The following is a 144,179-nucleotide window of genomic DNA, read 5'->3' as shown; positions in this document are numbered from 1 at the left end:
ACAAAAATAACTATCTAAATATTGCCAAAAGGACCCCCAGTGTTCTTCATATTCTTCCACATTCTACCGTTCACTGCCAGTTCTCCTAGTTTTTCAGACCAGTCCTTCACATTTGGGATGCTTTCTTGCCTCCATTTTCTTGCCATTACCATCCTCGCCTCTGTGGTCACATGAAAAAAGAAATCATCCGCATTACACGGGAGAGAAGTCAGAGTTACACTCAACAGCATATATTCAGGACATAATGGGAATTTAACCTTTAACCTTTTTTCTAATACATCATGAACCTTAACCCAGAATTGTCTTGAAAAAATAATTAATAATTAAATGCCATCAAGTTACACCCAGCATAGGGCAGTCCTTCATGGGATTTTCAAGGCAAAGGATGAACAGAGGCGATTTACCATTGCTTTCCTCTGCCTAGCAATCCTGCTCTTTCTTGGAGGTCTCCCATTTAAATACTCACCATGGCTCTCCCTTACAAGCTTCTGAGCTCTGGGCTACTATGGGCTATTCAGGTTGCTGGCACAAATATTAAGTCACAGTGAAGCTAAATTTTGCATGCTGTATTTTATGTTGCATTGCTTTTATTTTGTTATGTTGACATTTCCAATCTACTGAAACCACTGGTGTGTAAGCTGCATAACTTTCTCTTCTCCTGTTTATGTGTTTGACAATAAAAAAAAGATTAAGAAGAGAAAAAGAATCCCGTTCAATATCCCTCAAGCTGCACTAATTCCCTTGGCATCTTATTATAATATTAGCCTGTAACCTCTGAAACGTTATTAATGGGTACATCTGTGCCTGGGTACAGGTGATATGACATGAAGAAAAATAACAACATTGAAATGTTAACATGGCCATTGTAATGCACCATTCCAGATTAGAAATACATGATCAACGCACTTACACAATCATGTTTAATGCAACTAAAAATTGTTACACTTCTGATGCTAACAGGCTTTTAACTAGTATCTTGTCTGGATTGCATAAACAGGTTTGATGCAGAGCATACAATATGCATGAATGAGTCTATCCATTAATTCCAGAAGAGTAGCCTTGTTATTCTACAGATCAAGTCCTTCAGAGAGTGTTTTACAGTTGATTCTAAACAGAGTTCTACCTTTTAAAATCCACTGACCTCAGTGGACGTACAAAAGAGATGGACCTTCATTAGACTTCTATTTTATTTATTTATCCAATTTATATACAGCCCTAGCTCAGCAAAAACCATCTCTGTTATCTATCTCAGTGGCCCCAACCTTTTTCGGGCTGGGAACCGGTCCATGGGAGGAGTTGGCAACCCCTGATCTATCCCTCTATTCTCTACCCAAAGGAGTCTCAAAGCAGCTTACAATTGCCTCCCTTTCTTCTCCTCACAACAGGCACCCTGGTGGCCTTCGAGAGCTCTCACAGGACTGCTCTGTGAGAACAGCTTTAACAGGACTGTGACAAGCCCAAAGTCACCCAGTTGGCTGTATGTACAGGAGTGGGGAATCAAACCTGGCACACCAGATAAGAAGCCACCACTCTTAACCACTACACTGAGATGGCTCCTTGATGTATACTGTACATTTATTGTGAGAGAAACCTATTGTTTTTTACATCACTCTAGGTATTGCTTTGCACATCAGTAAGATGAAAAATTAGCAGAAGGAAGATTGCTATTTGTCCAGTTCTGCAGTCACTTGCACAAAAACTTGCACAAAAATTCCTGCAGTGCTTGCATAGGCACGCTGTAATGACCTTGGATTGGAACCCGCAGCATATCTTCCAAACTGCAGCACATGGATCCATGTTTCTCAGCACAGCTCTGTCTAAGCAAGAGTCTCAGCAAGCCTAGCCATGTGGAATCCTCATCTCCTCCACCACTGCCGCCCTTCTGTTTCTCAGGACATTGACATCTTCACAGGCAGACTTTGCCAGTTTGGGAGCACTCAGGCCAAAGAGGTTGCTTATTCCCGTATGAGCAGTTCTCATGCTTCTGTTGTTCAAGAGATTATTCAAGTTTTGGGGTCATGTACCATGTAAATGAACGCACATTTTTAAATTCAGTTTTACTTTTCACATGCAAAGTCCCCCCTGGATTGTTATGCCATCATTATCATTAACATTAGGAATGATTCCTGATTATAAAATACAAACTTATTTTTTCTCAAGAATTACAATATAAGAGCAGAATCATCATGTTATACATATGTTATTATCTGCATACTACCCTTTAGAATGTTAGATATTTTACCCATTACTTCTTATTTGTATTCTCAATCATGTAACCATGTCAATTACTTGAAGCAAAAATCGTATAAATATTTATTCCAAAGTAATATGTTCAGTAAGATTTACTCACAGGTAAATGGGCACAGGATTGCAATCTCAGGCAACAAATGAAGTCTACATTTTGTCTGTTAATTAAGTTGAGTGACTATGTGAACATAATTTGGCTTTTTACAAAGTTGATTAAGAATATGAAATTCAAATGTGACATCTTATGAGTTTTTTATTGTTGCCTGAGATCCACATCTTTGCATTTAGCTTAAATTGAATCTTAGTCACTTGAATTGCCAATAAAATGGTAAAGAATTTTTTTTCATATGATATACTTTCCATATGACTCTGTTTTGGCATCGTAAACTAGATCATGTATCAAGGAGACATTTCCATGCATTTTTAACCTTATATATCTTCTTTTATCATGATTCACACACAGTTTGTTGGTTCAATGAAAGTAGAAAGTTGCTTCAATGCATTCCTGAGTGGAAGCAAAGGTTGTTCATGGTAACAGTCCACTGGCTCAGTCACAGACCATATGTTTTGCAAGCAGAAGCACATTTGTGCGGTCTCTTAAATCACTACATTAAGGCCCTGAGGGTAAGTTTGGGGAAAGTCTCAATCTTCGTCTTCAGAAAGTTTATGTTGATCAAATTAGATAATATTGGTTTAATTGGAACAATGGTCTTACTCAATAAAAGGCAGTTTGATATATTTACTGTAGTCCTTCCACAGTAGACATTTATTCTCCATTATCCTCTGAAATCATTGAAGAGAGTGGCAAAAAAAAGTGATGTCAATTAATATCATGGCATTGTTTTTGGATTGTCATGACACTCTAGAAAGTCTCTGAAACTCTACCATAGATTTTGGAGGAAATCCCTAGAGAGTTGTGCTGCGTCTTCCAGATAAAACCTGTAAGTGATGTCACTGCATGAATTAGCACTTTCTTTCTTGTTGCTCTACCCTCAAAAGCTCCTGTGAAATTAGGGAAGGAGCCTGACAACTTTCCCCACAGTGGGACTGATGCATACCAAAAAAAAAAAAGAAAATCAGTACTGGAGCAATCCAAATCAGGCCTTCCCAAAAATTAGTCCCATTTATCCCATACCTTACTCATAGGAAAGCATTGTTAAGATTGCAGTCCATGTGTACAAACAATGGCCATGAATGCAATTCAATAATTTCTACTCCTGTCTTAGTACATCCTTTAGTGTTGGAGTATGAAACCATGAACATGGAAAAGCTGTCAGAAGTAGCCATAAACCTGAGGCAACCACATGACACATGAAGTAAACGGGAAAGAAAGGGGCTTCTGACTTAGCAACACAATTAAACTACCAGTATGCAGGTTTGCTTCACTACTGATAAAGGTAGATTTGTAATCAATAGAAGATTTTTTTCAGCAGTCATATTAATGAAATGTAGTTTAGCATTATTCCTACACTGCTGTTTCCGCATTAGGAGAGATACTTCGTTTTAGCTTTGCTTTAGATTTTCTTTGGAAGCTGTGAATCGACTCTAGCCTTTCCACATTTGGGTTTTCATCCCCTTCCAGGCAGAAATTTGTGACATGCTTTCAGCGCTGAGTCCAATAGAGGCAGACTCCCATCATGCTTAGCCCCTTCCCCTTTTCCAAAAATGTGTTTTTTTTCAAAATGGTGCCTGCTTGCACCTTTGTTTTCATTGTATCCCTTAATCCCATTATGCACTGTTGATTGCTTCCCCACTTCCTGAGTTTTGTTATAACACTGCTGTGTAAGCCTGCAAGTCTGCTTTTTTAAAATTTGAAATAATGTTGTAACATGATCAATCCCCCTTTTTTTTTAAGACAGATTTTCAAAACAGAAGGAGGGAAGGGGGAGGGAGGGGGAAGATAGGATGGTGATAATGAAAGGGTTGATCCCAAACAGCAAAATCATGGGTGCAGGGAAAACCCCAATTGCACGAATTTCTGCATTTGGCAGCCCTGTATTAGACCCCATTAGTCCCCGCTTTAAAAAATGAAAAACAGTTTCCTGGGAATTCCTTAGCTGCAGGGCAAGTGAAGGGGCAATTTGGGTCTGCACCCGAAGAGGCAAATTTCAGAGCAGAAAAAGACAAAAACTTTAAAAATTGAAATCCAAATAATATCCCTAGTGCAGAAATAGTCTTTAGATAAATCAGATTGGAGTATTAGGGGTAGATTATGAGCTTTTTCCTACCATAAATAAATTATTGATGCTTGGAAAGTATGCAGATCAATCCAGGTAAATAAACCAAGCTGGGGTGTTTTTTGTTTGTTCAGTTCAGTCCAGTTTTATTTCATAAGCCCAAAGTCCACTACAAATAAGAACAAATGTAAAATAATGAGTAAACAAAACATTCAAACTGGCTTGCTATCATGACTATTACAAGCTGCATTTTCATCACACTTAACCCCCATAAAATCATACATAGAAAAACAAGCCATGAAATGCATCTTCCTATTGTTGAATAATATATTATTACCCTCATCCTTTTGGGGAAGGCACTGGCAAACCACCCCGTATTGAGTCTGCCATGAAAACGCTGGAGGGCGTCACCCCAAGGGTCAGACATGACTCGGTGCTTGCACAGGGGATACCTTTACCTTTACCTTTACCCTCATCCTTGGGGGCTTGGTCTACCTGCAAATGGTATGATGGCCACCACCTATTGCAGAAAGAAATTACGCTATCTGTATGTTCTACAGACATGTTCTGGATAACTAATCAAAAACCAAGCTGAGAGCACCACACCCGTTAACCTTGGAAGGGTAACCCATCCAAATGAAATGTCCTGTCATTCAGGACTGAACTCATTAGACCTGTTCTAGCAGATGCTGCTGCAGTGTCTGTGGCTGCATTCTGGTTTCAGAACATTTCTTGTTGTTGTTGTTATGTGCGAAGTCGTGTCCGACCCATCGCGACCCCATGGACAATGATCCTCCAGGCCTTCCTGTCCTCTACCATTCCCCGGAGTCCATTTAAGTTTGCACCTACTGCTTCAGTGACTCCATCCAGCCACCTCATTCTCTGTCGTCCCCTTCTTCTTTTGCCCTCGATCGCTCCCAGCATTAGGTTCTTCTCCAGGGAGTCCTTCCTTCTCATGAGGTGGCCAAAATATTTGAGTTTCATCTTCAGGATCTGGCCTTCAAAAGAGCAGTCAGGGTTGATCTCCTCTAGGACTGACCGGTTTGTTCGCCTTGCAGTCCAAGGGACTCGCAAGAGTCTTCTCCAGCACCAGAGTTCAAAAGCCTCAATTCTTTGATGCTCAGCCTTCCTTATGGTCCAACTTTCGCAGCCATACATTGCAACTGGGAATACCATAGCCTTGACTAAACGCACTTTTGTTGGCAGGGTGATGTCTCTGCTTTTTAGGATGCTGTCTAGATTTGCCATAGCTTTCCTCCCCAGGAGCAAGCGTCTTTTAATTTCTTTGCTGCAGTCCCCATCTGCAGTGATCTTGGAGCCCAGGAAAATAAAATCTGTCACTATCTCCATTTCTTCCCCATCTATTTGCCAGGAATTGAGAGGGCCGGATGCCATGATCTTTGTTTTCTTGATGTTGAGTTTCAAGCCAACTTTTGCACTCTCCTCCTTCACCTGCATCAACAGGCTCTTTAGTTCCTCTTCACTTTCTGCCATTAGAGTGGTATCATCTGCATATCTGAGGTTGTTGATATTTCTCCCTGCAATCTTGATCCCAATTTGTGACTCCTCTAATCCCGCATTTCTCATGATGTGCTCTGCATACAAGTTAAATAGGCAAGGCGACAGTATACAGCCTTGCCGAACTCCTTTCTCAATTTTGAACCAGTCAGTGATTCCATGTTCAGTTCTCACTGTTGCTTCTTGACCTGCATATAAATTTCTCAAGAGACAAATAAGATGCTCTGGTATTCCCATCTCTTTAAGAACTTGCCACAATTTGTTGTGCTCCACACAATCAAAGGCTTTAGCATAGTCAATGAAGCAGAAGTAGACGTTCTTCTGGTACTCCCTAGCTTTCTCCATGATCCAGCGTATGTTGGCAATTTGATCTCTAGTTCCTCTGCCTCTTCGAAATCCTGCCTGTACTTCTGGAAGTTCTCGGTCCACATATTGCTGGAGCCTAGCTTGTAGGATTTTGAGCATAACTTTGCTAGCATGAGAAATGAGTGCAATGGTGCGGTAGTTTGAGCATTCTTTGGCATTGCCCGTCTTTGGGATTGGAATGTAAACTGACCTTTTCCAATCCTGTGGCCATTGTTGAGTTTTCCAAATTTGCTGGCATATTGAGTGTAGCACTTTTACTGCATCATACTTTAAGATTTTGAATAGTTCAACTGGAATGCTGTCACCACCACTAGCTTTATTGTTGCTCAGACTTCCTAAGGCCCATTTGACTTCACATTCCAGGATGTCTGGCTCCAGGTCAGTAACTACCCCATTGTGGTCATCAGGGATGTTAAGCTCGCTCTTGTATAGTTGTTCTGTATAATTTTGCCACCTTTGTTTAATCTCTTCTGCTTCTGTGAGGTCCCTACCATTTTGGTCCCTTATCATACCCAACTTTGCATGAAACGTTCTCTTCATATCTCCAATTTTCTTGAAAATTGGTCCTCCCCATTCTATTGTTTTCTTCTATTTGTTTGCACTGTTCATTTAAGAAGGCATTCTTATCTCTTCTAGCTTTTCTCTGGAATTCTGCATTCAATTGGGTGTATCTTTCTCTTTCTCCCTTGCCTTTCACTTCCCTTCTCTCCTTAGCTATTTGTAAAGCTTCCTCAGACAGCCATTTTGATTTCTTGCATTTCTTTTTCTTTGGGATGGTTTTAGTTGCTACCTCTTGTACAATGTTGCGAACCTCAGTCCATAGTTCTTCAGGCACTCTATCTATCAGATCTAATTCCTTAAATCTATTTGTCACCTCTACTGTATATTCGTCGGGGATATGATTTAGTTCATACCTGAGTGGCCTAGTGCTTTTCCTTACTTTCTTCAATTTAAGCCTAAATTTTGCAACAAGAAGCTCATGATCTGAACCACAATCAGCTCCTGGTCTTGTTTTTATTGACTGGATAGAACTTTTTCATCTTTGGCTGCAGAGCACATAGTCAATCTGATTTCTGTGTTGACCGTCTGGTGATGTCCATGTGTAGAGTCGTCTCTTGGGTTGTTGGAAAAGAGTGTTTGCTATGACCATTGTATTCTCTTGACAAAATTCTACCAGCCTGTGCCCTGCTTCATTTTGTACTCCAAGGCCAAACTTGCCTGTTATCCCGGTTATCTTTTGGCTTCCTACTTTAGCATTCCAATCCCCCATGTTGATAAGCACATCATTTTTTGGTGTTGCTTCTAGAAGGTGTTGTAGGGCTTCATAGAACTGATCAACTTCATCCTCTTCAGCAGCAGTGGTTGGGGCATAGACCTGGATCACTGTGATGTTGAATGGTTTGCCTTGGATTCGAACTGAAATCATTCTGTCATTTTGGGGATTGTATCCCAAGACTGCTTTTCCTACTCTCTTATTGATTATGAAGGCTACTCCATTTCTTCTGCGAGATTCTTGTCCACAGTAGTATACCTGATGGTCATCTGAATTAAATTCACCCATTCCTGTCCATTTTAGTTCACTGATTCCTAAAATGTCGATGTTCAGTCTTGTCATTTCTTGTTTGACCACGTCCAGCTTACCTTGATTCATGGATCTGACATTCCAGGTTCCTATGGAATAAAAATCTTTACAGCATCGGACTGTCTTTTCGCCACCAGTTACTTCCACAACTGAGCATCCTTTCGGCTTTGGCCCAGTCGCTTCATTCATTCTGGCGCTACTCGTACTAGCCGTCTGCTCATCCCCAGTAGCATATTGGACACCTTCTGACCTGAGGGGCTCATCTTCCGGCATCATATCGTTATGCCTATTGGAACTGTCCATAGAGTTTTCATGGCAAAGATACTGGAGTGGTTTGCCATTTCCTTCTCCAGTGGATCACCTTTTGTCAGAGCTCTCAGCTATGACCTGTCCGTCTTGGGTGGCCCTGCACGGCATAGCTCATAGCTTCACTGAGCTACGCAAGCCCCCTTGCCACAACAAGGCAGCGATCCTTGAAGGGGGAGAACATTTCTACACACTGTCTTTATGTTTGTTTCCCTCTTGCAGAAGCAGAGGGAAGAGGCAGCAAAAGGCTAGAGCAACCTGAAAAAGGAAAGTACATCTTCCCATAGGAAGCCCTTACAGAATTCACTGTTAGAGATGTAGTGATGGTTATTCTCTTAGATGGCTTTAAAAGGAGGTGAGACAAAGTTCATGGTGACTAAATTCAGTTGGCTTGGGATAGCCTCTCATTCTACAGAGCCATCAGTGCTGCTGGCTAGACCTTCTCTACCTATTGGCATGATACTTATGTCAGTTGTAGGACTGCCGAATGCAGCCAGTGGTGGTATAGCATAAATTGATCAGCAGATTATAGAGGGGGAGTTGGCCTAAGTATAATTCCTCAACTAAGAAACCCATCACAAGAAACAGGTAAAAGCTTGTATTCCAATGATAAATTGGAATTTTTATTTGCATTGATAAAGATTTCCATTGTTTTACTTTGCTTTAGATTTTCTGTTAAGAGATTGTTCTGAAGTTTCCAGTTGGAAACCATTTGAGTATGTATTTATGTCATTTGTTAAGTATACATCTGTTATTATTGTTTTTAAACAATTATTAATTATACTTCTATATATTTTTAAGAGTTTGATGTCCCTTGATAAAGCCACACAACAAAATGCATTGGGATTGATTAAGAATTCTGCTTATTAAAGAATTAATTGAAGATGGAAGACTCCTTGGATGTCTATTTACTACACTGGATTATTTTGTTGTACCATATTGGAATCCCGGTGCCCATTGTTTGTTCCTTGTTCAGTTTCTCACTGGATCTCACCCCTCCTATTTTATTTTTGACAACTAGGTCAGGCCAACTATCAATAGCTATTATTTGACCAAAATCACAGCTGGACAAAACCATCCATGTGAGTGAAGTTCAGAGGTAGTTTTTTTTTAAGTGCCTCCCTCCACCTGGCCATAGATTTCCCAGTGCCTGAATTTAAAGCGATCAGGTAATAGATTATGGGAAAGATATTTTCCTGTGACTTTGAAAAGCCACTTCCAATTGAATAGATAGACCAGTAAAGTAAAGGTAAAGGTATCCCCTGTGTAAGCACCGAGTCATGTCTTAGCCTTGGGGTGACGCCCTCTAGCATTTTCATGACAGACTCAATACAGGGTGGTTTGCCAGTGCCTTCCCCAGTCATTACTGTTTACCCCCCAGCAAGCTGGGTACTCATTTTACCGACCTTGGAAGGATGGAAGGCTGAGTCAACCTTGAGCCGGCTGCTGGGATCGAACTCCCAGCCTCATGGGCAGAGCTTTCAGACTGCATGTCTGCTGCCTTACCACTCTGCGCCACAAGAGGCTCTAGATAGACCAGTAGTATATATTAAATATAAGGCAGTTTCATCTGTTCATGTACCTTTGGTTTCCAGTTTAGTTTTGAAAATCCACCAGCCACTGCCTGATCTACCTGCTAAGCAATATTGGTTCTTCTTTCAACAGTAAAACAAATGGTTGAGTGGGGCCCATTGTGAATTGGTTGCTGCACACTGTAAACATGGCAGTGCAGTGCGCTATTGACACTTGTGTCTCTGTTCTGAATTTTGTCAGAGATCTCTTATCAGAGAATTGTCATGGAACATTCTGGTTATATGTACCATAAAAATTCCATGCAGACAGTCATTCACATTAGCTATAAAGCAGGTTATGGTGAAGAAAACATAATATTTAAATGACCTCTGTGCATTCTGTTGGTTGCATTAATCTTGGTTTCCCTTTCTGGAAAAAAGTAGGTCATCCTTGTTGGTAAAGAATAATTGCTACTTTTTACTGGATTATTTAGAAAATAGTCCAAGAAATAGTTTTCAGCACAATTTCAATATAAATGCCATACTATAAATACAGGTTCATTGTCATGATCACAAAGGATATAGTCAAAGAAGTTGCAAATTTTAAATATCTACAAAGCAGAGGCATAATACTGTACATGATGTAGCTGTAGAGGCTATTTTTAATGGTCTGTATCAGTTCATCTGAGTAAATCATGGCTTAAAAAACTTCATGACCAAAAGAACTTTACTCAAGAAGAGAATGTTAATAAGTAATGAAACAAAGAGCTTTGTCATAGAGATTAAGTGCCTCTGTGTCTAAGTACAAAGTTCATGTAGCAAAGTGCAGCTGTTACTCCGTTCATAACCCTACAGCAGCCTTGCAACCTCTGTTCAAAATCTGTCTGCCGGCCTTCCTGTTACTGTGCTGACTAGAGCAAGGTCCAGTCAAGGTTCAGAGTTCAATGTCTGAAGGCTTGCTGGCTACATCCTTTGCGCCGATCTGACAATTTTCAAAGCCTGCTTATTTAAGATTATTAGCACAAGTTGCTGAATGGCTTCTACAGCTCCCATCCTTTGTTTGCACATTTAAGCATAGTTGAATGGGGCTGCTACTTAGGTATGTGCTTGGGTATATTTTATTAATGCATTTTAAATGGTGATGGGAGGCTGATATAAATAACTTAAGAAAAAACACAGCATACCCTGGCATTATGCTTAGCAGAACAAAGCTCAACAAATTCATTTTCCATCTACAGAGAGATACCATATGAACTGATTTCTGTCTTATTCCATGATAACTGACATACACTAAACTCTCTTGCATCTTACAACAGAGATATTATTGCAGAGTTTAGGACACATGAAAAAAATATATCTCTTGTCAATATTTTGACATGGAGAACATTGTAAATTTGGATAAACAGGAATTTTGGCCGATTGGGTTTTTCTTCTGGTACCATCACTAGATAAGGGAAAGTCCCAATGAACAAATGGTTTCTGAGCACCACTGATTTCATCAGTCACTAAAATTCCATTTGCTGGGGGAAAGGGAGAAGTATTCTGAGGTGGTCCATTTTATTACCAAGTGTGCATTTAGGTTTTCCCAGATCAAGCAAAAGAACATTAGGGCCTTCTTTGAAACAGTTGCAAAGATAAGGCAGTATTTGTGGTGATGACAATGGAAACACTGAAAGGTAGACTAGACATCCGCACTCTGGGGCCAGGTTCAGAAATAGATATATGGGATGAAGATTATAGAGATCTCAGATCCTGAATAAATGGTTCTCTTGCACATACAGGGATTTGATCTTATCTCTAATCTCTCATATTTCTGTTCGGAGGTATACATGCCTCATTTCTTGATCCCTTATCTGCCAGCTAGTATAATCAAAGCATTTCCCTCTGTCTTGCCCTGCCTTTAACATGGGGCCAAGCCTCTGCTTTATCTCCCTCATAGTGTCTGGACCTCCCTTTCTATTTATGAGTAGTCTGCAAATCAGCTAAATTGTCTGTTTGAAGGGAGGTACATGTCCTCATGATGAATAAATACTGCTAGTCTTCAAGTTGCTACTGGAGTTTTATTTTTCTGCCTCTATCTTGATATTCAGCCCTGCCCAGAAATACTAGCAGAAATACAGTAACCCTTTGCACCAACCTGACAGGTTTCATATAATAAAACAGCTGGTGAATGCTGCTTAGAAATGGACTTTAGAATTGTTATATATATTTGAGCAATCATAGTTTCTTAGCATAGAATTGTGATTGGTATTCCTTGCTTGTTTTGACATCAAAATCCTAAAACATTGCAATAATTGGCAGAAAGTTGTAACACTGTGTATCAAAACATCAATCAATATGATCCTGTTCAGCTGGAACTTCTGGTAACTCTTCTGGTTGGAGTATTGAATCATTCTGTTCTGTTACTGTTTTCCCCACTGCTCAGGATAATAGGCCGATGTGAATTGACAGATAATATTACCAACTATGGGAAATTGTTGCAGTCCACTATCTTTTTTAAAAAATTGAGATTTGGGATATATTAATATTCTTATCCATTTTCACATTTTTCTGAACATTAGTCATGACATGTTTTAGGAGATGTATCCTGTAACACAATGTCCAGAATCTGTAGTTTACTACACCGAAACCTCTTCTTTTTCTAACTTTTCATTCCATGTGTTTCTTAGAAGTCTGATTCAAATAACTTGTCTAAGGTATTTCCTATAACTATCTTATACATGATGCTGGGTAACTTAGTATGCTGTCTTAAGCAGAGCTCTAGCTTTCTGAGCCTATTGATTCCTCCACTTTAAGTTCCTTTGATTTTATTCTTGTTCTCCTGGTTCCACTATCAAAGCAGATGCCCTTCTCCATCATGCACATTCTCAAGACTCTGACACCCTATCTTCCATGCAAGAAAGTCCTGATAAAACCTTACCCCATAAATAAAAGCACAAGCATGACAAGCATGGCTTCTTCCTGTGTTTGTGGTCTGAGGAACCTGCCAGCACCTCATGCAACAAAATCGCAGTCAACAAATCATAATTTTTCCTGACCGCTTCTTTCAGATGGGATGTTTCTGGTGTTAATGTGCTCTGGATCAAATTAAAGTAAGCAGTGGCAAAATACTTCCCAAGATGATAATCCTCAGTGTAAGTGGAAAACAAGACACACATACTAAAACCTGGGGTGAAAATTGCATGCTTCACAATGGTCCCCCAGCCTTCATGGTCTGCTGTGAGGACCAGCCTTTGTCAGGGGCAGAAGGTGCTTTGAAAACTGCAGTGTGTTTTTATTCCAATTGGGGAGTCAGATCAAAGATGGAAGCTTTTCTTTCCAATGGAATCCTTAAAATAGCTCAGCAGGACTATTCCCCTGCCTATCACTTTCTCTGGGACAGATTCAGCAGGGGACAGAATTTTTGCTCTAAGAGTTATACATCAAAGTAAAATAGCACAATCTTTGCAGTTCCCCTGAGGCCCTCTGTTCTTATGAAGTTATCTTCCCTTACCTGCAGTCACACACTCTTGCCTCTGAAGAGGAAGGTCAGAGGAGGCTGCCTTTCCAGAAGGCTTCGGTCTTTGAAATATACAAAAAGATTCCTTTTTGGCAAGTGTATTCAAAAACTACACAGAGGATTACTGCAAAACAGGAAGAGTGAATTCCAGTCAAATTGCTTATTCTTCTTTGCATGTATGACACTACAAGTTTGAGTGCAACAGATATGGCAATGCTATTTTTTTTACTGTGCGGAATGGCCCATCGTGTTCTAATACTGGTGACATATTCAATGTAAGTATTCTTTCATTTTTATCCCTGATTCTTTATCATTTTTATCCACTGGTTAATGACTGGCCAAATACCATTGTCTAGAATTTTATTTTATTTATATCATTTATTGTCCCCTGTGGGGAACCCCACAAGATAACTACCACACTGAAGATTGCTGGTCTGCAATGGAAACCCTTTGAATCCGATATTCAAGGAGCTATTGAATACAGCGGACTCAGGTATTCTTATCCTCACTGGCATCATAAGGTTGTTGGGACAGAATGGAAGAGATGTGTGGGTTATTCATGCTGCAATATACTCCTTGGAAGAAGAGCAGGATGAAATGGAATAGAATGCTGCATGAAGTAGCACTACAGCAGGGAAGTTTAGAACATTATTCTGTGTTTGTAGATAAGCCCAAAATATTTGTATTTCATTTCAACACCATATAAATTTCACTTTCCAAAGTAATATTTGAATAAGAGGCATTACTAAAATGCTGGTCCTATTCAGTGCTGATGTCTTTACTGATTCCTGGTGCTCGAGGTGGAACTGTGGTACTTTCTTTCTTGTCCAGACTGCCAAAGTTTGATAATAAAATGGATGTTAAAAATATACCTCTTTTGGCATACAAATGGCACAAAATACTGTATAATATGCAAACAGCATCAGTGCAGGATAAAATGGTACAACAAAGCCTTGAAAGAAACAAACAGAATGCAAACATTATGAGAGACGACAGGGGAAATGAAAATAATCACCATTCGTATATATGAAAATGGAAATAATTTTTTAACATGGGATATTTGTTCACCTCTGTTCCTGCTGAGGAGCAGGTATAGAGGGCAGAGTGCTATGCATACAGGTATTTTGTACAAATAGGCCATGTGAATGGGGTTCACCTCTTAATAGGCTTAGTTAACCTGTTCGAGTACTTGTAAGCTTGCCAATTTTTTTTTAGTAAATTTACAAGACTGGGAGAACTGCATGCTGTTCTGTTTATGCTCACTACTAGCGAGGCAGTCCCCCATCCTTAAGTTGTTCTTTTTATTTTCTGTCGATTCAGATCTCAGCCTCTGACAAGGGATTCAGTGCAGAACTAAAATATGATGACTGACTTGGCAGCAGTGAAAAAAAGGTCATTTACTCCAATGCAATAAAGATAAGCAATAAGTTCCAGTGATGCATATAGTATGTTCTGTGCTTTCTGGCTTGTTCTTTCTTCCCTCAGCAAAAGCATGGCAACCAGAAACTGTGCAAACAGAAATTTAACAAAATAGCCAACCTTCTCACTTATAACAAAAACATCCTCTCATCTGCCAAGGTACAATTCCCTCCCCCCCTCCCCAGCTTAATGCAGTCCTTTTATTTTATTATTCAAAATCTGTCTGCTTTTTAATCATCTCATGAGCAAAGGGGGAAAGTGCTGATCCTGCACAACTCTTGCATAAAAATATTTTTTCCTAACCCTGTTGAATTCAATAGGCATTTGGAATGTGTAAAAATATAGGACCAAATCCAAGGAGTATAATTTGTGCAGTACATTTCAACAAATGTGTTTAGCAGATTTTACTTGGTCAGCATTAAATGGATGTGAAAGTGTAAAGCATTTATATTCATAGAAATATCCTGACATTTTTTAAAATAAAAATAGTAAAGAAAACTTTCAAGGGAACTGAAGGAGCCTTTATTCCAGTTTCATTGCTTATGGTGATTTTAACAGCATATATGGCCTTCCTAGTAGGCTGATTACTGCCATTTAGGATTATGCTTCATGGTAAAAGAACAATTCAAATGTTCTTAATCAACATTAATGAACACCCTCTTATGGAGTTACAGAATTTTATTTATCAAGACACTTAGATTCATGTTTACAAAAATAATTTCAGAACTGTAATGTGTCAGAAACTGTTATGGGAATAGCACTGCCTTTATGCTAATATTTTGTGGCATCACAAGGTAAAAACACTTTTTAGTGTACATATGGATGGTGAGCACAAGATAAAAAATATAAACCTTTGCTCTAAAGATTATTAGGAGATGCCATCTGGGGCCAATTCTGGCAATATGGGAGGGAGTTCCCTTGACTTTCTGTGTCCTTTTATTTTGCTCCAGCAGACTTTATAGTCTGTGTCATTGGGCCCGCCTGGCCCCATGTGAGGATCCTCCATCTTCATGGGAAGTCAGGTTCACATATGGCTTCCTGTGGCATAACCAGGTCCTTTTTCTTCAATACTGCTACTCCTTTACGGAGAACTGTTTGTTGCTGTTCCTGCCATGATATACCTTTAAAGGTCCCTGCTGCATCTGTGACTAAGGATGCCAACCTCCACGTGGGACCTGAGGATACCCTGGAATTATAGCTCTTCTCTAGAGCATGGGTAGTCAACCTGTGGTCCTCCAGATGTCAATGGATTACAATTCCCATGAGCCTCTGCCAGCATTTGCTGGCAGGGGCTCATGGGAATTGTAGTCCATGGACATGTGGAGGGCCATAGGTTGACTACCCCTGCTCTAGAGTACAGAGATCAGTTCTCCCAGAGAACATGGATACTTTGGAGCAGGGGTCCTCAACCCCCGGACTGCGGCCCGGTATCGGGCCGCAAAGGCCATGGTACCGGGCCGCCAGCAGCCGCGCCTTCCTCCCCCACCCGCAGCGAGAAGGGGGGAAGAAGCAGGCACGGCCGCCGGCACGCCAGCAATGCAAACGCGCACGCGTGGAGCTGCCTCACATGCGTGTTTGCGCCCCCTGCTTGCGAAAACGCTCACGCGCGGCAGCTCTGCGCATGCGCGTTAGCACCACCTAGTGGCGAAAACACGCATGTGTGACAACTGCGCGTGCACGTTTGCGAGTGGCGGCGGCGGCCGGGCCGCCAGCTCTCTCCAACCCTCGAAGGCGGTCCCCGACTACTAGAAGGTTGGGGACCGCTGCTTTGGAGAGTGGAATCTATGGTATTATAGCCTACTGAGGTCCCTGTCCTCCCTAGGTTCCACCCCCAAATATCCAGGCATTTCCCAACATGGATCTGGCAACCCTACATTTCCCCATCCCCTGCTGGTGGCCAGGGGAGACCTGATAACCCTATTTATGACAGTCTGCACTTTATAAAAGTTTAGAAGTGCTGTGTATACAGATAAAAGACGATGAAAAGTTAATCCTTCAGAAAGCCTTGAGTGACAGGCTGTTCAAAGAGATCTGATTGTTTGTCATCAGCTAAGCAGAGAAAGTCTTTTGAACTGAAAATCGAGGGGAATTCAATCTGATTTCAGCCCTAGCTGAGAAGAATCGAATACTGGCAGTTTTGGAATTCAGCCCTGAGTGACAGTAGATTAACACAGAAAGGAGAACTGGAAGGAAATTGGCAAGGATGTTTAGGAAGTAGACAAGGAATCTCAATCAGACCAAAGAAAGGGGATAGATCTACTAGTGAGAATACAGTTTCCCTACTGAGTCAAACAGAGAGTTAGCTCTGAAGAATACAGAGATCCCTGGTATGGTGGGGTTAGAAACTGCCTGTAGAAACCTTAAAAGTCAGTTAAAAACTCAAGGCAAATACTGGTGTTTCAAGAGAAGGAGTTTAGGTACTAGAAAAAGTGTACCAGCCTTCTGGAAATTAAAACTGTCAGAGAATAATCCAAAAAGTATACTAAAGTGTTTGGGGAAATTACTGGAACAAAAGTGTCTCAACAGAAAGATTTAAGTCATTTTAAAAAGCTTAAGAAACTCTCATTAGCCTGAAACAGAGGAACTATAGGCTGTTCATGTAACTAGTTTTTCCTCAGAAATTTCAACCCCTGGTGTCACCTGACCTTCCCCTTTAAAGTATTTTGTTATTTTTTTGGATTTCAGAATGACTCAAGTGCCATTTAATTTGTTTAAGTTAAAGTGAGCTCCTGATTCTTCCCTTAGGTTCTTACGCTGAGCCAACTGCCATATATACTGGTATAAGGTGGTGCCCATCAATCTGAAAATGAACCAGTCTATATAAGAAATGCATTTTCTAGACACCACTATACAAATACATGATGAACACATAGATACCACTTATACTGGAAACCTACTAGTTGATAGCAAATGAATTTTCTTCAGCATTCTTGGATAATACAAGTCTCTGTGGGTTTTATTCATGGGGAAGGAACCCTTATGATACATTTCTATTCATATTTTTTTGCAAAATAAAATGTCAGCATTTCCTAGCCTGTGGGTCTTAACTTAAATGTGGATTACAAAGTCTATGAAACTGGATCCAGGGCTTTTGCAATTTTGATTTTATGTACTCTGTTTTTTTTTGTTTGTTTGTTTTTTACAAAAGTAGGTTATTGTATCAGAATGCTATGAACCACTGTTGTAGACTATATATGCTATTGCCTTGCAGGTGAATACCTGTCACCACAAAGGCATGACTGCTCTTTGGCATTTAAATAGGCCACAACTTTATTAAACATAACCAAGCATTGGAGAACATGGGGGTGAAGGAACCAGCCCTCTTGTGGCCCTCCGGCCACAAGGTAGCCAAGCATTACTCCAACAGGCATGCCCGGGGCCCCCAATGACCTGTTGGATGTTCAGGGAGGTGACCCCAATTTTGAGAACTCGTTGAGGCGTGAACCTCTGCCAAGTTCCCTAGCCACCTGGAAATGCAGGTTTTGCCGGCAAGGCTCCTCCTCCATGTGGGATGTCCGCCCGGCACTGCCTACTCACAGCCTCTTCTGGAGGCCCCCTTTCTGTAGCAGGCCTGCACGCAGGCTGGGCCTGCTCACATATGGTTCCTCCCCCATGCCCAAATCCCGCAAGTTGTGACAAATAATTCAACTGAACAAACATTGTTAATTCTTTCTTATTCTTGTTCTTGCTTTTTAAAACAGTGCAATTCAACAAATTTTTTCTTGTATAACTTTTAATATTAACAAACCATAATAAAATGGAGGGAGGGTGGGTAACCTTGTTGGCAGGGAAGAGGGAAAGAGACTCGCGCCTCTTTTTCCTCTCCCTAAATGGGAAACCAAGCGGAGCCTGGGAGGAGAGGCTTGAACTCCCTCCCTCCCAGGCCTTCCCCAACCACCCGGCCCCCAAAGGATCATGGGACTCGTAGTCCCGAAACGTTTCTTTTGGGCGAGGGCTTCCCCGCGACGGCAAGTCCCAATCGCCCTTATCAATGACAGACATAATTGCCGCTCTATCTACTATCTGCTATAACTTCATATTTAGCATCAGAAAATTAAGCTCTTGGCAATAAATTATTGATCTATTGAACAAAAATTGTGATGGCCAGAGATTTGTTTTGTGACTCATTTGAATTCTAGGAAATAAAGTCATGATTTTATTGCTGATTTTAGGAAATATGCTCATGAGAAGCAATAACATTCAAGTGCAAATTGGATCTTTCTTTTCCTACTCATCTCCCTCCCTCACCACTTTTGTGTGAGAAAGGAATACAAAAAGAATAGAAAATTCAGTGCATTATTTGGTAAAATAATTATAAATAATAATATGAATCTAAGAAAAATGAATACAAGAATAGAAGAAAGAATACATTTGAATTAAGAGTGAAATGAACATGCGTGGGGAAGAGATTAGGTTGCCTTGGCAGAGATAATTAACAGGCTAAAAGGTGTGAGGCCAAGTTTCAAAATGAATAAGTGATAATTATTCACATAGTGAAAGACTAGTACAGCAATAGCTATAGGAGTTACGAAAGTTTTGTTTCTAATCAAAACAGTAAAACACTGAGAACAAAAGAGCAAAAAGAAATACAATGACAATGGCAAGAAAACATATTTTATGTATTCAATTGATCTGAAAGGAAGGAAGACAACTTTTTTTACAGGTGTGCCACCAAGAAAAAAAAGGTGGGGGTAATTCATGTACAAGTTAAAAACCAGATGCAATTTTTAAAAAGTGGATTCAACCTTTCAATGGTGTTCCTTTTGAAAAAATATGATATATAGTAACAAACCTCAGGAAATACACAAACCTGTCTCATTGTTTTGTAAAAGTAAGTTATTCATATATGCCAGTGGTCCCCAACCTGCGGGCTACGGCCCGGTGCCGGGCCACAAAGGCCATGGCGCCGGGCTGCGGCTCCCTCTCCCCGCCCCCCCCCCCCCACAGTAAAAAACTTCCCTGCCGGTCCCCAGCCTCAGAAAGGTTGGTGACCACTGATATATGCAACATATAGAGGCTATCATATTTGCTCTGATGGCTTCAGTATATCCACAATGACATCCTAAGCAAAGTGGACTTAGAAGGATGTAAATTAAATTATTTACAGCTAATGAATGCCCTGTCTTGAACTCAGTGTTTCTAGGGAAGGTGGTTGAGCAGGCAGCAGAAGACCAATTAAAAGGATACCTAGATGAAGCTTCAATTCTGGACCCATTCCAGTCCTGTTTCTGACCTGGTTACATGGTGGAGACAGCTTTGGTTACTCTGACAAATGATATTCAAAGGCAGTTAGACCAAGACGGGTCAGTGCTGCTTGTATTATTAGACCTTATGGTAGCATTTGACTTGGTAGATCTTGAGTTTTTGGTTTACCATCTTGCCAATGCAGAGATACAGGGACCAGCTCTCCAGTAGCTGGTCTCTTCTCCCCAAGGATGGGGACAGAGGGTCACTCTCTGGGAAGAGCAGTCATGATGCTGCCATATCTAATATGTAGTACCTCAGGGTATGATTCTCTCCCGATATTATTTAGCAACTTCATGCACCCTCTAGCTCAGCTTGTTTGGAGACACGAGCTAGGGTGTCATCAGTATGCAGATGACACCCAGCTTTACCTATTAATGAGTGGCCAGATGAACACTCTACCTGATTCTTTGGCTAGATGCTTGGGAGCCATGAGTGAGTGGCTCCAACAAAGCCATATGAAGCTTAACCCCTCAAAGACAGAGGTCCTCTGACTGGGAAGGAAAGGACCAGAAGAGGAAGCACACCTTCCCTGTCTGGATGGTATGCAGCTGGAAGCAGCACACACCATCTAGAATTTGGGGTGATCTTTGATGCCTTCCTTTCTATGGAGGGGCAGATTACTAGGCTAGCTCACCAGACATTTCTTCATTTATGCCAGATACTAGTGCTCTAACTGTCCCCAGAACATCTCGCCACAGTGGTCCATGCAACAGTCACCTCCAGGCTAGATTGCTGTAACTCACTCTAAATGGTCCTATCATTGACCTTGATTTGGAAACTACAGCTGGTCCTGAATGTGGCAGCTCAGGTCCTTATGAGGGCTCCATGGAATGTGTTTATTTGGCAGGCCTTCCAGCACGTGCATTGATTACCAGTTGAATTCTGGGTCAGGTTTAAGGTATTAGCTTTAATCTATATTACCTTATGTAGACTGGGACCTGCAAACCTGAGCAACCACCTCTCCACATATGTCACCCAAAGAGTGCTGTGCTCTGCTAATTCTAACCTACTGGTTGTCTCCAGCCCCAAAGAGGGACAATTGGCCTCAACCACAGCCAGGGCCTTTTCAGCCCTGGCTCCAGCCAGGTGAAACAAGTGGCCAGTTTAAATCTGGGCCCTATCAGAGCTGTTACAGTTCTGAAGGGCTTACAAGACAGTAAGGCATATGGTTGAGGCCAATTTATGCACAACATGATATCAGAAAGGGTCCCCTTCCTGTCCACCTCCCCTACTATCTGATATAACAGCATAACCAGAATTTCTCTGATCCATGTGGAGCACTCTATTGAGGGTTTTTAGCTGAGATTTTATCCTGTTGTTTGTTTAATATGTAAATTTGAATATGTAAATTTGTATATGTTTTATTGTTGTTCGCTGTCCTGAGCCTGTTGTCAGAAAGGCAGCCAATAAATCTAAATAATAATATTAAAAACTTCTCTACAGTCAGTGCATCCATAATTTGCTTTATAACATGTAATAAGTTTATGCTAAAACATGATTAAAATTGCAATACATTGTGACTTCATTTATGGAAATGAATTGTTGAATGTGAAACCTAGCTCATACCAGTTGTACATGAACAGTAGGAAACTTGGGCTCAACACATGTACGAGCACACCATTAGCCTGGAAAAGTAATTCTGTGCATGCTTCCTGTGATACCATCATATAAGGTTAGCTACTCACCTGTGCTTCAGGAACTGAAGGTGTGTCTATGTTATCCAGAATAGTATCCACTTTTTCTTTATCCCATAAGCTGCTTCTTATTGTTTATTTGCAAGACTTGTATCCTGCCCTACATCTGCTCAGAGTAGCACTGCTTGCATACAGATGTCCTATCAAGTAGGCATAGCTCCTCAGTGAGAATCATAGCTGTAATTTATATCTGGGTTTTCCACAGCCAAACTCAGCCCTCTTCCCATCTTTTCCCTCTTATCTTTTCCCTCTTAATAAAACATTAAGGGGTGTTGGGATGGGCTCAGTCCGTGATGAGGAAGGGCAACAATTGGTCCCATGGCCCTGGACTGACAAGTGGAGGGGCCAAAATTCCAGCCAGCCAGGGGCAATCTGGAGAAATGGCTGCCAGTCTGCTCCTGACCACCAAAGGGAAAGGAGGTCAGTAGGGCTGCCAAGGGGGATGAGAACAGAGGCTTGGACAGGCTGTGCCAGCCTTTTTGCCCCAAGGCTGTCCTGACTGTCATGTCCAACTGTAAATTGCCTCAGAGCCCTGACAGAGCTGGCAGGAGGCTGCAGAGTGCTCCCCCTCCCCCCCTTCAGGCCTGCTGCGAAGGAGCCTCTGACAGGCCCTGACTGAGGGGAGGGAGGCCTTTCCAAGAGCAACGCAGGGGAGCCTGAGGGCCTTCCTTTTGGGGGGGGAACTTTCCGCTTCTGCCAAACAGTTGGCTGACAGGGAGGCCACAGAAAAGCCCCTTTTCACTTAAAATACCGCTCTGGCTGGGGGTTCGACTCAACCAAGCCATGTGTCTTTCTTCTTTGTAACTCTCTGCAGGTTTGAGGCCACTGCACAGCATTATTCTGCAGATGAAACTGTTTTTTTTGTCTCCTGTTTCATCTGCACAACAACCCTGTGCAGTAGGCCTCAACATTCAACCCCATGCCCTTACAGACTGGACAACTCCTCCCCTTCCTCTTCCCACTGCCAAGCTCTAGCGCCCGTTGTATTCTTGGATACAATGGGCTTTGCCCCTAGTTTCATAATAATACTGGAGATAGTTTGGATGCATGGGTTTGAACTCAAGGGGTGTTGGGGTTGAGAGATTAAGATAGATGGAACAATACTGACTACTTACTCTGTTGTCAATAAAAATTAAGCTATAGATGTTTAGCTCCCCACCCCTCTAGTTTGCTTCATAGATTCCTATGCTCGCAATCACATCCTAACAAGCTTGATTGTTTTTTAACCTTAATTTGTCATTACAAGTATATTATGTGGTTTTAATTAATTAGCAAAGTACAAAATTTACATGATTGCCTTTGAAATTAACTCAGCTCTGATGTTCTGGAAGAGAAGGTGTAGTATGACAGCATCTATCTAAGAACTGTCACTCTGCAATGGCACCAACAAAGAAAAGAGAAAATAAACAGTCTACAGAGAAAATGCCTTTTATTAGTTTTGAATGTTTACCTTAATATTATGCTCCTATACACTTGTGAAATAGATAATTTTACTGCCCTTAAATAGTTTTTAATATCAAATTAACATTTGCCATGTTTTAAATGTAGATTCTGAAATTTACAACTATTCCTTCCCCATTTATTTTTCTGTTCTTAAGATGAAACTTTTCTCACTGTTTTCTTTAGGACTTGTTTGATAATGACAACAACAGCCAAATATTCAGTAAAGGAGACAATGTTAATAACAAAGGGGAAATTTTACCCTTGAGATGAGCACTAGAAATTTCGAGTGTGCTTTGGAAGGAATTTAAATCTCTCTAAGGCAGTAAAACATTCCTGCTAAGGAATGAAGATTGTGGAGAAATGTTCACCTGATTATGCCTCTAATTAAAGATGCTTATTTGGTGAGTACATGAGAGAGGCCTTTTTCTGTGGCAGCCTCACAACCATGGAATAATCTGCCCAGGGAGGTGTGCCTCATCACCTCATTGTAGGTCTTCAGTACGCCATTGACGATAATTTATTTTGGACTACATTTTCATTGATTTAGCTTGTATTCTTGGCAGTCCTAACCAGAATTTTTTAAACTGATTTTTATGGGCTTGGGTTAAGGTTGGTAGTCATGTTGATCTGAAGTAACAGGATAAATGTTGAGTCCACTGGTGCCTTAATGATCAACAAACTTTAATTCTGGGTGTAAGCTTTTATGTATATGTCTCAAGAACTGTATCTGAAGAAGTATTCATGGACACATCAAATAATTAAACTTTGTTGCTCTTAAAAGTGCCACTGGACTCAAACTTTTAAATGGGTTTTATAATTATTATATTTGTTTATAATGTTTTATTTATCTTGTAAGCAATCTTGAGTTCCACAACAGAGTAAGGTGGCAATAAATATTTTAAATAGTGCATATAAATTAGATTTAAAACAATGTATTAGACATTGAAATATAAGGCAAAGACACAATAAATTATTTGCCCATAGTTACTCAAAATATCTACAGCTGTGAATATGAGTGATTGACAGGGAGCTTTAAATATTTAATCCATTTAAAAGTAATAACTATGTAAGAAAACGCTGACTTTAATAATATTATTACATCTTCCAAGGTAAGTATAGATTGTCAGGGCAAATATTTGGATGGGAAACCTAGGAATACCAGGATTATGATGTGGAAGCAGGCAATGGCAAATTTCCTCTGGATGTCTCTTGCCATATAAACCTTAGGGGTTGCCATAAGTCAGCTGTAACGTGATGTCAAAGAAGAAAAAACAACCAAAAGCAAATGGAATGATCCACATGGGACTGTTATATTCTCAAGCAGTTGTACACAAAATATACAACACTACAAGCCTTCAAAAATACAGCTGCTCTAAATTTATTAAATACATTTTTAAAAAGATAATACAGAGACATTAATTATAAAGCCTAATTTCTAGTCACTGATTGACTATATAGATTGGATCCATTAAAAGGGATGACTGTTCAGTTCCATCATTATAATGGCAATTGCATCCAGTATTGCCAAGAATGGTAATATTCAAGGGTTAAATGAACCGCTGGGTATATTCTTAGATTATTGATGTTTCTTTCTAGGCATAATTATGCTTTATAAAAATCTATCTGAGGATTTTTCAGAAGTGACAACTAAACATATGTTGAAAAGTCCCACAACAATGAAGTTAATATTTTTATTGTTAAACTTTATTTCCCTGAATAGTAGCTAATTATGCATGAAATGTGTTGGGACTTCCTTGTTTGTTCAGAAAATAAATACATGTGCATAATGAGGAGGCTCCCTCTCCATCTGAATTTTATTTATTTATTTATATTTATATTTTTATACCGCCCTTCCCTACGGCTCTGGGCGGTTTACATAAAACATTTTTGAACATTCACACAGAACACTATCAAAATCAATATAAAAATCAATATAAAAATCAATATTATTATTATTATATTTATATTTATACCCATTTCCCCCTGAAGGCTTGAGGCGGCTTACATAACCCCGTCCCCTAAAACCATAAAATGACAATAAAATCCGATAATTTACAGTAATGGCAACAGCGATGGCATAATCTACTCATTTGCTCTCCGCATCCTCAACTACAGGAGGAGGGTAACGCTCTCTACCGCCAGTTTGTGAGGGGGGGGGGCTGATCTTCTTTCCGCCCGGCCTCAGTTATAAGCCTGGCGGAAGAGCTCCGTCTTACAGGCCCTGCGGAATGCTGGTAATTGCGGAATGCAGCTAATAAAATGCTGGTAATATAACAATATAACAATAACAACAAAATATCAACTGGAACAATTAGAACGGCACTTCAACAAAAACTTGACAATCCCTCAGTCGGTTCATTCCCTCAGTCTGGGGGGCACCTGTAGGTGTTATGGCTCAGTCGGCCCCGCCAAATGCCTGGTGGAAGAGCTCCTTTTTGCAGGCCCTGCGGAATTGTGGAAGTTCCATTTTGATTTTTTTTAATTTCTTCTGTCTTTTAGGCACTGTTGCATAGTTAAAGTATATCAGTCTTTTCCATGCTATATTTGATTCTTAATACCCTGCATTATAAATCACCTTCCTGGATGTCTGACCTCGATGGCCCAACCTATTCAGTTTTGGAAGCTCAGGGATCTCAGACGATAAGCTGAGAGCCCAAGTTAATATTTGGATGAATGTTCACCAAGGGAATCCTGGATTGCTATATAGAGAAAGGCAATAACTATGTACCCCATGGGCCAGCTGGTCTGGAGTTATGGGCTGGGTTGTCACAATTATGTGGATAACATCCAGCACTATCTCTTCATGGATGGCCACCCAGACTCTCCCATGGATACAATTGTCAGATGTTTGGAAGCAGAGGCTGGATGGTTAGAGTAGAGTCGCCTGAAATTCAACCCCTCTAAGACGGAGGTCCTATTGCTGCCCGGCAGTAAATAGTAGGGTGTGAGCCATGGATCACTGGCTTTGACAATTTAATTCTGACATGTCCTTGTGAACTACAAATGGGTTCAAGGGGGTTGATTGGCGGGTTTGGCAGAGAGTTCTCATGTGGCTGTATTTGGTTGCTGTGACACAGTTTACTAATGTAACAAGACTAACTTTTGTTTATATATTCCTGCTGTTATGATGGCCAGTCATATCATAGAACCATAGAGTTGGAACCAATCATAGAACCATAGAGTTGGAAGGGGCCATACAGGCCATCTAGTCCAACCCCCTGCTCAACGCAGGATCAGCCCTAAGCATCCTAAAGCAAAGTCTGACGAAGAGTGCTTACACTCGAAAGCTCAAACCTTGAATAAATCATTGTTGGTCTTAAAGGTGCTACTGGACAGGGATTATGTTAGTAATATGTAATGTAATTTTGAATTCTACTTTCTGGTCCCAGGACTAGATAGCTGCCAACTTAGCTTCTACTTGTAAGAAAGTTTCACACTGGTATGGAGACAGATGGGGCCGGCAGTAAATAGTAGGGTGTGAGTCGTGGATCACTGGCTTTGACAGTTTTATTTCTGACATGTCTTTATGAACTACAAATGGGTTCCAGGGGTTCGATTAGCTGGTTTGGCAAGGAGGTATCATGTGGCTTTGTTTGGATGCTGTGACACAGTTTAATAATGTAACAGGATTAACTTTTGCTTATATATTCCTACTGTTATGATGGTCAGTTTTTCGTCTGATGAAGAGTGCTTGCACTCGAAAGTTCACGCCTTGAATAAATCTTTGTTGGTCTTAAAGGTGCTACTGGACTCTGATTTTATTGTGCTACTTCAGACCAACATGGCTACTCATTTGAATCAATCAATTTTACTCTATTAGAACTGTTTATCACTCATTCTGCATCATCAGGTATGATTCATCTTCTTTGTAAATTAAAGAGTCCCTACACTTTAGTATAATATTTGTGACATTATTTTCTGTTCATTGTCTGGAGATATTTTTTTAGGAGTCTTCACAATCCATTGTGGTTTTCACCATCTTGAATTATTTTGTCACCATTTCATTTCCTAGTCTTGATTCTAGGTAATTTATTAATATTGTAAATAGCATCAGTCCCACAATTGTTCCTTGGGAAACAACATAGATTCATTGACTACAAATGCTATGTTTACAACTTCTGCTTCCTGTTTTTTAACCACGTACCAATTTATAACTGACTTCTTGTTGTTGTTGTTAGTTGCGAAGTCATGTCCAACCCATCGTGACCCCATGGACAATCATCCTCCAGGCCTTCCTGTCCTCTACCATCCCCCAGAGTCCAGTTAAGCTTGCACTGTCTGCTTCAGTGACTCTATCCAGCCGCCTTGTTCTGCCGTCCCCTTCTTCTTTTCTTCTCTGTCGTCCCCTTCTCAATCGCTCCCAGCATTAGGCTGTTCTCCAGGGAGTCCTTCCTTCTCATGAGGTGGCCAAAGTATTTGAGTTTCATCTTCAGGATCTGGCCTTCTAAAGAGCAGTTAGAGCTGACCTGCTCTCGGACTGACCGCTTTCTTCGTCTTGCAGTCCAAAGGACTTGCAAGAGTCTTCTCCAGCACCAGAGAAGACTCTTGCGAGTCTTATTATTTTCTGCCTTCTTAGTATAAGGCTATTTTTTCATTTTTTTTCTTACTTCCATTTTCTTCTTACTAGACTCCCCCCCCCCCACACACACACACACTTAATTCCTGACAGAATACTCTTGGGAATTATTCGGTATACAAGTATAATGGACTTGTCCACTTCCCTTCCGCAGAGACAAGATTTTCCCTGTGTTTTACTTTCCCTTTTGTGACCAAATCAATCTCACACTGACTTAAATCTTTATGTTGAGAGACTTTTGTTCCAGTGTTTTCCCCCAAACACTTCAGTTTACTTTATTTGAGTATTCTCTGTTTTGTTCTAGTCTATACTTTCCAGTATCCAACCCCATTATTTTGGAATACCAGTACTTATGTTGAGTTTTTAACTAACTTGTAAGGTTTATCCAGAGCTAACTCCCTTTTTGACAGGGTACAGAAACTCTTCTATCACCATCTTCTTTCTTTGGCCTGAATTGGAGTCTCTACCCACTCATCCTTGCCAACTTTCCCCAGTTCTCCTGTCTGTATTATAACATAGCTAGAAGGGAAACCATAGGAAATCCCTCTCCTTTCCATATGTGTTATTATGAAAAAGGAAAAAACGGTCATTTAAGAGGTGAGCTACAATTCTCCCTCCCCCCTAGTTGTAGTTTCCCTTTATGAATGCTAGTAAGAATTTGGAATCAAAAACTATTAATTATAATTTCCAAGGTAAAACTACCCAATTTCATACACAACCTTTGATCCTTCTGAAATCCTATGCAAACATGACTGAACTTACAATCATTGCTGAAAACATTATTTACATCAGTGTTTCTCACCATGCTCAATCATGTCAAATAATACAAAATGTTTGTTGTGATGTCACCATGTCACAAGCTTATCTAGCAGCCAGCAGCAACTTGCTGAGTTGCATATTACTACAATTGATGGGGAGACAGTAGAAGAACTGTGATCTTCTGTCTTTGACAAAAACCCTGTGCTTACTGTAATGCAGACATGCCTTGAGTCTGAGAAAGGCACACATATAAATATTTAAATTCCCCTGAGAATGAAGGCCTGAATTCCCATGAGAAAGTTAAACATGTACTTAATTCTTTTTTAAATCAATGGAACTTGAAAGTGCTTTAATTTTATTTGATGATTCTCAAAGTATATAAGACAGGATGATCTTTAATGAAAAAATAATGTTTGTAAAAAGTTAAGACAATAGAAGGGAAAGGGAAAAAGAAGAAAGTTTCCATATACCATTCACATTCTCATCTCTATAACAAAGGAACCTACCTTTAAAAACAATCAAAATGCATTCATTTTTCCCTGTAACTGATTAAAAATTGCAGTTCTTTTAACATTTCTAAGAGGTTGATCCTTCATCACTCCAGCGACATAATTCATACAAGAAAGTTGTCAACTTTATTATTTTAATTCATGATCTTATCATTCATACATTTCCTTTCTCAAACAAATGTTAACAGTAATTTTAACCCAACACTTCAAACGTAAAGCAGCTTGCCATTCTGTCTGCTTTCAGATCTCAGCCAAAGTCTTTGATCATCAGAAACACTCAAAGCTTGGGGCAACTTCTTAAAGCAAGGTTACCACACATATATTTGTTGAATTCTCATGTCCATTACCATCCTGTATCAGAAAAGTTCTTAATTTCAATTATAATGATTATAGTGCCGTTTCTCACTTGAGACTTTCTGTCACCAGATTATCATATTTAAGTCTGTGTTGTGAATTCACTCTTTTGAAAAAGTGGCAGAATGAAATTATTTTTAACTATGCTTCGAGCTGCACAACATGCATATATTAACAGTAAGGACTATAGATATAGTCATTTCCCTTCCCGTGGAACTGTGTGGTTTGGACGCTTATTTCTAAAAGCAGATGTGCAATTTTCACAATAAATATCTGGTTCACTATTGTATATATTGGGATTTAATATAGAAATATGTGTTTGAATTATGCACAACCTTTATTTACAAGCATTCATGCTGTCTGAGTTGAATTTAAAATCATTAAGCATGCATACTTAACTGAATTTTGCACCCTACTACTTACTTTATAGATCTCATGAACAATTGTATTTTCCTGTAAATAATGTGAAAGACCACTAGTATGAAAAACATACAACTGTCGGTCGTCCCTTAATGGTTGTTTATTAGCACTATATCACATTCAGAGTAAAAGTCCAAGACTTCATCTGTTCTAATAATCTTGTAAAATCTGGTATAATCTGTAGGGCATGTGGGAAAAAATAAAGGATGCTCCAGCAATTGGCCTGGATATCACATTCCAGTTTCAACCATGATGGGTTAGACACAAAGCAACATGCACGAGGGGGGGGGATCAGTTGTTACCATTGTTTTACAAATGTTTGCTCAAAAGCCCCCTTGAAATGTGAGATGATCCTGTGCATCTCCCCCCCCCCCCCCCGGACACATTCCTGCCTTTGGACTTTACTGATTTATGAATGATTCATCATTGGATTTGTATGACTGTCTCTTCCAGAAAACTGGCTTGGGTGGTTAACACCACCACTCTGGAGCTAGGGATGAAAGCCTGCTGCCTGGTACCTCCTAGAAGATTTGAGGGGGCCAGGCATACTAGCATTATGCCAGTGTGTGAAAAACCTTTGAGGTGCCAGTGAGCCATGGAGGAGACGCCTGGCATCCCTATCAATCAGTACCAGAGGTCCCAACTCAAGTGCGACAAAGCCAAGAACTCCCAACCATGTGATAGGATTTGCTGTGGTATTCAGCTACAGTGACTCTAAGAACAAGTATTTAGCCCCAAGAATATTACTCCTGCCTTGACTCCTTGGCCTGAGTCTCCAGAAAGACATATATAAAGTACCATAGTTGGAAATTTCATAGTTTATGAAATTTCTATTTTAGAAAACATGTATAATTCTAGGAAAAGAAAGCATGATGTGCTAGTGTTTCGTGTCCATCTTAATGTTTGAAGTCTGTCTATTTCACAGTAGTTCATCTTAGATTACAAAAAGAAAGACATTACAAACAACACCCCAGACTAACTGGCAGCTCAACTGGCTATATTTTGCTCATGAATGGATTGGGGTGCAAAAATTGTCCTGGAAAGGGGCCTGCCACTGGTACTGTTTCCCCCACTGGAGGGGTGTGTGTGTGAAGAATGAAGAGCAGGCTGACAGGGGTAGCTTCTCTTGCATGGCTTGGGATGCTGGCTCCGTCATCACAGTGGCTGCCACTGCTTACCTGAATGGGGAAAGACACTGGCCAGTTTACCTGTGTGGCAAGGGTGACTGGTTCATTGTGGCAGCGACTGCTTGCCTGTCCTACAGTGCTGGCTTTGCTTATTCTCTCTGGCTCACTTCTTCCCTTGAGTTGGGGTGACTCCATGGCAGTGTTTTATTATATGAACTTGCGCTGACTTTTAAAGATGAGTTGGCGTAAGAGAAAGTGAAATGATGGAAGGAGCCCATGATAAACACCTTTATTTCATTAATTTTTAATGGAAGAAAATTGATGAGCATGCAAGTGTTTATATAACAGCATAGTCAGACATACTTTACTGCATGACAGGTAATGAGAACCAGTATCATACCAATGACTAATCTTGCATAAAGATTGTTAGAAGTGCTGCATGGAGGCCCAGCCAAAATAGAACCCCATAGAGATACAAAGAGAAGAACACCAGTATAAATATATATTACCCTTGGAAATGTAATGCAGGTAGTTGTTGAATAAATACTTGTTAAATTTGGGAAAGGGCCAGACAAGAAAATAAAGCTCCATATATATTCAAGACCACTGAGATCTAGTGAAATGACAATAGAAGATAAGATAGTTAAAACTATTTCTCATTTATATTTCACTAGGAGCAAAGCCCATTGCATTCAGAAATACAATGGGTGCTAGATTGGGGTGGTGGGGTGGAAGAACTCTGCGGATGGCCCCTCCATCCCTTCCCAGGACCTGGAAAGGCTGCGGGCTGCAGGGAACTCACTAGCAGGGGCAGCTCTCATGCAGCAGGGATATGTAGCCTCCAAGCACTGGAGGGAAGGAGGAGGAGGTGGTCAGGGGGGAGGGAATAGAAGGCAGTCGGCTGGCTGCTGGTCAGACAGGCAAGCCAGTTGGAGGAGGAAGCACTCAGTGGCGGGACAGCTGCCCTGAGTGGGTGTTAAGTGCTGAGTGGCACTTAAACCATGAGCTGTCATATGCAGACTATGCTTAGGGGTATGAGGCATTCCATGAAATAACTGCCAAAGTTTTTGCTACTTTGGATTGTGCAGATCAAGCCCAGGGGTACAACACTGTAGTGGAAGATTAGGAATGTTACAAGATCATATAAATTGCAACTTCAAGTTCCTCATGGGAACTAAATCCTGACCCACTGGAGGGGTCCAGTTTGAACTGAAACTATGGCATATGGAATAGAGCAGATGGAGTTTTCCCTGCTGTGCTTATTTTCAAAGATGTATTATTTGCCTGTATGGAGCTGCATTTTGAACTAGTCCATGCAGCTCTTCATTGAAACTAATAATATACCCAAGGCTCTTTCAGCTGGGAAAGTGGGTCCAGGGGGAGGCTGAACCACCTCCCCTGAAGGGCAGTCACAATCCTAATTTGGTCTTTGTGGCAAATTAGGGTAGAGTTCCCAAGGGAATTTGCAGTGCTGAGTGTCTATAAGTCCCCATAGCAGCCATGTTAGGACATGAATGAAACCATGTAGCAAAATTTGTGATGAATTTGCCCTACTTGCAGGAATTAAAATCTGTGATGGGTCACAACCACAGATTTCCACAAGCTTTTAAGGCAGTTTATGAGGTGCATACCATTTCCTAACTAGAAAGAAAGCAGGGATTTAAGGGAACTGCAAGTCCCTTTAAAATCCTGCTTTCTGCTCCAACAGAAAGCTGCAAAAACAGCTGGGAGTAATCTCTGCTCCTTTAAAGGGACTGCACAAGATAGCTAGAAAACAGGGAGCAGCCTGCCTGGAGTCAACAGGGGAAACCTTGTCTGGGAAAGCCCAGGCGCTCACCCACCTTCCCCTGAGAAATACCCCTTGAATGTCTCCCCACAAACTACTTCAGCTGGCTGTCCCCTTTTCCACCACTGGCCTATTCTTCCACCAGCCTCCTGGGTGATTTATATCTAGGACTAGTAATCAAGCCCGCTGTATGATTAATACAGCGGGCGCTAGGCACTTACTGTCCGTGGGGGCTCCGTCGGGCAGCGGGTCCTCCCCTGGGCGGCGAGCTTTCGGCGGCGGCGGGCTGAGGCGGGGGGGGCTGCCCCAGGTGGCGGTGTTTCTTCTGCGGCATCCTGATGCGGCGTGGGCTGCCCTGGGCGGCGGTCTTTTGGCCGTGTCAGGCCGCCGGGCAGGGAGCCCCCGGCAGCCGCGCTCCGCGCGACTGCCGGGGGCTCCCTCGGGTGTCAGGCCAGGAGTAACTGCGAGCCGCACTGTGCACGGCTCGCAGTTGCTGGGGCTGGGAATCAGAGGGACCAATCGGCAGGCGCAAAGCGCCTGCCGATTGGTCCCTCCGATTGTCCTGAGGAAGGGTCCAATCCGGACCCTTCCTCATCATGGACACATCCCCCCTTAGAACCGCTTAACCATTTATTTAGTCCGTGGCGCCCGCGGCGCCACGGGCGGTTTAAAGATTTGTAATGCATGGTCCATCTGCAAACAGTCATATTATGAAGCCTCTGAACAGATTTTGGGGCAGAATATCAAAATGCAGACCTTGTGACTATGCCCAAGACCATCATGTTATATGGTCACAGGAAACCCTGGATGACATTTCATATGAAAACACTCTTATTTAGAGATTTCATGAGACCTATTAACTGGCAAGTAAGCCTAAGGCTCAAATCCTTACTCAGTAATGATAGAGAAGCAAATAAAGCATTGACAATAAATGTACATATTCCACAAAACAGATGCCACCAATCACAGCTCTCTGAAAACAGTACCTGTATAAAAATAATAGTTCTAGTAAAAGTAAAACATTAAAAGTTCATAAAAGTACACAACCATGGGATGGTAATTCTGACTTTAATCTCCAACTATGCCACTGGAACAATTCATTTTAATCTTCCCTTCCTCCAAGGAGCTCAGTGAACACTGTTCTCTGCTCTTCCATTTCATCCTCACAACTATCTGAGTATTAAATTACAGCTTAACTATACATTGCAAAGCTCTTATATCCCATGTGTGTTTGCTTTGCTTTACTCAATGCTCTCATGTCCCATGTATGTTTGCTTTTTTCATATCAACCAGACTTGCTTAGGGAAATTCATGCTTACAATTTAATTCCTAGGCATGCAGTAGCCAAAACTGAATTGGGTTCATGGGGAGAGGGGGCACACAGGAACATCAGGAGCTCATCTGGTCAACAGAACTGGGATGGATATGCATCTATGGGCATGTATAGGCATGCATGCAATTTCTTCAGTGGAACAAATATAGACCCCCTTTTTGCCCAGTTAGAACACTCTCAGGGTACATTTGGTTACAATACAATACAAAACCTTTAATGGCATTCACAATATAAAACAATATAAAAATCGGTTCTGTAATACAAGTCTAAAAAACTGTGAGGAAAGTTACAACAGGCAAGGGAGCAGCAAATACAAAAAGATGAAGCCAGTGACGTTTACTTCTTTACCCTATGGGTTATTACTATAGATTAAAACTTAGCTACCCATTCAGTGGTCTCCGAACAATTATCGATAAGCAGGAATTCAAGAGCCCTGCCATCTGAGACATTAGGGAAGGGTAGAAGTGGGGAGATCAAGTCAGAACATTGGTTGCTATACAACTCACATTGCAGAATGATATGGCAAACTGAGTCTGGTTCTGTATGGCAATACCTGCAAATTCTTTCATTGCGGGGAATTCTCCTATACCTGCCTTCAACCATTGCAGAAGGAAATACGTTTAGTCTGATCATCTGGTCAACAGATCTGGGATGGATATGCATCTATGGACATGTATAGGCATGCATGCAACTTTCTTCAGTGGAACAAATATTGACCCCCTTTTTGCCCAGTTAGAACACTCTCAGGGTACTTTTGGTTAAGAAGATGGGCATGCAGGAGATATTAAGTCACATCAGGAAATACTGACTAAATCAAGATTACCCAGTACAATTCAAGTTTGAGGGAGGTCCTGGAGAGTGAGGGAGGTCCTGGCCTTTGCAGTTGTATTCCAACATTCTAACAATGTTTCCAATCTAGGTCTCCAGGTTCCAAGAGCCTGTAACACTTGTTACAGGGTATCCAGTGGTATCACTTAATGTAATAAAATCAGAGTCCAGTAGCACCTTTAAGACCAACACGCCTTGAATAAATCTTTGTTGGTCTTAAAGGTGCTACTGGACTCTGATTTTATTGTGCTACTTCAGACTAACATGGCTACACATTTGAATCTATCACTTAATGTAGTCAGTCATCATAGCAATGATGGTTCTGTCAAAAAGTATCAGATTTTCTGAGGTATAAAATAATGTCACTTTTATACTGGAAAAATATAATATTTGCTCAACTTAACGACAACCTTAGTGGGAGCTGGTTAATGAGAAAACAAGTGCACATGTACTATGTCAATGCCAGATGATAATCCTAGCCAGAAGAAAAAATTAATATAATTGTGTTGATTCCTGGCTGGTTGCTGCAAACAACATTCAGGAAAGCAGTCCTTTGTGAGTGAAGTTTGTCACTATAATCATACATAAAGCCTTAAAACAATGTTTCTGATTATTGCTGAATTTTTTTCACCCTGCAGTCCAGTGTGTAAATGTGTAGACCCTGCTGCAAAAGTTGCTGTTTGTATGGCAGTCTCATCAAAGATTTTTCAGAGGCATCTCTTGGACTAAGACAGCTGCTTAATACCATGCAAAGCAGCAAGGGAAATTTCCACACCTAGGAGGAAGAAACAGCCTGTGATGACAGTTGTGAGCTAGTGTCAGATGAGTCAAGTTGCTATCCTGGCCCTCCAGCCTTTAATCAGATTTATGATCAACGTGACAAAGCTTTATCTGCCACAGAATAATGCCTTGCTTTAACACAAACCTGTTTGGTCAAACTGAGCCTTGCCATGCAAAGAAATGGAAACAGTTTCATTATCATATTTCCATCAGCTCGGAAATCCACATGACCTAAACTTTTTCCAGATTATGCAATCATAGAACAACTTAGAAATGCCACTCCTACTTCACGTGATGTACATATATCTGTAGAATTTATTAAGAAATTTGATACAATCCCCAGAGAGCTTAACAAGGATTTGAAACTCTTCAGTCATGACTGATGTTAAATAGCTTAGCAAAACTGGGGAAACTGTTGTCACCAATTGATGATGATGATAGCCATTCAGTTGTGCCTGACTCTTGGCAATCCTATAGGTCAACTATCCCAACATTTTTTGATCCTACACCAGTTCTTTTGGTTGCATAATGCTCTGGCTAGCGTCCATTTTGATCATATGTAACCAGTGTTCTTTGTTCTTTGGTTTCCTTTTACCACTGACCAGTCCTATTATAACTGTTCATTCCATGGGGTTGTATCGCATGATATGGCCAAAATAAGTGAGCTGGAGTTTCATAATTTTGCCTTTAAGTGATATATCAGGTTTTATGCGCTCTAATATTTCCTTGTTTGTGACTTTTGGTGTCCATGGAATCCACAGAAACCTTCTCCAGTAGCAGAGTTCAAACAAATCAACTCTCCTCCTGTCTGATTCCTTCATCGTCCAACTTTCACAGCCATAAGTGGCTATTGGAAATATGATAGATTGAACTAATCTACATTTGATAATCAGATTTATGTCCTTGCTTTTCCATACTCAGTTCAAGCTTATCATTGCTGAGTGATTCAATGTTTAATTTCTGTGCTGCAGCCACCACTCTGATCCATTTGTGATACAAAAAAAATGAATTATTGGGCGCGTTCAATCTCTTCACCATCAATTGCTATTGTGACATTTTTTGCATTATCATTATTTTTGTCTTTTTAATGTTTAAGAAAAGGCCAAACCTCTTGCTTTCTTCACTAATTTTGGTAATCAGCTGTTCTAGGCCTTCCTCAGTTTCTGACAGGTGGGTAGTGTCATCAGCATACCAAAGATTATTTATATTCTTTCCTCCAAACTTAATTCCAAAGTTTGATTCTTTGAGTTCAGTCTCTCTCAGAATGATCTCAGCATACAAGCTAAACAGGAAAGGGGAAAGAATACAACCTTGGCAAACTCCTTTCTCTATTTTGAACTGGGTTCCAACTCCAGGTTGATTTAATCCCTACCATCTCCTCTGAATGCGATTTCCATTTTGATTTTGTCCGATTTAAATTTTTCCTCTTCAACAAGCATGATTGATCCAAAGTGACCCTACCTTTATTCTGCAAGATCCTAGAGTGGATATAACGATCCGGAGTAACCCTACCTTTATCCTGCAATATCCTAGAGTGGATATAACCCTCAATATTTAAAGAATCAGATTGAGAAAGCATGCGGAGCTCTGCCTGTTTCGAATGTGTTCCTGAACTCCGGGGTAGAGAAGTCCTGATTGGCTGGGGCGTCAGTTCCTGGTTTCCAGGCTTTAAAGGGGAAACCCTAACTTTTCTCAGCAGAAGCACCAGAAGCATAAACTTCTCTCAGTAGAGATTTGCATCTTGGTTTTTTTCTCCCTCCTCTGCAGTCTCCAACCCCCCCCCCCTTGTTCAAGAAAAGAAAGAGGCTCCTGCTGCGCTTGGCTCCCCCTTCCCCTTGAGCTTCCCTAACCATGTGCAGAATACTTTTCTGTTTCAATGGGGGGGGGGGGGAGAGGAAGACTGAAGTTCAAATCAATCTGGATTCAGCAAGATCCACAATGGAATAAATAAAGTAAGTGCAGACTCTGCCCCAGTCAGTGTCACCAAATGTTGTATGTATAATGGCTTGTTGGTTTGCAGTGAGCAACTATATCAGTCTGATCAAATGTATTGGCACCCCCAAATTTTGCAGGGTTTCCCACAATTTGTTGTGATCCACACAATCAAAAGCTTTGATTGATATAAAGCAGATATAGGCATCCTTCTGATATTCCTGTGACTTTTCCAAAATTCAGCACAGGTTTCTTATGTGGTCACGAATGCCACATCCCTTTTGAAAGGTATTGGCTGAGCATAGTGCTCTTTGGGATGTGTAAGCAGAGAGATTCTCTCAGGTACTCTGGGCCCAGACCACGTATGGCCTTAAAGGTAATTACCAAGACCTTAAACTTGATCCAGGATTCAACTGGTAACCATTGCAGCTGTTGGAGTATGGACTAGAAATGGGCCCTCCAAGGTGTTTGCATTCTGGACCAGTTGTAGTTTCCAGATCAGGGATAAGAGTAGGCCCGAATAGAGTGAGTTGCAGAAATCCCGAAATCATGTCTAATTTAGTACTCGCTGCATTTATCGCACTTTGACCCTGCTGTTTACAAATAATATATTTAACATGATTTTTATCCTGCCTTTTCTGCAAACAGATCAGAACAGCATACAAAATCCCCCCTCATCCTTTAATCCCTCCAATAACACTGTGAAATAGCCTAAACAGAAATAGAATGTATTTATTTACTTCATTTATAACTCACTTTTCCTACTGAGACTCAATGTGGATTATGCAGTATAATGCAAATAAGTAACATAAGGCATCTGATATACAATGCAATATGACTAGGATCACAAAAATGACAAAAAATGCAAAAGAAGAGAGATAATTAGACATAACATATCACAAAGAGTGCAAAACATGGAATTGCAAAAATAGTAAACAATCCTGTTAAAGCAAGATGATATGTAAAATAAACAGTGAAGCTCAAATCCTGTTCACTTAATAAAGCACCTTCCATTCAATTATATTACAGCCTTGTTCCCTTTATAGAAATGCCTTCTTTTTTAATACAGAAAGACTGCCCCAAGGGTACCCAGTACATCTTGTGGTAATAGAAAATTTGGACCCTGTTCTCCTTAGCCCTCCTTCAGTACTCTAACAAATGTACCACACTGGCTCAGTATAAACAACTAGCTCTAGTTTATCACTTCTTTTCTGTATAAAACCTTGTTAACCACTAAGCGGCTGCAAGACTTCTATTTATATATCTGTATATATTCTTCTGCATAAAAGCCCTGGTAGAAGTTAGATGGATAAGAAGAACAGTGACTAGGGTTGCCATTGCAGCCTGAAAAATGATGGTATCAGAGTGCCAATAACATGGGAAACAAGGTAGCTATGGCTGGTCCTACTATTTCCTGTCCTGGTTTTTTTTTGCCTACCTGTCCCTCACCTGCACTGATGAGAAGAATTCTACAATAGTTCTATTAGAAACAAGAAGCCTTGCGTCCCTTTCTTGCATGTCCATGGAAATGCTGATCACCACTTTGGAGACAGAATGTGAATTTCCTCCAGACCAGACTGACCAGGGATTCTGGGTTTTTTTTTGGGGGGGGGGCATCATCAGGACATGGAATTGAGGTCACTGTGGGTGGGCAGGTAGTTGCGAATTTCCAGCATTCTGCAGAGGGTTGGACTAGGGGACCCTGGAGGTCCCTTCCAACTCTGATTCTATGATTCTAAGGAAGAAGCCTGGCAAAAGGACCAGACAAGGAAAGGAAGAACTGTTGCCATTTGTTTGGTAGAAGGAAAACACTGGTTCTCTAAGTTACAATCTAGTAACTCTAATGAAAGGCTCACAAAAATTCTCTCTGCAGTTTAGACAATGGTGAGAAGTGGTTCGCAAGTTATTCAGGTTCACTTTATATATGTCAGTAAAACCTTTAATCTTGGTAGGGAGAGGGTCATCATTCTATAGTAGCAATTCTTAGACATTGTTATATTTGAATTCTTTTACACTTTGCTTTTCTTTTGTCGATGAACATATTTTTGAAAAGTCTTTATAGGAAGCTGCAATTAAATTGTAGCTCCTTCTGTACTCTGATGCAGCGGTTTCAGATAAATGGAAGGGAAAAGGTATTATGGAAGAAAAAGCCAAAGTTTGTTTATATATATGAAAGACATGGACCAAGTCATTAAGAAGCTGAAAGTATATTAAGTTTTCTTTATAGTGATGGTACAGAATATTTAAATGATCATATGTTGAAAACACTACAACACTCAAGTCTTTTGCCTATTCCTCTTAGGCATGGCTGTCTGATCTATGTGTTGATAATATAGAACTCTCTGATTCTGAATAGTGAGAAGTATATTTTTAGCACAGCTATCTAGCTAAAAGAGGACAGTGACTTTCAGTGGCATACCAGGGCATATGAGGAATAAGGAGAATATAAGAATAAACTATGTATAATAACTCTGGAATGACTCTCTCAATAGCAACAGCCTATTAGCCCACACATGGGCTTGAAACTAGAAGTTACAGAATACCTGAGTTGGTAAAATATATAGATTCCATTGACTATTAGACATAAAGCTGCAAACAGGACTAAAGTGCTTTGTGCATGCGCAGTTTATTTCTGATTTTTATTGAATTCAGGTTGGTATGGCTTAAGTCGAATGCTGTGCATGCACTGTAAGTGGATTCCCAGAGTATAACTTCTGCATTACAATAAGAAGAATTGCAGTTAGTTTGGTCAGGGTCAGACCATCGAGTTTGCATAAATCTACTCTGGTCAATTTGCAAGGGGCATGTTCATTGGAAGATGGAAGTTTTTGATCTGTTGTGTTGCTGGCTTGTTTGCTTGTGTGTTCACCCCAGGAATATTATAGTGCTGTGACTGCGGATATGTAACTACTCACCCCTATTTCTTCTGTGACCCAAATTATACACAAAGCTTGCCCCCCATTTCAAAAGGTCCCGTTTGCTGTTGTTCAAATATTAGTTGAATGTTAGTTCAATTGTAATTACAAGGAATTCCATGTGTTACCTAGAAGTGGCATCCCTAGAGTGGCAGCAGTTTAAAGCTTTATATCCTGCACGGAGCACTCACTTGAGAGGCATGCATGTGTGTGCGTCTATGCACCTTCTTACTTGCATGCCCACCCAAGGAACATTATAGCCTTATGACTCTGTGACCATCCACGCCCCTTTCTCCATGACCCAAAGTATAGACAAAGCTGGAACACAAGAACAGATGGGGATTGTACACCTAAAAATGAGGTGAGGGAGGAGAATGGAGGTACAGAATGGTAGGTAGAGTACAATGTGGGCAGTGCTGGAGTGGAATCTTTGCGCTTTTGACTTTTGATATTTCTGATTTTGAATGAAGGTGGGAAGGGAGGGAAACCACCCCAAAAGAACTTTCAAACAAACTAGAAATAAAGTGGCAAGAAAGTGAACTAAGAGTCCCAGCGAGGAAAAGCAGCCAGAATTAATCCTGAATTTGATGGGATTAGTGAACTCGATGGGAATGCAGAACGGCTTAAAAACAACAACAATGGAAATTGACTATGAAAGTAAGGGAAAATGGTGATGCAAAAAAACCCTAAGATTCAGTATTACAGCTACAGCATGGACTCTTTTATTATTAATTTTGGAATTGCTTCTCAAATTCATGTTTGCTGTAACAGCGTGAACTTGCAAAACTACTACAGTGGGAATAGATATGAAAGAATCTACAAATTACAGCAGTATTTAGACTGCAGATCTAAACCAAGAGAGCCAGATTGGTGTAGTGGTTAAGAGCAGCAGCTTCTAATCTGGCAAATTGGCTTTGATTCCGGGGCTCCTCCACATGTAGCCAGTTAGGTGATCTTTGGGCTCACCACAGCACTGATAAGGCTGTTCTGGCTGAGCAATAATATCTGGGTTTTCTCAGCCTCACCTATCTCACAGGATGTCTGTTGTGGGGAGAGGAAAGGAAAGGTGATTGTAAGCCACTTTTGAGACTTCGGGTAGAGAAAAGCAGCTTATAAAAACCAACTCTTCTTCTAAACGCTTTGCCAGTTTTTATATGCAATGAAATTAATTTATGTTTTGTCTTGTCCTAATTTTCACATTCCATAACTTTCATGCCAACAATTTCAAATTTCATACATTTTAAAAAATCTTGAATGTTATGAAAATTATCTCTTTATGTTTTAACACATTATATCAGACTACTTATACCAGTCCTTTGTTTCTGTTGGACAAATAAAATAACAATTCCTGAACGACTTGCTCTTCCCAAACTTTCAAATATAGCAATAGTAGTGAAGTTAATTGTGCCATGAATGTTGTTCAGGTTTGTCTTATATTCTTGTTCTCTTTCCTCTAATTTCTTAAAGTACACATGTGGATTTATATGGTTTCAATCCAGGTATTGCATTTTTAGAAATTCATTTATGGTTTTATGACCTGAGCGTAGACTTTTAATTTGAACAAAGCCATCACAAACTCACTTGGGGCTGATTAAGATGCTCGTAAACTATTCTTCTGCCTCCCAACTTTGCACAGTGCAAACAGGCAATAGTGTTTAAATGCATTATCATAGGTTCTCCTCTCCTCTCAACATACTTGATTTCAGCACTTCATATGATTGACAAAGAAGGGGGGATTTCATGAGTATCTGAAACCGCTATTAACCCTAAACTATTTTGAATCTTCATAATCATAATTAGTGACAACTAGTCAGATTATTCAAAAGCCCCATTCAGTGGTTCAGTGAATATGATGTTTGAAAATATGCACTCTGTAGTAGTCCAATGTCTCAACTGAAAAGGAGATTGATATTGTAAATCTAGTGATACATTTGCCATAGCCTATTATTATTTATTATTATTATTATTAGGTAAAGGTAAAGGTATCCCCTGTGCAAGCACCGGGTCATGTCTGACCCTTGGGGTGACGCCCTCTAGCGTTTTCATGGCAGACTCAATACGGGGTGGTTTGCCAGTGCCTTCCCCAGTCATTACCGTTTACCCCCCAGCAAGCTGGGTACTCATTTTACCGACCTCAGAAGGATGGAAGGCTGAGTCAACCTTGAGCCGGCTGCTGGGATCGAACTCCCAGCCTCATGGGCAAAGCTTTCAGACGGCTGCCTTACCACTCTGCGCCACAAGAGGCTATTATTATTATTATTATTATTATTATTATTATTATTATTATTATTATTATATTATTATTATTATTATATTATTATTATCCCACCTCCCCCCAAAAGCTCGAGGCGGGTCACATAAAATCCCCACAATCCCCTAAAACCAATAAACCAGTAAAACTAATACAATAAAACCTATTGATCAAGAATGGCACAAAACTAATCCTAGTCTCACCCAACCATATCCCCATCTAAAAGGGTGGTGGAGGGGAGCTGATGACACACACTACCACCATTTTGTGAAGAGGGACCAGATCTTCCTTGCTGCCTGGCTTCAACCGTAAACCTGGCGGAAGAGCTCCGTCTTACAGGCCCTGCGGAATGCTGGAAGTAACTGCAGGGTCTGCAGCTCTGCCGGGAGCTCATTCCACCAGGTCGAGACCAGACGAGCTTCCTTGGGGCCGGGGATGACCAATAGAGCATAAATACCTGCAGGGGTCATAGACTTCATAATTGGCATTTCTACGTAAATATAGGCACTGAAATCTCAAATACTGATGCAGTCTGCCTTGTTTTCATAAAATCAAAGGACTGGAAGGGAGCAGATGGTCAAGGTTAACCCCAAATCAAGATTCTTCATACATCATGCCTCATCTTCAGTTAATCAAGACAACAGTTATATAAACAGAAAACTAGAACTAATTGGTGCACCATTCTAGACCTGGATCTCAGTGACCACAGTAACTGAGGTCACACAAGAAGCTGTTTTGCCAATTTCCTTTTTGGTTGAATCTTGAGGAAGTTTGACTGAACTTTAGTGGGAGCAGGAAGTACTGGAAGCAAAATTAATTGAAAAGCTGTGGCATACATTGCTACATGTACCTCTGGATCACAGCCTCATAATATCATGGAATAAATTTAGCCAGAAATATGTTTCTCAGTTCTTCACCTTTGAAAGTTCTCAAAAGAAATATAGTTTTGGCCAGACCTTGTCTCTCCTACTTCTCAAAGGAACGGGAACTGGTTATGGAATTGAAGATCACTGCTTCCTAGTCTGTCTAGGTGTCAAATGGGGGAATTTCCAAACTCACCTCTCTTTCGCAGTCCTCACCAAATATGTCTGCCTGACTTGAAATAGTGTGAAGATTTTTTTCTTTGATCTTTTGAGTTATTCACTTCTGCTTTCCTTGTTTGTTCACCTCACGAATGTCTCTTCCTGGCTCTACATATCAACAGCTTTTACAGCCAAGAAGGCAGAAGAGGGTATATGGTGACTTTCTTTCCCACCACTATTAATCAGCACATACTTCAAGTCTGTTTGTTAAGCCACACACAGGCCATGTACCATTTAGAACTTTGTTTTAAAATCAGGATGGTGAAAACACACTCCATCCTGTGGATTTGTGTGTGATCTCCTTTCACGCCCTTTGCCTGTGCATGTAGCCCAGATTCCATTCTGTGCTACTGATTATCATGACTGCCTAGAGTAACAACACAGGTCAGAAGAGGGGGAGTAGGTATTCCAGACCAATTAATGCAATGCAAAGCTTTTATTTTTGGGTTTGCAGTTTCCTGAACAGGAATGGAAAATCTTTAATCCGCCCCCTCCATAAATATGCAACTGCTCGCAATATTAAGCCATAAATATTTTATATTATGTATTTGGGGAGAAGGGAAAGCCCGGTAAGCAGCCTACTGCTGGACCCTATCTACTGCCTTTCAGTTAATATATCAACTTTATTTAAGCCTCTCTCTCCCCACAGGTTAATAGATCATTCCAGGAACACTCCCGGCACTGCATGGAAGACCTTCCCCCAGCCTCCTTCCCACGTCTCCCTGCTCTGCCAGCCACCGAGTGAAGGGAAGTGAGAGAAAGAGGTTAACCCAGAAGAACTTGGCGAAACCGATGAATGGCAAGGAGAAGGAGGGAGGGCCTGACAGGGTGGAAAGGAGGGAGGGAGGGAGGATCACGGGCTGCGGGCGAGGCTTTGAAAGTCAGCCTCACAGGCATTGCTGCAGAGCCCCGAACCACGGAGAAAGAAAGCGGTGGCACAGACGCAGAGGCGCTCCGGAGGCGACGAGGACAGCGGGCGGCGTGTGTATGCGCGTGAATGTGCGCCTGTGGATGGTCGAGGCGGTGGCTGGCTTCACGAGTTGCTTCGCAGCCAGACAGACCGGAGCTTCGCCCCCCCCTCCTCCTCCTCCCGCCGCCCCTTCCCTTCCCTTCCCTTCCCTTCCCTTCCCTTCCCTTCCCATCCAGCCGTCCTGCTCGCGGGAAGCTCTCCGCTCGAGAACTAATGGCCGGAGTTCGCGCCCGCCTGTCAGGGGTGGCCTGAGGAGGCGCGTGGGTGCCGGCGGCGGCGCGCGCGCTTGGAGCCTCCCTCCAGGGAGCGACGGACGGACGGACGGAACTGCCGCTCCTGGGGGACAAGCGGTGGCTGGCTAGCTAGCAAGGAGAGCGCCGCCGGGGACCTCCGGGGCTGCTGCTGGGAGGTGAGTGCGAGGGGCCACGGCCGGGCTTTCCGCCTGGGTTGGATCGGGAGAGACCGGAGGAGGAGGAGAGGAGGAGGAGGAGCGGAATGGGAAATGGCCGCGGCGGCTGTTGCTGCTTGGGCACTGTGCAGAAAGAAGCGCTGCTCTGGCAGCCTGACAGAACCGGGGAGCGACTGGGGAGAGAGAGAGGGAGGGATGGAGCCACAAGGGAACAATACGGCGGGTTACGTGGAACTCAGCGGCGAAGGATTATTTCCGGTGGCAGCCGGCCTCTCCTGCCCGAGCTTTGAAATAAATAAAGTTTGACTGGTCATTGGGGTGGAGGGAGGCAAAGTTTGTAGGTTCCCGTTTGCCCTCCCTCTCCAGCCTTAGCCTTGGTATTCTTTGCAAGCGCCGCTGCTGAAGGAAATGCCAAGCCCCCGCCCCCGCCCGAATTATTTAGTGAAGCCTCAAAGTCTGGATGCAGCAACTGCAGTTCTGCTCGCGGCTCCTATGCAGGCTACGGAAGGGTCTGAAATATCCTGACGTGCGTCTCAAGAATCAGATCTTTGCCTCCCCCCGCCCCGCCGCTCCAAAGTCTCCTTTTTAAGCCATCCGCTCCTCTTAATTGCCTGCACAACCGCACTAGACAAGGCCTTGCCTCGTTGCTGTCTGCTCACCTCCTCTTATTTTATTCACTTCCTCTCCATCGTCGAACACACACATTCACGCAGCAGAGACGTTCAGATTTTTTCCCTCCACCCCCATCTTGTGTGTCAGATACAAACTCCCCATCGTCCATAAAAGGTGCTTTCGCATCATTTTTGTTCCATAATGTTATACTGCCCCTGAGGCATTTTGCCTTTCTCTTTTAGCTAAGGCACTGCATTTCAAGCTTCCACCATATTCTGTTGCACTCCAGATTGTGGAATAACTTTCTTATACTGGATGGTGTACAATATATGTGCTCGCCCAATGTAAACACTGAAAGAGTAAAATAATAAAATGTTACAGAAAGAATTGTTGGACTTTGGCTGTATCACCAGACATAGAAACACCTCTTGATTTTATAATGTATTTGACTGTGACATTGCTGGGGTTTAATTTTTTAAATTAAACATTTTGAGGTTTTCAATTGTAAACCCTTTTCACACAGGTTTCATGTTACAAAACCAGGCAGTATTTTCAGCCTTAATGAGGAGGCACATTGCATTTGACAAGATAAACTTTTTAAAAATGCTCTTTGTGCATCCAACTAAGTAATGCTGGGATGTTTTATTCAACACTGACAAAGCAGGTTAGTTATAATTTGTCTGAGTCATGGTAGAATATATTGTTATACATACAAATTATGGAGTTCATTATCAAAAGAATACCAATTCTTAAGTAAATGGGATAAACATCTTATAGTAATAAACAAAAATGAATCTCTGAAGTTTATCGAACTATGAGTTTCTGTCTGACACTTCATAAAGCTTAAGGCAAAACAAGTTTCAAGTGTAAGAATACTGAACATTGTTTTTTAAAAGGTGGCAAAACAATGTGTGTTTACTGGGTGTGTGTCTGCACAGTACAAATGCTTAAATTGCTGTGTAATTTAAAAAATGGCTTAGCTTTGCCAAGATTCCTGAGCTTATAGGTTTGAGAAGGAAGCACATATGCAAAGGTAATACACAAAGGTTAACTGTAAGAAACTAAAGAAAAACAACAGTCTTCAAATAGGCTGGTTCTGAATTTAACCATTGATTCTAAACTCTGTTTCATGTATGGCCTTTAGTAGACACTTGTTTACTCCTGTGAGTTTTCTCTGTGTTTGAAGGCTGGAGATGCCTTGTACATGCAAGTTGATTTCTTATCTGCTTCTGCCATGATACAAGGCTGGAAAACATTAGAACATTTGAATGAAAAATGTAACAAGTGCATTAGCCCTAAGTTTTACTATAACTATTTTAGTTGTTCCAAAAATAAAAATTCAGAGCATGGATTCAGAGCATTAGAAATATTCAGTTTTTCAGCAGGAGTATGTTATTTAGAATATCTAAGATGTACAAAGTGGTGGTTTTATTTATTTATATTTTTTCTGTAACTTTTCTACTTCCAAAACCAGCTTCCAGATCAGTGAACACAGTGGTAGATGTGTTCTTTTCAGTATACATACCAAATATTATTCTTTTTTTTTCTTTTCTGGGCTGGTAAACTTAATGGAGAGACATAAATATCCAAGGCTAGGTACAGACATCTATAAGAAATGAAAGATGTTTTGACTTAATAAAGACGATTCATCCTATATGCTGATCTGTCTTAGGAATTTCTAACTGTATGGCTCTCCATATAACACTGTTTCTATATTAATATAGTTTCGGAGTGGTATTCTAAGGAACCCTGATGTGCTAATCAAGGGGATCAAGGGGTTTTCAATGAAATAATCAGGAATATCCCTAGAAAATAGGATCTCCTCCTTTATTGATCTTCCATTGCGGTATGAAGCCACAGGAGGTTGTTTCTGAACCAAGGCCTGATTTCAGTTTACATGAAGTAATGGTGAGACATAGTAGGCCAAGCCACTACTCTAGAACACTTTCCAGAATTCTTTGTAACATGTATGGGTAATTCTTTGCCAATCGTGATTCTTTGCCAATTGTCATTGTTTGAAAACCCGTTCTCTTTTGACAATATGGTTTCTTACAAATCAAATCCCATTAGCTTTTCTGGACCACCACGTTCACATGAAAATTGATTCTGAAGTGTGGGGATATTAAAACTGCTATAATAGAAGGAAGTTGCAAGTTTAGCTCTGATATTAACTCACTATTAAGCAAACTGCTGTCTCTTAGCCAAGTGAGCTCTGTAAAATGAAAGTAATGCTAACCTACCTAACAGGGTTGCTGTAAAGTTTACTACAATAAATATGTGCAACTCTTTGAACACTTGCAACTACTATTTAAATGGAAGTAAAGTAAGCTATGAAAGCAAGAATATTAGCTTTATTTATAATCTTATCCTGGGCTGCAAACCATTTCTACAGGAACAATCTTATCCTGGGCTGCAAACCATTTCTACAGGACAACTATTATTGAACATTGAAAACTATTATTCTTTGTGTGAATCCAGTCAATATAGGATGATACATTTTGATGGAATTTGTTTTGTATAAAGGCAAAGCAACTTTATCAGTATGATTTTGAGAAGGACAGTGTAACCCCTCATTGTTTATATTTTGTTTCTCCCACTGTGGAATCCTAAACATAGTTATATCTTTCTAAGCCCACTGACTTCAACTGACTTATAAAAGTGTACTTTTATTCATTCTTTAAAAATATTTCCTTTATTATATACTGCCAGCCGCGTATCAGGATTGCACTGCTAGTCTCTTAGAATATCTTGAACTGATCCAGAAAAGAGAAATTTATTTTAGAAATAATTTGAACACAGCTAAAATTGTTTCCTCTTCGGAAAGAGCTATTTTTAAAAATGCTTGGAGTTGGAATATATGTAACAGCAGTAGAATAAACATTTGGAGCATAATTCATACTATACAGTGTAAGATAGAGAGTATATGAGCAAGGGACCAGCAAGGACTAGTGAGTAAGATCTCTTCCACCTCCAGCTTCTCTTCTTTCTCATACTCTGCTGTCCCTCATTTCCTCTCTCCACCAGTTATACAGCTTTTCCTCTTTCCCTGTTTCTTCCTTTCCTTCCACTTAAGAAGAAGAGTTGGCTCTTATATGCCACTTTCCTCTACCTGAAGGAGTCTCAAAGTGGCTAACAATCACCTTCCCTTTCATCTTCCCACAACAGACATCCTGTGAGGAAGGTGAGGCTGAGAGAGCCCTGATATTACTGCTTGTTCAGAACAGCCCGATCAGTGCTGTGGTGAGTCCAAGGTCACCCAGTTGGTTACATAAGGAGAAGGAGCAGGGAATCAAACCCGGCTCACCAGATTAGAAGTTTGCGCTCCTAACCACTACACCAAGCTGATACCACCCTCATCAACTACTTGCCCTCCTGGCCTTCTTTCATTCCTTCCTTTGCTTCTTCCTCCCATGGCTGACCCTTGCCACTTCTCCCCTTTTCGTGCTTCCTTCCTTTCCTGCACCCCCATCTTCCACCTTACATAACATTTTCCTCTCATTCCCATTTTTGTCCTTCTTGCATGCCCACAGCAGCCAGTTTAGTACAGTTTTGCCTGAGGTCAGGAATTGGGAGCTGAGCAAGATTGGCTACAGTCAGTGTTAGTGGGAGGCCACCAAGGAAGACTGGGGTTGATGCACTGAAAAAGGCCCTGGCACATTACCTTTGGTCATCTCATGCCTGGAATGCCTTGTAGTCTGTTGCAGCCTCACAGAACATCCTTCTTCTTCATTGCTTGTTCCATCTTTCCTCCAACTCACCTTGAATTGCAAAATGATATCATGGCAACCATTTTGGATTACTTAATCACCCACAGACAATGTTGTAGCAGCCTAGGCAATCCAGAATGGCTTCTCGGATTGTGTGAGGTAATTCACATAAGATAGTGACATCTAATTTTTTAAAAATTTTATCAGCTTCTTAAAAAAAATTAAGTCCTCCCTTCTGCAAACTTGAATTTTGCCCAGGGTTTCTAGATACATCTTCTCCTATCTGGTATAGATAGACTGTGCTTACTTTTTCATCTACACTGTGGCCAATTTTCAAAATGAGACTTATGTTAGTATTATTTTAAGCTTTGCTTAATTATGTAAGAAAAATAAGATATTGCATAATTCTGAACCAGATGAATTTTTTTGAGGATACTCTTTTGAATCTCTTGCAGTCTGGATTTATACTTTTATACGGTTGGCCAGTATGTCAGAAATTTATCACATAACAAAGTGGGCCAGTTATGCAAATTTAAAATGAATAGATTCCCATGCTGTGATCCTTACCTTGGACTGTGTAGAAGTGTGTTCCAGAAACACTTTCATGGCTTTGAATTTACTAGCAGATGGCGAGAAGGAGCAAGTAATACCTGGGCAGGCCATTCTTCTCCCAACCCCACTATCTATGCACACACCACACATAGATGGGAAACACACACTGTTTATTAAGGATTCAGTATCTTATTTTCATCATATGCTATGGAGTCATGTGTTGAGCTTGCTCTAACCCAACCTCAAATCGTATGATCATGCTTGGTGTTGCCACTCAACTGTGTGCACAATGTCTGTTATGGATACCAGTCTTTCTAACACATCGAATTCCAGTGCTGGCCTTTCTTGGGACCTGAGTATTTCTGGAAGTGCCGTACCTTGTATAAGCCCCTGCTATCAGTTGTGGAACCTAGGCTTCCCTTGACGAGGAATGTTTTTATCTTAGGTTTTTCTGTCATGGTTCATCTCCTTCCATTAAAGGTTCAGTACAAATAATCTTAGTTGTCTGAAGGAATATAAACTTACATTTTCAGCAGACTGTGTTGATTGGTTTGTTGGTGCTGCTGTGTAATTGTACTGGATTACAGTGATATGCTGTATGTTGGTCTGTCTTGAAGACTGTTTAGAGATTTCAGCTGGTTCAGAATGTACCATCCAATTATTTTAAAAGAACTGAATTGGCTGCCTGTTTGTTTCTGAATTCGATTCCAAACCTTTAAAGACCTTTGTAACTTTGGATCTACATGCTGTTTGTACTGTCTCATATGTATCTATTCACGAGCTGTGCTCTTCAGGTTCCCACCTGCTGATCATTCCCCCCACTTACGCTAGCCATAAGTCTCCATCTTATGGATTGGACTCTTTGAGGAACTGTGGAAGATACAATTTCTAGATGTGTTTAAGTGCTGCAAGGCTATTTTCATTACTAGGGTTTTTAATAAAATAGACGCTGCAGGTTTGGGGAGGAGGGTTTTTTGTAATATTTTTGATTTGATCTTTTTAACTACTGTAAGTTATGGAAAACGTTAACACATTTATTTAAAAATTAGACTTTCTGTTGGTTGATTTTAGATTTAATTTTAGACTTGAATCAATTTAATTGTGAATTGTAACATTGAAATATTGTAGAATACTTTGGGAATGATGGTTTATACATACTGTAAGTGAGAATGGATGAATAACTAGTAAAGTGTAGCAGATTCAATATTCATAGGTTTTCAAGTAAAACATTTAGTTCAACTTTATAATTTAAAAGCATTTATATGGGGCTTTTATATGTTATTTTCAATGTGTTTGAAAGACAGATAATAACTTGAATATACTTCTGAAAGCTGATAATACTAAATTAGTGAATTGTAGAAGTTGAAATTTAGAAGTGATGGGATGTGTATCTGAATCCCAGTCAATTCTGAAGATGTCTGGGTCACCCTGTCTCACAGGGGTTATTGTAAAACAAAATAGGATATGTGACCATGCATACTGCATAAAGTGTGGAATCAAAATAAAACATTATTTTGGGACCGAGATGCTAAACTTCTTAACTATGCATAATTTTAAAAACCATATAGGTAAGATTCACATTTTTTACTAGCCCAATAAGATACTAAATAAAATTATGCACTTTTATGTACCCATGGAGTAGGGGACAAGAATAGTTTAACTGAAGTCAGTAAACTAGGTCATGCCACACTTAGCAATTACTTGTAACCCTAGTAAGAATTTATTCTTTTTTGCTGTAATAGTTAAAATAAATAGTTAAATATGCTTTGAAGAGCTGCAAGTTTAAATACCTTAAATTGAGACAAAATAGTATAATTTTCACTGTAGTATGCTGTACATATAAAAACTGAATGTTATATAGACATTTATAATGTTGCTGTTTTATTTACAGATAAAATATGGAATTGTTTTGGATCACTTACGATGCATTTTGGACTCATGAAAGGGAGAAGTGCCAAGGTAAAAATTTAACCTGTGAGTTTATTTCCCCAGCACTGTGGATACTGTATGTTTAATCACATTAGAAGAATTTTTTAAATTCAGAATTAACTGTTTGCGTTAAAATCCCATTAAAAGTTACATAAGAGGTAACGAGAAGACCTAGAACTTACCTTACAGTGCCAGAGGGGGAAATATCATTGAGGGTTTTATGAGCTCTTTAGCTTACTAAAGGACCTTCACAGTAAAAAAAATTGGGTGGATTGTGAACATTATATTTAGATGCTACAGTAGTTTGTTGCATTTCATATTGGTTAATATGCATTGCTGTAACTTATATTGTATCCTTTATGGCTTAGTAAATTAATGAAAACTACATTGGCAGAAACCTATTTATATACTACCCACTTTGCAAAGTACAATAAGACATCATCTCCCAGTCATCACTTAGAATCATCTATGGACAACTTATATCCTCTCATAAAGTGCTCCTCTATTCCTATCAATTTCCGTGTATTGAGCATAGTTCATGTCACCACCTATATTTGTAAATAATACAATTAATATGAATCCTGCTGACACTACTGATGATTGTCTGCTATAGGAAAATTAAAAGTTTCAAAGCAAATGGAATCTCTAGTGATTTCTGATTGTTTTTTGAATCTGGTGAGTCAAGCATTGAGACGGATGGGTAGAGTATTGTTCATGGAAGAAATGTATTGAAATTCTTTACCAGTTATAATGCAGAACGTATTCAAGAGAGTTGCATCTTTAGTTTGTGTCAATAACCTTTACATCTGTGCCATTATTCAATATCCTGGGCAGCTTGTTTGGTGAGAGCAAGTTTGGTGTAGTGGTTAGGAGTGTGGACTTCTAATCTGGCATGCCAGGTTCGATTCTGCGCTCCCCCACATGCAACCAGCTGGGTGACCTTGGGCTCACCACGGCACTGATAAAACTGTTCTGACCGGGCAGTGATATCAGTGCTCTCTCAGCCTCACCCACCCCACAGGGTGTCTGTTGTGGGGAGAGGAATGGGAAGGCGACTGTAAGCCGCTTTGAGCCTCCTTCGGATAGGGAAAAGTGGCATATAAGAACCAACTCTTCTTCTTCTTCTTCTTTGATAGTTTTGGGAGAAAACAGAAAAGTAGCACTTGCTCTTCCAGCAGCTTGGTTGGCATTTAATATTTTACAGCAAGTTTTTAGTTTTAGTTTAATATATTTGAACTTGTACTAGATAGGGTTAATAGGTTAGCACAAAAGGTCAAATCATAAGGCATTAGGATTAATTAAGGGAGAGCAGGAGTGGCCAGAGTGTGTGACAGCTAAATGAGTTTCCCACGGACTAATGTTGGTTACAGTACAACCATGCTTCAGCTTAAGTGAGTTATTTTGTGCAAAGGGCAATAGTGATTAACAGTTTGACATGCTAGACATTTCTAGCCAATCCCATCTGTTTTAGAGGTTAAGAAAGCACACCTTTATGAGCTGATGGATTGATCTGTGTGTCCTGTCTAGTGAAGATTAGAAGTCCAAGGCCAGTGCAGTAAATGTCAGTTAAAGAATGTTGCACTTTCCTAGTAGCCTTTGTTTTAACTGTCATCTGTTCTGTTCTGGGAATAAGAATAACAGTTCTTGGTTGACAGTGCAGGTGGCTTGAATTCAAACAACTCTTGTATGAATACATTTGCTTAAATATTTTGAACTGTCATTTATTTAGTAAGTAATAATTTAAACTTAATGTGGATATGATACACCATTATATATATATACTATTGGCTCCTAGAAAAAGATAGATAAAGGGCAACAGGAAGGTGAGGGAGAGATGAATAAGCGGAAGGACAGGATGATCTGACAATGTCAGTAGGCAGAGGAATTGGAAGCAAGTAAGAGAGATTGAGAAATAGGGCTGAATGAACTGAGATGGTAACAAGAACAACTGAGTTTATTCTCAGGACACTCAAACATGCCCTGATTTTGTGTGTGCTTGATACTGAAAAGTACCATGGGAGTTGTGGTTTGCCCTGTCATGTATTTTTGTATGTCTTAAAACAAAAACTTTAAAAAAATTAAATTGTGCAGCTCAGTGAAAAACAGCCCCCAAATGAAAAGAATATTTTGCGAGCAAGTGCTCCCTGATTGTGCTGAGCAACAAATCTGCTGTGTGATCCCTGTAGTGCATGTTATAGTGGGAAACACTTTCCTTGCAATTTGTACAACGTTACTAATTGAGTTATGGTATGATTGGCTGCCTTCATGTGTTCAAGGAATAGCAAGCACAGATGACTGTTGCAAATCTGTTTTCAAGTCCGTTGAGGAGTTAAAGTGTTTCCCACCAAACAGATCTAGGTATTGGCTCTGAGCACTGCTGTTAAATCATGGAAATTCAGCTATTGGCCTGAATATAGGCTGAATCTGCTGTGAAATTCACTGTATCCCCAGTTTATACACTGACAGACAATCTGTATGCACAGATTGTCTGTTTGGGAATGTGTGCATGCATGCGGCTTTATGAGAAATATAAGTATGTGATATGCAGTTAGAAGACCAATTCTCCTTTTGTTTCTCCAGTAATAATGAATCCTGTGATGATTTTTTTCAAGTGACTACTTAGGGACATGTTTCAGCCCCTTTATAAACTTGATGGGAGGAGATTATCAGTCTTGACCACTAACCCCTTCCCTCTCTAAACATACAATACATGAGTAATTTAAGTTTGGTAAGTGACTCATCTTGTTTTCCACTAGGGTGTGTAGATTTTTGTAAATAACCTGAGCTAAAGTATAATTAAATACTATTTTGATTATACTACCATTGAGAAGCTTCAGTCACATTATTAAATTTTAAACTTCAAGTACAACGATATAGGCTAGATATCAGGAAAAATTTTTCACAGTCAGAGTAGTTCAGCAGTGGAATAGGCTTCCTAAGGAGGTGGTGAGCTCCCCCTCACTGGCAGTCTTCAAGCAAAGGTTGGATACACACTTTTCTTGGATGCTTTAGGATGCTAGGGCTAATCCTGTGTTGAGCAGGGGGTTGATGGCCTGTATGGCCCCTTTCAACTCTATGATTCTATGATTATGCATATTTGAAGGTCTATTTGCCTCAATAAGTATGAGGATTGAGAAGGTAGATAATGATGGAGGAGAAGGGTACAAGGAAGCCTGCTGAAGATTCTGTGATCCTACTGTATCAGCTCCTTAACTACCATATCAGAAAATAAGTGGTGCAACAAGTCTCACTTGTATGCCTTATCACATTTATGACTTTGTAAACTCTGGGAAATAGCATCTCTTCTGTTTAAAGATTATTAATACAATGCTGAGGTTATAAAAGTCATTTTGGTGAAGTGCAGAGTTGCTGCTAGTTAAAGGTGGTTAACCCAGTTAAAGTCAAACAGAGGTCAACTTGTGTTATTGTATATACTTTGGTCTCACTTGTGTGTTGTATCAACTTTGCTTTATAAATAAGTCTGCATTATTTGTAAAGATGTTAGTTTTGATTATTCCCAGGGACTATAATATTCCTTTAATAAGTTTTTGTTTTTATACACTAGTTCTTTAAATTAGAAAGAAGTATATGTGGGATCCATACTTCTTTTTCTATCCTATTGTGCTCCATGATGAAACTAATCCCAAAACCTTGGGAATAGGACAGGATATACACGTGTTAGGCTGCTAGGAAAACAAGAAACCAGCAAAAGGCCACCTACCTCCTGTGCATGAGCTCTTCTACAGTGAGTAATTTCTGCCAATTTTGTTACCAAAAATAGACATCTCCTGAATATTGCATGGGGAGATTAGCAAATTTTAGGAGACTAGTGAGAGGGGTAGCAAGTGAGATCTCCACCAGGGTGTTCTTGCCAGAAAAACTCATACAGAGGACAAATTTGAAATAAATCAAAAGTACAATTATTGAAAAAGAAATTTATTTTTTTAAATAAATAAATTCAAAGCCTGAACACATTCACACATAATTTAAAATTAATACAAACATACAAGAGGCAAGTAAAGAGTTGAAATGGCTTGATAGGGGTATAAGATTTAGGTCAAAGAAAGATTAATAGTTACTTTCCATGGCATGAAGAAGTCTAGAGAGAGACAGACAGTAACATGTCCTGCATGCATCCTGGGTTTGGATCCAGAACAACATGCACACATGGCTATGGCCTAGTATTTCTGTTTAAATACCCAATTTCATGTCTAGTTTCTAGTCCAGCCTTTTTCAACCTTTTGACCATGGAGGAGGCCCTGAAATAATTTTTCAGACTTCAAGATGCCCCGGAAGTGATGTCACCTGGCCATGCCCCCATTCCAGCCCCAGAAATGACATCACTATCTGCACCCTTCACCTTCCTTTTTTTCCATCTTCTGACTTTTACTACTGCTATGGTGAGTCTGCCTCATGTAGGCCAGAAAGAAAAGTACTAGCTGAGAAGACAGCCAATACCCTCCCATACCACACCAGAGCTCTTGTGGACCCCCTTCAGAGCTTCCATGGAACCCTTCCATGGAGTTAACTTCCATGGGAGTTAAAATATTTACTGGGGTGAGGCAAAGAAATGGAGACCAGGTAATGGGTGTATCATTGTTGAGACAAAAACCTTACTGGTTGGTCTCTGATCAAGGAGGACAGCAATGATTGCTTCAGGATGAACCCTAATGCATTTCCCAAGTGAAGACAAAAGAGTGACTGGAAAGGAGGTCCAGGTGTTTGACTTTTTGGTAATTAAGTAAGGGAGATGGAAGAGATGGGGTGAATCAATTAAGGGGAATGAGCACAGATGTAGGAAAAGTACTCCAGGCTAATCAAGGAAACAAGTTCCTGGGTGTCATTATCACATCAATAAGCCTTATTAACATAGTGTGAGGGAAAGGTCAGTCGAAGAGGCCCCTCATGGAAACAACAATGTTGTTTCATACTGTAGAATTCTCCCGGATATGTGGCATCCAGCTATGGAAAGCCTTTGACAATTCAATGTACATTCTTTTTGCTGCATGAGCAAAAATATGACTGGATCAGCTTCCTGGGTGAATGGGACATAGTACATTTCCAGCCAAGCAATGCTTTGCTAATGAGATGCGGGCAATGTTGCACTTAAGTTGGTCTGCAAGCAAACTCCCGCTTGGAGTTTGCTCATGGAGGGGTCTGGGTCTTTTTCTCACAGTCTTCTTCTGAACTATTCTATGAGTATTCTGACTTTCAAGAGTGCTTTTTAAAACAGATATATGAAATTTTATGAGGGTGGAGTAAGAAGGTAAAGGCAGCCAAGATCCCTTCAAATCCAAATCATGGGTAGAGTCCAAAAGTTGTTTTCCACCATTGGAGATAGCATGATTTAAGTGAATTTTCTTTTCCCATCACACTGCTCATGAAGCTGCTCTCTTCTCTGCAGTAGGAAGCAGACATTATCAACCACTTCAGCAGGCAGAAGGGACTTCTTTGAATGGAGAATTACCTTTGGATTCAACTCATTTGCATTTACACTGCCCCTGCCATTCTTAATTGATTAATCAGTGCAGTTGATGTAAACATTTCTCAGTGGCTAAAGTTAGTTGGCAGTTAATTCAAAGAAGTCTTAATCACCATGTTATGGCAGTCCTTGAATCTCTTAAGTGCTGCATAGAATAAGTGTCTAGGCACTCTCACATTCTCAGTTTCAGGCCTGTTGTTAGGGACAGTAATTAAGCAGCAGTGACCAGAAAGGTAGAATGATGAATCACCTAGCCCAAGTCATAAAAAGCCAATGGCACAGGGAGTGACCTGGAGCAGCAAAAAAGCATAAGGACCCATTAAGATTAGTTCAGGAGCATAGCTGTGTTGGTCTGAAGTAACAGAACAAAATTTGAGTCCAATGGCACTTTTAAGACCAACAAAGTTTAATTCTAGATGTGAGCTTTCATGTACATGCAGAACCAGTTTGGTGTAGTGGTTAGGAGTGTATACTTCCAATCTGGCATTCCAGGTTCGATTCTGCACTCCCCCACATGCAGCCAGCTGGGTGACCTTGGGCTCACCACGGCACTGAGAAAACTGCGTTGACAAAGCAGGAATATCAGGGCTCTCTCAGCCTCACTTACCCCACAGGTTGTCTGTTGTGGGGAGAGGAAAGGGAAGGCGACTGTAAGTCGCTTTGATCCTCCTTTAGGTAGAGAAAAGTGGCATATAAGAACCAACTCTTCTTCTTCTTCTTCCTCAGACAATAAAATAGGAACGATCAGAGTGCAGATATAAGGTCAGAGTAAATTAGCAGGTATTGAGCCTCTTGTGGCGCAGAGTGGTAAGCAGCAGAAATGCTGTCTGAAGCGATATTCATGAGGTTGGGAGCTCGATCCCAGCAGCCGGCTCAATGTTGACTGAGCCTTCCATCCTTCCGAGGTCTGTAAATGAGTATCCAGCTTGCTGGGGGTAAAACAACTGGGGAAGGCACTGGCAATGACATCCCCTAATGACTGGGGAAGGCACTGGCAAGGCCACCTTGTATTGAGTCTGCCATGAAAACACTGGAGGATGTCACCCCAAGAGTCAGACATTACTTGGTGCTTGCACAGGTGATACCTTTACCTTTACCTTTAAATTAGCAGGTAGTAATTTAATTAGTAAATTAGTAATTTTCTGCTGATTTACTCTGTCCTTATATACAATCTGATGATTCTGATTTCATTGTCTGATGAAGCTCACACCTAGAATAAACAAAGATTTATTTGGACTTAAAGGTGCTATTGGACTCAATTTTGGTTCCATTAAGATTAGTGTTCAAGACTTTGCCTGTCTCCTGGATCCAAATTACACCCCAAGGGAAAGTGAATTGGAGAGAATATGCAGCAATGGCAAGGTTCTTGCCAGAAATTAAAGTTTAGAGGAGATGTAAAGGCAGTCCTTCACCCTGCATGAGCTCAAGCTACCAACCTGGATGAAAACCCTTCATTAATGTACCTTGGACTCTGTTAGGAGCCAATAATAGGCATCTATTTTTTTTTCTTTCTAACCTGAAAGAAAAATCTTTTCAGTATACAGATATCCTAGATCAGCCCTGTATAATCATTTCATCATTATTATTATGATATGTATATTTCAACAATTGGGACTCGCCTCATCATAGTAAGATAATTTTTGCTTGGCAGAGAAGGATAATGAACATTAAAAACCTGGATTAGGAAAAGATCAATAAAGCAGCAGGTTTATGGTAGTTGCCAACAGCAAGTGAAAATTCCATCAGGAAATTTCTTCCATCCGTTGTAGCACTGGTTCAGTACAGATGGAATGGGGAAGTGGCCATTGCTGAAGAATGTTCCTAATGGCTCTTAAAGGATCTGGTAATATTCAAATGTACGTAAGCTTAATTGATTACAAGCAAAATGATTAATTTTTCATCAGCTCAAAGTTTAACTGAGAAACCTTATCTTTTAATCTTCCTGTAGTTTATAAACAGTTCAGCATCTAGTTGCAGTAATTACAATTTCCATCTTATCCCTTAACAACCCAACATTGCTGTTTTTTGTTTTAATCACAAAGGCTGCATCTTACTCTTTAGTGAAAACACATCACTATTAGTTTACTGTACTTCTTGTATAAATACAAGAAATAAATTTTGGTAATAACCACTGAATATTCACAGAAAGTAAAGCAGAAATTACCTTATTACCAGAATACACACTGGACCAGAGAGATAACTATCAGGTGAAGAAAGCAGATCCACATTTAGGTCCCTTTGTGCATGTGACAGTTCGCTAACTTATATACTATAAGCCTACATTTTCAGCACATTTATTTATGCTGAAAAAGCCCCCCTAGGTTTACATTTGAGTGAGGGTCCCACTTAACTCTTATTGTTGACATTGTGGTAAAATTACGTGCCTCAGCTAAAATTTGGGTCGGCTTATGCTCGAGTATATACGGGTAAGTAGGAAAACCTTTGTGCATACCTTAAAAGTTTCTGTGCTTTGACTGAGCCACTCAGATTCGTGTTCATTAGGTAACGTAATCCTGTATGATTGCGTGTGGGAAAAATGATCTGTAGAAATAATTTGAAACAAATTTATATTTTTATGAATAATTTCCCTTACTCTGCCTCTACAGCAGTAAATATTAAGTTACTATTAATCATGTAAAGGAATAGGGAATTGGGAAAAGGGATGAGAAAACATGTCACTCATGACATATTGCCAGTACTAGCAATATTTGGTTGTGGGATCTCCCTGGTTCAGTGTGTATTCTGGTAATAAGGTAAGTTCTGCTTTGTGTTCTGTGAATATTTGGTGTTGACTACCAAATATAGATTATAAAAATATGTTATGATGTTCATGATATCACAGGTAAGCATATTGTAGCACTTACTAAATTGTATTTTGAAGTCCCTATGGAGAATTAAGTAACAAATGAAAGAAAGAACTACTAGTGACTTTTGTTCTGATATCATGGTTGAACTAAGAATAGTAAAGCATGGAGCATATATTTTTCTTTCTTACTAAATACATTGGTATGCTGTAAAATGCTTCATCTAGGTATGTGCTAGATAGCTCTAAGCCTTGCTTTTAAGTATGAAGCATTATATCTACTGTATTGGCAATTAGACATTTTCAAAAAGTTCTATAAAGAAAGGAAAATCTCATCATTTATACAGGGGTAAGTAAAAAAATATTGCTAAAAATCATAGAAACATTTATTAACCAAAAATATCAAAATGTGAAGCTATTTGTTTCTTGACATACACATTTCTGAATGTAATGTTTCCCCAAAGAATTCTGTGCTCTACAAAATTTACATCATGTCAAAATGGCAGTTTTGACATCCTCGAGGGACTCAAAACATGTTCCTTTTAAATGTTCTTTTATATTTTGGGAATAAAAAGTCTAAGGAGGCAAGATGTATGGTCAGGACTGTATGGTGAGTGGAGTAAGGTTTCCAAGTGAAATTCACAAAATATAGCCCTTGCTACTCTTAAAGAATGAGCAGGTGGGTTGTGATGGGGGAAAAAATCAGTATAAACGTGCAAATCTGGAAGTCTACTAGCAATACTTTTTGACTTACCCTTGTATGTTAAAATGTTTATTTATTATACTAAAATGAAGGAAAATGTAGGCCCTTATTCTTAATTTGTTTATAGTAATTCTAGAGAGCAACCTTCTGTATCTAGTTTGAATAAACTGCCCCTAATTATCTGTCTGTCTCTTAATTCTCTACACTTGGTGACCTTGTAGCCATTGACTTCAGTCTGGAACAATTTCAAAGTCATGTAAATGAATGTAATTAAGGTATTGCTTATCATCTTGCAAAGTTCAGGGGGAAGTACATTGGCTTGAAAGGTTTGTTTACTTAATCTGGAAGGTCAGCTACTGTTAAATTTTATTGCCTAAAATGGTTTGGTAATGCCTGCATTTAGTTCTTAAAACAGGAGTGTTTGGAAATGCAAATAATACATTTATTTCACCTCAGGGTACTATAGCTTTCTTTATTAAAGAAATGTATCTCTATGCTTCCACATTATTATAGTAAGACAATTTTCTATGCTTAGCAACAAGAACATCTTTAACTTTTCATCAACAAAGATCATTTTGTGTGGTTCAGTAATCAAGCCCATGGGCTTTTAAAATTCTTAGCTTTGCCATGATTCCTATGGGCTTTTAAACTTTGCAGCGCTGCCATCATTACCAGGCAATCAAGCAAAGAAACTGATTTTCCTTAAATAAATTTGTGACACCTACATGTGTAAAAAGTAATCATAATGACCTCATCTCATGTGTATGTGCAATTAGGTATTTTTTTGGAACGTGTTAAGATGTCACACCATTCTGAAATCAGCCTGCACTGATGGCTTATGCATACTAAAGGAAATTATGAATTGATGTGTAGGTATGTTTATGAGGTGGACATTGGGGATATGATAAATTGCAAACTTTACACATCTATTCATTTGTACATTTTATTCTACTTTTGCAAAACTATCCTGAGGTGGCTTACAAGATTAAGTATGTTTTGGCATGCTATCAATCCAAATTCAGTTTTGAGTGATGAGCTGGGAAGTCCCCCTCTAACTTAATTGGGAGTTTTACAATAATTTACATAGCAATAGTAAGCAAGTCACAATCTTTTTCTTTCTGCAATATGCAGGTGCTAAATTTGGCTTTTCCAATCATAATAATCATATATGCAAATATGCCATTAGTAAATTTAAGAAAAGCTTTATATGAGTTCTGTAATTCTACCCAACACCAAATCAGTCCCATTTGTCTATATAGCTCAGCATAACTTCAGTAATGGGTAGCAGCTCTCCAGGATGTCAGGCAGAGAAAGGTAGGATCAAATTCTTCTTCCCATTCCTGTTTCCCCAGTAGGAACCAAATTCCTCCAGTTCTCTTCCAGTTTTTTCCTGCCTCCAAGAAGAACAGTTGACTAGATAGTTTTGCTAATCTATTAAGCTTCTAAAACAGATTTCTCTTCACCATTTTTGTCACCTTTGATCCCAGTCCCACTTCTTCTCTGCCCAATTCAACTTGCCTTTCTTTCTGTCTGGGGTTGATAGTTGGCTGTAGATTAGACATATGTTGCATTCATGATGGCCATTCTAGAGCTATGATGAAGCAAGCACGACAGAGAATAATTGTGATGACAGATTCCTCTCCAAGATGAACCTGAGTGCCCCAATACCCGCTCCAGATGGAGAGGCAACAGGCCTGGCTAACAGTGTCTATACTGGCTGCAGCATTTTCAAAAGAGATGCCAAAAAGGGACATGAGTTGTAGAGCACCACAGAGAATGAACAGGATCCTGCTGACAGACCAAACACACTTGTTCTAGAAGATCCCAACACAGATGTCCTCCTGTGCAGTTCGAGAATGACCATTGGGTGCTTCCTATGAAGGGTCCTTCTCAGGATACAAGAGGACATTTGATCTCTCCTCAGGTCATTGTCATGATCAAATACATTTTAAGTATTTAAGTTTTTATTTAAGTTTTTTCTTAAATTAAAAAATTCACCTTATTTAGTGTGGACATAAGATAATAAGTAGACAGAATAGTTTCTTTTAGTTACATAAATTAATTCTTCCCTGCCTCATTAGTGTATTCTCTGGTATTGATTAAATGGCATAGTTTCCCCCCTAGAAATTATAGCTTTTGTAGTACCAAAACTAGAGGAAGGAGTGGTTCCTACTGGGGAAACAGGAACTGAAGGAAGAAAATTGATTCTGCCTTTCCAGCTACCAGTGAGAACCACCTGACACAGATGTCCTCCTTTATCCAGAGGACCCTTCACTGTAAGTACCCAGTTGTCATTTTGGATGTTTCACTAGGAAAAATGACAGTAGCAAAACAAAACCTGCCATTCAGGTGTCTTTCAGATGTCATGTACTGTGGCTGGAGTGAGCCACCGATACAGGAGTGAGCCAGTAGATATAGGATGCTAGAAGATATAAAATGAAAACGCACAAGCCGAAAGAAAAGTCAAAGATTCCAACCTTGTTTTTGAAATGTTTGTTATGAAATATCAGTCATTTACCTTCTATCACCCTTCATGTTTATTACAAGTGTCCAGTATATTCAGTAGGAAAAAGAAAGCCTCTGAGTATTTGGCATCAGTTTTTAATATATAGTTGTAAAGAAATATGTTTGCGATAAAATGTTAGATCCTTACTGAAATATTTGTGGGGCAAATGGGGAGGGAGTGATTTTTGCAAAGATCCTGCTCCTACAGCAACTCCCAGGGCATTCTGCCCAAATCTACTCAGGGAGATGGGGGACCCCTAGGAATAGCTTAGAGAATCAGAGGCTTCTTTCAGGAGGGGAATATCAGTAAAAAGTGCCTCCCCTTCTACCCGTTGAAATTCTAGGTGGGATCCATGCCACCTAGCTGCAGAATTTTTAGTGAGTATGTTAAAGAAGCACCTGGCACACCCCTGGGACCACTCTTCCTGCTAGCCCTGTGGTTTATGCTGGTGTTGTTGTGCAGTGTTGCCGTGCTGCCACCCAGGTACAATGCAGTGCCATTGAGTTACTTTGTTTGGATATCTTGGACATATCCTGACCTAATGACTCATTAGTTCCCTGTGCATTCCTCACTCTTCACACATTGACATTAGATTGCTCTGTTAGTCATAATTGACAGAATGGGTATTTTGTACAGCTGTCTGTACAAGAAAAGACAATCCAATTAGGATTAGGGTTATCACATGCTCTCTTGTATCTGTCAAAACACAGTAGGGTTAGTTTTTGGATTTGGGAGGGATCGCTGTCAAATGGTAGCAGACTATTGATAACCACTTAGGGTTTTAAGAGAAGAGATATTCAGAGGTATTTTGCTATTGCTTGCTTCTCCATAGTGACATTCATATTCCTTGGTGGTCTCTCATCCAAATATCTGACACTGCTTTGATTCCAAGATCTGACGAGATCAGACTAGCTTGGGCTATCCAGGTTAGGCCAGTAATATAGAATTGTTTTATTTCTCAAGCTTTATAAATATATTGTGCATTTACAATTTCAAAATATTATAAAGTTTGAGTTGTCATTTTAATAACTTAAAATTTGTAGTATATTCCCTCCAAAGGGATAATTGGGTTTGATTAGATATTGATATCTAAATCAGGAATGGCACATAGTAATCAGCAATTTTTAAATGCTTTTGATATTGATTAAAGTTATTTTTACTAATATTTATATTCAGGCTTGAAACAGCAGTTGCAAGCTTTTTGACAGGTTGTCTGATTTTCAATGTATATCTTTTAAAAACTTGCATATTTTTCAACTGAAATGCTTGTTTGCAACTATAGCAATACACAATACACAATACTGCATGCCTAGTTGACTGTTTCTTTCTCTTGATTACATCCTTCAGTTGCATCAACCATATTAGTATTCAGTGTTTTGAGTATGCAATTAGAAATGCAAATTTAAAATACATTAGATACTTTATGTGACTGACCTTTTGTACAACTAGTATTTCCATTCTTTGATCACAAGTTACTTAAGTATCAAACCCATAACCATTCATACTCACATTTTTTTGTTAGTACATATATTATACCACATAAACAGCGAAAGGTGCTTCTGACAATATGCTGGCCTTCAGGGGGAGGGCCTTCCCTCCATTAGAGCTACTCAGAGGACCTGGTGTGTCATCAGGAAACACTGGGCCTCTGATTGACCAACACTGAGAGCGTTATTCAGAGGGTCTCACCCCCTCTCATCCTCCCATATCACCCAAGCATGGAGAGTCAGTAGTCAGTAGGTAAGCTGCATGGCTGAGTGTGACTAGTCAGATCACCTCCTCGCCATCAGTGGGGGTTGGGAAGGCTGTCAGACTTCTCTGTAGAGGGCATGCATAACAACCCCACCTTTTCATCTCCAGCAGGGCTGCAAGGCCAGGCAGCCTCCTCTGCATAGTCCTGACCAGCCTTCCCAACCCCTGGCAGCAGTGAGGATGCGAGTGAGGATTGCATGCCTTTTATGGAGCAGGCGGCCAGACTTCCCATCCCTGCTGGATGTGAGCATGCCCCCTGCCTCCTTCCCGCCGGCCCCCCGCTGCAGTTTGCTGCCTCCTCACCACTGATGGTAGCAGGAGGAGTCTGCCATGTTCCACCACTACACTCTCGCTGCTCTCTACAGCCTCCTGCAGTGAGAGCTGGTGGGGAAGTGGCCAGGGCGTTGTTCCCCAGTCTGCTTTTAAAGTGAGGTTTGCCACTAATATATACAGGTTTCCCATCTTTCCTTTTGTATCTGTTTACAAGTTCCATTTTGATACTGCACTTCAATATTCATGCAAAATAGTTTCATTAGGTAGCCATGTCGGTCTGCAGCAGAACAGTAGTTTTAGAGACCAACACGATTTTTGAATGTTTAATGTGCTATTGGATTTGAATCTAGATGGTTATGTATAAAAAAGAATTATAAGTATATTTTCACTTCTCATACATCAACTCACTCTACATGGGTCCCCCTTGGCATTGGTACCTGAATATCTGTTACTGAACATCTTACTTCCCCCATTACCTGTCCCTCCAGCCTTTCTTGTGTATCATATTTTAAGGGGCCGAGAAGTTGTAAACCAGTTGTTGAGGGTGATAGCTGACAGAATGATTTTAGCACACTTCTTTAAGAATTGAGTATGTAGCTTGCATGCAGTCCTCCTGGATCCATTGTTGCATTTAGACACTAAAAATTATCAGTGTTGAGAACACATGGGATAATGACCTAGTTACCTATCCATGTTCCATCTTGATTGTTGTAATGCACTCTATATGGGGCTGTTGTTGAAGACTGCTTAGAAACTGCAGTTGGTTTAAAATGCAGCACCTAGTACAGCTTGTCAGAAAGAACATGTGACTGATATTATTTCAACTGCATGGACTACCTATTCATTTCTTGGCCAAATTCAAAGCAAACTTTTAAAACCTTAAACAAATGGACAGCTGGGATGTTACAGTGTATGTCTTCAGCATCAGTTGGGGTGTTTAGTAAGAGCTTTTTTTGGGGGGGGTGATGTTACGTATGTGGAATGTCCTTGCTGGAGAATCTACTCATCTTTGTTATTAATCTCCTTTAGATGAGGACTTAAAGATTTGGTTGTTAAGGAAGGCCTTTGAACCTTATTGAACATTAAAAAAAATGGGGGGGGGTGGCCTTTATAAAAGAAATTATGCTGACTGGGTTATAGTTTGGGTTTTTTAAAACTTTTGGAACTCCACCACTGTGAACAGTTATCTGTGTTTATGATGCCTGATTCACTCTATAAAGAGAGGAACTTCACATCTGGAGGATGTGGTGACTAGCAAGAGATGTGGCGACTAGCAAGAGACTGCAGCATCAGATGAATTACAGTATTTGGCTTCAGTTGACTCAGTGCTTCATGCACTCAGTGCTTACATGTAAATGAGCAATAGGGTTGTGGGTGTCCTGCATGGTGCAGGGGGTTGAACTAGATGACCCAGGAGGTCCCTTCCAACTCTATTATTCTATGAATCTTTGTACATACATACATACATACATACATACATACATACATACATACATACATACATACATACATACATACATACATACATACATACATACATACATACATACATACGCAGTAAAGTCCATTGTGTCCAGGAATGCAACAGGCGCTAGATGTGGCTTTCGATTGTATGTTATGTCATGTTGTAATGCAGTTGTTAGGTATTGTTTGCGGAAATGATAGCAGGATGGTAATCCTCCCAGGGCAAGAGATGTGGACTCCCTTCCAAGCTGTGAGCATGGTGTTTATTGATAGGTTTGGAAAGATGTCCAGCACAGGGGTGTTTTATGGTGTATGTCATGGTTGTGAATGCTGTATTTGTGAGTTTGTGGTGTTGGATTGTTCTTGTATAGTAGAATGTTATGTTGTGGTTTGGGGCGTTACTTTTAAAAATAGAAATGCAGACATGAGTGGAAGTGTCTGTGTGTGCCTGTGAGTTGTTTTTCTGGGGTTGTGTTTTTCTGTGTTCCAGTGCTTGGGATTTTTGTCATCTTGGAAGGCTGCCTTGCATACAAGTTTGTTATGTTTTTTCCCAGCCCCCCCCCCCTGTAGTGTCAGTGGATATTGTCCTGTGGCATTCATTGTTATGGAGCATGGAACATCATATCTTGAAGCTCAGGTCCTTGAGTAATGTATTGTGTTCATGTTTAGTGAGTGATGTTATGTATATCATAGTAATGGGCTGGTATTTGTTTGGTTTGGTCTGTGTATTGTGTTACCTGCAAGGAAAAGTAGTTTGAGGTCAAGATTTGTGAGTTCTGTTTTGTTATTGTACGTATAAGGTAGGATGGGAGAAGCATAAGAGCAGATAGGATGTCATCACAATGAATGTTGTGATTACTAAAAGTAAGTGCTGTTGGCTGCACTGTATTGTTGAGTGGTTAATACATTGTCTATCATGTGGTGTGTGTAGTTGAATCTGACCATTGTTTTTGTGATTGTTGTTATGTGACTGCACTATCATGTCTGTGATGTTATATGAGCCATTGTTTGTGCATTTGTCTTTCATTGCTGGCTGGTGGATACCAATACCAGTGTCCAAATAGGACTTGGGGATTGCCTATAGTGGGAGTTCATCTGATGAGGACAGAGAACAGTTCCTCATGAGTAAATGGATAACAGTAAACTGTTTTAACCGTGGACTTTGTGGCATAGGAGTGCAGTGAGGTTGTATTTTCCATGCATTAGGGTAGAATCTTTTTTGGTTTGTGAAGATGGATGTAGCATCCTTCCTTCTCCCATTCCATTTCTGTTGCCAAATGGGACTTTTTGAAATCATGTATGGGTGTTTGTAAATGGGTGTTTGTGAGTGTATGTGCTCTTTTTTTGGGAGGGGCTGTGGTCATTGCTTAGAAAGGGTGTTTTGATGTAGTGGTCTTTTGAAATGGCTTCATGTTTCCACTCATCCCTCCCATCTCTTTCTGAGGGGGGATGAGCTTGAATTTCACCCACCATATGTGTGTGTGAGTGTCTGTGTGTGTGTGTGTGTGTGTGTGTGAGAGAGAGAGTGAGAGAGAGAGAGAGAGAGATATGCTGTCGTCTTGATATCCCCTTGTGGGGAAGTCATCCCTTGGCACATGTTGTAATTTATGAAGTTTTTGGTTAGTATTCTGTCTCTTCGTTGAGTTGGTAGGCTCTTGTCTGTCAGTCAATGGTCCTGTATCCTGTATAGAGTGAGGTGGCATTAGCTGAATTTGGTGGGTACTTGCACATTAAGCTTCCATGCAGATAAAACTGCTGAGACAGAGGTTGCAGTCAGCCTTTAATCTCTGGGTTCTCAAAGAAAACAAAGTATCAAAAGATAGTATTCATACCAGTCATCCAAGCTGATCATCCAATTTTGCAACCTTAGCATCCTACTGCTTGCTGAGTGCCACTGAGGCATCCACAGTCCCAGAGTAACCAACCTTACAGGGTTGTTGTTGTTGGGAGCTGATGTAGGGGAAAACAATGTTGCAAGCTGCTTTGTGTCCCCATTGGCGAGAGAAATGAGGTATAAATAGCTAAAGAGCAGTCAATTTGTTATTGATTTTGTGATGGAAAAAGCACTTCTGGATGAATTTTGTTGGTTTATCTAGCCCGTAACCATAAGCCTAGTTAAACTGTTCTGTCTCGAAGGTCCTGTAGAACTGTTTAAGGTCCCTGATCTCATTTGTCAGGTTGTTTCACCATGTTGCGGCCCAGAGCCAAAAAGGTCCTGGCCCTGGTTGAGACTAATTTTACTTCCTTGGGAATGGGGTCTTAAGCAGATTTTGTTCACTTGAATGTTATATTCTTTGGGGTACGTAATTGAAGAGGTGGTCCCATAAATACAAAGGTTCCAGCACCTTTGAAGGTGAGAATCAAAACCTTGAATCTGATCCAGTCTTCAGTGTGGAGCTAGTGCAGCTGGAAGAACACAGATCTTGTTTGCTCTTCATTGGGTTTTTGTAAGGACCTGCATTTTTGACCAGTTGAAGCTTCTGAAACAACTTGGATGGCAGTGATCCATGCGATGGTCACCTCTAGACTGGACTTCTGTAACTCGCTCTACGCAGGCCTACCCTTATCCTTGACCCGTAAACTACTACTGGTGCAGAATGCTGCGGCCAGGATTATCACTAAGACATCATGGAGATCTCACATCCTGCCGGTACTCCAAGAACTCCGCTGGCTCCCAGTTGAATTCCGGATTAAGCTTAAGGTTTTGGTAATCACCTTTAAGGCCATATGCAGTCTGGGCCCAGTGTATCTGAGAGACTGCCTCCCTGCCTATACCCCAAGAAGAGCTCTAAGCTCCATCACTTCCTACTGGCTACGGATCCCTGGCCCTAAAGAGGCATGTTGGACCTCAATAAGGGCCAGGGCCTTTTCAGTCATGGCCCCCACCTGGTGGAATGAGCTCCCCGAAGAGATCAGGGCCCTGCTGGAACTTCCACAATTCTGCAGGGCCTGAAAAAAGGAGCTCTTCCACCATTTGCTTGAGGCTGACTGACCCATAACATCTATAGGTCCCCCCCCGACTGAAAGGTCGAACCTACCAAAGGACTGTCAAAGTTATTGTTGTTGAAATACTGTTCTAGTTCTAGTTGGTATGTCATTGTTGTTATATTGATATTGATACCATTCCATGTAAATGTTCCAAACTGTTTTCTGTAAACCTCCCAAAGCCGTAGGGAAGGGCGGTATAAAAATCTAAATAATAAATGAATAAATAAATAAATAATAAAGGGTGGCCCTTCAGAGAGCTCTGAAAGAATTATGATGAGGCCAAGATCATCCAACTAACTGTATGCAAAGAAATAGGCAATTAAACCTGGTTTTCCAGATTAGAGTCCTCCAGACTTGGCCACTACACCATGCTGGCTTTCAGTTCCCAAAATTAACCAAGAAAGGTATTAGAAAAAATGGTTTAGAAATTCAGTTTGTGTGTGTGTGAAAGAGGAAGTTACCAACATAGTTGTTGTCATCAAAATATTCACAATAGTTTAATATGCTTTTTTAATTTCTACATTTTTAGAATTGGTATAAATCAATTTAAATAATGGTTTTGTTTTAAAAGTTGCTATTAGTACATGGAGAAGGAAGCTTGTTCTTATATGCCACTTTTCTCTACTCAAAGGAGTCTCAAAGCGGCTTACAATCACCTTCCTTTTCCTCTTCTCACAACAGACACCCTGTGAGGTAGGTGAGATTGAGAGAGCCTTGATATTACTGCTCAGTCAAAACAGCTTTTTCAGTGCTGTGGCAAGCCCAAGGTCACTCAACTGGTTGCATTTGGAGGAGCAGGGAATCAAACATGGCTCGCCAGATTAGAAGTTGGCGCTTGTAATTAGAAGAACTGTGGGCCCTGTCGGAGTTGTCAGCTTTCCCCAAGGCCTTGAAGATGGAGCTCTTCTGCCAGGAGTATGGTTGAGGTCAGGGTGAGGTCTCGGTGTTACCAATGGGGGATCCCTTAGTGCAGTGGTCCCCAACCCCCGGTCCGGGGACCGGTGCCGGTCCGTAGATCAGTCGGTACCGGGCTGCGGCTCCTCCTTGTCCTCCCTGGCTGCTGCCTCAGGGGCTGCTCTGCCACTCTGCTGCTGGCTCACCTTTGGTGCTCTCCAGTGGCTGCCATGGCTGGGGCTCCCCCTTGGCGCGGCACTGCACAGCTACTTCTGGCAGCGCCCCCCAGCGGGCAAGCAAGTGGAGCAGGGGCTCAGGCACCGGCAGCGATGTCCCTCAGCAAAAGACCACCCCCCCATCGGGCCTCAGTAAAATTGTCAAGCGTTGACCGGTCCCCGGTGATAAAAAGGTTGGGGACCACTGCCTTAGTACATGTTAGATAATTGTCCTCGCTCCTAATGACAGAGCTCATTGGACCGTAAGCTGAACAGGGGGTGGAAGTTCAGAACTCTGACTGTATCTCTGTCTTTTAATGTTTAATGTATTACCGTTTAGGGCTTTAAAGGTTAAAACCAGCATCTTTAACCTAATTCAGTCTCCAATCTGGAGCCAGTATAGTTACGCGAGCACCAGTGTTATGTAAGCTCCATCCTGAGTCCCTGCACTCGTGCAGCTGCATTTTGGACGAGTTGGAGTTTCTGAAACAGTCTCAAGGATAGTCCTGCATAGAGCAAGTTGCAGAAGTCTAATCTATAGGTGACTTTCACATGGTTCTCTCTAGCTAGGTTCGATTCTGAAAGGTACGGTGCCAGCTGCCTCATCTGGCCCAGGTCGAAAAATGCCAGGTGGGCTGTCTTCATGATTTGGGCTTCATTTGTTAATGAGGGATCCAAGTTCAGCTAAAAACTTATATTCCATTTACATGTTTGTTGGTACACTGTTGCATGAAACTAATATAAATCTACAGCCTTTTCATAAAAGTGAAACTGATTTCTGGTATTTGAACAAGGAAAAAAAAAGATGGAGCAATGCAAGCGAAAGTATTGATTGCATTTTGGTAAGTTGCTTTGTTTCCCTGAATACCATTATACTTATTTATTTTTGTGCTGTTTAATAATTAATCCAGTTTCTGTATTTTTCCAAAGTGACTTACAATGCAGTCCTAGGAAAATTATACCATTCTTGACATCTTTGATGTCAAAAATCTTATTGAAGCCTACAGTGACACTTACTTACAGGAAGTGTTGATAGTATTGTGCTGCTAGTCTCTCTGCACTAATGTTGTCTTGAAAGATTCAGTTTTTCCAATAGTTTCCATCTGTTTGTTGGGAAGCGCATCAATAATATATGTTCAGCTTGAATTTTCTAGCCAACAGCACAATGTGTATTTTGCTTGTCTGTTGCTTTTAGTAAATGTTATAGGACCATTATCCCATTGTAGTTGGCAAGTTAAGTGTCTAAATTAGTCCACTAAGGGTTGGTACTTATGAATTCTTTTTGTGTGTTTACTAAGAGGGCAGTATTTTTCTTCCATATATTTTTTTGAAATTACCAAAAGTATATAAATTAAAATCAGGTAAAGAAATTGAAAGATTTAAAAGGTGGTGTAAATATGATTACATGGCATCTATACATAGATATATACATATATCCATCAGAAGACACAGCACAAAGATGCACATAAGAAGGAAAGATATTTGAAAAGTTTGACATTTGTAAAATACTTTTTTCTCTTTACGTTTGTACTTGATTAAAAAATACATCACTAACTTGAAAGAGGAAAGTTTTTATAGGATTCCAGTTTATGGTAGATAGAAAGAGTGGCATTTATTTGTGCAGGGGAATTGTTCACATTGGAAGTAAGGACTCTGACACATACATTTGCAAAACGTATAGAGATCTCGTTGCATACTGATCAACCCAATACACCACACTCTGTCCGATTACCAAGATTACTGGCTTTGGCGATGTTTGTCCTGAAAGAATCAAGTTATATAAGAAGGTCCAGCCAAACATCACTCCTGCATGCCAAAGAGCACCACCTGCCCACAGATTTGATCCCCTTCGCTTTTACAACAAGCATGACAGCCTGAGTCGCCACGCCTATTTTAAAAGAGGATGCCCCATACTGGTCAGTGGGTGGGCCCATTCAAGCAAGGCACACCCTCATGACAGCCACAAATTGGTAACACAATAGGCACATTCTGACTGCATGTATAAAGAGTGGCTCCTGGACCTCAGCCTGTATACTGAGGAATGCCTGTAGGCTTTGCACTGGACTGGGGAGTTCTCCCTCCATTATTCAGACACCTGCAAATTTGGAAGGGGGGGAACTGTCCTCCACACATTCTGTCCTCCACACATTCCTTTGGTATCTTTGTACCCAGGACCTCAGCCAGTTGGGATGCTGACTTTAGATTGCCACTAGAAGTGGCAACCCAGGGGCTTATGAATGGAATATAAAAACAAGTATACCAAGAACAAGAAAAAAAACATTAATCATTTCAGTATTTTTTGTTTCATCTGGTATTCCCTCAATAATCCCCTGCCCCTCCCTTTCCCACCACCCTCCAAGTCCATCATTGGCCATTTTGGAAGGGGGGGGCAGGTTGACAATACCATATATGGTCATATCATCCAATTAATGTTTAACACATTTTAAATTGTATAAAGATTAATTAATTCTCACCCATTCAGGAAACCCTTCCAAGTTTTTTTTCTTTAAAAAATCTGGTAAACTAGGCAGAAGCCCTGATGGGCAAAAGTCCTACCTGGCCCCACACACTTTGTAAAACACTTGGTGGGCACTGGGAGAGATGTTGGTAGGTGCCCACAAATTTTGAGCTGCAAAACCAATATTAACAAATGTTACAAATATTTATTAAACAAAGTGCACTGATATACATTAAAACATGATAAAAACAACACATATGTAACTGCACATGACAGAATAAACCAAATGTGTTTCGACCACGTGGGATCATCTTCAATGGTCAAATTAATGTATGGAGTGTTCTTTTGTACAATATCAAAATCTAAAGACTTGCTGGGTAGCACAGAAAAATCTGTTAGGTATAGTTCAAACTAATATTTTTTTTTAATTTGGAGCCCTCCTCTAAAATAAGTATTATCTGAGGCCACCACTCTCAGGTTATGCCTAGCTCTACATCAGAAGTGCATTCCCATGTGTGCCAGAAAAAGCTTTGTCACAGACACAACATTGAGGACTTCTGTTATAGTGGGCTAATGTAAATATTTATTGCAATACAAAAGATTTTATTTTATTTTAAGACAAAACCTGATAAACTACACTTTCAGTTTACATTGTTTATCTGGAATTGAAAATGCCAAAACTGCATTGCCACATCTCCACTTTGTATGATATATTTCTTAGGATTTCATTTTGAAACCATAGCTGTTTCTTGCATTACTCAGATATTGTGGCTCTGATCCAGAGATTACACATAGTAGTAGGTTTCATGTGTATTACCCTACATAAATCTTCCTGTGTTGTCAGTTCTGACAATGTTGATCACCAGTATAGAGGAAATGGAAGATCTACCTAACACCTAATCATGTGATTGACACAGTCACATCTGACAGAACTGGCCACTACTGTAGAATTACACATGTGGCTTTAGTCTTACAGGGCTTTTTCTTATGCTTCTATGTGGTTTGTGTAATAAATGGCAGCAGCCGTTACCAGGATTCTAAGATAGATTGGAATCTCACAACTCATTATATGACCCTTAACTAAAAACTGTGTTCAGAAAGTACAGAATATTTAGGGTTTTTTTTTAACCTGTAATCAACATATTTATTTCATGTATTTATTTCTATTACCTTTACCTACTTAACAACTGGTTTTAATGGTTTTGTTTAAAAAGTTGCTATTAGTACATGGAGAAGAAAGCTTGTTCTTATATGCCACTTTTCTCTACTCAAAGGAGTCTCAAAGCGGCTTACCATCGCCTTCCTTTACCTCTTCCCACAACAGACACCCTGTGAGGCAGGTGAGGCTGAGAGAGCCCTGATATTTCTGCTCAGTCAGAACAGCTTTATCAGTGCTGTGGCGAGCCCAAGGTCACCCAGGGGAGTGCAGAATCAAACCCGGCTCACAGTCCGTGCGCCTAACCACTACACCAAGCTGGCTCTCTCCTTTAGGGAAGTATAAAAATGCTACTGCTACCACCTGTAGTCTGTACAACTGGTTCAGACACTTCTCTTTTCAGAACCATATCCTTGAACAAACAGCTGTGGACAACTTTTTCTGAGGCTAATGCTATATCACTGTTAAATTGTTCCCTTTTGTGTATTTGGCATCTGTTTTTGGCATCATCAAATCTGTCAATTCCCCTCATCTGACCAAATTTCTCCTGTACTTTCTTTAATTCAACCTGTTCTTCCTGGATGAGCACAATGCTGACTATTAGGAACATCAGCTTGATTGCAAGGAAGTAGTGGCATATAAATTAGATATAGTTTCAGATTGTGTATTTGAAGAAACGGGAAAAATCTATGTATAAAATATTTACTGTGCAGTGTCATCATGAATCTCAGAAGAAATGAAATCATTCTTGAGCTACTTGAACTATAATGAAACAGATTGCTGACACTTAAAAGTGTCAGGAACTTGGATGTGACCTTGGATGCATTGTTAACACTGGAGGCCCAGGTCAAGAGAGTAGCTGGCCAGGCTTTTTTCCACCTTTGCCAGGCTCGGCTACTAGCTCCCTACCTGTCCCCTGAACATTTAGCCACTGTGATCCATGCAACAGTCACCTCCATAATAGATTTCTGTAACTCACTCTACGAGGGCCTGCTCTTGGGCCTGGTTACAGCTGGTGCAAAATGCAGCTGCTAGGGTCCTCGCAGAAACATCATGGAGGGCCCATATCCAGCCTGTGCTGAGGCAGCTGTATTGGCTACCGGTTTCTGCCCGGATCCAGTTCAAGGTTCTGGTGCTTACCAGTACATTTACCTGGTCTTCATCCAATACTCATTCTATTTATTAGCCCAACAACAATTATACCTTTCAATGACAAGTTTTCTGCATCTAATTGGTTAAGAACATAAGAGAAGCTGTGCTGGATCAGGCCCATCCAGCCCAACACTCTTGTTGTCACACAGTGACAAAACTCCAAGTGTCATCGGGAGGCCAGAAGTCCAGAAGCCCTCCCAATGTGGCTCCCCAAGCACCAAGAATACAAGAGCATCACTGCTCCAGATATAAAGTCACCCTGGACCTCTGCTCCATAACATTTATCCAATCCCCTCTTGACGATGTCTATGCTCATAGCTGCCAGCACTTCCTGTAGCAGTGAATTCCACATGTTATTTATTATTTGGATAAAGAAGTACTTCCTTTTATCTGTTCTAAACCTACTATTTAACAATTTCATTGAGTGCCCACAATTTCATGCATTGTGAAAAAGGGAGAAAAGTAGCTCTACTTCTACCTTCCTTATCCCATATATGATTTTGTAAACCTCTGCCATGTCACCCACCCAATCGCTTTTCAAAGCTAAAGAACCCTAACCTATTTAACTTTTCTTCATAGAGAAAGTGTTCCATCCCCTTAATTATTTTAGTTGCCCTCTTTTGCGCATTTTTCAATGTTATCTTACCAAGGTGTGGTGACCATAACTATATACAATATTCCAAATGACGCCACACCATAGAGTTCACTGCTTACTCCCAACTCCAAATCTGTAATGAACAAATTTAAAAGCACTGAACATAGAACTGAGTCCTGTGATACCCCACTGCTTATCTCCTTCCATTTTGAAAACTGCCCATTTATATGCACTCTCTACTTCTTGTTAATTAACCAGTGGCATGAGTGATTGTGCTCAGATCTGTTCCCCCCAGAAAATGATAAAATTTGAGAAACAGCTTGAAAAGCTTGAAGCTTGAAAAATAGCTTTCTAGCAACCCAAATTACAGAGCATCTAGGGTTAATGAGAAGCCTGAATGACACCCAAATTTTCTTCCCTTAAGTAGGATCACTACTTTTTGCAGTGCAGATTGAATACTTGTTCCAGATTCAGTACTTCCCCCAATATTTCCATTTTATCTATATTATGCCTCCAAACACTGGTTAATCAGATCTATAGCCTTCTTGGATCTTGAGAATTCATTTCAAATATCTGAATGAATTCTTCCAGGCTATTCAAACCATTTATTGTGTTATCTATTATAACATGCATACTTTAAACAGCATGACAGAAATGAAAGAACTCTATGGGATCCACAATGGTCAAGAGATAGAACGATAAGTCCTCCAGAACTACCAGCCTTCCACAAAGGACTAAACCAGTCAAAGCCATCTTCAGCAGGCAGTTCAGAAGGATATCATGGTCGATGCTGTGACAGAACAGCCCTGTTCTGACCTGCAGGCTTTAATCTGCCATCCCGCCAGAGGTATCTGGGCACCAGTGACTGCCCAAGGTTTCCAACTGGCATATGCCATCCATCTAACTTTCCTAACACATGGAGGGGCTTTTCTCTTCCTTTCTCATTGCAACCACTCCAAAAGAACCTCACCTACTTGCTCCCAGAAGTTTTATAATCTTGTTCCTCCCACTGACCAAGTCAGGCCAAATCAAATACGTTTTTCCTAAAGTCTCCAAGGAAAGATGTCACTGAATTGTCAACCTTCAAAATTGCCCTTTGCATGTTTTCTAATTTCACTGTTTAATCTTTTGCATATCTGTGCAGATTCATATCTCCAGTATTTTTTCCACAGTTTTAAATAATTTACTGTATTGTTATTTATTTATTTATTTATTAGATTTTTATACCACCCTCCCATACTGTTCAGGGTGGTTTACATATAACGTCACGGGGTGATACATGGAACAACCTAAACATAGGAAGAATTCTGATGGTTGTTGAAGTCCAGAGACTGGGCTGGACCCTGAGAGGGAATGGACTGTGTTGAAGAGCACTGAGCATGGTAGGGAGCTGCAGGAAGCCAGCCCAGAGGGAGAAGGCCAGCATCAGGGGAAGGATCAGGCAGTCACTCTCCTGGATGACAATATCATGGTCTTGGGTCTGGAATGGGTGGGAGAGGATTGTGAAACCTTTTTAAAAACTACTCACATGTGACCAGGGAGGATGAACTGGCTGAGATTAGTTCGATGGGTGTAAGAGAGCATGTCAGACTATCCAAGAAAAGGAGTAGGCACTTGGTGGTTTAACCCTCACCCTTTCCCAATTTCTAGACCATTGGGAGCTGGCCTTCTTGACTGGGATGGTGGTGGAAGGAGGGCACCCCACTGTCAGGCAAAGAAAATCCTACTAGGGTGTTTAGGACAATTCAGATCAATGGATTTAAGCACAGTTATCTATATATATTAGATCAGTTGTCCCCAACCTTTTTATCACCGGGGACCACTCAACGCCGGGGACCACTCAACACATTTTACTGAGGCCCGGTGGGGGGGTAGTTTACTCCTCTCAACCACTGCCCTAGCGCTCTCTGATTGCTATGGTAATGTTTAAACATCCCTTCAAAATAAGATACAGACACGCCACAACAATGAAGTGTGTTGTAAAGGGCTGGGGGGGATGCAGTAAAGGGCCGGGGGGGGGGGAGGCGTCCTTCAGGGCCCACCTCCAATTAGTCGAAGGAACACACGTGGTCCGAAGCGCACAGGTTGGGGATTGCTATATTAGATTGTGGTTTATTTACTTGGATTTATGATTAACTTTTTGCAAAGTCTGTTATCAAATGCCTGTTAGAAAACATCATGGAACAGGAGGACAGATGAGTCCTCTTGTGGATCAGCAGATTCTTGTGAAAGATGAAGCAGAAGACTGGAACAGGTATATAGTGAAGCGAATTTGCCCCTAAGTTCTCTCCAATTACCTGTATTACAGCTAGTTTAAGTTGTTCATAAAGGATCCTGTGTCAAATTGAGAGTTAGATGGTAGAAAACAATAGCAACATTACGTTGTAGCACTGATAAGATACATTCAGTGTTGCAAATAGTTATAAATAGTTTAAAAAGTGATTGAGTATAAATTATGATATGATTGGAATGTAAAATATTGTGTATTTTAAATCATTGAACTGGAGAAAGTTAGGGAGTCAATGAAAGTTAGGGAGTCAATGCTTTCAAGTTTAAAACAAAAAGTAAGGGAGGAATCTGTGGGCATGAATGTGCTTTCCTTTGGGGGGAGGAAGTTTCCCCCTTCTGCCTAACCGCTGGCTGACAGAGAGGCCACAGAAAAGCCCCTTCTCACTTAAAATACTGCTCTGGCTGGCCTCACTGCTGGAGGGAAGAGGCAGCGAAGCAACTCTCTGTAGATTTGCGGCCTACCTCACAGGGTTGTTGTGCAGATGAAACTGAATGCTGTTCTGCAGGTTCTTTTGCCTCCTGTTTCATCTGCACAACAACCCTGTGCTGTAGGCCTCAAATCTGCAGAGTGATGCAGAAGAAATACACATGGTTTGGCTGGTTTTGGCTGTTTTTCCCTCCACAAGTGAGGCCGGCCAGAGCAGTATTTTAAGTGAGAAGGGGCTTTTCTATCAGCCAATGGTTTGGCAGAAGGGGAAAGCTTCCCCCACCCCCAAAAAAGAAAGCACAAGTACCCCCACAGACTCTTCTGTGTGGCTCTCGGAAACGCCTCCCTTGCCTCAATCAGGACCTTTCAGAGACTCCTTCACAGCAGGCCTGAAAGGACGGGGGAGGGAGAACACTCACCAGCCACCTGCCATCTCCGTCAGCAGTCTGAGACAAAGTGAGGGAAGTTGTTGAACGTGACAGTTAGGCCTGTGCAGCCCTTTCTGCCTGGGGAGCTGATCTTTATACTCTGCAAATGAGCTGTAATTCCAGGAGCTCTCCAGGCCCCACCTGGATGTTGGCTACCCCTGGGTTGGAAATATTCCTGGAGGTTTGGAGGTGGGACTTTAAAATTGTACAATGCCTCAGAGTCTGGCCTTCAGAGTAGCCATTTTGGCCTGCAGAAATCATCATTACAATCTAGAGTTTTGCAACTATCTACAGACTATGGTAGAAGCTTGCAGACTAAGGTTGGGGTGGAGTGATGCAGGTATGGGCTATGGGCTTTGGCCAGCCCTCACCAGCAAATGTTGAGGTGGCTGGATGGAGTAACTGAAGCAGTAGGTGCAAACTTAAATGGACTCGGGGGAATGGTAGAGGACAGGAAGGCCTGGAAGATCATTGTCCATGGGGTCGCGATGGGTCGGACACAACTTCGCACCTAACAACAACAATCCTGAAACCAGCTGGATGGAAGACTGGCTGAGCAGAGAACCTGGTGATCTTTGTCTGAGGAGGCTTGAAAATAGGGTGGGGTGAAACAGAAGCCCAGGGATGTAGAGGGGTCATCTCCATTACTCATCAGACACCACCCCACCTCTGCTGCTGCCAGGCCTACTCTATCGCTCCCCCCTATACTTTTATCAAGTCTCTTCAGCTGGAAGAAGACTGCCTGGATCTCATCCCTGTCTGGGTTCTGTCAGGTTGGTTTTCAGCTTCAGGCTGCTGTAACATTTTTGAAGGAATAATCCCATTGTTAAAATTATGGTGCATGCCCATGGCAGGTACAAGGATGCTGTCATATCTAACTGAACCCTTTGTATTAAAGACTTGATGGCCTGTAGAAGTACCTGTGTTTAGAACTTTATGGTTAACATTGAACAAATTGCTACTGAACACAGGGAAATGCAAACGCCTTGTTGGGTTTTGAAATTCCCGAAGATAGAGGCTTGAGCCTTGGGAGGGCAGGATTTGCGGTGGGGAGAAACTTTGCCATAGAGTCCATCCTCTAAATCAGCTCCAAGTGCTCTGCTCTTCAAAACCCTCCTGGTGCCAGAAAGGTGGGATGTGAGTGTGCAAACATATCTGAACAACTAGTTTCAATGTACTTGAACCTCCATTTAAGAAATGTTTTTTTATTAACAAGCATAAATCCAGTAGCAAAGACCAATACACATGAAATGAGGTTGCATTAGCATACCATGAGAGATACTGCTGAGTATACTAAGAAATAAATCTAAAGGAGGGCAGTATATATACTGAGCAGTATGTTACCTTGGCATTCCACCCCCTAAGATTGGGTGTGAAACTTCAGGAAACTTAACAACTCTAGCCTTGGCAGAGCATAAACCTTTGCTGTTCCCCAGTTCTTCATGAGTCTTTCCCAACCAATCTCTTTTTAACTCTGCACTACTTAATTGGGAGGGGTTCTGTGGGATGAATCCTTACTTTGTGATGCTGGCTGTTCTTTTTCTGTGAGCCTCACAGTATTTTATCCCAGTGATTTTAAGGGGAAGAATTTGAACTATCCACCCTCTCATCCCTTCACCTTATAACAAACAAGCTATAAGCTACAAGCTTCCTCCAGTTCTTAACAAATGATCAGTGTTTCTCATTCTGGATGTAATTCAAGGGTATTTATGTAATGGTTCTTACAGGTGTATATATTTTCCTAGAATGGTATAAAAAGGAAGAGCTAGCAGCTATGTGACACTTTCTCATGGAAATACACTTTATGCAAGAGCTGTACTATAAGGCTTTGCCAGATTCAGTTAAAGGGCAGCTTGCTCATGGTTATTCCTCATTTTTATAGAGTCAGCATTTGTTTTTGACACTGTTAAATTCATGGAGCTCCTGGTGAGGAAGATGTCACGACAAACCACCTAACAGTTCTTTTTCTCTGCTGTTCATCAAGTGTTCCAAAGAAATGTATGCATTTTCTTTTTGTACATATTTTCCTCTTCTGTCATGTTGAAATGCCGATTGCTCTATTTACTCCAGTACGAGTTTATCCTTTTTCAGGCAAGAAGGAACATATGCTTCCATAACATCTTCAGGATCAGGCTTTTATAACCAAAGTAGAGCCCTGACCTGGATAGCCAAGGCAAGCTCGATCTCATCAGATCTCAGAAGCTAAACAGGGTCAACCTTGGCAAGAATTTCAATGGGAGACCTCCAAGAAACACTATGGTGATGACATGGAGGCAGGAATTTGCAAGCCACCTTCAAACATCTCTTGTCTGGCTGCCAGACAATGCTAGCATCTCCGAGCTACACTATGTACATGCCATGTCTGTACATATAAATAAAATAGTAAGGTTTTGGGAGGAGTTGGCACTCATAGCTGACCAGTCATGTACGCTGTCCCAGCTGTCCCATCCCTGATTGGCTGTCCGTCCAACAAACAGCCAATCAGAGCGGGTGTTTTGCCCCTAACTGCATCCCCCTCCAGCTTCTCCCATCTGGAATAAATTCCAGTTGATGAGTGGGAACTGGAGAGATGGGGCGTGGCCTGGGACTGAGCCCTGTGCGGGTTGGGGTGGCAAATAAGGGAGGGAGCCCCCCACCAGTGCTTACCCCTACCCTGAGCAGCCCTGGCTGCAGCCTTGCCAAGCCTCAGTGGTGCTGCAGGGATGGGGGAGAGGGTGAGCCAGCCTCCGCCAGCACTTCCTCCCACCCACCCCAAGAATGCCCATTGAGGTCTCTCCAAGCCACCGCTGGCCTCCCCAGGGCGGGGGGCAGGCCTCTAGTGCCTGTTGTATTTTGAAATACAACAGGCTTTTTTTGCTAGTAAATCATATAACTAAAGTACAGTAAATAAATGCCTGTCATTTCTAAGCCACTTGAAAAGGAATATAAAGAGAAAATAAGATATGCATTGTTCTAACAATATCCTAGTATTCTAAGAAGATAACACATTGGACTGTATTTTATGTATGGTTGAAATGGAGTTTCTTCTTCAAACATAGAAAATTGTATTAAAAAGTTCACACCAACTTTTCTTTTGTTGTTGATTTTCATCTTCAAGGGAGACAACACCTATGGTATGTAAACATGAAGGTCATGTCACCACTTGCAACAATAAGGTTTATTCTTGGGATCATGAGGGAAAGTTTTTAACATATATACATCATTTTCAGAAGGGTAGAAGTAGTGTAAATAGGCCATGTGTCTGTAAAAATGGTTAGAAGCGAGGACATACTGTGCCTGCTCAGCCTTTTAAAAGTTCCTCAAGTAACAGTATGAAAAGGATGCATATGCTTTGTCTATATAAAACATAAATCAAGAAGCACAAACTTCACCAAACTTCAGTTGACCTACTGAGCTTACTTAAAATTTGTGATTCCTTGAACATACACTGTTTTGTATTTTACAGTCTTCATTCCTCCTTTAGAATAGTATGGGATTATGCTGGGTATGTGAAATACAGAATTGTGTTCTGAAGTTGTGTACCAAATTTCATTCTGATATGTTATTGTTCAATTGAGATAATCATGTCTCAGACGAATTAAAAGACAAATAAGCTTATGTATTAAACTAGGGGCAAAGCCCATTGTATCCAAGCCTGTGTTCTCATCCCCCTTGGTGGCCCTACTGACCTCCTCTCCCTGCGGTGGTCAGGAGCAGACTGGCAGCCAGACTGGGCTAGGTGAATGGAATTTTGGTCTGTCCTGGTGAGGGGCCAATAGGAAGGCGCTTTGCGCGCCTCCCCATTGGCTACTTGGCCCTGGATGGACTCTCGGAGGGCCCAATCAAGAGCCGCTTTGTGGCTCCTGATTGGGCCCTCTGAGTTTTTATCCTGGACAGGGCCCGCCCTAACTCCTCCCCAGGTGGCCTTACCCTTTTATTTAATAGGAGCGGTTAAAGATGCTCAACTGTCCGCCTAAATCTGCATTACTTCACTGGTAACTTTAAAATTGTCTTTGTAACACTATACATGGAAAGAATTCTAGTAGAATGAGACAATTCCTGGTTTTGTTTTTAGTTTTACAAAGGAAAGTAAATTCCACTCTGTAGTATGAGATACTGAACATTCAGTATCCATAAGCAGTTCCATCCACCAGTAAAGGATTGTTTGTATATCATTGTTTATATTATTTCTCTGTCTGATATGTGTGTTTCTCTGGTGCTTGATAAACTGGATGACCAGGATATACCGTCTTGTGCATAAGAAGGGTTAATAGGAGACAACATCCTCTCAAAGGCCTTGTTTTTAATTTTGCCTCTCACACTGGCACAGATCTGGCTAAGAGCAGCCCAGATTAGTTCAGAAAACCTTTGAAGAGATTTAAGATGTCCTTCAGCCAGTTTGAAGGTTTTTTTCTTGCAAATCCAGTACAAGGGCGCCTGCAGGCATCTCGACCCTTGCTGTGCTGCTGATGCAGCTCAAGGTCACACTAACCCGCCCTGTGACATTCTACAACAACAGGGAAAAAAATGATGCAGTGAAACAGCTTCAGCATTCAGCCAACCACCAACTTCTTCAGTTCCTCTCTTTTTAAAAAATGCAGGGTGGGCTTTCCCCCTCCCTTCTTTTTTCTTTCTCTTTTTTCCCCTTCTAAATTTTCGCTGTAAGAAATAATCCAGGATTTCTGGTGTGTGTGATGTCAAGGTCATTTCCTAATTAGAACACATGTAAAGAACAAAGCTAAATGGCTTCAAAACAGCTTTGTAGTTGATAGAGAGGATTTAAATTATTTAAAGAGATAGCTACCCCAGTATGGTGTGGAAAGAATTCTAAAGGCATTAACTCTTTCGTTTTACTTCACATAAGCTTGCCACAAAAGAAATGCCAAACTTTATGAATAACATACCAAAACTACTTTATTCATATTTATGTCAGAGATTCCACTTATTTTGTCATCTTTTATTTTAAGTGTAAATGTCTAAATACTAGGAAACATACTATAAAACTGTGGATCTTTAAATACTAAGTTCTGTTTGCACTCAATATGAGATAGTTAATGAAACTTTTGTTGCTATGCAGAAAACTAATTTGCAGAATAAATATGTGTGTACATATCACTGCTAGCACTACCACTATGCATACATACCTTTTAGTACTCAGCAATGCCCAGAATGTACACCTGCTCATAGAGGATTTGGAATGGGTTGTGTTTTCCTACTGCTTTAGGAGACATGTTCTGCTTTCCGTTTTGATTTTTCTTTTATGTAACTTAATTTTTTTTAAGTTAGTAATGGAAAATACATTATGGTTTTTCTTAAAGTTATATTAAATGGGATTAAATGTGCAGCTGCTGGATAAATTAATACCACAATGGATTTTAAATTAATAAAGCAATATACACAAATGGATGCATGGAATGTTTATGCTAGGGAATATGTAACTTTTGTTATTGTGTCTTGGGTAATTCTGGAAGTAATGTCTGTCACTGAAGGAAAGGAATCTTACTCAAGAAGAATGGAATAGAAAGAGTAGAGAACTGCAAGTTATCACAAGACATCACAAGATGTCATAGTTCCATTGTATACGGCACTGGTCAGACCACACCTGGAGTACTGTGTGCAGTTCTGGAGGCCTCACTTCAAGAAGGACATAGATAAAATTGAAAGGGTACAGAGGAGAGCGACGAGGATGATCTGGGGCCAAGGGACCAAGCCCTATGAAGATAGATTGAGGGACTTGGGAATGTTCAGCCTGGATCAAAGGAGGTTGAGAGGGGACATGATAGCCCTCTTTAAGTATTTGAAAGGTTGTCACTTGGAGGAGGGCAGGATGCTGTTTCCGTTGGCTGCAGAGGAAAGGATGCGCAGTCATCCTTAGGGAGGTCTATATCATGCCTCCTATCCGATTATAGGAATTTTATGGGCAATACTAGATCTTAATTCACTTTGAAATTTTTGATCTAAAGTAGATTTTATACCATATTCTATGATTTTATGTGATCCACCAAGAGGCCAGAATAAAAGTTTAAAAAATAAATAAATACAATCAAGAAGGGTTTTTAATACATGAATACTCTGAATCAGACCTTTTGGACATTGAACCTGGGACTTTCTGCGTGCCAAACAGACATCTTAGCACTGAGCCATAGTTTCTCTCCATAGACGGTTTTAGCCCAGCATACAATAGGATTTTTACACTTTCCTCAAGGCAAAACTGTTCCGACTCCTTCAGGTTAGATGGGTAAATTTCGTATACAGCAATCTTCAAGTCATGCTACAGATTCTCAATTGGATTGAGGTTTGGACTTTGACTAGGCTATTTTATCATTCTTCCCTTTAAACCAGCGGTCCCCAACCTTTGTAAGGCTGGGGACCGCCTGCGGGGGTGGGGGGAAGACGGCGGCCCGGGTGCCGCACATGCATGGCAGCGCAGAGCAAACAAGCATGTGCAGAGCAAACACGCATGCACAGAGCCGCTGCACACGTGCGTGTGCAGCCAGTGGCCACGTCTCCCTCTCCACACACACACCCCCCCCCCGTGCAGCAAGAAGCTCGCCAGGCCGTGAGCGAATTGGCCGCTCAAGGCCCGGTGAGCTTCTCGCTGCGGGGGGGGGGGAGAGGGTGGTATGGCCGGCAACCTGGTGCCGAGGCTTTCGTAGCCCAGCCCGAGGGTTGACGATCCCTGCTTTAAACCATACCAGTGTACCTTTAGCTGTATGTTTAGGGTCACTGTCTTAGTGGAATGTGAACCTTTGTCCCAGTCTCAAATCTCTGGTGAACTGAAACAGGTTTTCCTCAAGAACTGTGCTGCATTTAGTGCCATCAATCTTTCCTTCAATTCTGACCAATTGTCCTGTCCCTATCAATGAAAATCACACCTCATGCTTCACTGTGAGAATGATGTTCTTGGGGTGATGGAAAGTGTTGAATTTGTATCACACATGGTGTTTCCCCTCCTGGCCAAAAAGTTAAGCTTTTGTTTCATCTGACCAGAGAACCTTCTTTCATGTTTTTGAGGACTCTGCCACATGCAGTTGGGCAAATTCCAAATGCGTCTTCTTATTCTTTTCTTTAAGTCAGCCTTTCTCAACATTTTTCGATTGAGAAATCCCTGAAACATTTTGCTGGCTTCAAGAAACCCTGGTAGTGGTACTATCATGCACAATATGGTTGGGAAATATAGCTGTATACATGCCCACCTCTGGCACCTCTCCTTCCCACCCCCTTCAGGGCATTTTGGGAGGAGGGAAGGTGGTTTGACATGATGATATATGGTCATATCTATTCCACTTAATATTTCTGGTAAGGCCTTGGAGGAGGAGGGTTTCCTTAACAACCACTCAGGGCGACTATCCTACCCCTGAGTGCCTCCTCCTCCTACCGACTTGCCTGTCTGTCCAGTGGCCAGCCAATCACCTTCTGTTTCCCACCCCTGACGACTCCCTCCTCCCACTTCCCTCTGAGGCTTGGAGGCTGCATATCCCTGCCGCGTGAGAACTGCCCCTGCCACTGAGTTCCTTAACAGCTGCCTGCAGCCTTTCCAGGTCCTGGGGAAGGGGGAGCCTGTCCACAGAGTTCTTCCATTTCGCCCCCCTAATCTAGCACTCATGGGATTCCTGAATGCAATGGGTTTGGCCTCTAGTCATCTGATAAATGTTGAACAGTTTTTAAATAAAATTAACTCCTACCCATTTGGGAAACCTTACAGGATGGTCAAGAAGGGCCAGGGTTTTACAAAACCCTGGTTTAGAAAGCCTGCTTTAAGCAATGACTTTTTTTCTGGTCACCTTCCCATAAAGCCCAATTCCTTGGAGTATATGGTTTAAAGTTGTCCTATGGACATATACCACTGTGGTGGTATATGTGCAGCTAATTCAGTATTAACCTTGGTGTCTTTGTTGCATCTCTGATTAATGCCCACCTTGCCCGGTCTGAGTTTCGGAGGGCAGCTCTTTCTTGACAGATTGCTTGACAGTTGTGCCATATTCTTTCTCTCTTTATCCATCCATTGTTCCTCTTAATTTTTGTGAAACAGCCCTGGAGGTGGAGAGTGTCCTGGCTGTCTGAGATGGAATAGGGCCAGTCAGGGTGTGGCCTGCTGATTGGCCTTTCCTCTCCAGCTCTCGCCCTCCTTCCCTGAACACTAGCCACTTTGCTCTCAGATACCTGAGAGAGAGACACACAGAGACACAGAGAGCCCTGCCAAACGGCAAACGACCCCTGGCTCCTGCTGTGAGGGAGAGACACAGACAGAGACAAACAGCAAACGAGCCCCAAACAGCAAACGACCCTTGCTTCCCTGCTACGAAGGAGCCCTGATTACCTCCTATGGTTCCTGTTGCAAGACAGAGAGAGCTGCGCCTGCTGGTGTACCCTGGGTCCTAGCGCCCATTGCATTCCTGGTTGCAGTGGGTTTTCTTGCTAGTTTTGTTATAATGTATTTAATGGTGTTCCATCAGATATTCAAAGTTTAGGATATTTGTTTATAAAGCATCCCTGATCTATACTTCTCCACAACTATGTCTCTGAACTGTTTGGAGTGCTCCTTGATCTTCATGTTGATCTTCACGTTTGCTTAGTGGTGCTACACAGCCAGGGGCCTTTCAGATTAAGTCTATTTATACAGACAACCTATGGTGGATCATGTGCCACTTGGATTGCATACTGGTAGACCCTGTGTGACTTTGGAAGATAAATGGTTGGACCAAATCTTATTTGGGGATATCATAGCAAGGGGAATGAATAGCAACAGTCATGATTTCTGTGTTTCATGATGTTTGTGTCACAATAAAAAATCTTTGAACCTTCAAAGTGATAGGCATGTTGTGAGAATCAAATGGTACCAAACCACCCACCCCAACTTACTTCCAGGTTATAATGCAACAAAACTGGACAAACACCAAGCAGACGAATACTTTTGCAATCTGTGTACTACAACAACCAGACTTGAGGTCTTTTTGTGGTTGCCCCATACCTGCTGAAACAACTTACCAGAAAAAGTTTTTTTTAAAACAACTGACTTGCTGGGTTTATCTCTGCACAAAACTTCTTGGTGTTTTGGTTAGATATGGCGAGGCTCAAAATATCCTTTTAGTGAATGGGGCCTGCCGATGTGTAATCAGCTAAATGCTTAATAGTATATAAGAGGAAAAAATAAATTTGACTTTATGTTTTCTCTGGTCTCCCATTGCTTTGTAGCAGTAGATGTATATGAAGAAAATATGGAGATTCAAAACAAGAAAATGTATAGATGAAAAGCAATAGGCAGTGTAAAATCCATACATATTTGCCTGAGGTGTAGTATGCTCTTAATAGGGAGACCTAAGCTCACCTGCTAATAATTTATAATTTACTGTCCTAATTCATCGATTTGTTACCACTAATTGTGCTTCATTTACTTCTGCGTAGTTTCCAGTGCCTAAAGGGTTGAAAGGTTGCTGTAATTGGCACCCGCAGCTGCTCTTTCTTTTGACAGGGGATAATTTTGCAGCCTATGCTTTGTGTGACAGCTGCCTAATTGGGCATTCTCCCCTTGTAGCAAGCCTGCCTCCTCCAGCCTCCCTGCTGACAAATGGTGGTAGATTATAGATGAGGACATGCTGACCCATTCGACCTTGCTGAGACAGCGGGGAGGGGCCTCCTGCTACTTCAGGGAAGCTTTGGGTCATTTAAAGGAAAAGGTCACAAGCCAGGTGGGGAAATGACATGATATCACATGACAATAGCCTGATGACATGGTCACTATGTCAAGGGCAAACTGATCAGTATTGATTATGTTTCACTCTTTATGTTTTCTCACTGAAAGCACAGATATTTCAGAAGTATTTTGCCAGTTTTCAGGAGATGAAATGCCAAATGTGACGAGGGTTCCCTCCCCCTTCTTCCAAATGCAGGTCACACACGCAATAAGGCACTGTCAGTAATGATTCAGATTCTCAGTCTCGTTTCATAGAAAATACTACAGCTTCTAATAATTTAAGGGCATCTGACAAATTAGGAATAGCTAATTCCTGTTGCATCAACATATTAGATTCTAGTTTATCAGAGTACAATCAAAGCTTTACAAATCTGGTAATATATTATAATTTTGTTGATAAAGGAAAATAAATGATATAATTGATTCAGTGAATCACTAATACTTCAGTATTCAATTTAAATCTAAATAATTAAATGTACATTATTCAGCTCAACGGGCTACCCCCCCAACAAAAAAAAACCTCTCATAGTGTTTAAATATTAAATACTCTTTATACAAAAGACATAATTCTAGAAGTGTTCTGAATATTCCTATGATAAAACTTTATGATGAATGACAGCTTGACTTTTTAGAAAATGTTAAAAGGTTTGTAATAGTTTATAAGTAATAGTGTTTCAATACATTGATTTATTTTGCCTCATGTAATATATATATATATATATAAAAAAACTCTCTTCTGAAAAATTCAGTTCTCTTTACAGATAATTAAGGCTGCTATTTCAGTTAGTTGCTGCAAAATTACTGTTTATATAATATACATTTTCCAGTGAGTACAGAATACACTCTCTGTGTCTTTTTGGTGAAAAGGGAATTAATGTTGGATGTTCTTATATCTAAATTCTAGCATCTCACCAGGAAGTAATTTTAGTTCCCTGAGGTAAAAAGCCATCAATAGTAAAGTATGATGAATTAGTTCACTCAAGTAGACGTGTGTGTGTTCTGACCTTGCTGTGCATGTGTTTAGCTGCTCTCAGTGCCTGCCCTGAGTCAAGCTTGGTGAAGCTTAATCCTGTGCCCTTGTACACGTACACTTGATTAGTAGTTGTGGTTATCTCAGCAGAAGACATTCCGCCCTCTTCTTGGTATTGGTTGGGACCCAGGCATTGGGGAGTAAAGTCGAAGGAGAAAGAAAAGAGATTTTGCATTAGTATTCTATGAAAGCCTTACTGTCTGCAGAACAAATTGATTGCTACAGTGTACCTGTGCTTAGCACCACTGCTGTGAAAGAAAGGTATGGTTGTAATCTGTTTTATTGTATTACCTATTGTCACACTCCAGGAATATTTAGCATTAAGGTCTTTTCTTTGGCACATGCCACACGTCTCAGTAATGAAATGAAATAAAGGAATGAAAAGTAGGAGAGAGACTATTGGAGATGTATCTTTTTGTTCACTACAGCAAACTATGTAACCAGTTCTAATGAGGTACATTTTTCCTGTATACTTCACTGGTAACATAACGGAATGCTAACAAAAATCTGAAATCTTAAGGGACTCAAATGTGATCAGTATTCTGTGACATGCTTAGATAGATTACATTATAGGTAATTCATGAGTTTTTAAGAACTGAATGGATAGGGGAATTCCTTGCATAGGAAAATTGTTTAATGATCAATTTAATATTTCTACTTTTCATTGCTACTGTTTTCTATTTTGCAAAAAGGACAGTATTAAAAGAAGATGTTATGTGTGTTTGCTGAAAGATACTAGATCCTAAGGGGTGCTTAAGAAAAGCAGCTTCTCCTTCCTCTAAAATATAGATGGTCAGAATTTAAAATGTAAGACTTTTTATGCATTCATGTATGCTGTGGTAGACTTTCTCCTCACAAGTTAGGCTTCACTAGTTACTCATACAGGATGCATTTGTATGGGGGGGTCTGTGCTGATGTCAGTTGTCTGTGTGACAGGAAGTGTACAGCTCTTTATTAAAGAGAGAGGAGAGCTTTTTAAATATATCCTGCTTTTCACTACTCAGAGGAGTCCCAAAGTGGCTTATAAACAGCTTTCCCTTCTTCTCACCACAACAGACACCCTGTGAGGTAGGTGAGAGAGATCTACAAGAACTGTTCTGCGAGGACAGCTCTAAGAGAATTGTGATTAGCCTAAGATTATCCAGCTGGTTGCATGTGGAGGATTCAGGAATCAAATTGGTTCTCCAGATTAGAGTCCACCACTCTTAACTGCTACATCCTTTTGGCTGCTTCATAAAATGGGTAGGTCCATTCTTGACATTGCTGAAGCTGTGTTTGTAATTATTTGGATGTTTTCTTATACCTATGTTAAAACTTAGCTAGCTAATACAGAAGGTTCTGGCCAATGAGACAGGTAGCAACTATGTGGAATTTTGAAAAGTGCCCAAATAAACATATTGTGCCATTGTGATATGTTTATGTTTGTCCAAATAACAAATCATTTGAATTAGACAAAGAAATTTGAATTAGACAAAGAAAGTTACCTCCCATTTCTGGATCCTTTGGCTCACAACTGAAATAAATACAGATAATAAGTGAGTTCACATCAAGCTTTGTTACCTTGAATCAGATACTTGGTACACCAAGGTCAGTACTGTTTACTGGACTGTCCAAGGTCTCACATAGAGGTGTTTTACATCACCTGCTATCAGATCCTTTAACCAGAGATGCCAGGAATTGAACTCTCTACATGCAAACCAGATGACCTTCCACTGAACCGCCGCCCTTTCTTGCTCAGCCTACAGAAGGCCCCAGGAACAAGCCCCAGGATTTCTGGTGGAAATGAAAGGTGCTCAGACATCCAGAAAGACTGTGCTCCACATGAGATCCTGAAGAGCCCGTGTAATTCAGAAGAGATCAGAAGCTGGTACATGATAATTTCAGCTCCTGATTAATTATGGTATAGTTTTGAATCTGTTATTGTTTATGATTTCTGACTAAATGTGTTTTAAAATACATTGAAACACACACATACGTATCCACTCAAAAATTAGAGGTAATGATGGCTATGCAGAATCTTTCCTTGAAAATCTGATAGGGTTGCTTAACTCAACTGAGATGTCCCACCAGATGTGTCCCGTTCTTGGAAGTTGGGTAGCATGTTGGACATTCTCTATTATTTTACCTAAGGTTTCATCATTTTCTTGTTGGAAATTGTATGTTAGATTTATTGAGTGTATCTTTTTATTAATTTAAAACATTTTAATGCCACCTTTCCAACCAATGAGGGTACACATGGTAGTCAACATTAAAACATTTGAACAATTAAAAAGACAATTAAATTATAATCATAAATTTCAGTTAAAAATACAGAAACAACAGAAGAAGGAAGGCCAATAACTGTTGTAGGGGGTATTTCAGGTAAAACAAAAAAGTCTTCACCTAGTGAGGAGATGGATGAATCTGCCTGGGGAGAAGTTCTCAGGTTGCCTCAGGGGGGGGGGGCAACTGAAGAATGCTTCAAAGATGACTGAAGTGAACAGGTAGGTTCCTAAGGGAGGTCCTTAAGGTATCCTGATCCCAGGCCATGGAGGATTTTAAAGGTGAATAAGAGCACCTTGAATTGAGCCCAAAAGCAATTTGGAAACTAGCATAAGTAGAACAAGACAGAAGTGGTATGGTCTCTACAAATCACTCTGCACCAAATTCTGCACCAAAAGCTACATCTGGACAGTCTTCAAGGGCAGCCACCTTGTAATAATCTAATCTCCATCACAGTCTTGTTGGGATTAAGTTTCAGTTTGTTAGCCCTCATCCATTCCCAAACTGCTTCCAGACACCTGTTCATGGTTCCCACAACTGGTTTGGAATCCATTGGCAACACAAGATAGACCTGAGTATCATGTGCATATTATACTGTTTCTACACCAGGAATTAACCCCCTCCTCCTTACCAGTCATCTAATGGCAGGGAAAATTCCAAGTTCCACTTGATATCAGTGGTTAGTCAGGGCTGTCCTAGTTTTGGCTTCACTCAGGCATATGACACCAACTGTAGTTATTCCACTCTACTAGATCCGGAGTAGGTTTCTTTAGGGGTGGATGCACTGCTACCTGCTTCAATGTCGGAGTAACTATCCCTTGTCTCAGGGAAGCATTTACTGTTTTTAGGACCTAGTTTTCTCAGTGTGGGGGAGGGCAAGCATTATGTAAACAAGTCTGAAATTTCAAAGAATCCTGTCCACATCCTCAGTCAGCACAAACTGTGAAATACTCTGCACAACTGAACAAATTGGGACCCTGGGATCATCTGATCCTCTTGCTTCTAATGTAGAGTATCCAACTAGCTCTTTAAAATCCTTTTTTTTTAAATTATCATACCTAATCAGCTGTATTAATTCCACTAATAACCTTGTCCCTGTTTTTTCTTGAAGACTAAAATACAATAGACAAAGAACACTTAGAAATTGTTCTATCTTTTTAGGGCCATGGTCTTTCCCCACAGATAATGCAACATAAAATCATTTTGTTTGTTCCATAAGAAGGCTCCATTATCAACCTGAAAATCCCTTAACTATGGATGTTGATAGCCTTCTGTCTGTTTTCTGGCAAGCAATGTAATGCAAATGCCCATCTACAGATCATTTTAATATTTTATGTTCTATATAATGTTAATTATAATATTTGATAATTATTAATTAGATTTTATGAGCCTCTTGTGGTGCAGGGAGGTAAGGCAGCCAACATGCTGTCTGAAGCTCTGACCATAAGGCTGGGAGTTCGATCCCAGCAGCCGGCTCAAGGTTTACTCAGCCTTCCATCCTTCCAAGGTCGGTAATATGAGTACCCAGCTTGCTGGGGGGTAAATGGTAATGACTGGGGAAGGCACTGGCAAACTACCCCGTATTGAGTCTGCCAAGAAAATGCTGGAGGGTGTCACCCCAAGGGTCAGACATGACTCGGTGCTTCCATAGGGGATACCTTTACCTAATTAGATTTTTAATATTTAATAGTGACATATGATTAAATAAGAATTATTTAATTTTTTTCCTCATTTACTAAACTGAGAAAAAAATCTTATGATCAGAATGAGCTATGATGAGTGGCTAAACATTAGTCACAGGAACAATTTGACAAATGAAAAATTGCATTTAGGAAATGCACTGTGTAGCACCTAGCATAGCTTTAACTACAAAAAAGATTCTTCCCAGCCACAGACCCCTGGGGGTATGAAAAATGTCATACAGCTTGAGCACTCTGAACTGCATCAAGTTCCAGGGCCTAAGTATTATTTCTCTGGACCTAGATCAAACTTGGAATAGCACCCCACCTTTACATAGAATCTCATGAACAAGGGAAGAAAAAAAATGTTTCTGCAATTTCTAGACCCAATCATGACAATACGCTTGCACCTTAAACTAAACACACATGCACTCCTGGTACCACCATCATCTTTGCTTATATGCTGCTAAACTCATGGAAGTGATAGGACAGAGTTAAGCACCTGTGGAATGTTTAAGTCGCCTGAACCTAATTATTCAGCTGAGTGAAAACAAAGGGCAGCTGCATCTAGGTACATTATCTCAGAAGAGGTTTGAGAATAGTACTTATTCAAAATATTGGAAGAAGATTGAGAGAGAACTGCTTCTGGGTTGTACGCTCATCTCCTATTCACCTTTGACCAATCAGGTTGGGCAGGTTTCTAAATTCATACAAAATATAGCAAAAGGCAATTCAGAAGGCGTTATCCTTTTGTGAGAATAGACTCAAGCCTAAGAACTCTAATTGGTTAAATGGTACCAAGGAGATACAGTACTAATACAGTCATGAAGGTATACAATTCAACTGTTTTTTTTATTCTGTTTTCTAATACAAAGAATTTTAGCCTACAGGGTTTTTGAAGTCACTGTGAGCAGCTCTGGTAGTTTTTCCATGCCCTTCCCAGCTGTCTGCAGTAAGCTTTTATGTGAAAGTTATTAACCCATAAGGAAGTTTCTTACTATGTGTTTTCTATCAATCAATGAGTAAGATTAATTAAACTTAGATCATGTCATTTTGAATTGTGGCCCTGTAGTAGGTTGCCAGTGTCAATCTCTTGATGTCACACCAGTGCTTGATATCAGTTTTGGCATCATTTCTGGTGCAAATACTAAAGGTCATGCTGAAAGAATGGCATCAGTTCTCATTCTGTACTGGAAGTTTTGTTGCACAGTGGGGTGGCAGTGCAGAGATTCTTTCATTTTGCCCCATTAGCCTTTTTAGCAACGGTAGAGAGTGGAGGCTGAGGATACCTGGAATTGGCCTAGAATTGGCCACCCTGTGACACATTTCACTCCAGACAGTAAAAGGATATGTTAGACTTCCTTTTGAAGTGTAGCTGATATAGTTCTTACTGTATTCTCTTCTTGAGGAAGGAAGCTTCCATGGGATATGTGCATCGTGTTGGACACATTGGAAAGGGACTATCTGGTGTGTGGTGAAACCTGATAAAAGAATGGGAAGTTTGGGGCTCCATTAAAAATGCCAGAAAGCTTTTTTATGATTTCAAATGAATATTACCTGAAGTTTGATAGCTATAAAACATGTTATCTGTACTTATATATTGGTGCAATAAAAAGCACTTGTTTAGATTTACAGGTTTGGGGGAAATTGTTACTTAAATTATAGCTAAATTCCTGAACTTGGAAGTGGTTGTGTTAGTCACATCTTTTAAATACAATAAAAAAGAACTGCCTATAGTTATTGTTTCTTTATAATGGTAGGGAAAATCAATTTCATCTAGATCCCTGAGTCCTGAAATGCAAATAAGGTCAGCTAAATTACAAAATATTATGTAGGAAAAGTTTACATATTTATATTAGCCATTGAAATACTCTTATTCATTCATTCATTCATTCATTCATTCATTCATTCATTCATTCATTCATTCATTTACCGCCCTCTCCGGAAACAAGAGTTACAAGTTGTTGACTTTAGGGCTTGCTTTAAAGCAAGCATGCAATGCAGGATCATGTGGGAAGACTTAGATTAATAGTTCATAGGAGGCCAGAAGAATGAGGATCTTATTGATAGTATTGTACAATCCATTAAGTTTCTTCATTCTGCATTCTTATTTTACTAAAACTCTATAGGACCAAAAGGGGTGGCAAATATGCAACATAAAGTTTACTTTATGTGTATATGGATTATATTTTTATTGTCACATTATTCTCAGAATAAAAAAACTACAACCATGTTAGCACTGTCCGTATTCAATGACATATAAACAGGCTGATGGGTTTTTTCTTCTTCCTTAAAAAGTTTTGTTTATTTATTTATTTAATAATAATATTGTTCACAGATGACAATTGAGAAATAAAAATTTTAGTAATAAAAAAGTCTTGTTTAGGAAACGGAAAGAGGACATTATAACCAAGGAGGAATACAAGCAAATAAGCAATGCATGTAAGGAAAGGGTTAGAAAAGCTATGAGCTCAGGATAGCAAGAAATGCTAAACACAACAAAAAAGGATTATTTAGTTATATTAAAAGTAAAAAAAAGAATAGGGCCGTGGTAGAACCATTGCGGAGACCAGAAATTGACATTGGAACAGGGGATATAGAGAGAGCTGAACTGCTCAATTCCTTCTTCTCAGTCTTTTCTTGTGAGAGGAATCGTCTTCAGCATAGCAAAATCATTTCATGTGATGATGGATGGGAGTCGTGGCCTAGGATCACTGTAGGGGTAGTCCATAAAACACCTAGTTTCTTTAAAATGAAACCAGATCCTCTGGACCAGATGAATTTCATCCAAGGGTATTAAAAGAACTTGTAATTTCTGAGCCTCTGTCCATTATATTTCTTGAAGAACAGGTGATGTGCCAGAAGATTGGAGGCGGGCAAATATTGCCCCCATCTTCAAGAAAGGGAAAAGGAAGGATCCGGGTAACTACTAACCCATCAGCTTGATGTCTATTCCTGGCAACATTTTATAACAAATAATCAAACAGTTGGTCCTTGAGCAGCTAGATGAGATGGCTATATCTACTAAGTGTCAGCATGGCTTTTTTAAGAACAGGTCATGTCAGTCTAAACTTATCTCTTTTTTTGAGAAAGTTACTACCTTGCTAGGTCAGGGGAATGCTGTGAATATTGTTTATCTTGATTTCAGTAAGGCTTTTGATAAGGTTCCACATGATATTCTCATTGGCTGCAAACCTGGTGCAGGGTTGGAGACTAAGTCGTATGAGGAAAGGTTGAGGGAGTTTGGACTGTTTAGCCCAGAGAGAAGACTACTAAGAGGTTATTTAAGTACTTGAAGGGCTGTCACATAGAAGATGGAGCAGAGTTGTTTTCTGTTGTCCTAGAGGGTCAGACCAGAACTAGTGTGTTGAAATTAATTCAAAAGAATTTTCAGCTGAACATTTGGAATAAGTTCCTGATGGTTAGAGCTGTTCTTCAGTGGAACAGGTTTCCTTGGGAGGTGGTGAGTTCTCCTTTGGAAGTTTTTAAGCAGATGATAGATAGTCATCTCACGCTTTGAGAAACCCCAGAAATGTCATGATCATGCTGAATATGAATGGAAAGCATACACTCATCCTGGGCCCGTCCCCACCCCGTCCAGACCCATTATTAGCCATTTTTTTGAGAGGGAGGCATGTCAACATGACCATATATAACACCCGATAAATGTTTAACAAATTTTGTTGTTGTTAGTTGCAAAGTTGTGTCTGACCCATCGTGACCCCATGACCAATAATCCTCCAGGCCTTCGTCATCTACCATTCCCCAGAGTTTAACAAATGTGTATATATATATATATGGGCCATCAAGAAACCCCAGGGTTTCATGAAACCCTGGTTGAGAAAGCTTGCCTTAGTGAATGTCAAAATAATCAGTCAGGTGTTAACCTGGAGATTTATTTATTTTTATTTTTATACCGGCCTGGGAGGTTTACATAAAACGTCATAGAGTAATTACATAGAACATCATAACAAATATAACATTTATAACATATCAGCTAGAACATTATTTCAATAGTTATACAGTTATCTGTTAAGACAGATGCTTTTTATGAAGGAAAATTAAAGGGGTATAGCAAACACTCAAAAAATCAAGTGCAAGGCTGACTAAGAAAATAGAGGAGGAGAGAGTAGTTTGGGGGAAGGCAATATTACCAGCAACAAAATGACCAGTTTTTCATGAGAAAAGAGGACCTACGCACAAATATGGATGTATGTATATATCCAAGAACACACAGAGAGAGATTGGGGCAGGAAACCTTTTAATATAGGTGGAAAGGTTTCCTGGGGTAGTGCTGTTTGGATGGGATCTCCAGTGTTGGATAATAATTAGGAGGAAGCATTGATAGATTCCCAGAAGATAGGCAGTGGTTAGATGATTGTGACCCTTTGCTAACTGGACAGGAAAGCTATTAGGGTTGGGAAAGGTGTTAAATGTTGAATTAAGGTGAGTGGATGCCAGGGGTAGTGAGATTGTGAAATTGACAGGATTAGTTGTTACTTACTGGTAAACCTGTTAAGAATTTTGCATCTCACTAGAGCAGAGGGAAGTCACCAGTGGGCCAAATGTTCTTCTCACATGTTCTAAGCTATATGTCCAAACTTGTCCTGGAGCCTGACATTCATATCTGTGTCCCGTTGGCCAGACAGAGACCTTGGGGTACTTGTGGATTGTAAACTAAACATGAGCAGGCAGTGTGATGCAGCGGTAAAAAAGGCAAATGCCATTTTGGGCTGTATCAACAGGGGCATCACATCAAAATCACAAGATGTCATAGTCCCATTGTACACGGCAGGGGTAGTCAACCTGTGGTCCTCCAGATGTTCATGGACTACAATGCCCATGAGCCCCTGCCTGCAAATGCGGTATGGATCCTAATTCTGTCAGGTGAATCGATAACTGGTTGACAGATCGTAACCAAAGGGTACTTGTTAATGGTTCAACATCCTCTTGAAGAAGAGTTACAAATGCAGTTCCCCAAGGATCTGTCCTGGGGCCTGTGTTGTTCAACATATTTATAAATGATTTGGATGAGGCATTAGAGGGGATACTTATTAAATTTGCAGACGATATTAAACTGGGAGGGGTAGCAAACACAACTGAAGACAGAATCAGAATACAGGATGATCTTGATAGGCTCGAGAAGTGGGCTAAACTGAACAAAATGAAGTTCAATGGGGACAAATGTAAAGTTCTGCATTTAGGTAGGGAAAACCAAATACACCAGTATAGGATGAGGGAGACTTATCTTGGCAGTAGCATGTGTGAAAAGGCTCTAAGAGTCTTAGTAGACCATACATTGAATATGGCTCAACAGTGTGACTCGGTGGTTAAAAAGGCAAATGGAATTTTGGGCTGTATCAAATGGAGTATCGTGTCCAGATCACGGGAGGTGATGGTACCGCTTTATTCTGCTCTGGTTCAGCCTCACTTGGAGTACTGTGTTCAGTTTTGGGCACCCCAGTTGGAGGGATGTAGACAAACTGGAGCGTGTCCAGAGGAGGGCAGCAAAGATGGTGAGGGGTTTGGAGACCAAGACATATGAAGTAAGGTTGGGGGGGCTTGGTCTGTTCAGCCTGGATATGAGACATCTGAGAGGGGATCTGATAACCATCTTCAAGTATTTAAGAGGCTGCCATATAGAGGATGGAGCAGAGTTGTTTTCTCTTGCCCCGGAGATGAAACCAATGGGATGAAATTAATTCAAAAGAAATTCTGTCTAAACATCCGGAAGAAGTTCTTGACAGTTAGAGTGGTTTCTCAGTGGAACAGGCTTCCTTGGGAGGTGGTGGGTTCTCCATCTTAGGACATTTTTAAACAGACGATGGATAGATGGATCTGACAGAGAGGCTGATTCTGTTAATGCTTAAGGGGGTGGCAGGTTACAGTGGATGAGCGATAGGTTTGTGAGTGTCCTGCATATTTCAGGGTGTTGGACTAGATAATCCATGTGGTCCCTTCCAGCTCTATTATTCTATGTTTATATGATCTTTAACCGCTCCTATTAAATAAAAGAGTAAGGCCACCTGGGGAGGAGTTAGGGCGGGCCCTGTCCAGGATAAAAACTCCCTTCGAGTGGCCAAGCAGCCAATGGGGAGGCGTGCAAAGTGCCTTCCTTTTGGCCCCTCACCAGGACAGACCAAAATTCCATTCACCCAGCCCAGTCTGGCTGCCAGTCTGCTCCTGACCACCGCAGGGAGAGGAGGTCAGTAGGGCTGCCAAGGGGAATGAGAACAGAGGCGGACAGGTTGTGGCAGCCCTTTTCGCCCCAAGGCTGTCCTAACTTCCATGTCCAACTGTAAATTGCCTCAGAACCCTGATAGAGCTGGCAGGAGGCTGCAGAGTGCTCCCCCCCCCCTTTCAGGCCTGCTGCGAAGGAACCTCTGACAGGCCCTGACTGAGGGGAGAGAGGCATTTCCAAGAGCAACGCAGGGGAGCCTGAGGGCCTTCCTTTTGAGGGGGGGGGGACTTTCCCCTTCTGCCAAACAGTTGCCTGACAGGGAGGCCACAGAAAAGCCCCTTCTCACTTAAAATACTGCTCTGCCCGGAGGTTAGACGCAGCCAAGCCATGTATCTTTCTTCTTTGCAACTCTCTGCAGATTTGAGGCTACTGCACAGTGTTGTTCTGCAGAGGAAACTGGCTCTTTTGTCTTCTGTTTCATCTGCACAACAACCCTGTGCAGTAGGCCTCAAGTCTTTCAATTCAACAACAACCTGTGTGGGAAGCCTCAAATGTTTCTTCTCTACCACAACCCTCTCCAAAGTAGCCCTTTCTGCTTGGGGATCTGATCTTTATACTCTGCAAGGGAGCTGTACTTCCAGGAGCTCTCCAGACCACACCTGTAGGTTGGCTACCCCTGGGTTGGAAATATTCCTGGAGGTTTGGAGGTGGGACTTCAAAATCATACAATGCCTCAGAGTCCAGCCTTCAAATAAGCCATTTTTGCCTGCAGTTGGTAGGGAGTGGTGCAGGAGTGTCCCTCCTGGCCTATAGGTTATGGCCAGCCCTTACCAGCAACTGTTTGTATTCTGGTACGCAGACAGGCAGACCAGCATCAGTCTTGTGAGTCTGGAAAGTGTAGGAAGATCTAAATAAATATTTACAGCCTGAAACTGTAAATAGAGAACAAGTAAATGTCTGGAGACACATAGTAACTTAAATAGTAACTGGCAAATAACCTTGGCCTGGCAAATAAAAAAAACAGTATAAAAAACCTTACTAAGGTCAAGACTGCTGTCACAGACAGTCTTCCTCTTAGGGTTGCCAGCTTCCCTGTGAGGCTCGCTACCCCGCCTCCGTCATGGGGAGTCTACTATGGGGAGAGAAGGGGAAGACGATTGGAAAATGCTTTGAGACACCTGAGGCCTGCTGGGTCACTGCGGTCCATTTCCAGTTCTCTCAGATCTCTCACAACCCCACATACCTCACAGGTTGACTATTGTGGAGAGACGAATGGAAAAGGTATTTGTAAACTGCTTTGAGACTCCTTTGGGTAGTAAGCGATAGGGTACAAAAATCTGTTCTTCTAAGAATCAACCATGAAAGAAGCATGTGGGCACATAACATTTTACCAACAGTGAAAATATGGGAGACAGAAGGAACAGGGTGGACACCTGTGTACTGTGACTACCCCATGTGTATTAGGGTAGAGGGGCATTTCGGTGAATGTGGCCTAATTCACACAAGAAGGGAAATGACGCAGAACTGCGGGGAATTGGTTGCCATGTAATCTTCCCCTAAGAAGAGTCTCCAGTCTGATTTTCCCTTCACATATCTGAGGACATGGCTCTGGAAAGCTCATCTGTAACCACTATGCCAAAATTCCCAAAGGTCAGTCCTCTCCCACACTCAACGAACATTCCATACCACAGGTTCTTGACACCCATATCTTCACACCCATACCCTCATTTGCCACCATGCCACCACAACCTCCCACACAACACACACATTCAACCCCATGCCCTTACAGACTGGACAACTCCTCCCCTTCCTCTTCCCACTGCCAAGCTCTAGCACCCGTTGTATTCTTGGAGACAACGGGCTTTGCCCCTAGTTCACAGCAAGCACTGTTAAAGAAGAGTTCCCAGTGTGGGAGAAAGATCTCTCATTCTTAGTGCGTTCTTTGCCTCATATGCATGGCGCTACTATTTTAAAGCTGTTGTCTTTCATGTAATGTATTTATTTGCATTTATTTATTTGTTTAAATTTATACACTCCCACTCCTGGGGTTGTGATTGGCCCATTCGATTGTCAATCTGGGGCCAAGGGGCTAATTGGAAAGCGCGCACAGCGCGCCTTCCAATTGGCTCCTTGCTCCTGCCCTTAACCCAGTTGGGAGCCGCACAGCGGCTCTCAACCTCCCACACCTCGCGGAACAAGCCAAGTATCCGCCCAGCTGGGGGAGGCTTCTGTGCAGGCCTTGGAGCTCTGAGGTGCGCACGGAAGCCGGGGGAGGGTGGCCGCCGTCAGAGGCTTCCATGCATGCCTCGAAGCTCCAAGGCCCATGTGGAACCCGCCAAACCGCCGGGGAGGGGGCTGACCAGCAGACACTTTCCGCCGGTCTCAGGGCGGGCCCGCCACACCACAGACGCGCCGGCCTTGCTCTGAGGCCTTTGGGAGAAAGTTCTTTCATGCCCTGAGAACTCAGCTACAAATTGTTCCAATTTGGTGGAGCAACAAAATGCTTTCATTAGAAAGTCTCTAGCCTTTACTGTCTTGTCTACTTGGTCTCAGTCAGACATGGGTCAGCATCACCCAGGCAATTTCACTCTGCTTCCAACCCATCCCATAAGAAGGCCAGAACAATGTCAAAACATAAGAGGAACACAGTGACACATGTTACTTAAATCCTAGGTGCCCTCCAGCTTTGATCTTTCCCCTAGTTCCATCAGATCCACTGCCTTTAGTTCCAGCATTGATTCCAGTGTATGATTTGGACGTCCCACTTTCAAGAACCCTACTGCACCTGTAATCACCAACCCTATCATCCTCAGAGGGCAAGATAGACCCTAATTCCAAGTAAATTCCACGAACCCAAATAGCTTCGCTTCCACTAAACTGAACTTCCCCTCCAGGATTGTTGCCTATATTTACCCACCTCTACCCGGGCATTTGCTGCACCACCCACTGAGGGTGGGCTTCCCATGTTCTCAGAATCAAACAGAGAGGGTGCTTTTTGTCTGTCAGAACAGAGCTGTGGTTCACCCTCCAACTGTTCACCCAGTGACACAGTAGGTATTAATGATCCAATTTTACCCAGTGTGGACTTACGGCTGTATGCTGAGCAGATTATTAGAATAGCCAAGACATAAGATATTCAAGTCACCGCATTGGTTTCTAGACCTAAAGATAAAAGCTGATCTCTATAGTTCAGTTCCAGGATATTTTCAGGCTGCAGCTCGAGGTTGGTGACCCTTGGGTCAGGAATGTTTCTTGGGGTTTGGAGGAAAGCCTCAAGATTCCAAGAGTGGGCAGGCGCTTTTGTCATGTAGCCAGCCCAAGGGTGGCCACAGTGCAGTTTGCATCCTAGCTCATGCTGTCTTCCTGGGTACAATGGGCTTTGCCTCTACTATCAGAAAAATCACCTGCTCTCCTCAGCTCAAATCCAGCAGATGAAAGCCAGCTGCCTGTTTCCAGCCCTCCAGGATCACTTGCATAATTAGAGAGGCAAAGGCATAACCTTAGAACACAGCTGCAGGCTAAAAGGAAAAGCGCTTGCATTAAGATTAGTCGTCAGTTACCTGCTGAGAGTGATGATGAGTTGTTGCAGGATTGAGTTTCAGCAACTGGTGTTTTAACTATAAAACCTCTCAAGGGATGTTGTAGGGTTTGGAGGTAATGTAAGTTATATATTGAAATGCTTACACCTTCCTGCCTTGACTTCTTGGAATGGACTACTGTGCTTTCCTGACTTCTTGAAACCCTGAAGCTTGGATGGGAATGATTTTGCTTCTTGTAATCTCCCTTGGTTTTCGTTTACTCAGAAGTACAGTGAAGGATACTGCAACCTGATTCCAGCACCTGGCCAGCTATTACAATTTGTTTCAGAGTCAGATTACCTTTATTGGCATAAAATGGCAAAGCATAAAACTAAAATTTTAAACAAATCCATTTACAGATTCCACCATGGAAAGATTTTCATTTAAAATTGCCAGCAAAAATTTAGTTACCTTTACAGTAATTGCTGAGTTCCTCACAGTAAGTATCATTTTAATCCAATGTTTCTCATCAAGACAACAGGATCTCAGTTTCTTCAAATAATTAGCTAAAGGATGATGATATAGAGCAAACCTAGGACACACCATATTATGTGGTATGATATGTCAGGGACACTATAGTATCTCTCCTGAGGAGGGATCTTCAAACATTGATCTCGAGAAAGATGTTTAAGCTAGCTGAAAGAAGAAGAAGAGGAGGAGGAGTTGGTTCTTATATGGCACTTTTCTCTATACAAAGGAGGCTCAAGGAGGCTTACAGTCATCTTCCCTTTCCTCTCCCAACAACAGACACCCTGTGGGGTGGGTGAGGCTGAGAGAGCCCTGATATCACTGCTCAGTCAGAACAGTTTTATCAGTGCCGTGGCAAGCCCTAGGCCACCCAGCTGGCCGCATGTGAGGGACTGCAGAATCGAACCCAGCATGCCAGATTAGAAGTCCGCACTCCTAACCACTACACCAACATGTTCTTCTTAATGGGTGTGCCTCCAAAATTTGGAGATACAAGGGCATGGTTTTATATGTTAAAGGAATATACCTGAAACTGTGAGAACATACACTGTTATTAGAGGAACCTAAATCCTGAGCATCCTGATCTTCTAATCTCCATGATACTGATTTGTTTCTTAAAACAGGTGCATTGGGGAAGGGGGGAAGTTTACTCCATTTTTTTTCATTTTTTGCAGAGTTTTGTGCAAATCTGGGATGTGTATCAGTCTTAAAGAAAGACTGTTTATGGTTCCAGGCTCTGGCTTTAAGTATTAGCAGATTTGATCACATTGAGAATTAAATATATTGACAAGCAGGGGACCCTCAAGGATTTGATGAGGGGCACCTGATTTCTTCTACCCCACTATTTATTCTTTTCTTGAAAGCCCTGTAGTTTCTACCCTTGTCCTACTTTCTTCCCTTTCACCAATCTACCTACCTTCCCTCCTGTTTTCAACATTCCCTCCTTCCTTACCTTTAGCAACTTCTTCCTGGATAAACTTGCCAAGTTGCACCCTGCTAGATGAACCTGACCCGGCTCCAGGCTAGGGAATACTCATAACTGATGGGGGGAAAGACGTCACTTTCCACTGTATCCTCTCATCACTCTGTTTCCTTTCCCTGTCTCCTTCTCTACTTCCCATCCACTGACCAAATCACCTTTTATTTGCCCCCCCCCCCATCTTCAGCTGTACTTAGTTATACCTCACGTTTGCCCATAGTGAAGACCTAATGCAACATACATCATTTTCCTTTGTTTTATCCTCATAACAACTCTGTGAGGTAGAGTAGGCTGACTGTTAAACATCAAGTTAAACACCCAGGAAGCTTCCATGTCTGAGTAGAAGTTTGAACTTGTGTCCTCCAGACTGTAATCTGAAACTCTAACCCAGGGGTCCTCAGACTTTTTAAACAGGGGGCCAGTTCACTGTCCCTCAGACTGTTGGAGGGCTGGACTATAGTTTTTTTTTTTTTTTTAAATGAACAAATTCCAACTCTATGCTCCAGAGAAGCTGTGTCTACTATCCCAGTGCTGCCTAGTGACAAGACCCGCTCAACATGACCACTCTGACAAAATGTGAGCTCCCCCCCCCCTCCCCATGCACTGGCTGCTACACTGTCAGGCAGTGAGCTGAATCTGGGATGTGCCTCCAATGATTAGTCCTGTCATGGACTTGCCGACTACTCTGAATACTAAAAGCTGTTGCAGAGGAGTTGGTTCTTATATGCTGCTTTTCTCTACCAGGAGGGGTCTCAAAGCAGCTTCCAATTGCCTTCCCTTTCCTCTCCCACAACAAGCACCCTGTGAGGTAGGTGAGGCTGAGAGAGCCCCGATGGTACTGCAGAAGAACAGCTTACAGTACTATGGAAAGCAAAGATGATCCAGCTGGCTGCATGTGTAGAAGAGCAGGGAGGGACCTCCAGCTTGCCATGTAGTTATCAGGCCACCTAATCATGCCAACATCCTGGCTCAAGAGAAGCCCTTGAAAAGCTTGCCTGCAAGAGCTTGTGCAGCTGCCCTATCAAAATGTTTATTCCTGCTCCCCATATTGAATGTCCTGGCTCTTGAGAACCTGGGGGGGGGGGGGTCCAGCTCCCCTGCATCCAACATTTGCCCAAAAGAATCCAGCAAAAAAAGTGGAGGGGGTTCCCAGTGGCTGCTGGATCCCACTCTTAGCAGCTGTGCCAAACTTCCATTCCCCCTCCCCTGCAGCTACAAAGGGGGGGGATCCAGCTCACCCCCACAGTCACCCCCCATGGAGCAGCCCCTCAGTGTCCCCAGAAGCGGCGGGGGGGGGGAGATTTCCATGAGCCTAATTTTCATGGATCCAAGCTGGCTGCCCTCCCAACTGCTGCCCAAGAAGGGACACCTCCCTACTCACCCTCTCCTGGCTGCCAAGCCTGCCTGTCCTGAGGTGTTCTGCCAGCTTGAAAGCCTGTTTTACGAATGAGGGTAGGGTGGCAAAACCCCCCCCCCCATAAGCTGATTGGCTCAAAGGGCAACACTCTGCTCTTCCCCCGAGAGGACCACCTCAGCCTCAAATCCCTTTCCCCATCTCTTCGCAGCTGGAAGAAAACGGGAGGGCAGCAGGCCCCCTTCTGCACTTACCCCTTTATGTCAGTTGGGCCTCTCAGGTGGGGATGGGGGAGAATCCATGAGTCTCAGCTCTGCGGAGCCAAGCCAGCTCTCCTGGCAGCCGGCCCTGGCTGGCTGCACCAACACTCGCCTGCTACCCACTGCCATGAGCCTGGCTCTCCTAAAAAGCTCTGTGCTTTGGGCTAGCAACCCTGTCACACTCACATTCCGCTGGCAGTGACATGGCCGGGCACAATGCGCGGGTATTGCCTTAAAGAGGGAGGAGTGGAGCACAAGCCCTGTAAGCCCCACCATCTCTGAGGCCACCGCTCTGCTCTGAGGGAGATTCTGGCTCCAGCCCCCACCTCACCCCCTGTGGACCATCAATCACCTCCCGCAGCCAGGCTCAGGTGGGGTGGGGGGGAATGGCCTCTTACCAGACCTCCATCACCGCACAGAGCAAGCCACTCTCCGTGGCGTCCTGGGCAAGAGGCCTGGGACCTGCATACATGGTGCCTTATATAGGCTCCGTGGATCCCGGCTGGCCCTGACACCATGAGTACTGCGAAAGTCGTCGGCTGCTAAGCAGGACAGTCAGCAGCAGCAAAAACACCCAGCAGGCCGGATAAATGTCCTCAGTGGGCCGCATGTGGACCATGGGCCATAGTTTGAGGGCCCGTGCTCTAACCACTACATTATTGTTTTGGGGGGTTCCTGCTGTTGAGCCTTAACAAGCAGCCAGTCCTACATAAGTCGTGCAAGTTGCATAGTAGCTCAAGTATGGTGGCCTCTGCTGTCCCTAAACCAGGTGATTTTTACATAAAAGGTCCAAACAGTGTTGGAAAGGTCCTCATTCCCCTGTTGTTTCCTGTGGTGGTAACCTAGCAATGGCCACTGAAGGCATCTGTTTCTTAAAGTTGTGAGTGCTACTTTTATCATTTTGGTGGGTGTTCCCCACCCCTAGATTTCAATTTTTTCTGCATACTTGAAATTCTTCTGAGGTTTGTAGAAAGATCTGTGTTGTCTGTCTGTGGCCCCAGTTTCCAGATCCAGGTATCCCTAGATGGGGCCATGTTGAGCATTTTGTTGTTGTTATGTGCGAAGTCGTGTCTGACCCATCACGACCCCATGGACAATGATCCTCCAGGCCTTCCTGTCCTCTACCATTCCCCGGAGCCCATTTAAGTTTGCACCTACTGCTACAGTGACTCCATCCAGCCACCTCATTCTCTGTCGTCCCCTTCTTCTTTTGCCCTCGATCGCTCACAGCATTAGGCTCTTCTCCAGGGAGTCCTTCCTTCTCATGAGGTGGCCAATGTATTTGAGTTTCATCTTCAGGATCTGGCCTTCTAAAGAGCAGTCAGTGCTGATCTCCTCTAGGACTGACCGGTTTGTTCACCTTGCAATCCAAGGGACTCGCAAGAGTCTTCTCCAGCACCAGAGTTCAAAAGCCTCAATTCTTTGACGCTCGGCCTTCCTTATGGTCCAACTTTCGCAGCCATACATTGCAACTGGGAAGACCATAGCCTTGACTAAACGCACTTTTGTTGGCAAGGTGATGTCTCTGCTTTTTAGGATGCTGTCTAGATTTGCCATAGCTTTCCTCCCCAGGAGCAAGCGTCTTTTAATTTCTTTGCTGCAGTCCCCATCTGCAGTGATCTTGGAGCCCAGGAAAATAAAATCTGTCACTATCTCCATTTCTTCCCCATCTATTTGCCAGGAATTGAGAGGGCCGGATGCCATGATCTTTGTTTTCTTGATGTTGAGTTTCAAGCCAACTTTTGCACTCTCCTCCTTCACCTGCATCAACAGGCTCTTTAGTTCCTCTTCACTTTCTGCCATTAGAGTGGTATCATCTGCATATCTGAGGTTGTTGATATTTCTCCCTGCAATCTTGATCCCAATTTGTGACTCCTCTAATCACGCCTTTCTCATGATGTGCTCCGCATACAAATTAAATAGGCAAGGCGACAGTATACAGCCTTGCCGAACTCCTTTCTCAATTTTGAACCAGTCAGTGATTCCATGTTCAGTTCTCACTGTTGCTTCTTGACCTGCATATAAATTTCTCAAGAGACAAATAAGATGCTCTGGTATTCCCATCTCTTTAAGAACTTGCCACAATTTGTTGTGCTCCATACAATCAACGGCTTTAGCATAGTCAATGAAGCAGAAGTAGACGTTCTTCTGGTACTCCCTAGCTTTCTCCATGATCCAGCGTATGTTGGCAATTTGATCTCTAGTTCATCTGCCTCTTCGAAATCCTGCCTGTACTTTTGGAAGTTTTCGGTCCACATATTGCTGGAGCCTAGCTTGTAGGATCTTGAGCATAACTTTGCTAGCATGAGAAATTAGTGCAATGGTGCGGTAGTTTGAACATTCTTTGGCATTGCCCTTCTTTGGGATTGGAATGTAAACTGACCTTTTCCAATCATGTGGCCATTGTTGAGTTTTCCAAATTTGCTGGAATATTTAGTGTAGCACTTTTACTGCATTGTCCTTTAAGATTTTAAATAGTTCAACTGGAATGCTGTCACCACCACTAGCTTTATTGTTGCTCAGACTTCCTGGGGCCCATTTGACTTCACATTCCAGGATGTCTGGCTCCAGGTCAGTAACTACCCCATTGTGGTCATCAGGGATGTTAAGCTCGCTCTTGTATAGTTGTTCTGTATAATTTTGCCACCTTTGTTTAATCTCTTCTGCTTCTGTGAGGTCCCTACCATTTTGGTCCCTTATCATACCCAACTTTGCATGAACCGTTCTCTTCATATCTCCAATTTTCTTGAAAAGATCTCTGGTCCTCCCCATTCTATTGTTTTCTTCTATTTGTTTGCACTGTTCATTTAAGAAGGCATTCTTATCTCTTCTAGCTTTTCTCTGGAATTCTGCATTCAATTGGACGTATCTTTCTCTTTCTCCCTTGCCTTTCACTTCCCTTCTCTCCTTAGCTATTTGTAAAGCTTCCTCAGACAGCCATTTTGATTTCTTGCATTTCTTTTTCTTTGGGATGGTTTTAGTTGCTACCTCTTGTACAATATTGCGAACCTCCGTCCATAGTTCTTCAGGCACTCTGTCTATCAGATCTAATTCCTTAAATCTATTTGTCACCTCTACTGTGTATTCGTCGGGGATATGATTTAGTTCATACCTGAGTGGCCTAGTGCTTTTCCCTACTTTCTTCAATTTAAGCCTAAATTTTGCAACAAGAAGCTCATGATCTGAACCACAATCAGCTCCTGGTCTTGTTTTTATTGACTGGATAGAACTTTTCCATCTTTGGCTGCAGAGCACATAGTCAGTCTGATTTCTGTGTTGACCGTCTGGTGATGTCCATGTGTAGAGTCGTCTCTTGGGTTGTTGGAAAAGAGTGTTTGCTATGACCATTGTATTCTCTTGACAAAATTCTACCAGCCTGTGCCCTGCTTCATTTTGTACTCCAAGGCCAAACTTGCCTGTTATCCCGGTTATCTTTTGGCTTCCTACTTTAGCATTCCAATCCCCCATGATGATAAGCACATCATTTTTTGGCGTTGCTTCTAGAAGGTGTTATAGGGCTTCATAGAACTGATCAACTTTATCCTCTTCAGCAGCTGTGGTTGGGGCATAGACCTGGATCACTGTGATGTTGAATGGTTTGCCTTGGATTCGAACTGAGATCATTCTGTCATTTTGGGGATTGTATCCCAAGACTGCTTTTCCTACTCTCTTATTGATTATGAAGGCTACTCCATTTCTTCTGCGAGATTCTTGTCCACAGTAGTATACCTGATGGTCATCTGAATTAAATTCACCCATTCCTGTCCATTTTAGTTCACTGATTCCTAAAATGTCGATGTTCAGTCTTGTCATTTCTTGTTTGACCACGTCCAGCTTGCCTTGATTCATGGATCTGACGTTCCAGGTTCCTATGGAATAAAAATCTTTACAGCATCGGACTGTCTTTTCGCCACCAGTTACTTCCACAACTGAGCATCCTTTTGGCTTTGGCCCAGTCGCTTCATTCATTCTGGCGCTACTCGTACTAGCCGTCTGCTCATCCCCAGTAGCATATTGGACACCTTCCGACCTGAGGGGCTCATCTTCCGGCGTCATATCGTTATGCCTATTGGAACTGTCCATAGAGTTTTCATGGCAAAGATACTGGAGTGGTTTGCCATTTCCTTGTCCAGTGGGTCACCTTTTGTCAGAGCTCTCAGCTATGACCTGTCCGTCTTGGGTGGCCCTGCACGGTATAACTCATAGCTTCACTGAACTACACAAGCCCCCTTGCCACAACAAGGCAGCGATCCTTGAAGGGGGTGTTGAGCATTAGATAATTTATTATGTCTTATTTAACACAGTAACTTAGAGAATATGTAATTGTGCTATATTTGTCATACTTTCTACAACTAATATTGCTCTTTCCAAATACTTTTAAGTATTAAAAATTGGTTTTAATTTATTGTATATGATGGTGGACTGCCTGGGGAAAATAACTTGCAAGCTACAAGAAATAAATGTAGTACTCAAAAGCACCATATCAGTCTTTATTCAGTGTTCTGTAGTAATATCCAGACCTAGTCATTGATGTAGTCCCTTTTTTTTGTTGATGCTGTTAATCCAGTTGACAAATTAGAACAGCTTTGAAATGCTTACAAAATTCGTCCAATTGAAAGGGAGTTGAAAAATAAAAAAATACATTTTATCATCTATTTAACAACATATGTACCTTTTTTGTGATGATAGTGATTGAGTACACATTCACTTGTCATTGTAAGCAAGTGATGATGATTTACAAATAACTTTTCAGTGTCTATTCTGTGGGTGAAAGGAAGTGAAAATCAGGGACATCTATGAAAGGTTGATTTGGAGGGGAGCCATGTGAATATTGAGAATACCAGAAAGACAAGTGCCTGCAATAATGAAATTTTAATGAGAATAAGAGGTGTGGAAATATATTTTGGACAGCAACATTTAAAGCTGTGGAAACAGATTGATGTTTGAGGACAAGGAAGAAGGAAAGTGAGAATGCAAAGATAATTCTCTGCTAATGAACTTGAGTTGCATACTGTATAGTCATTATGACATTGAAGAAAGCAAAATAAAATAGAAACCATTTATCTTTGTTGGACTGTTCAGATGAGTACTGAGTATTCTGACCTTGATACTTTTAGGAGAAGGAACATTTCAAGCCTAAATATAGGGGAAAGTGGTCTCTTAAATAAAGTGGCAGACATTTGATTTAGTACTGGCTACAGTTCCTTTTCTTGCTAAATCTTAAGGCTTCTCTTTCTTTCATAGCAGTTACATCTTCCTAGAATTTATGTAGACAAAGGTGTGGGTTTGCCCTTTATAACAAGATGTAATGTTTTGTTTGAAAATCCATGGGAAAACAAAATGTTTTTCATCATTTGCTTTTTTTTTAATATCCCCCCTACAGATAATGGTCTGGCAACTTTAACCTTTTCACATTTTTTTTGTTTCAGTGATTTGTCTTTGTTACTTTTGTAAAACTTGGCTCACATGATAGTTTCTTTCCCTGCCTCTTTAATCTTTGACCTATCTTTCCTGAGGAAGCAAACCAAATTGTCAATTAGTGCTAATTAGTATCTGGCATTTTGGGAATAGGGACACCTGCCAACCATGCTCAGTGCTTTTAAAAAATCCATAAACATAAAACACTATGGAACAAGATATAGTTGCTTAGAATTTGCTTTAAAAATAGGAGTCTTTTTGGTAGTGTGGCAATATCTTTTTGATATTTTCCTCTGTCTGACTGCTATATGTACAGTTGTCATTTATTTTGTACCAGTTTTTGTTTACTTAAGTAATACAGTGTAAAAGTCACCTTATTTTATGTTGTAGTTCATGAAATATTATCATACCAAGTTATTTGAAACCAAAGAATACAAAGCAAATCTTGCATAACACATAAATACCTCCAGCATTCCAATATGACATAGAAATACTGAAAAAATATTGCTATTTATAGTTTTTATAATTATTTTAAAACAAGGGGATATTAGTGTGTTTGTGTGTGTGTGTGTAGTTAATACAAACCTGCTATTTATTTGAAGTAAAGTATTGAATTACATTCTATGTCAATTTAAAAGAAATGTTTACTTGTTTTGTTTTTATCTTGACTATGATTTAAAAGTACACGAAGGTTCAGCAAGAATAAAAAGTTGGAGCAAAAAATTAGACCAATATAATCACATATCATTAATATTGTATAGAATTATCCGTGAAACATTGCTTTGTCTAGGCAGTGCAGACATTTCAGTCTCAACAGAGTAGTCCTGGTGCTGAGGATGCAGGAGAAAGGGATTTTGTCATGTGAACATCCTGAACAGTAATCTCTCTACCAAACAGTTGTATAAATGGATGGGGGAGGGGTAGACCATAAGGATCTGTGATTACCTACACCCTTTTCTCCTAAGAAGGTTTCCCTGCCGATACTTTAAGGAATGTTTTACACATTTCCATATATCTCTTCCTCTGTGGAAATTAGGCTTTTACTATAGTAATTCCCAAAGAATCAGGAATTGTATGTCTTCTACTTTGGGAATGACTATAGTATTCCTACTCAGAGCTTCTCCAGAGAGATCGATTTGAGACTCAGTCCTTCAGAATTATTTGATACTGATGTACCAAGGCTGTACTTGGATGTCATAACAAATTATAATTAAATAGAGGTTTGTCAGCATTATGCATAAGTATCGTATGTTCACTGTGTTCACTTACTTATATGTCTTCTCCTTGCATATGGAGCTTGTCTGAACATTTCCCAGTTTGATTAAAAGCCCTCATTTGATCTCCAAAGGAAGTTTGTTTGGAGTTGTTTTGGAGTTTGTTTTCTCCTACCATCTGTGATCCTAAAGCAGGGGTTTAATGGAGCTGTAGAATCCTAACTTGTAGACAAGAACAAACTCTAGCTTGTTGAGACAACTCTTTTTGGAAGTCAGAACATTGGAGCCTGAGGAAACTGAGAAGTGTTCAATGAAGTTCCAGGTGCTTAAGAAGTACAGAGGTGAAGAGTGAGGCGAGTGTGTGTGGATTCAATTTTAATTTATTGTCTCACAAATAGATCACATCCAGATCTCTAATAGTCAAAATAGGCTATGGAAGAATAAATATTCCATTTATGCCACATAAACTAAAACGTTTTCCATAATCCCCGTATTAGTCATTATAATTCTCTGTCTAATTTGGCTTATAAAAGTCTATCTGTAGAGAATTTATGTAGACTAAACAGAAATATAGATAATTCATAACAGAATTAGTTGTTACTATTTGCAAAAATATGTTATTAGCTAAAGTGCAGTAATGTAGCTAGTAGAATGGAAATCAGGTACAATCCTGTGTGCCAGATATCTAGCAGAAGTGATTATTGAAAATTGTAAATGATACCCAGAAAAACAGCATGGATTTGGCTTCTTGCTGTATCTGCATAGGCTGCAGCCACAGTTGACATTACTCTTCATTCATATGTAAACATACATGATACCTCATTGTGTTCTGTTTATCAGGATAAATTAGTGTACTTATGAAGTCATGGGAAATAATTAAATCACTTAAGATTGTTTTATTGTTTGACCACTGAGCATATAGGATTATTGACCAGGATTGCTGTGTGTAATTTACCACGCACTTTGGGGCAGGGGGGAGCTATCTTCCTCTACAACTTCCTTAAAGGTTATAGGCACTCTGTAGAGAAAGATTTTACAAGGTTAGAGTTGTCAATGAAAAAAAAATCAGCACATTTTTACACATAAGGAAGTACTTTGCATACACATACAGGCTTCTTTCAATCCATAGATGCAATTCTATAGGTATCTATAGAATTATATACTGGAAGAAAGTAAATGGATTATCCAGTTTAATCAAACCAGATTATTACAGAATACAACTTTTTAAAAACATAACCTAGTATTCTTATAGTTGTATGCTGCAAGTTTTTCTGTACAAAATAAGCACAGTGAGTTGTAAAGGTTACTAAACCTGCTCTATTATAACAAAGCACAGTGCATTTTCTGGTAAAAATCTGAAAAAGTTTTGATCAAATGCCAAATGTTACATCAGTCCTGCTTGTAATCTTTTTTCCTGATCTGTAACCTTGACCTTGAAACTTTTTGATATGTCAAATCTAATTTAGTGAAAGGTAGACCCTAGGATTTTTATTGCAACCTAACACAATAGTTTGATAGAATTCAGAAGGTGAACACAATTTTCCATTAACATTTTCCCCCAATGATAACCCCCCCCCAAAAAAACGTACAGTTCAGATAATTGTGTCCTTGTGTCATTTACCAATACTAAGAACATTACTTGATATCTTGAATACAAGTCTGAACAACTGATCTTAAATTCTTCTTTATTGCAGAGTTTATATTTGAAATATATATTTGTACCCTTATTTTATTCATAATTTTGTACTCAACATCAAACAATATTTGGTCAGGGACTTGTTATTTTAGAATGCATTGAAGGATCATAATCTCCAAAATATTTAACACAAAATCAGTCAGTTTCTAGTGTTATGGAAGAATTTCTTTTTCAATCTGTGCATAATTCCCCCTCACACCCACACCCCCTAAACTGGCTAGCCCAGCCTAGCCCAATCTTTTCAGGCCTTGCACAGAAACCTCTGACACTAGACAGTAGTTATTCAACTAGATTTCTTTAGGAGTAGGTTTCTTCAAGACAGGTAAAGCTGCCTCCTCCTCTGGGAGGCATTTACCATCTCCTGAACTCAGTCTGCTAGCCCGTATTCGAAGCACATTTAAGCAGCCAAGATAAGTGGTAGATCTTAAACTTACAAGAATCCAGTACACAGGCATACTGAAAGATATCCCACAAAATTATACAAATTGGTATCCTGGAACGATCTTGTATTTACTAAGGTAGAGACCAATTTGGAATGGATGCAAGTTTATCCTCAAATGATTTAGCAAAATGCTCATAGTAGCTGCAGAGGACCTATTTGTGTTGACTGGAAACTAGTAGGTCCCTGGACTCCTTGAAGAGTGTCACATGTCAGCACTGTGCAGATGCTATAATGATGGAGAAATAATAATTCTCTACCACCACCACCACGGCCACACTGTAAGCTTTAAGATAAGGTCTCATTTGGGCCATTTTTTTCACAGATACACAACTTTTTATAAGATTTTTTTTCACTTCTGAGAGTCTAAAGGTCAAGTTTATCAAATCTGGAGCAGCTTTGCTCTATAATATAAAAAGCTAAGGCCTAGGTGGGCAGAGAGTGATAAGATAAGATAAGATACATTTATTTGTATATAGCCATAGGCCTTTACAAAATATAAAATACAAATTTACAAACAGTAAAATAGAATAAAAGGAACTGTATAAAAATATAAAATTTAAGAACAAAAAACTGAAACAGCATACAAAGTGCAAGAGTGTTAAGAGGATGCCTTAGTGGTTGTAACATTGGCCCTTATTTTCCTTGCAGCCAAGGCAAATAGGGCGGTTTTATATGTTACATCATCAACCTGATCAGATAAAAGATAGATTATCTTTTCAGCAACGGAGTGAAGGTTAGAACCCCGTAAGGTCTCATTGAGGAATTTGGCTCTGGGTTGGGCATAAAGTAAGCAGTCAAAGATGTAGTGGGGTAAATTCTCCAGAGCTTGTGCACCACAAATACAGAAACGCTGGTTTTTTGGCGTACAGCTAAATCGACCCGCCAGTACCTCTGTAGGCATCGTTTCGAATCGAATGTTATCTAAGGGCAGAGAGTGAACAGGTACCTTCTGATTGGTCCAAAGATTAGACTAACCCAGCCTGCAGACTTTCTAATAGGGAGGTGACACAGCCCGCCCCTCAGCCCAGCCAGGGGCAATCTGGCAAGCTCACAGCCAGTTTGCCTCTGGCTGCTGACAGGGACACAGTAAGTGGGCTGGGGGGGGGGGTGGCCTCTTTCCCCCTTAGGCCGGGAAGCCCTCATGCCGCCTCGGAGAGGCAGCATGAGAGCTTCCTCGCCCAACGGATACTGTTGCGGAGATTCTTTTGCGGGTGTGTCCCTCCTAGGCTATGGGCTTTGGCCAGCCCTCACCAGCAACTGTTTGTATTTTGGGGTGCAGACAGACAGACAGATCAGCATCAGTCTTGTGAGTCTGGAAAGTGTAGGAAGATCTAAATAAAAAAAATACTTACAGCCTGAACCTGTAAATAGTTAAATAGTGAATAAGTAAATGGCTGAAGCGACATGGGAACTGAAGTGACTTTTTTCAAGCTTGGCCTAGTAAATAAAGAAACAGTATTTGCCAGGAAAGTCCTATGAACTCAAAAGCATAAGTGGCATCAAGTGGAGTTAGCGTTACAGGAAAGTAGGCAGTGAGACTTTGGGGGAAACTAGGTGACCCACTTTTATTAGGCAATGACTTGGCTTTACGGACAACAACAAGGACTGCAGTTGCCAGCAGTAGGCCTCAGGCTTTAGAACGCCCAGCCAAGCAACCAAGGGGTGTCTGAGGCCAGGTGCATACCTTTAGAAGGGATTCATGTGAGGGGAGAGATCTTTCCCTTCAGCTTAACTACCTGCAGATGAGCTGTACATTCAGGGAATTATCAGGGAATACCTCTTAGAGAGGCTGCCATCCCTAAACCTCAGTGGGATACAATGCTACAACGTCACCCCTGCAAAGCAGACAATTGTTGTTGTTGTTGTTGTTGTTGTTGTTGTTGTTGTTGTTGTTGTTGTTATTATTATTATTAGATGTATAGTCCACCACTCCCTTGTGGCTCCCTTTTGCCTGGGGAGCTGATCTTTATAGTCTGGAGGTGAGTGTCAATTCCAGGAGATCTCCAGGGCCCACTTGGAGGTTGGTTGTCCCTGGTCTGAACATCTTATCAACAGTAAAAAAAAAAAAAATGGAGACAGAAGGAGCAGAGCGGACGCCTGTGTACTGTGACTACCCCATGTGTATTAGGGCAGGGGGACATTTTGGTATCTATGGCCTAATTCACACAAGAAGGGAAATGACATTGAACGTGGAACTGAGATGAATCGGTTGACATGTAATCTCCTAAGAAGAGTCTCCAGTCTAATTTTCCCTTCACGTATCAGAAGACATGGCTCTTGAAAGCTCATCTGCAACCACTATGCCACAATTCCCAAAGGCCAGTCCTCTCCCACATTCAATGAACATTCCAAACCACAGGTTCTTGACACCCAGTTCGCCACACCTATGCCCTCATTTGTCACCATGCCAGCACAACCTCCCACGAACACACACATTCAACCCCTTGCCCTTTCAGACTGGACAACTCCTCCCCTTCCTCTTCCCACCACCAAGCTCTAGCCCATGTTGTATTCCTGGATACAACAGGCTTTGCCCCTAGTATGATGCTAATATGTTTGTATTTTTTTACACCTACAAAGAGAGCATATGCAGTTCTTCCCATTTGTAGGGTAATAGATGTCTGAAACTGGGATTTCCAGTGACCAGGTTTCAGCATGTATTTTCTGCATAACAAAGACAGTATGCTTTGCACAGGAGCTGCAAGCTTAACTTTGCTACCTAGATGCCTTAAGGATCATTACAAACTCCGCTAACCAATTCAACATCTAGTCAAGCAGCTCAGGGAACCCATGTTGTTCTGAATATACAGGCTCTGCCATGATCTTGCTCATCTGTCTGACCACTTTGTCTCTTAAGGGTCAACTGGATGAGATGGTTGGAGTTTTGTGAATGTTGCTCCTGGATTCCCCCTTTTCATATATTTAAGTCCTGTGGAAAGACAAACTCTTTTAAACACACTGTAGAATTATTTGAAGGTTTCTCTATTTTATTCATAGTTCAGTAGATTACATATGATATAGTATTAGATGTGAGGAATAACTAGTAACCAAAATAAACTTCTCAGACCAGATGTAAGAATCTAAAAGTTATCTATTAATGTTCTTTCCCTTCATAGCTGGTCATTTTCATTAGCTGCATAAATAGACATGTAAAAATGCCCCAATTCTTTTATTTCATATCTTCCTGGAGATTTTAACAGGACTTCTTGGTTTCCCAAAAATGTCATATTCATTCAGATCTTTCTTCTGTCCATACACTTCTAAGGACTATACTTCTAAGGTACTGTGGTTTGCACAAGTATTCACCCCCCTCAGTGTTCTTTTTTGTCACATTACAACCTGAAACTTAGCTAGGTATAGAGGGAGGTTAGCACCACTTAAATAACATGCCTACTACTTTGCAGGTGCAAAATACTTTTTATTGTGACACAAACAGTACTCAAGAAAACTAAATCATAAATCATCCCCCAAAGTCAATACTTGGTAGAGCCATCTTTTGCTGCAGTTATAGCTGCAAGTCTCTTGGGGGTATGCCTCTATCAGTTTAGCACATCTAGCCACTGGGATTTTCACCCATTCCTCAAGGCAAAATTGCTCCAACTCCTTCAAGTTAGATGGGTAGCAGTCTTCAAATCATGCCACAGATTCTCAATTGAATGAGGTCTGGGCTTTGACTAGGTCATTTCAGGATCTTAACATTTTCCCCTTTAAACCATAAGTAGTTTTGTAATAGGAATTCTTTACCTGCTTTTTGGGTACGTGGTATCATTATGGCCTAACATTTGCAATAAATGTTGGGGTTCAGTGGAAGAAGAACTGCCTTGCAAAAGACTAGTCACTCTCTCACTGCTGCTTGCCAGCTTGCTAGATATTCAGCAGTTTTTGGCCTCAGCAGGAATCTTGTGACACATCCTAGATACTTGCACACCACTTTCACAGGCTTCTGTCAGTCTTTATTAAAGCAATGAGCAATTCTGACATGACTTTAAATATCTTGCCATTCTAGTTAAGCAATGTATAAACACAGAATTTACCAGTTCAGTGTCTTTAAAAGCTATAAAAGAAAAAGAAATATATTCATTCATTAGAATTGTATGCATTCAAGAAAACGGTGGTCCATTCTGTACAACTTAAATGTAGCTGAATTGTAACACTTTGTAAATGCTACATTTTAGACATTATGCATGATGTCGTACACAAACCGCAGCATTCCAGCAACACTCCTGCAAAATTCGCTTTTTTATAGCACTTTGGGGGGGAATCGTAAAAAGTGGATTCCCTCTTTAAAAAGCTCTTGACTCCTGAGAACAACCTGCAACACATCAGCAAAAGACATGTCCATTCTCAAAATAGCATTAGGAAGAAGGTCCCTCCTCCACTCCCACCCCCAAGCTTCCGGGAGACGGATAGCCTTTTTCCCTCTTACAAAATGTATAAACCGTTTGGCTTTTTCCCATCTCCAGTCGATACCTCTCCCCTGGTTTAGCCTTGTGTAGAAAGCCATTTAGGGGGGGGGGGAGAAATTACAATGAAATACAGTTCCATGTGAAGCAAAGAAGCAATGAATTAACACATATTCATTGCCACGTGTTTTCGGATTTTTAAAAAATAAAATTTAAAGGCAAAGGGGCATTTTGGAGCCACGAGGGCGATTCCTGCAAGACTAGAAACATGTGCATTACCAAAACAGTGCTATGGGTGCAGGAATATTGTGCTACAATTTGCACTGTGCGAAATGTCAAAATTCCACTACAAATTGTAGTGATTGGGCTGCTGCAGACATCCAGCAACATTGGCAGATGTGCGGAATGGACCTGGGAATGGAATCTATTGTGTCATACTTAAACTGGAGCATTTTAAAGTGCTATATTCATTCATTTAATGAGCATAAAATGCCTTTAATTTGGTATAATTTGCCATCAAATATTATCGGTGTATGACTCCTTCTGACATCCCCACTCCATAATCCTATGCAGGTTGTTTTCAACTACATGCAAAAAAGTCTTGTAGTTCCAACAATTTAGGATTTAATCGCTGGAACAATAGGTCATTTTTTGTCATCCAGAGTTGGTTGGGAGATGAAGACTTTAGAGGAATGTTGTAGTGGAAATGAACGTGCAAAATGATATTCAAACAGGTTTAGCTAGGTGAGTGATTTTGTACTGAGCTCTGGAAAACATCCATATTTTTACATGAGTACGTTTTATTCTAGATATATATATTCTGACTAACTTTTTTTTCTTTTTACTTCATAGGAGTCAAACATGCTTGATATGATGATAAAAGATTGAAAAAGCTCCTGCCTCCTAGAGATTTGGAAGAACATGGATATTTGTCCTCTAGAGCCAAGTCTTTAATAATCTGTGTGGATCATTTTCATAAATGCATAAATGAATTTTCATAAATGACAATAGAGATGGATAAAATTGGAACTTTGACTCATCCATAGAGATTTTTGGAAGAATCCCACTTGGAATAATGCACTTGTTTTTCACATCAATTTTTGTAGAAGATTGTAGACTTAAATATTAACTTTCATTTTTGTTCATTTATAACAAACTAGTCATCATTATTAACGTGAATAAAAAGTGAGCCTTTGTGGATACTTGAATTGAACATGACTCATGGAGAAGAGCTTGTCTCTGAGATGCACCAGGATTCCATTGTTCTAACTTACCTAGAGGGATTACTAATGCATCAAGCAGCAGGAGGTTCGAATTCTGTGGTTGACAAAAAACCTGTTGGGCCAGGTTCAGAAGATCAAAACGTCAAAGTTTCTGGAAACACGTCTCCCAGTTGTCAGAGAGATGGTCCAGTTCCTAACACACATACATATCGAGGTTCTGGGATGCTGCATCACAAAAAAGCAAGGCTATTACAGTCTTCTGAAGACTGGAATGCGGCAAAAAGAAGACGGTTGTCTGATTCGATTGTGGATTTAAATGGAAAAAAAGAAGCCTTGTTAGCTGGCATGGTTGAAAATGAACCTAAAGGAAAACAGGATAGCACATTGCTGGCCTCTTTGCTTCAGTCCTTTAGCTCTAGGCTACAGAGTGTTGCTTTGTCACAACAGATTAGGCAGAGCCTAAAGGAGCAAGGATATTCCCTCAGCCATGATTCTTTACAAGTTGAAAAAGACTTAAGGTGCTATGGTGCTGCATCCACTCATTTGAAAACTCTCTTGAAGAAGAGCAAAGGAAAAGATGAAAAACTGGAGAGTAGTCTGCCAGAACTAACAACAAATTTGGCAAAAGATCGGTTTATAGAATCTTCACATACAGGGCAGAGTGGTACCAAGGTGATAAGTGAGCCATTGTCTTGTGCTGCAAGATTACAAGCTGTTGCAAGCATGGTCGAAAAAAGGTCTAGTCCTGCTACATCTCCCAAACCCAGTGTAGCTTGTAGTCAACTAGCTTTACTCCTTTCTAGCGAAGCTCACTTGCAGCAGTATTCCAGGGAACATGCTCTAAAAGCACAAAATGCAAATCAAATTGCCAGTGAGAGGCTTGCTGCAATGGCAAGATTAAAAGAAAGTGCTCCAAAAGATTCTGACCATTTCAAACTGACGAAAGGGATGGAAAGCCCTCTGAATGGTCAGACAAAATCTTCAACCAAATCAATAAGCTGCAAAAGCAATAGATCTCCTTTTCAGGGTTCCATAGGCATCATTCATTCATCTCCTAAAAGCATTGGTTACAAAGCCACAATGGAAAAAAATAATTTGAAACCACCTTCAAATAGTAGCTTGCTTTTGCACCTTCTTAAGAATCACAGTGCTACTAAGCAGACTAAGGGGTATGAGCAAAATGATAGAGCAGGTATTTTTGAGGAGAGTAGTACACCAACTACAGTTGATGAGTACTCAGATAACAATCCTAGTTTTACAGAAGATGACAGTAGTGATGATGAAAGCTCTCATTCCAATTGTTTTCCTATAGACTTATCTTTTAAACAGAAAACAAATATACCAGATCCTGGACAGTCAGCTTCTCTGGACAATTTAACCCAATCTTTTCTTCACAACTGGGATTCAAAGGCTATAGAGAATACAGAAGAGAAAGACTCCACTAAAAGTTCTAAACTGAACCCACATCAGAAAGTAACTTTGCTTCAGTTATTGCTGGGCCATAAAAGTGAAGACAATGCAGAGAAAAATGCAGACAATGAGGGTGTACTAGTTACACCTGATGTATCAAAATTTAATTTACAATTGGGTAACAAAAGTTCTGGGTCTGATTGCTGTAGTGTAAATCGAATTACTCCAGTAAACACTCCTCCTTTACTAACGTCTTCAAAAGCAGATTCTCCCATCAATCTTTCACATCATTCTCCTTTGTTGGTCAAACATAGCTCACCACCCTACATTTGCACTATTCAACCAGAGAGACTAATTAATCCGGCTTCAAAACACTTGATGGATCTTACAGTACACAAAGAACTTCGAGGGACTAAACCTAACAGAAATGAAACTGGCCAAACATCTTCCTCTTTCAGTGCAAGCAAACTACTGCAAAATTTAGCTCAGTGTGGGATGCAGTCTTCCATGCCAATGGATGAACAAAGGCAAACAGGAAAGCAGATTACACTAAACACAGATAAACCACTGGGACTGATAGATGGGTTGAATAGTTCCTTGCTTACTAATAAATCAGGTACACTTGAAGAAAACAAAATACTCAATAAGCAGCCTCTGCCTACTGAGCAACGATTTCCTAGTACAGAAATCCAGAATCTGCTTGAAAGACGCACTGTCCTCCAACTGCTTCTGGGAACCTCCAACAAAGGTATGAATGAAATAAAAGAGAAGATGATTTCAAAAGAAGACAATTTCCCAGACCAGGCAGAAAAAACTTCAAATGAACAAATATTGACTGTGAAAATAAAAACTGAGCCTTCTGAGGAAACCTGTGTCCTTCGGAATCCAAGTGTACAGCAAATAAGGGAAAATGATAGTAAGAAATTACAAGGAATGACTAATTCATTAGAGAGAAAAACAGCTACTTCTCCAGGAACAGAGGAATTTAAGCCAGACCCTCTCTCACCTCAAGATTTTTCTTTTGCAAAGAACGGTCTGTTAAGTCGATTACTGAGACAGAATCAAGATGGCTGTTCTGCAGATGATCTAGACAGAAGCCCTAGAAACAGTGAACGGACACTTATGGAATCAAAGACTCACAGCACAGTACCTAAGAAGAGAAAACTTCATTCTGAACCTTCAGAAGGTCCATTAAAAATGCTAAAAAGTAACAAAGGTAATCTGTCATCTGATTCAGCAAACAATCACAAGTCTTCTCCAGAAACCTTGTATGGGCCTGGGTTTAACCAGAAGGAACTGAAATTCAGCAGAACTGATGTTGAGTCAAAGTATTCTTCAGGTTATGCTTCAAACAATGAAACTGACAATAGGAGTTGGCCTAGAGAAAACAAAGGGTTCAATGTGTTGAAACAACTGCTTCTTTCAGAAAATTGTGAAAAAGAGTTGTCTCAGCATAGGAGTAATTCATCAGTCACTGATGGAAAAAAGAAAGGAAGCAAAAACAATCTAACAAATAATACCTCTTCATTGCATACTCTGATGGGGAATCCTGGCCAACAAACCAATTGTTTGGATCACCGAACATTTCAGTATTCAGTCGCAATGCAGAGTCCTGCCAGTTCTCCTTTCACTGAACATTTGGGAGGTATAGTGTCATCAAAACATGACTGTGACCAGTTTAGTATATGCCATGTACCTAGTGAAAAGGGACCTATCAAATGGGTCATCACAGATACGGACAAAAATGAACATGAAAGAGACTCCCCAAGACTGACAAAAACCAATCCAATATTGTATTACATGTTACAAAAAGGAGGCAGTTCTAATATCCAGGAAGCACAGGACAAAAATATTTGGAGTGAACCATCTTTTACAGAAAATTCAACATCTGTCACATTCAAGAAAGAATTATCACCCATCAAAGAATGTAAAATACCTTTTCATAATGTGAGAAGCCCTTATAATAGCCATCAAGGTAATAAGGTGTCCCTTCAGCATAATGTGAATGGAGAAGTATATGGACTCTTAGAAAAAGTGTTAACAATTAAAAAAGAACCAGAGTAAGTTTACAGTCAGGTTTAAATCTTTGCTTTAAAAAAAAATTAAGTGTTGTATAAATCTAGCATGATTTGAGAAAAGCATGGTATAACTGAAACATGATTTTGTTTGATAAATGTTTCTGATATTTAAAATACATGTAGTTAATTTGCTTCTTGCTTTACAGGAAATGTTTGCAAAAGATTTACTTGACATTAGTTGTATAAACCTCCATAAAAAGCGTACAACTAGAGACTTGGTCCCTTTTGCATATACTTTCCTGCTTCCATAGCTTCCATACATTGGTATGACTATGTGAAAAGGTTTTGAACCATGTGGTTTAGCTTCCTGTTTCCACACCATCGTGCTGGTATACTGTTTAGAGAATAGGGCTGGAATCTAGGAGATCCAGATTTGTATCCTCACTTTCTCATGCAATGTTGCTGTGACTTTGGGCCAGTCACATATTCTCAGCCTAATCTACCTCTCAGGATATGTTGTGAGGATAAAACTGAGAAGGGAAGGATGTTGTAACTCACTTTTGGTCCCCATGTGGAAGAAAAGCAGGGCATAAATGAAGTAAGTAAATGAGAGACCATGGGCCTCTCAAGCAATCCAAGCATCAGTTGCATGATTTGTAAACATGGCAGGAAGCTGAACTGTACATGGAAATCTTTACACAAAGCTAAACCAGTGTACAGCAACCACAGATGCAGCAGCAACTACACTGGAAAATGTATGTAAGGATGCCATTATACATGCAGTGCCATGTAGCATACAGCCGACACTGGCGAGACAGTATTTTGCACCATTTCATCCTGCTTTATATTTCCCCTTTTGAAATTTTCAGCACTGGGACAGTATCATTTTGTGTGTTTTAATATATTTATGAAATGTTAAGATTTTTTTAAAAAAATAAATGGAACACTTAACCAAGGCATTAGTTCACATGTTTGTAATCCAAATCAGTGTTAGCTAGAGAAATGCACAAAATGAGTCTTTTAGTGCTTCCAAATTGCTTTAGACTTTTTTTAATATCTGGGAGAACCTAAAAAAATAATAATATGTATTTTCAGTAATTGCATTTGGAAAATGCCTTCCTAGACACTTGGCTGGTAATTGTATACAATTTGGATTATGGCTTTTACACTTTTTATAAAACAGCATTTTAACTATGCTGGAGGTAGCAATCTCTTATTCAGTTTCACATTTTCCCCTTCACTTAATACTAAGCCAATGTCAGTAATCAGCGCCTGGAATATGGTGAAGACAGTTGGGCTTTTACCAAGTTGGTGTTGGTTTTTGTTTATGAAAGGAAATACAATGTATAATATATGGTGATGGTCTCTTAACCTTCATTTTTTCCTTTTGTATAATATGAGCACCACTAAAATATGGAACATTTTATGTTGCTGGCTGTTCTTTTTATATACAAAGGCAGTATATGGATTAATATCAAATTGTCTGTGAACAAATTTAGGAAAAATGTGCTGCCCTTTAAAAATTACTATCTTAGTATTTGTAAATTGGAAGAGTTGAATGACAGCTTTGTTCAATTGAATTGCATGGATAAAAATGAAAATCTACTTCAGTGTAGATAATAGATTAGATATGATCACTCCCATCCTAGCATGCATGCATACACAGTGCACACAGATAAGATGTACACTCTAAACAGTACATAACATAATGGTCACTTAATTGCACACTCTGATTTTAGAATTAGAATTACTGGTTAAGTCAAACAACAAACTTTTTCCATTATAAGAGTTAATTTTACTTCATAGATTACTTGTTTACAAGTTATACATGGACAGCCTTCCAGTAATCTCAGTAACACTGAGTGGTGAGCAAACTTATCCAAGCTCAAATTGAAAAATTGCCGGCAACAATGTAGAACTCTTAGGAAAAAATGACTCTTTCCCAAGAGTTCTCCAATGATTTGTAAAATACCTTCCTTTTAAGCCCTCTTCTAGCTTACATTTTATTTTTGGAACCTGTAACAACTGAGACAACATGGACATTGAGCCTCTACCTTATCACAGTAAGAGTAAGAGAATAAAGATTGATCAGTTTTGTCCTAGCAGTCTCTTCTTGCATTCCTCCTCCTTGTTCCAGAGGTAGACCTTCTTCCTTATTTCTACTTAAGAGTAGGAGCTCTTGCTGTTGAAAAAAGTAAGGAAATGATGGAAAGGAATGAACTCTTCTGAACTTTGTATTCAGACTTAAACGAGAAGGCGGGATCTCCTTGGGCCCATAGTTTATATTTTGAGTCTAGAAATTATGGACTTCGGTTACACCACTGCTAATAGTATCAGAACTCTTTTTTCTCTCCTTCAGTTTTCGTAGACATAATTTGCCTGAGTAGCATGCTTTGAATTGTGACTTTCTGTTTCACAATGTTAATTAGACAATTTGGATTTTATTACAAATTCCCTTAATGGTAACTCTGGCAACTCTGAATCATTTCTTGTGTTTCCTTTAAAAATATCCACCATATTAACCAATGCTGCTGTAACCTCGTTGGAGTTCCACTGTTCTTGGATTGAGGATGGCTGGGAATCAGGGTTTGGGAACACAAAATTCAAGTATAGACCATCTCATTGAGTGCAAGGATTCTTTTAACTATGATGAAAGCACTCATGATGAATGACTGAATAAAGCTTCATATATAAGAGGATAAACACTTTGAATCAGATGCCATTAGATATGTTAGCATGTAGAACAATGAGAATTCAAATTACTCATGTAAATTATTAGTGATAATGAATAGGATCCAGTGGAAAAAGTTTGCAGATTGAATAACAGAATTGATATTTCCTTATCCTCCTCAAACATATTGCTGTTTGTCCAGAAAATCGTCAGTGAATCAGGAGAACCTCACAAAGTACGAGGTGGCCTAGTGATGAGGGGGCAGTCAGATAAAATTGGCTTTTCCCAGCAGCCAACAGAAGAGTAAGAGGAAGCTATTTTACTAATTTTCCCTGATTACTGCAGTGGACTCTACTAGGACAGAGGTAGTCAACCTGTGGTCCTCCAGATGTTCATGAACTACAATTCCCATGATGTTCATGGACTACAATTCCCATGAGCCTCTGCCAGCAAACGCTGGACAAACCAAATGCTGGCAGGGGCTCATGGGAATTGTAGTCCATGGACATCTGGAGGCCTACAGGTTGACTACCCCTGTACAAGGATCCTTTCCTAGTACTTTCCCAATTTTAGGAGCAAATAGCAGGCTTTAAGAACACCATGGAAACATATTTCATCAAATTTTCTGATAGATCAGCTGGTGGATTCAAGGACTCCTTCCACTAAGGGAAGAGATTCTTGGATCCAAAATGCTAGTTACTTTTTACGTAAATATTTAATAGTTTGAATTCTCATTTGCCTTGGAGAAACATTACACAAAGGTGATACTTGTTCTATCTGAGATGCCTGTCTTCAAAGAATTTTTTCTTAAATAATGTATTCACGTAATTATGCACTACAGGTTTTTTTAATACATACATACGTACATACGTACATACATACATAACATGAAAGGCAATACTACACTCAAAGAGGGCCTTATTTTTTAAAATATATAGATTCTAAATCCCCCCCCCCCCAAAAAAAAGAATCTAAATTGGCATAGAAACATGGATGAAACACTTATTGTTTCATCATTAATCCCCAGAACTTTCATGGTACTTATGTATGGTCGTATTTCCTATAACAAACATCTGAACTCAAGCCACTTGACTGGAAAAAACAGTTCAACAAATTTAGGTGGACAAAGCCATGCTGAGCTTGTAAACCATGTTAGGTATAATACAAATTACATAGCTACATCACCAAGGAAAATAACTTAACATAAAACATGACACGGTCAAATGACACTGCAGTGGTATATCTGAGTATCTAAATCTGGACCATCTCCAGTTGCATAGGGGATGGATCTAATTTGAACAAAAAAGTATACAGCTGAAGAAGCCGTTAACTCCTTAAAGTCCCTTTTCCTAGATAGTTTTTTCTGGGTTAGTTCACTCCCAGGATCTGAGCCAGGAGAAGAAGAAAAGGGAGATCATGCAACAGACTGCAGGGAAGTAAGCTGCCAGGGGTGTGTGTCCAAATTGGACTTCAGGTTCCTGTTTTGTACATGACTGGGCAGATCCAGTTTTAATCAGATTAACCTGCTGCCATCAGGGGGGAGAGCTATGATGGAAAAAATGGTTGAAAGAATTAAAGCAATTAAAGATTGACAGGTCAAAAAATAAGCATTGGTTTTTCATTGTAAATTTTAGACAGGAATAATACAAACTGGAAATGGAACATAACATTTCTATCTTGTTTATTTACCATTATATAAAAGCAAAGACAAGTAAATAAATACTTGAGGAAAAAAATTGACACTGTACTTTGCTAGCAAAGTAGAAGCAATTCATCTTTGGAAGACAGAACACAAAAGCTTGAAAGGGAAATCAGCCATGTGTTTACTTCTTAAGCTATATATTTTTAAAAATAGATGATAAAGTGTTTAACATTTTTTTCAGAATAAATGGTTTAATTCTCCCCCAACAAAGCATCAGTTAAAATGTGATAAAGCTGTTGTCAATGACAGCAAAATATTACCAGTTTATTCTCTGCTGCATCTTAGTTGAATAAATTGGTAAGTTATATATTTTATATATATACAAACACACACATATATATATGTAAATATATAGACTTGTTACACATACATGTTGGAATTGGTTTTTAAAAAGTGATGTAAATAGTGGTTTCTTTAACACAAATGCATATTTTGTATTCTATCTAATGCAAAAGAATAAAACATTTTAATCTTTTGTTATGTATATTTCATGTATTAAGTGTAAATACGATCACATAGGTTTAACAACTTTTTGCATGTATGTATACAGTTGCAAGTCTGAAAGAATGTATAGAAAATGTTTTATTTAAAATTGTGATAACCTGCTGCATGAAAAATGCATGGGGGACCCTGTGCATCTCTGCATTGGCAAAAATGTCTTAAGTCAGACCAGATGTTTATCAAAATGCAACTGTATTCTGTTTCTGGACATGACTTCTGCTGTGGTATTTTAGCTTTGTGAAAGAATGTGCTTCTAATGAAAAGGGTCTGGAAAAAACTCCAACTCCTCCCTTTTTTGTTCCTTTTTAAACATGAAGAGCACCTCTTCCACCCCAGCTGTATCTGTTGTTAACTTTTTGATTCCATTTGAAACCACTGAAGCTCTACTCCAATATTTTCATATAATAGAATATCTGTTTTCATTGCCATAATAAGAATTCTGGGGTTTATGCAACCTTTTTGTTGTGGAGTTTTCAGTAATTTATCTGTTCTCATTTTTACTAGAAAATGATTTATTCATGTGATGTCATAAGACTGTATATACTGCAGTGTGAAGGTTTTTTTAATTCTTTCAGTGTTTACTTCCTGCAGAAAATTTGAATAAATGATAAAAATGCATTCAATTGATAGTTTTAATCTATTTATTGCACTTTTATTGTACAGTGCTAACAATGTTGCAAGTCTCCTTTTTATATTCCTGTAGAATGGAATTTTCTACATCAACAAAGTGTACAAGATTGCAGTAGGTCAGGGATCCCCAGTGTGATGTTCTTGGGTGCCATGTTTCCCACAAAGTGTTTTTAGAAAGTGTTTGGGGCCAGTGAGGCTTTTGCCTAACAAGACTAATAATGGGCCACTGAAGATTTGATTAACTGCAGGGTTTAAAAAACAAACACACATTGTTTTGTCAAGAGCTGTTCCCACAGCAAAAGGATCTCTACTATATGACTGAAGGTAAGCTACAACAGCCATTTTGTGGCTGTACCCACCGTGCTTATGTGTCAGCGTTCCAAAGTGCCCAGAGGCTCAGTAAGGTTGGGGACCACTGGTAGAGGCCCCACATAGAGGTAAAAGGCTCATGCAAGGAACATCTTTCCACAGTCACTTCAAGGTCAAAAGGCCCAGCATCTCTATGAAGTCCCATGGCTAAGCATATGGCACCTAACAAATACCTGAACTGGACTTAGGATCCCTTAGATCTATAATTCTCCAGCTGGTCTTCCAATGATGTGCTTCTGAAAGAGACCATGTGGCTTGCTTAGTTGCGAACTATCATTTCAGGTACCTTTACCTTTGAACTACTTAACAGGTTCTCCTTTTTAATTACCATATTTTCATATTCCTAGAGTTCACCATTGTTGTATAGTTTGGCAAATCTTTTCTATAGAGATTATCTAAAGAAGTTCTATAATACTGCTTTGGTGGCATGAGGTTCCTGCTAGTGAAGGCACAAAGTGGGAATCTCACAGAAGGGAATTCTATGATGTCACACCTGTAACTACTCACCAAGGGCAGTAGAACCCATGATGGAGGAATGAAATGAACACTGGAGTCTTCCAGAGCCAGGGCATATAACTGTAAGGCAAACCTGGTTCCATTCCTAGAAGAAAGTTTATACAATGAAGACAGACATGTAGCTGGAATTGGGTATGGCTAAGAATCTGGAAGAGCCTCTTGTGGCGCAGAGTGGTAAGGCAGCCGTCTGACAGCTTTGCCCATGAGGCTGGGAGTTCGATCCCAGCAGCCGGCTCAAGGTTGACTCAGCCTTCCATCCTTCCGAGGTCGGTAAAATGAGTACCCAGCTTGCTGGGGGGTAAACGGTAATGACTGGGGAAGGCACTGGCAAACCACCCCGTATTGAGTCTGCCAAGAAAACGCTAGGGGGCGTCACCCCAAGGGTCAGACATGACTCGGTGCTTGCACAGGGGATACCTTTACCTTTAAGAATCTGGAAAAAGCTGATGCCTTAGACAAGAAAGCAGAATGGAATCAATGTGGGGAGTTCCACAGAGATCACATAAGAACAGAATATTATGTGGCAATAAAAAGCAGGGGTAATCTAGGGTCTGGGGGAGGAGTTGAAATATACAAAGCCTATTAACCTATTTGAGCCCAAGAGCACTCATTATTTTTGATTAAATGTATCATCTTAAAGAGCTCCAGTTCATCTTTCAGAGGGACTGAGAGCTGAGACCACACAACTGGACCCTTGCACAGATTGCATAGACAATACTTGATGTGATGTATAAATTGCTCAAGTATAAGGCAGTTGACTCAGCCTTCCATCCTTCCGAGGTCGGTAAAATGAGTACCCAGCTTGCTGCTGGGGGGTAAAACGGTAATGACTGGGGAAGGCACTGGCAAACCACCCCATATTGAGTCTGCCATGAAAACGCTAGAGGGCGTCACCCCAAGGGTCAGACATGACTCGGTGCTTGCATAGGGGATACCTTTACCTTTTAAGGCAGTTCTGGAATGTCAATAGATGACTAAAGCATTTTCCCCACCAGCTACATCTTTAAAGCATTGGGTGCATGGCTGTGAAACACATATTACACATATTATTAACTGGGAGAAGAAGAAGAAGAAGAGTTGGTTCTTATATGATGCTTTTCTCTACCTGAAGGAGGCTCAAAGCAGCTTACAGTCGCCTTCCCTTTCCTCTCCCCACAACAGACACCCTGTGAGGTGGGTGAGGCTGAGAGAGCCCTGATATCACTGCTAGGTCAGAACAGCTTTATCAGCACCATGGCGAGCCCAAGGTCACCCAGCTGGCTGCATTTGGGGGAGTGCAGACTTGAACCCGGCATGCCAGATTAGAAGTCCGCACTCTTAACCACTACACCAAACAGAATTTGTGGCAGTTCTGCACAGAAATCTGCATATATAATTTGGTAGTTTGATATGTGATTGTGCTGCAGTTTAGTTTGCTGTGTAATGTAATAAGTATATAAATAAAATTTCATCAAGGACAATGCAGCATAAAGCATTTCTGGAAGATGCAGAAAATTGTAAAACTGAGATACCAGAAATGACTATGAATTTTATGATTTTAACAATGTTTCAGAAAAGCCCATAACTACATACCCCTACAATTCTTTTCCTTGTTGTCTTCCAACTACAGCACAGACACAAATCATTCCATATCACATAGTGAGATCCAGTAAGAAATTTGCTGAAAATAGCATTTTTACACAGAGCTGAACTATGGCATATGTACATAACATATCCATCAGTAATCACATAAACCCATTAATATTTTGGATTCTCTTAGGAAACTGCAGAAGTAAAAGCTACTTAACCGGCTAGCCTGAGAGCCAGCATGGCATGGTTGGATGTTAGAATGACAGGGCAGGATCTGGGGAAACCAGGTTCAAAAGAAGAAGACTTGGAGTCTCAAAGTGGTTTCCAATCACCCCTTCCTCTTCCCACAGCAGACAACTGTGAGGTAGGTGAGGCAGCGATAGCTCTAAGGACTGTGACTAGCCCGAGGTCACCCAACTGGCTGCATGTGGAAGAGTAAAGATTCAGATGCAGTTCTCCAGATTAGAGACCACTGCTCTTAAACACTACACCATGCCAGGCAGCTTGTTGGACTGGATGGGCCACTGGCCTGATCCAACATAGCTTCTCTTATATTGACCTAGGCCAATCACTCTCAGCTTAAACTTCCTTGCAGCACTGTTATGGGTGCATAACAAAAGTATGGAACTCCTAGGGGGAAAATAACATGAAAACAAGCCTTGGTGGGCATACTGTCTCATTGTGTTGATCATAAAATGCAAGATTCCATATGATTATTGCTATGTCCACATGCAATTTCTGTCCAAATCATATGTCACCTCACAGTCCATCATATTGATTTATTTGTTGATATTAATACGTCCGGAGAAACTGAAGAGACAAGGTAAACCAGCTATCTCTATGAGGATATCTGATGTCTGTCTCATTTTAAGACCCATTTAGGGTACAATGGTATCAATCTGAGCAGAGGGGCCTCTTCACCAGTGATGTATCTATGTCTGTGAGCATAATATTCTGGCATTTCCAAAAGCATTGTGTCATAGGGGTTATGCTTCAGTGGTAGAGCCTCTGCTTTACATGTAGAAGGTCCCAGGTGCAATCCCCAGAATTTCTAGTTGAAAAGGACCAGGCAGTAGTTGATGTGAAAGGCCTCAGTCTAAGATCTTGGAGAGCCATTACCAGTCTGAATAGACATTACCAACCTTCATGGACCAAGAGTCTGAATCAGTATAAGGCAGCTTCTTGTGTGACCATGTCTGGCAGATCTTTATTCAAAGGCAGGTAACCATTAACACCACTAAAAGTGTCCCATTAGGTTGATGGCCTGGACATGGTACTGGCTGCCTTCTCACTGGATGGCCCAAGCCCAGGCAACCCCAGGCCACCCCCCCCCCCCGCAAAAAGGAGTAGGCACTGTTGTGAAGGATGGAAGAGGACTGCTCTACTTGGCCTCACATTCATACCAGCTTGGCAGCTTCTGGTGTCAGCTTACAGCATTTCTCTGTGCTTTTAGGATGCTTAGGGCTGATCCTGCGTTGGACTAGATGGCCTGTATTGCCCCTTCCAACTCTATGATTCTATGATTCTTGGCTGATCCCCTACACACATACCTATACACAATTCAGGTCCAGACAGAATGGTTCTTGTCTTCAAAGGATAGTTCTGTTTACAGCTAGCACCTTTATGTGGGAAGGACAGAGCCAAAGCATCTAAAGGCATGATAGAGGGACATCTGGCCCAGCATGGGCGGGGAATGAGAGGAACAATTCTTCATGGAGAATTCTGGGACTCTGGCTAAGCAATTCATGACAGGAGCCAATGGCCACTTGACAGCATCAAACCTCTGGGAGGGGTGTTGGCTTTGGAGATGCCATGTGAAAAGCCACACCTTGTCTACAAGGTCCTCACTGCCTCCAGTCTGCACCTGCTTCATATGCCTGTTTTGCCTACGATAGTTGCTCCCACAGGACCTACACTGGGTATCAAGCCCCTGTTGGGAGATTTAATTTAGGATGTTTTGAATTTTGAGTATGAATGTCTTAACTATTTTGTAATACCAGCCCTGAGCCTTCTTGCAGAGAGAAGTCATTTCTAAATCTAATAAAGATGATGATGCTCAGGAAGGGAGGCTGGTATTGGCTTTAATATTTGTCTAAAATGTGGACTATTCCATAGCATTCATGGGGTTCTTTGCAAACACATTTTAGGAAAGTGTGCACATACATACAGAACCAATTTAGTGTTTTAGCCACATGCCTTCTGATCCAGAGATCTGTTTACCTGGAACCCATATTCTCAAATTAATCTATTGAGCAACTGAAATGAGGGTAAATCAGATGTGCATCTGAATACAGAAATCATCCAACCATATCACATTGTTCTGTGTGCTATTATTTTTTAAATTTAATTTTTATTTTATTACATTTCTGTATCGCCCTCCCATGTGGCTCAGGGCAGTTTTCAATAAGAGTTTGCAACTCACAATACACTATGATGCTGGTGCAATACAGAGAATATATCAACAGAAAAGGAGAAAAGGAGGTTGAGAGGGGACATGATAGCCCTCTTTAAGTATCTGAAAGGTTGTCACTTGGAGGAGGGCAGGATGCTGTTTCTGTTGGCTGCAGAGGAGAGGACATGCAGTAATGGGTTTAAACTTCAAGTACAATGATATAGGCTAGATATCAGGGGGAAAAATTTCACAGTCAGAGTAGTTCAGCAGTGGAATAGGCTGCCTAAGGAGGTGGTGAGCTCCCCCTCACTGGCAGTCTTCAAGCAAAGGCTGGATACACACTTTTCTTGGATGCTTTAGGATGCTTAGGGCTGATCCTGTGTTGAGCAGGGGGTTGGACTAGATGGCCTGTATGGCCCCTTCCAACTCTATGATTCTATAATTCTATGATTCTAACAGTTAAGGATTTAATGTTATGAATACAACATTATAACAATTATAAACTGTACAACGTTCAACTGTTAACTACTCAGCTGTGGGTGGCCGGTCAGGAGTCACCCTGCACTATATCTGACTGGGTGCAACTGGTGGTAGTGGGTGGGAGGTGGGGGCTTCTGGGTTGTACATAACTGCACAATAAGATTCAGGTGGGTAGCCATGTTGGTTTGAAGCTGTAGAACAATTTTGTAGAACAAAATTTGATTCCAGTGGCACCATTAAGACCAACAATTTTTATTCTAGGTGTGAGTTTTTGTTTACATGCACACCAGGTGAATTGTGTCAGACAGCTGACCATACTAACAAAGGCTATATATCTCTAACCCAGTTCAATAACTGGAATAAAATATATTTAAATCAATGAATGAATTAAAATCATGGGGGTGAGGGTAAAGATATAAGCTGCAATCCTCCAAAACACATTTCAACTCCAGTGATTTATACTCATCCGCTGACTGAAAAATCATTATAGTGTACGCATTAAATGCAGTTGTGACGGACTGCATTTTAAAAGCTCATAAGTGCTATATAAACATGATGGTCTGTGAAGGGTTAATGACAGCCCAGCCCCCTCCCGATCTTGGCCTGTTTTAGCATTCCCTTTTTTGCCATGGCTGCCATTGGTGGCCAGGCCAGGCCCATACACACAGGGACGGGCCAGCCCCCCAACCTGCCACACGATAGCCCAACAAGAACAGAAAATGCCCCATTTGGCTTCACAGCACCCTGGAGCTGAAGATAGCATTTTTTCACCTATCCTGCAATTCCATCCTCATGGAAGTAAACCCCACGGGCCCACCCCTCTGCTACCACCAAAAAATGCGGCAGTACCATTCCAGCCCTGCTGATACGTGTGTGTGCCAAATCCAAATCCAGGACGGATCATGTCCGGCATGCATAATGGGTCTGATTGTTCTATAGTGGCCAGAGTGTTGGTTTATGACTTGAAAGACCCGTGTCCACACAAACATGATGGGTGGGAAATATATCTCTTCTTCAACCTAACCAGCCTCACAAGGCTGTTAAAGATATCATGGAGAAGATGAGACCAAAATCCTGGAAGAAATCAGAACGAAACTGTACAAGAAAGATCTATGATATACGTTATTATGTAGAAGATTAAGTAAAATTAGTAGAATAAACCGGTGATAAGACATTCATAGAATCATACAATCATAGAGTTGGAAGGGACCATACAGGCCAACTAGTCCAACCCCCTGCTCTATGCAGGATCAGCCCTAAGCATTCTAAAGCATCCAAGAAAAGTGTGCATCCAACCTTTGCTTGAAGACTGCCAGTGAGGGGGAGTTCACCACCTCCTTAGGCAGCCTATTCCACTGCTGAACTACTCAGACTGTGAAATTTTTTTTCCTGATATCTAGCCTATATCGTTGTACTTGAAGTTTAAACCCATTACTGCGTGTCCTCTCCTCTGCAGCCAACAGAAACAGCATCCTGCCCTCCTTCAAGTGACAACCTCTCAAATACTTAAAGAGGGCTATCATGTCCCCTCTCAACCTCCTTTTCTCCAGGCTGAACATTCCCAAGTACCTCAACCTATCTTCATAGGGCTTGGTCCCTTGGCCCCAGATTATCTTCGTTGCTCACCTCTGTACCCTTTCAATTTTATCTACGTCCTTCTTGAAGTGAGGCCTCCAGAACTGTACACAGTACTCCAGGTGTGGTCTGACCAATGCCGTATACAATGGGACTATGACATCTTGTGATTTTGATGTAATGCCCCTGTTGATACAGTCCAAAATGGCATTTGCCTTTTTTTACCGCTGCATCACACTGCCTGCTCATGTTTAGTTTACAATCCACAAGTACCCTAAGGTCTCGTTCACACACAGTGTTACCTAGAAGCGTATCCCCCATACAGTAGGCATGCTTTTCATTTTTCTGACCCAGATGCAGAACTTTACACATCTTTATTAAATTGCATCTTGTTCTCATTTGCCCATTTCTCCATTGTGTTCAGATCTCGTTGAACTCTGTCTCTATCTTCCGGAGTATTTGCCAGTCCTCCCAATTTGATGTCAACTGCAAACTTGATGAGTAGTCCATCCACCCCCTCATCTAGATCATTAATAAATATGTTAAAAAGTACCGGGCCAAGCCCTGAGCCCTGAGGTACCCCGCTACTCACCTCTCTCCAGTCTGATGAAACACCGTTGACAACAACTCTTTGAGTGCGGTTCTCTAACCAATTCCCTATCCACTTAACTATCTGAAAATCCAGATTGCAGTCCTTCAACTTATCCATCAGAACATCATGGGGAACCTTGTCAAAAGCTTTACTAAAATCCAAGTAAATGACATCAACCAAATTTCCACGATCCAGCAAACCTGTCAAAAAAGGAAACCAGGTTGGTCTGGCAGGACCTGTTGGAGACAAATCTATGCTGACTTCCTTGGATCACCAAATTGTCCTCCAGATATTTGCAGATTGCTCCCTTTAATATCTGCTTCATTATCTTCCGCACAACAGAGGTCAGACTCACTGGTCTGTAGTTTCCCGGGTCATCCTTCCTCCCTTTTTGAAGATCGGAATAACGTTTGCTCTCTTCCAGTCCTCCGGGACATCAGGATGATGGACAAGGGCTGTGCAAGTTCTCTGGAAAGTTCTTTGAGCACTCTCGGGTGCATTTCATCCGGCCCAGGGGATTTGAACTCATCCAGTGCAGCTAAATGCCTCTCGACACCCTCTCTATCCATGTTAACCTGCCACCCAGACACTATACTTTGGCTACTGCCATCTCTAGATGTGCCTAAACCCTTTGACCTGTGGGAAAAAACAGATGTAAAATAGGCACTAAGCCTTTCTGCTTTCTCTGCATCTTCTGTTAGAGTTTGTCCATCCGCACCCAACAGTGGGCCTATTGCCTCCTTTACTTTACGTTTGCTCCTCATATAACTGAAAAATCTTTTCTTGTTACAATGGGCTTCCCTGGCCAATCTTAGCTCACTCTCAGCTTTGGCCTTTCTGATGATTGAAACATTGGTTTGGATCCAGCGGTATGTCAATAGAAGCTTATTGTTATGAATCTTTCTCATGTTTTCCTCCCTAAGGCCCTGGAGATCTTTCTGACCGCTGGAATGTGTATTCCTGGGGTCGCAGGACTAATAGACTAATAGCTACACAGATGGGGAGGCTGCAGTGGGGAAGAAGGGATCAAATCACCTTTTCTACCTTTTCTGCCAGTGCAATTCTACTTATACTAGAAATAGTAGGGAGCAATTTCACTCCATTCTATCACTCTAGTTCAATCTACCCTGCATGCAGGTCCCATGGACCTAGAAAAAAGGACTTGCAGGCTCAGAAATGACTCTTAGAGAGGCAAACATGGAAAAGACATGTGATCCTTGTATCTGACAATCACTGGAGGCAATCCTATATAATTCATTTAAAGCACTTTAAAAATCATTTTTAAAAACCTAAAATGATTGTTGAAAATATATTTATCCACAAGCTTCTTAGATTAGTTCCTATAGCAAATTAAATAATTTGACAATGGAGAAAAACACGTCTTGTTTCACCTTAACAATAAAAAGCAGTTACACATGGTTTGGAAACATAGCTTAGAAAAAGCATATAAATGAACTTGTACCCCTGTCATATTAAAGGAGTTTATTGCTCTTCAGGGAAGCCTTAATACTCTGTTAATTGAGAAGGCGGAAGGCCATTTGCACTTGGCTGCACAGTATTACTATGAGCATAATAATAAATGGAGTAAACTTTAGTTCACATGTTAGAGTAACATTTTAGAAAGGAATGTTAATCAAATAGCCACCGGGAAGATTGCTTTTTGATTAACTATGGCAGAAAATTCAATTTTTAAAAAGTTTTCAGATTTTTTCATATCCTTTTCTTGGAATATTTCAATAAAATACATGCAAAAATCCAGACTAGATTACTGTAACTTGCTCTATGCAGGGCTAACCTTGGCCCTGATCTAGAAATTACAACTGGTGCAAAATGCATTGGCACAAATCCTTACAGGAGGGATGATATGCGACCTGTCCTTGCAACAGTTGCATTGGTTACCAGTGGAATTCCAGATCAGGTTCAAGGTTTTATACTGATCTTTAAAATACTATGCAGCCTGGACCCTGCATATCTGAGGAACTGCCTCTCCTAATCTGTACCCCAGAGGCATTATGCCCTGTGAATACCAATGTGCTGATCACCTCTGTCTCCAAAGACATTCACCTGGGGCCATTCCGCACAACCGCCAATGTAGCCAAATGTAAGCGCTATTGTAAAGTGCTACAATTAATAGCGGCAGGTCTTGACAATGCACACAGCAATTTCTAGCGGGAAAATGGCTCTCCCATTAGCACTGTTTTCATTACCCACAAGTCTCCAGTCTCGCTGGAATTGCAACAATGGAGGCAATATTTTTCCACGCCTCTTCCCGCCCCTGGCCATCAATCAAACAGAATCAAACAGCCAATGAACTGTTGTGTTCGTGCTCCCAGAAAGCCCCTTTCCCTTTAAAATCCCTTGTTCATTCAGTGTGTCAGAAAGACCTTTTTTGCTGGCGTAGGAGCTGGCGCTTAATCGTTTACATGCTCTTCAAGTAAAAAAAAAAAAAATTCCCCCCCATGGGGGGTGCAATTTCTGACCGAAAATAACAGGCAGTGTCAAACAGGAGGCTATATTGTGCTCAGAAAGTTTAAAGACAATTACAGAAGGGAGCTGTTAAGCATTTTTTTGGAGGGACTTCAACCGAAGAAGCCTTGCTTATTCGTTGCTTTAGCTGGTTTAGGGGGGGGGGATGGTAATCGGAACTTTTGCAGGACTGTTGCAGGAGTGTTGCAGATTGTGTACGACGTTGTGCATAATGTTAAAAAAATAGTGTTACACAACAGTTAAACTTCAGCAACATTAGCGCTGTGTGGAATGGCCCATGATCTTGACCAGAGCCAAGACCTTTTTTGGCCCTGGTTCTTATTGAGATCAGGTGAATGTCTTTGGAGCCAGGGATGATCAGCAAGCTGGTGTTTTCAGGGTGTAATGTTTTATGGAAAACGTATTGGAAGAGGTCCTGGATCCAACCTAGTAGAAGGAGTTGTCAGCTGATATAGGGGTATTCACGGAGCTGTCAAAGTTCCACAGGGCCTGTAAAGGGACACTGTAAAAGGCCTATGGATGAAATCAGGCCATTTGAAGTTTTATTGGCCTCCCTCCCTCTCGTCTTCCTTGGCTCCCACCCCCTCATATATATTTTGTCATCTCCAGTCTGGGATAAGCAGTGGAGGAAGTTAAGAGGGTGAGAGGTGTGGGGATGTTTTGTTGTTGTTGTTGTTGTTGTTGTTGTTGTTGTTGTTTAAACTGTATTTTAGTACCATATTTTATTGTATTTTTATTGTTTTATTTTACTTTATATGTGGTTTTTAGTGTGAACTTCCCTGAGACCATACAGGGTGGGGTGATATAGACATTAAAGAATAATAATAATTAAAAAGGGAATTCCACAGATGTATGCTGATTTGAGGAGGAAGGCACCAGAAAAGAGATTATCTGCCACAGCCCAATAATGAGGGTGCACAGTTCACTTGAGATATGAGAATAGTCAAAAGGTAATCATATCATTTGCCTATGAAATATATGCCAATATTTACAAAGGAAAGGTCAATGCTAGAGGACCATTACCCAACCAGCTCAATTATGGAACAAAAATGATGATCATCTCCAATTCTGCCAGCATTAGGAAGGCTTATGCCCTTACTAGAAATACAATGTTAGGTTAGTTCCCAGGGCCAATATCCTTAAACATCTATAAGCTATAAGTACTTCAACAATGACTAAAATTCTAGGATATATATAAAGGTAAAGGTATCCCCTGTGCAAACACCGGGTCATGTTTGACCCTTGGGGTGACGCCCTCTAGCGTTTTCATGGCAGACTCAATATGGGGTGGTTTGCCAGTGCCTTCCCCAGTCATTACCGTTTACCCCCCAGCAAGCTGGATACTCATTTACCGACCTCAGAAGGATAGAAGGCTGAGTCAACCTTGAGCCGGCTGCTGGGATTGAACTCCCAGCCTTACGGGCAGAGCTTTCAGACTGCATGTCTGCTGCCTTACCACTCTGCGCCGCAAGAGGGTCTAGGATATATAAAAGGTAAAGGTATCCCTTGTGCAAGCACTGGGTCATGTCTGACCCTTGGGATGACGCCCTCTAGCGTTTTCATGGCAGACTCAATACGGGGTGGTTTGCCAGTGCCTTCCCCAGTCATATATATAGTGCAATACTATTTAGAGTTACTCCCTTCTAGGCCCACATGACATTCTTTGGGTGGTCTTGGTTCACTGGCTCCTGAAAAGTTAGCAAACAAAATAATAAGGAATAATCAGAAAAATTATTTATTGATCAGAAATGTTTGCATTTCCCAAAAAGTATCATGCTTCCAGTGCATTCAATTGTACTTCAATTGTATCATTATGAGCGTTTTGGAAAGGGATTCTCTTCCCTGGAAGTACCAATTTTTTTAGCCCCACAGGTATGCCGGCAAATATTGTACAAATAAATGACAAATAACCCTGTGTTTCCAAGGATTACAACTTTTTGATAAACAGAAAAGGACTTTGGATCATTCCTTCAACATATGACTACATCAGCTTCACATACCAATTGAAGCAATTTGGCTTATTATTTTTCTAGATTAGTTTTTTCCATGCACAATTCTCCAGGGAAATGTGCTTCTAAATGTTGCTTTCAGTCTTCATTAATATTGTTTTTCGTATAATGAGATGTGTATTCTTAAAATATCTACTGACCTTGTCATTTTTGTTTATCTAGCCCCCACTCATTGCTATATGCTTTTGAGACACATAGACTAAAGCCTTGAAATTCTAATTACTTAGGGGAGATGATGCTGAGCTCCAGACAGGCTCACGGTAAGATTTATACTGAGTAGCTATTCCAAAGCAATTCCAAGGAATCCAACAACAACAACAAAGCAACTACTGTGAGTGCCCTTCTCATTCACTTAGTGCCTACCACCCATTCTCCCACAGGTTCAGGGTTACAGGTAGATCAGGCAGTCACATCACTACCCATCTTGTAAAATATAGACAGAGCCATTTCATATACCAGATCCTCCCTCTCACTCCCAGAGATACCCAGAGACAGAATAGCCCACTCCCCTTTAATAATCACCCCTTACTCAAACACTGCACAGAGTTGTTGGGGTTGGGACCCAAACACTGATTCATTCACACACTGCCACTATTTGTTCATATCTAGCTCTACATGACCTAGATAGCCCAAGCAAGCCTGATGCCATAAGATCTTGAAAGCTAAGCAAGGTCGGCTCTGCTGGCACTTGAAAGAGCAATCTCCAAAACGTTTACCGCACAGGAGTTGCTGCACTGTGCTGCCAGCCAGTTTTTGGGCTGGGGAAAGTTGCCCCACCTTTTCCTCACTCAGCACAGGGGAGCATTTGGCCTGCTGCATCCGGCCCACCCCAGATGTGTGCTCCCACATGGCAGCAGGGGTGGCAAAGTTTGAACGAACCCTGCAATACAGCATTTTAAATCTTTAAAATGGTAGCTGTGTCCTTGGGTGGCCACAAAGATGCCATCACATCTAGTTTAGCCCTGAGAGAAGTAGCAGGGTATCAATAAGCCCCATTTGTATATAGAAGAAGAACAGTTTTTTAAGCTGCTATTCTCTACCCAAAGGAGGCTCAAAGTGGCTTACAGTCACCTTCTCTATCCTCTCCACACAACAGACACCCTGTGAGGTGGGTGAGGCTGAGAGAGCCCTGATATTACTACTCGGACAGAACAGCTTTATTAGTGCTGTGGCAAGCCCAAGGTCACCCAGCTGGTTGCATGTGGGGGAGCCTGGAATCAAACCTGGCTCACCAGATTAAAAGCCCGCACTCCTAACCACTACATCAAAATGCCATTATGTTGTAGCTGACCTATGGTGATTCCCAGCAAAGGGCTTTCAAGGCAACTGAGAAGCAGAGGTGGTTTGCCATTGCCTCCTTTTGCAGTCTTCCTTGATGGTTGCCTTTCCAAGTACCGGCCCTCATTTTATTTTTTATTTATTTTATTTGTCAATTTCTATACCATCCTTTCAGACTAGCTGTCTTGGCTAGTTAGTAAGATGTTTTGGATAGCCTGTTTTTCTTTTGCATCTGGGACCTGGTAAAAAGAAAATCAGATGATGGAAGTAAACTGGCATGAGTAACTCAAATAAATATTGTGCTACTCATTTTTGCTTATACTTGAGTAAACCGTTATCAAGCTGAACTTCAAATAAATGAAATGATATCATTATCAAACTTCAGATCAATTATACTCTTTCCCCTTACAGCCTGCATATACATTCTAAGAAACATGGAGCTGCCCTGGGAAATAGCAGCTTATTTTATGTTTTTCTTTGCATTTACTGAGTACCCCATTTGAGCCCTATGACACCTCTAAGAGCTACAAAGTTTCAATCATGGTACCTACTTGGAGGGCAGGTAGAGGAGAGTCAGCCAGAGATCCCCTGTGAGTTGGTGTCCCTAGCATGCTGGGGTGGGAGTGGTTTCTACTGCATCACAACCCTGAAAAGTTCATGGTTTGCAAACCAGGCATGCCACAAACCAAATCATA

The 144,179-nt window shown here is 41.0% G+C and overlaps 1 protein-coding gene and 1 long non-coding RNA gene across 4 annotated transcripts; one reads left to right on the top strand and one right to left on the bottom strand.

Moving 5' to 3' along the window:
* The first annotated feature begins 44,418 nt into the window (after positions 1 to 44,418).
* NRIP1 (nuclear receptor interacting protein 1) lies at positions 44,419 to 130,210 on the top strand. 3 transcript variants are annotated; one of them, XM_077342412.1, is made up of 4 exons: positions 44,419 to 45,040; positions 51,803 to 51,870; positions 91,867 to 92,028; positions 120,915 to 130,210. In XM_077342412.1, the coding sequence occupies exon 4, from the start codon at positions 121,277 to 121,279 to the stop codon at positions 124,757 to 124,759; it is 3,483 nt and encodes a 1,160-aa protein (XP_077198527.1). In that variant the 5' UTR covers positions 44,419 to 45,040; positions 51,803 to 51,870; positions 91,867 to 92,028; positions 120,915 to 121,276; the 3' UTR covers positions 124,760 to 130,210. The 3 variants fall into 3 exon arrangements, with proteins under 3 accessions (XP_077198527.1, XP_077198525.1, XP_077198526.1); XM_077342410.1 differs by lacking the exon at positions 91,867 to 92,028; XM_077342411.1 differs by lacking the exon at positions 91,867 to 92,028 and having other exon boundaries at positions 51,803 to 51,885.
* Positions 47,012 to 53,400, bottom strand: LOC143839833 (uncharacterized). Its single transcript, XR_013231888.1, has 3 exons — positions 53,329 to 53,400; positions 49,314 to 49,410; positions 47,012 to 47,258 (listed from the first exon to the last, which is right to left on the bottom strand). It is a non-coding gene; the product is annotated as an uncharacterized LOC143839833 (long non-coding RNA).
* Positions 130,211 to 144,179: the final 13,969 nt, after the last annotated feature.

This window comes from Paroedura picta, chromosome 6 (assembly GCF_049243985.1).
Source record: "Paroedura picta isolate Pp20150507F chromosome 6, Ppicta_v3.0, whole genome shotgun sequence".
In the NCBI taxonomy this organism is placed as follows: domain Eukaryota; kingdom Metazoa; phylum Chordata; class Lepidosauria; order Squamata; family Gekkonidae; genus Paroedura; species Paroedura picta.
Note: the sequence above shows the minus strand (reverse complement) of the source record. Positions and strands in the feature narration are given on the sequence as shown.

Excerpts from the sequence above, each read along its gene's own strand:
- NRIP1 (XM_077342410.1), top strand. The coding sequence starts at position 121,277 with ATGACTCATGGAGAAGAGCTTGTCTCTGAGATGCACCAGGATTCCATT.